The sequence below is a fragment of the Patiria miniata genome, unplaced genomic scaffold (assembly GCF_015706575.1).
Source record: "Patiria miniata isolate m_02_andy unplaced genomic scaffold, ASM1570657v1 HiC_scaffold_9, whole genome shotgun sequence".
Taxonomy (NCBI): domain Eukaryota; kingdom Metazoa; phylum Echinodermata; class Asteroidea; order Valvatida; family Asterinidae; genus Patiria; species Patiria miniata.
In genome coordinates, this window is record NW_024037076.1 from 20,655,585 (window position 1) to 20,785,875 (window position 130,291).

The 130,291-nt window shown below is 40.6% G+C and overlaps 2 protein-coding genes and 1 pseudogene across 3 annotated transcripts; 2 read left to right on the forward strand and 1 right to left on the reverse strand.

Moving 5' to 3' along the window:
* Positions 1 to 6,874: 6,874 nt before the first annotated feature.
* LOC119720955 lies at positions 6,875 to 7,438 on the forward strand (annotated as a pseudogene).
* A 2,936-nt stretch (positions 7,439 to 10,374) lies between these two features.
* LOC119720014 (interleukin enhancer-binding factor 2-like) lies at positions 10,375 to 106,601 on the reverse strand. Of its 2 annotated transcripts, XM_038189512.1 has the most exons (13): positions 106,393 to 106,601; positions 101,307 to 101,354; positions 100,170 to 100,215; positions 99,669 to 99,725; positions 98,567 to 98,695; positions 96,685 to 96,787; positions 93,377 to 93,559; positions 91,813 to 91,891; positions 83,690 to 83,777; positions 81,726 to 81,902; positions 61,584 to 61,671; positions 39,754 to 39,913; positions 10,375 to 11,191 (listed from the first exon to the last, which is right to left on the reverse strand). In XM_038189512.1, exons 1-12 carry the CDS (start codon positions 106,395 to 106,397, stop codon positions 39,765 to 39,767), a joined length of 1,152 nt encoding a protein of 383 aa, XP_038045440.1. In that variant the 5' UTR covers positions 106,398 to 106,601; the 3' UTR covers positions 10,375 to 11,191; positions 39,754 to 39,764. The 2 variants fall into 2 exon arrangements, with proteins under 2 accessions (XP_038045440.1, XP_038045441.1); XM_038189513.1 differs by lacking the exon at positions 101,307 to 101,354.
* A 1,940-nt stretch (positions 106,602 to 108,541) lies between these two features.
* On the forward strand, positions 108,542 to 117,767 carry LOC119720956 (mucin-17-like). The gene is made up of 9 exons (XM_038190823.1): positions 108,542 to 108,630; positions 110,075 to 110,353; positions 111,007 to 111,321; positions 111,954 to 112,222; positions 112,463 to 114,522; positions 114,735 to 114,872; positions 115,058 to 115,216; positions 115,383 to 116,672; positions 116,983 to 117,767. Exons 1-9 carry the CDS (start codon positions 108,581 to 108,583, stop codon positions 117,475 to 117,477), a joined length of 5,055 nt encoding a protein of 1,684 aa, XP_038046751.1. The 5' UTR covers positions 108,542 to 108,580; the 3' UTR covers positions 117,478 to 117,767.
* Positions 117,768 to 130,291: the final 12,524 nt, after the last annotated feature.

The following is a 130,291-nucleotide window of genomic DNA, read 5'->3' on the forward strand; positions in this document are numbered from 1 at the left end:
AGCGACCTTTCGCCCTCTCAAAACAAATATCAAACTATAGGAGAGTCCTCCTGTATATTAGATAAGATACGGAAATCGATTTCTCGAACAATTCGATTATACGAATTTTATAATCGAATGGCAATACACAGTCGTCTTCACTTGTTGATTTTTCTTCTTCTTGCATCTATTCTTATAGACAAACATCACCCATGAGTCACATGAAAATAGCAGACTTATTAGAGTCTAAAGGGCCTAAGCTCCCCATCTAAAGTTTCGTAAGATAGGTCACTTCTTTAATTGTTTAAAGACATGAAACAATTGTTTTTTAAATGAACACATTTCATTCATTCCCTGTCCTTATTTGCCTATTAGGATTTAGTTTTGTCTAATATAACATATCTCGATGAACAATTACACTCTAAAAAGTCCCGGGTCAAAATTGACCCGGAAAAGGGTCATGTGGGGCCTGACCCTTTGCAGGGTCAAAAATGACTCTTTTCCGGGTCAAACTTTCACTGTGTGACTCATCTTCCGGGTCTTTTTGACCCGGAAAAGTGTCATTTTGAGCCGGAAAAGGGTAACTTTTTACCCGAAAAAGGGTCAGGCCCCACATGACCCTTTTCCGGTCAAATTTGACCCGGGACTTTTTAGAGTGTATTACTGTAGTGTGTTTTTGATTTTTCCTGGCAACAATTCACATGCAAATATTATGCACAAATGGATCAAAACAACGTGAACTATATGCCTATACCATTGAGGTGCGCATTTCCACATTATGGGTGTCAGTATTACCACCATTTGCCATAACAAACAATATGGGGGCCTTGCCATTCAGGATGCCCTTTCCTATATACCAAAATGTGACGTCATGGTAAAACTCTCAAATGAGCTTGGCTACAGCTTTCTGAAACTAATTATGTCAGCGACACAAGGTCTGCGGGAGACCCGCCAACCGGCCGCTCTCTGTTTGAGAATTGACAAAAAAGGTCAAAAGTGTTTTCTCGTTTTGGTATCAAAGTAGTCTGCTTTTGTAGAGCTGGGCAGCGGGTGGCCTCTCCGCATGAATACTTCATAAATCATCATCGAAACAGATATTTCTGCTTTCTCTTTCCGTCCTTTCGTCAGCATTGAACCACGTATATGATTATGGTATTTAGCTGCAGGGTCATTGTCTGCTAAAAGAAACTAAGCTCGTAAAAAGATAAAATGCACTCGACACAATGCTTCATCTACCATAGCAACCAATAACAACGATATCGTAAATACCAGACCTTCGAGGTGGTATAGGCTTTTTCCGGCCAATTTCCTGAAATGTTCGTTCACTTCTGAAAATCGGTCATTCGTTTTCGTCTGAATTTGAATGCACGCCTTTCATCCCATTTCAATTCAACGAATGCTCAATCTTTTTCATTGTCCGTGCATTCGGTTTTGAGAAACAGACGGCCAGTTACGTTACCTGTGAATTCATTTACGCAAGCATGCCTTTTCTAAATTGTATTCAGGTACCTGTGTGAATAGCTAATTTGATTGACGGTTAATGAAAACTCGGAAACCCCTAATTGTATCTGGTGCCGATGGCATTAAACTAGAAGTGAAATAGAATGGTGAATGTTTGAAATCGCCTTCTAAAAGCGAAACAGAAGTCTTGTAAACGAATCTGAATGGACATAAACGAAAGGTGCTGCTCAATCACTAATAACTGATTGAACTGAAATGGAATCGAATGTTCTGGTAGCGAAAATGAAACGCATGTTCAGAGGAATTATCAAATTCAGACGAAAATGAATGACTTATTTTCAGAAGTAAATTTGGCCGGGAAACCCTATATTAAATATGAGCTCTGTCACAAGATATAAGAAAACCCAATGCATGGTACCCCCCCCCCCAAAGTAAATCCTTTGGGGTTTATAAAAATGGATTTTAATGTATGGCCAAACCTAGAAAGATGACACTTGTGACCTATTCCCGTGGCCACGAATACATGTCACACGGAATTCCAAGATCTTTTGATTTATGTTAATTTTATGGTATTAGTTTAAAGCCAGCAAACAGACACCCTTAACATTAAAAAAATATAGAGAGATCTTTTCTTATTATAGGGTACAAAAACGTACCCCAGAAAATAAAGTGGAAAATATCTTTTATACACGAATCAAGATGAAAAGAAAATATGTTTGTATAAAGGCCTATAGGACATTAATTTTTGTAAAAAGTATGGCCAAAAATTGTATAGCGTTTTATCATTGGCTTGATCAATAACCATATGAATACAGTGTACACGAACAAAATGTATAGTGGTCAATAGTTCCAGTCCTGAACAACCAACCGAGCATGCACCGCATTTAAGCCGAATTGAAGACCCCCCCCCCAAAAAAAATACCCCAAAACACAACAATCACATTCCTTACGTATTTTAGAAACAAAATAATAACCTGTTATTCTGAAAGAAAACCCCTAATTTTGTGATACACTTTTTTTGAATTTTCGCAGAAACTGGCACTGAGTATTATTTTAACTGCGTGTTTATTCGGTGTCGAGTTTATCTTGTTGTCCACGCCATTAACAAATTGCATCTGTAATCATAATCGTGACTCAAAAACCTATATGAACACTGTGTCAATTCGTGTTGCAGGTGATCCTTTATCTCTGCAAATAGCTTTGTCGCCAGAATGACTTGTTTGTTTAAAAAAAATTGATGATTTTTACCGAAGCACTATTCAAACACAATTAACCTCTATCTTTTGACGCCATTGTAGTATCGTCAGTCAAGAACAATATCATGGTGTGTTTTTTTCAAGACACACAACTGGCACGAACGAAGAATACAAGGCAAATATCGAAATCTATAAAATCTTGCAACGTCTCCAATGATTTTTGGAAGTTCTTCAGTCTTTACTAGACCTACAAACATTGAAATATTTGTAAGTGGAGATTTCTGTCAAAAGTTGCTATCAAATTAGTGAAGTATAACAGGGTATATAAACAAATAGAAAGTTGAGAAAAACATTTTGACCCGATAAGACGAATTAAACATGCATTCATCTCTTTCGTACCGTTGACGTTTTGGGTGTTATTTTCTTGTTTTTTTTCTTCTAAAGTCCCTCAAACCATCCATGTCCCCAAAAAGACTGTATCAAGGAAGTATTTAGCATAAGCAGGCAAATTTGACATGGTTACCCTATGCAAATGAGTGAGTACAGACCGAGTATATAGTCGATTATTTAACGAAACCAAGGCAATCCATTCAGCAGCGCTCAAGTTTTGATGTGGGGCAATTTATTATTATTCCGACAAAAAGTTGCAACCCCCCCCCCCCCCACCTGCAGGACACGCCACTAACTTCCAGAGCTTGATGTTTCTTCTCTCCGTCTATTTGGCAGTTTCGTTTATTGGGTCATCTTGGTCACCAAAGCCCGTTTTCAGCAAGAATGCGATGAGAGTTTACCACAATCCTTCGCGTTTCCAGTGAATAATTATAGTCTGAGACTGGTGGCTAGGGCCAAATTGAATCGTCGAATTCGCGTATTTGCAAATAATAGAATTTCGAAGGAGCCCATGCCTAGCCATATGGTCGATCTGTTTTCAATATTCAATATCTGAAGTTGACCCAGATATTGCATACGGTACTAACCTAACCATACTTAATAAATATTCGAGAAATGTCCACACTATAGGTGTTGACCTGTAGATTGACCAAGGTAATAATAAAGTAAGGATTCTGCATATTAATTAATTACCCTTATTTTTACGGAAATAGGTCCTTGACTATAGACCATGAACTGGACTCCAATTAAAAAGAACTGCATATTTTAATATCTGGTACCAAGCAAAAAACATTTGTTTATTCATTGGGGCACAGTATAATGTCAATCTTTACAGCTTTGACGTCATTATCAAGAATGAGAAAACTTTTCTGTTCCTGTGACAATGACATCTCTACCAATTGGACACATAATCGTATAATTATGGCTGGGGTTGTTAAATAAAGATTAGATTTGGGTGCTCAAATACGACGCTTGAAGGTCATAGGATCACTTGCTATTTGTGCACATTTGAAGCAACAAAATGGCTTACAATCTTAATTAGGGTATACATAACACCCTAATATGTTGAAATGTTATCTCAGAGACGACAAGGGCGGATCCGGGGGGGGGGGGGGGGCAAAGCGGGCCATGCCCCCCCCCCAAAAAAAACGAAACCAATTTTTTGTTTTATGTGACAACGCAATAAAGGCAGGCAATGAGTATACCACCATCTTTTCCTAAAAAAAAAACATTGGTTAAAGTGGTCAGAAATTGCCTCAGATCGCACCACAGAGCATCTAGAATCCAAAAATTTGTCGGGGTCCTTAAGCGGGCCCCGAACCCCACGCCGTAATTTGTTGGACCCACTTTTTTGGGGGACCAAATTTTTTTGGGACCCCCAAACAATTGTGTTCTGGATCCGCCCTCGAGAGACGACAGAATAAACATTAAAGAAAACAGAAAAAAACATGATGTACAATTTTCAGGTCTCCTGAAAGCACCTTCAATGTTAGTTAGAGCATAAAGTAAAAGTCACACAAAAAAGTGACCATGAAACACTCTAGAATGCCCCAAAAAGGTATACATTAATGGTTAAGTGGACACTTAAGATGGACTAAAAAGTCAGTTTAACAGAAGAATGCCTCGGCAACCATTGCCTTCGCAATTGTCTGAGAATGAAAGTGAACCATACCGCTTCACAAATCCTTAAATGAGAGAAAGAGCAAATTAATATTTGTCACAAGTGGTTTGGACATGGCTGCCAAAACGGGGTAAATCGGGATAGAGACAAAGAGTAATTTATGAATCTTTTATTAAGCTTAGTAACTGGTGCCGACAAATTAGAGGACAGTCGAAGGACTCAATTGTCGGTAAGCATGGAAGCATATAATACAATCAAGTTAAATGGGTTTCTAATTTCACGGCGTGTTAAACAGTGGAGCTTGCGCGTGCACGGAAATTGTTATTGCGTCAATATAGCCTGCTCTTTCCTGTGTTACTTGCTTGATTACGGTCTTTTTAAAACATACTAAATTCTACGGTCGGTAAATCGTGTGCTCATAGTGGTGCCATAAAATGGATCCCTGGTCATTCAAGTAAAACGATATCATTTCAAATACAATTCAAGTGATGCATTTATTCATGTGATTTGTTTTATTCATAATTGGCAAAAAGTCTCCATTTCTTTTGAATGGCTTGTCCGTCATTGCCATCAATTCAGAAAGCTTTCATTACATGTGTGGACGTTTCATTTCCGAAAATTGACTTCGGAAATTCACAACGCCGTGAAATAGCCACTTCAACTTCTGAACCGACGACTGATAATGTCAAGAAAATGATCGGTTTATATGCAACGTCTCAAGAAGAATACGGTCCGTACACGAAGCCCTATAGTACACGACATGCCGGGTAATGCGGATTGGCGCCGGCGCCCATCGCGCAGGTGTCATTTCGATAATTGGAAATTCAATAGTAAAATGCCGCCCACTATAGCAACTTGATCGTGAAGTAAAGGATGACGCGTTGATGACGTCACGCTGTGAGCCAAGAGAAAGCCAGCTGTGGCAAAGCAGATGTGACTATATACAAAATACACTTCTATAATGAATACTTCATTAAGGGGGTTCGAAAATAGTGCGTTTGCATCTGTGTTAGTGTTGCTCTTTTTTCCCCATTCAACGGCGTAGCAAAGCTTTCACGAAATCAGGGCGAATAAAAATAAACCAGCCTAATCGCCGTGGGCCTGGTCGATAAAAGCTTTGTCCGCGGTATTCCGCCGGTGGATGCAACTCGACATGGGCAACAAGCGGCCGAACGGCGCGACAAGGCCCCAGCGGTTCGTGGGGTTCGATAACCATGGCAAAAAATGGGGTCTAGATCTAGTAGGTCGACATGATGAGGCTACAGGCCAGGCGCGCCGGGCCCGTGTAATGAATGAACTATGGTCTGGCCCGGCTTCGATCCAATAGCAAGCCTTTTCATCAAGCCCGAGGCACCAATCGTTATCCACGGGTGCGAAGCAAACCTACTTGTTCCTCCTCTTTTCTCTGTGTGTCGGGGAGAATCAGGTGTCTCGCTCGTGTGTCTCGCTCGGCTATTATCCCCCGAGTTTTGTGAAACTCCCGCATAGATGCTGTAAAGTGCACGAAGCAACTAAGGCCGGTCGGTATCAGTCTTCGATTCTTATCGAGGTTGTGATGGCTTTTGCTAGGAGGCACGAAGCGGAAAACTCACACAAAATTATTAATCAAGATATTAATGAGGATTCGTTTGAACACGATGATTTTGATCATTAACAGTGTCGGGCTTTTCAGCTTTTACCGCAGTATAGATCTACATAATCATAGAATGTGTTCCAACAACATTATTGTTGACTTCACAGACGCTTAACGATTTCTGACAATGGAACCGAACGTCTCTAAGCAGATTTTCAACGTATTTCAAGGCACGGGAACCATCATCTCCTTTAATGATAAGTTCGTTTTGAAATCGAAATCGGTTACGTGCGGCCCTTTTGGTACAGAAATGTAAATCGAATCTTGGAGAAATATAAATCAGTGCAGCAAAGAGCGCAGTGAACTTGAAGTTTTGTCCCAAATGAAAATACATCAACGCCAAACTGCTAGAAATGTTCCTATCGTATGTATCTCCTTCCAGTGTTTTTCATCCCACAGTGCAATGTTAAAACTAGGTACCTATAGCTCTGGTATCTCTAAACAAGGAACCAGTGGCGTAACTAGGGGGTGGGGGCAAGGGGCCTGCTGGAGGACTGCGAGGGAGGCAAGAATGAGTTAGCCTTGTTTTTGTTACTTTGTTGTTTCGTGTAATTTCAATAAATTTGCTTTCAAGAAAACGAACCAGACCTCGAGATGCCTGTCACAGAGCCAAGAGAGTTTGACCGCTTCAATGACTACCTTGGCCTAGCCCGTCTCATCACTGAGACCAGCGTAGCCTCTCTAAGGCCTACTTTTGTCTCTGAGTCATCTGAAGATCAGTTCTTCGGACTCCAGACGTCAGACATGGAGCTGGGCCAGGAGACGAGCAGTATCGACAACGGGCCCACCCCCGGCTTCCCTCCCTTCACCGTGGACGAGCTGTCGCGTGAGACTGGTCAATCTTGTCGCTGGGCGGTTCCCAAGCTAACCTGCCAGTGGTGTGTCTTCTGTGAGAGGAACGGCGACAGCGAGGTGGTGCCTACATCTCACAAGTCCTCAAGAGCAGCCTTGGCAAGGTGGTCTGTCCTAGGCTAAGGGCCTACATCTGTCCACTGCGTGGAACCAGCGGAGATGAGGCACATACCATCAAGTACTGTCCAACCAACCTAGGCAGCTTGCGGCCAGCTCCGTCCATGTCACGACCCATTATAACTTGGCATGCACGTCAGCGGCAGACTTTTTCCGTCAGCAGACTGAAAAGTTTCTGTATATGACTAGAATAGAACCTAAAGCAAATCGGGTATTTTCAGAGCCAATACATTTTACAAAAGAGATCAAATTTGTTCTTTTAAGATAATATTAAGTCGTCTCCAGGTCGTGTCAACGCAGCTTTTAGTCACCTTAGGAGTCACCAAGCGCGTGATATAAGTTGGACGGAAGCGTGACGAAATATTGTCTCTGCCCATACTTTCAAACCCTTTTTTCAGGCCTTGATTTACATCCAACTATAGTTATGTGTCGTTATCCTCATGGACGAACTGTGCTCCAAAGTGCATCCAGACAGGCTAAACCAGGTTGTACTTTACATCACCCATCCCCTGAGCAATTATGCACGTCACGTTGGATCGGAAAACGTCCTGGGTTACACAGGGTGTTCCTCTGTCAAAATCCTAGAGTTTATAGGGATTTGTTGTGAACATTTTGTTAACATCAACATATAGGTTTTCGAATGCATATTGGATACACCTATAGGCCTATAGTTTACATGTGGGCAATTCCACGGTTACTCACGTTACATTTTTGATATACTTTTGAGTTTCCTTGGGCTGTAATTATCACTGCTATCCCCATGGTAGATAGAGTAGACCTAGACCTACCTAAGCACCAAAGATGACATCCAGAAAAATGTGTTATGTATGACAAACAAGACGCACAAAATCGGTTACTCACATTACATTTTCGTAACGTGAGTAACCGTGGAATTGCCCATGTATTTATCGTGGGCACGACACGATAGTGTGTAGGGCAACCCGGGTAGAGAGGTTGTGAGAAATACGTTGTTCGTTGTGAACAAAGGTAACTTCATTATGAATGGACAATCTCGTCGTTACCAACTCGAGAAAGAACTGCGACATATTTTTTTTCACGGTCACCGTTTGGAGGACAAAATATATTTGGTCAGTAATTTTACTCTAAATTTGTTTCACTGCCCTACAAATTGTTACAATGAGAGCTCTTCAGTCGCCCTTCCAAGGCTAGACTACTTTAATCAGAGTCGTCCTCGTGTTGTACCTCACGTGATGAGCACTCAGTCATTGATGCCAAGATTAACAATGTCTTCTTTTTTGTGTGTGGAAGCCAAATGTCCTATGTCCAACTGAAGAAGGGAAAGCACTGGAGAAAAAAAACCAAGACTACCTAAAGTTGTTTGAACGATCGCACTTTAAGGGCATACATTTTTCTTTAGATGGGCTGGTAAACAAGTACCAAGTGGTACAACCCACGGCGGCGGGTCCACGAACCTAACCGCGAATTTTGCAACGCAAAGGGTCGTGATCTATTATGCAACTTAGACGCATGCACATCAGTGTCACAAAGCTGTAGGTATTCCATAGAAACTCACTGGCAAAGCTGCGATACACGCGTGGCACGGAACAGTATAATACACCCCTAGTAAACTGTCCACCAACCAACCAACCCACCCGCCCACCAACCCACCCACCCACCAACCAACAAGCAGCTCAAGCCCACGGCGCGTTTCACACCGCCGTGGGGAAAAAATGATCGGAAACGAGACCTGCCGATAGTACCTATGAAAGGTATAACATATGTACAAATGTATATGAAAGGGTGACAAGAAAGAATGAAGGGAAACAATTGTTTTACTATGAACAGTGCCACCTGAGTCACAAGGTATCCAACCCTTATCACCAACTTAGCGAATTACTGTTTCCCGCCTGCGGTGTTTTCATTTGCAGCGCACATCGTCAATGGATCATGATTATTCATCTTGCCATGTTTATTCATAAGAAAATAACAATGACGTCACACCATTGCTATCAGTCAGTCATGCGTGTACATTGAAGCGTTTCAAAGAACGGCTTTCGTCCAGCTTCCACAGTGGCAGTAGTGGATAGATTAGTGGAACGAACTATGGATCGCAAGATCTATGGTTCGAACCCATGTCCATTTTCATCAAATATTTTTGTTAGTTGGGATAAGTTAAATTGAAGGGAAACTGTCTTCCATCCACACAGCGTGATAAATATTTATGTTACAGGGTGCATGATGTGATTGGTTAAAATACGATGTATACTGCAGAAACAAAATACGCTTCCGGCGGCCTCCCCCTAAAATGACAATTGGGGACAGGGAACCAGACTACTTTTCGAATTTACCGCCGATATTCGTCTAAATGTCCCAGGATTGCACGTGCCAGATATTTTTATGGTAAATTTTGTTGGCTTTTTGGGTTCTTTTAAAAAAAAATGGATCGGATTAATTTTTCACGGTTTTTCCGCCTCTCGCAGGAAATGCAACGACTCCAAATATAGAGTTTCACAAAAAGCGTAACGCGCGTAACGTGGAGACATCAACCCCAGGGAAATCGCGCAGAGCGAGTCCTTGCCACCGAGTAATAAGCCAGTTACCTAAATAGCGAATGCCACGTATAAAAGGTTACTTCTCGAAGTATGAACAGAATTGGCGTATACAAATTTAAGGTGACACCTAGGTAAAGGTTGTAGTATAAATGAGGGACGACGATTCAGTCGCCGTTAATTCGTCAAGAAGATATAACCTTGTGCCAAGCCAGCAAAGCCTTTACACTGGAGACTCTTGCCCATATTGGATGAGAAAAAGAAATGCTACATGCTGATTAATTTTTGACAGCAAAGGGGGTACTTAATTTCCTCGCCTTCCACCGCTGTGACCCGGGTTCGAATCCCAGCTGGGCCTTCATGTGGATCGGGTTTTCAGTCCCAACCTGATTCCGTGGGTGTTTAGTGGAATGCGATACCGGGATTTCCCTCCAGCCCCTTAAACTGTAATTTCTTAAAGTATTTCATGCGCTATCCCGCCAAAAGCCGGATATTAATAAAGAATAACTAGTGCTGGCAATTTAGTCCTGATCATTCAACTACCAGATGTTGTACGGGCAATACACAAAACAACATTATTAGTCAATAACAGTATACAAAAAGTACATAGACAAAATCAATACAATGCTAGAGGTTTATTAAACTAAAAAATCATGTGTAACCCACAGTAAGTGTTTTCCTGGTGAATATCAATACAGTGAAATAAAAGACATATTCCGAAGGTTGATTCTTTGTCATTTAAAATTAAGTAACAAACACGTTTGAGAAATGACTCAACATGATGCATAACATAAATAAATCTACTAATAGCACAACTAGTTACACAATTCACACAAACTAGTCTAACATCTACCTGAACAACACCTTAAAAAACTAAGCTACATGTAAGAAATAACCAACTGTACACTTACTTCTAAAAGACATGTTTAAGAGACGAATACGGTCCTCTCAAGCTATCAGGTGCCAAGACAAAGAAGCCCAAACCAATGTCCAGTTTTGAGGTAAGAGGCAAATTTAAAAGCCTACCATTGTTAGCTGATCATGCAATATGAGATTTTCATATAGGAAAAAATATGTTTGAGGGAGTGACGTTTCTTTACTTGCTATGTAAATTAATTCAGCCATTGAAAAAACAAAATTAACAACAAAAACTGGTGTATGATAACCATCATTAATGGACTTTTGTGATGGAGATATAATGTCACAATGAATATTTGCATATTCACCTTTACAGGAGGAAAAAGAAGTTCAGTTTAAAAGCTCAAAATACATTGCAGAACTATCCATGGATGTTTGCTAGTTTGACTATTTATTGAAAGAAATCCACGGAAGAGTTTTGAAGACTGGGTCTGCATTCTCATATGCCTCATCAAGATGTCACCTCTGAAGACCTCAGGGCTGGATATAACGTGGACGAGGGAGCTATGTAAGCCTGCATAAAAAAAAAGAAAGGAGAACAGGAAATAGATCTTTAAACATCTACATGTACTGAAAACTACACATAAATATTTCTCTTTCACACACTCCCTGACAGCGCAATTTTGGGCCAAGGTGAGGCAAAAACAAGTGTCTAGTGCTAACAGTGAGTCAGTCAGTAAAAAGTCACCAAAAAGTTGGAATATTTTATTATATGTGGGGGCTTATATCAGGTCGGTACAATGTAAGGTCTAAATCTGACAAACCAAAAATAGTGCGGTGTTTTGTGATTTAAACTGGCAAATGATGATGCCAACTCAAAAACACAATTTGTTTGTCTTACCGATTCTTGGAAAAGGTATATTTATAACAAATATAACTTTCCCATCCGTTCAACATTTCAACCCACAATGGATTAATGAACAATCTATATTTTTTTTAGTCCAAGAGTAACTTCCTCTTAGTTTTCCTCAAAAAAACATTTCATGGAAGGACATTTGTCCTCCATTGTGTACTTCGGCCATGACAACATTTTGCTTTATTCCATCGGTGACGGTATGAGTTTGCGACATGTACATCATACGCAACGCTGATCAGATAAACTCTGAAGTACCATCCAAGTCATGTACAGCTTCTGCCCAGCGAAGGCATGCAAGGGCCTCACCGAGCTGAAGTATGTGCCACTCATACTCCAACAACAGTCATTAATTCACACAAGTTTATATGTTCTTATTGTTCATGTCACAATGACGGAAGGGTCATACAAAAGCACAGAAAGGAACACTTGTAACAAGCTTAGGTACACATTGGAATCCCACACGAGTCATCAAGCAGACTCAAAAGAAACAAAAGAAGAGTGACACTTGGAGAATCCTGTATGGCATGTAAACTGTTTCAGATGTCAATCAGGCATGCCTGTACATTCTCAATAAAAAAGGTACTGTCAAAATGAATATCAGATGAAAATAAAAGTGCAAATCAGTTAATTTGAAAGGGTCAAAATTCAATATGAGAGCAGAGCAGAGCACAGAATTGCGTATCGAGTAAGTTTTACTAGTGAGACTAGCAGAGATGAAACTTTTCAGATTTTAATCTGAAATCAGATTTTTTTTAACTTTTCCAATGAAATTTCAGATTTTTTAACGATTCCACAAAAATTATTATTCAACGATTTTTCCACAAATTTTTTTTTTCATTATAATTTCCAAAAAAGGTCCATGAAAATTCGATGAAACGGCACGTAAACATGTGCACAAGTGTAAAACGCCTAGACAATCAGATCATTTTCCGGCTGGAGAAAAGGTTAAATACTGACCTATGACATGGAAAAATTCACTGGGTCTTACGTTGATGCGCTGCATTGTGGCAGCTCCAATCCAAGGTCCAATTTCAGATTTTTTTTGCCAAGGCCAGGTTCATCTCTGGACTAGAGCTCTGTAACAGCTGGAAGTGTATGTCTTCCAAGCACACTGACACCATGGAGCAAGGAAGAGACTCCGACATGGGTAACAGCACATGATAATGTCATCTCTAACACTAACACAATGTTTGCATGGCACTTTACCCGTGTAACTTCCAGTTGTGAACCAAGGTTTCCTAAACAGTGCATAATGCACTATATGAGTACATGTATGTCTGGTCACATCTGGAGGAAGCAGGCATCAAATGCTTCAGAACCACACACATATAAATGAGCAGAGTCTGCTCTTTTACCATACAACATATAATGTATGTGCTATGCAAAAATCTACTGCATGAAGTTTTGGCTGGTAATTTTTTTTTTGCTGAGAAAGTATTTTCTGTGTTCAGTAAATGTTGGTGATCAGCAGCTCTATGGCGACAGTGCAAAGTATAGGTAAACTGTCCAGAGAAAATACAAGCCCAAAATGATTTAGGAAGCTGTTGTGGGCCAATGAGTTCCTGTTCAACCATGTGCACCTTCTGCCTAGTCTGTATTACTAGATAATGCTCTTGCATGTACTTTCTTGCATTGAAATAAATCATTTCCCATTTGTGGAACATCATATAATGCAAGTCTGTCTGCCCTCCCTTGAGGGCCATAAAATCTACACCGGACCTCAAGCAGGAGCTGGCTAATGTGAGTTGTAGTGCACAGGTGCATATTCAACGTTTGTAAAAATAAAAACCCTAAAAAACCAGTGGACCTGTATTTTTTTTTGGCGGGGGGGGGGGGGGGGGCAGAGTTGGGTTGAGCAAAAAAAAAAAAAAAAAAACCTGATGTGGACAACAGATGTGGTACATTTCAAGTCAGTTCACTGAGCCTGCACAGTTCATGGACCTGACAATTGTAAGACAGACCCCATGAACCCCCTTTCTCCCAGCTTGGTGTGTCAACAGGGTTGCTAGGGGTGTGTCAAGTCATGATTTGGTGTGTCTTACAATTTATGGGGTGTGTCACTTTTCGTGCAACACAACCTGTTATAAAAATGGTGGGTCAAAAATGTAACAGCGTCAAAACTATACATTTGGTGCATCACTACTCTGACGCAGGGGGTGTATAGATTCCACAAAAAGATGGCCCACTGTTGGACAATGACACACCATTCCCGGGGGATATGGGGTGTGTCATACATTTGATAGGTTCGTTAAAAGTACCGCAGAAGCATTCCTCCCAAGTGGTCCAGCGTCTTTGCAGAACTGACCACAGTTACAATGTATTGACATCAACTGAACAAGTTTTCTCAACGCTTGTTCAAAGCTCAGAAAAGATATGGTGAAATGATGGCAAAACGTAATGAATACATGTATGTACATGGAATAAGTGCATCTTCCATGGCAGAAGCAAGACTTCAGTAACTGTTGAACAAATGAAAAGAAAAACTGAAGCAGGATTCGTACCAGCAACCTCAAATATACTGTACTGGTGTTCTACCAACCAATATTAGTCAATACTTGAACAGTCACCACACCCAGCCAACAGAATCCAATGATTGTTAAACACTCAGCAGTGCATGACAAGAAACCAAACAATATGAGTGGGAAGGAAAACATTGACATAAGGAGAAATTAAAATATTTACGATCTGATGAGTCAACATCAAAATATAACAGGGCTCTTACCAATGTGTAGTGTAACTATTTTTAAACTGAATGTACAGTGCACAGAAAGGTGCATGTACTGGTAGCTACATGCATGGCTGCAAAGAATGAGTCTGGCAGATCATGGGCAGATCAATCAAATGTCTCAACCACCTGTTGACATTTTGTCCTTCCCCTACCTTTCATTTTTATGAGCTGATTTATATCTGGAAAAACTGTTGGCATTTTGGTTTGGAAGCATGCTTCAGCCATGCATTACAATGCAGATTCCAGAATTGGAATGAAACAATGAAATACCGTGGGCTTTATTTATTTGGCTGCCCACGCAGTCTAGTATTGGTGTACAGGTTGTTTGTTAGCTGTGGGTAAGCTTCGTTATGGATCAAAGCTTCTCGCTCACCAAGCCATTTAACATGCTTATAATACAATAAGCAAAACAATATTGTGTCCAACTATCAATATGCAAGTAATGCAACTATTACAAACTGCTCTTTGAGCAATAAAATAAAGCAGAAGGGGAAAAAAACCATACCGGTACAGTTAAAAATAAAATACAGCAATAAAATATAGCAATATAATATTCTGAACCCAAATCAAAGAAATATTAAAATATGTAGCAATTTTCAAAACAAGTGTAAACGATCTGTGCTATAGGCTGGTAATTCCGTGTGCAGACTGGGAAATGAGCCACTTTAATGAAAATGGCATAACTCCTCAACACAGCCACTCATTTGAATAATTCAAAATTCCTGTGGAAGACAAGGTAATAACCATTCATATCAAACACTCAGGTAGGCTCAATATACTCTATTTGCCACTAAAGAAAAAAAAATTGTGAACTTGCGTACAAATCACTCTGACTCACCCTGTACTATAAAACTACCCACAATGGGCATCAAACTGCTTCCAATTGGAAATAAACCACAAAGGGCCTTGACCTACAAGTAAACATTTCGTGTACTTTTACATGTAACAGTTACCGGACTGTATTTGTTGCTTTTGATGTGCCCTTCACTGTTGGCAATAAAGTACTGAATCAGCCTGGAAGTGCATTTGGTGTGTAACCTACCCGCACTCTTGCAGAGCAATGATAAAAAAAAATCCGCCAAAAAACAGGTGTCCAATACTACAAGTTAGTAAACTTTTAACTAAAATGTATCAAATTTGACATCATCTGAATTAACGTTAACCCTACACGAAACTTGCCATTGACTTACTATTAAAATATCTATTGAAAATTCTTCTTCTTTACTTCAAGGGAATACACAGCATTTGCAAACATAAAAAAACACAAAAACTACCAAATCACGAAATACCTTACTGGACTGTTAGTGAATGATCCTCTAAAATCATGGCACCTAGTGTGTTGACATTTTCAAGAAAAGTGTTATTTTTGTATCAAGTGGTTGGCCAACCAGCATTGGAAAAAACTCCCTTTTTTAAATACTGCTCCAAATTTATCACATTTTCTTTGCAATCAATTACACACCGGTCGGTGAACGGGTACAAGCCAGCTATACTGGTTCCCTGACCTTACAATTCCCCAATGTCTATAAATGGCTCCGTTTCATCTGAAGTGGAGTCACTGGAACCAGACTACAAGAACACCGATTGTTTTTCTTGGTTTTTCCAGCATCTACAATGTATGAACACAAACGCAAACAAGTCAGTGCAACAATTTAGTTGCTATATAATATACTAACCCCCCCAAAAAATCCATCCATGTCTGAAAATTACAGGAAAAGCAAATGTTCTATATTCCCATTAAGAAATATGGTCAGTGGAATTGAAACATTACCAGTAGTCTAGATGATTGAATCTATCATTTCACAAGTGCCAAGAATTACAAAATAAGAGAAACAGGAGTAGGAAGTTGTGCACCTAAAGGGGACTCATGTAAAAAGGACAATACAACTGGAGGGAAACAAATGTGAAACAAACTGTGAGACGCAAAGAACAAAAATGATTGCGAGAAATCATGATGTGCAATTCAAATAAGCAAAGTAAAACAGAAAGAAGTAACAAACATTTCAGATAAAAACATTTGCTTTAAATTGAATAACAAATAACAACTAAATGCACTTGTAGAATCACTCACTATCAGTCGAATTTGGCAAAGAAGAGCTACATGTATCCAAGTGCAGTGATAAAAAAGAAGACACAGACAGTTTTGCAGATAAGAACTCACACAGTTTGTTGATGTTGGCCTTACACCAAGATTACATGCATGCATTATTTCTATGCAATACACATGTGCTCAATGCCAATTCAACAAAACATAAACTGCTTCAAAGCATACAAGTGCATTCATGCACACGATTTCATGAATGTTAAATCTGTCTCAAAGACAACCCTTCATATAGAACACCGACACATACAGGTAACTACATTTACTCTATCTACTGTCACAACAGGCTCACAACAGCAGTAACTGCAGCAGAGAAAGAAGAGACACAACAAGTTGGACAGGAGTGCAGGTTAATGTTTACATACTTTTCTTGACTAACACTGCCAATATTTTGGGTGATATTCAATATTTTCTTGACCAATAATCATAAACACAGTCCTAGATTCTTTCCCTGGACATGTTTGACTTGAGCAGACAAGAGCCAATCAAGCTTCTGACTAGTTGACTGATGCAGTACCACAGCAACGTATGCATTAATTGGTGACAGAGGGCCGAGAAGAAGGACTAGACTGAAACCCTATCAGGCCGTCTCGTGGAACATTCACTCTCCGATTGTTTTCACAAACGTCGGGGAAATGTCTGCAAAAGCAAGACGGTGTTATTCCTGGGCAAGGGAGGGTCCTCAGAAAAGTCATAGAGACTCTCTCTTCAAAATGCCCAGTGTTTCACTATTTACAGACTTTGTTTTTCTTAATAACAATTGCCATACTCCTAGCTATTAAGCAAATTTGGCATTTTTTCCCAAACAGTTTCACTCAAACAGAAATTTCCTTTGTAAAAATAGGTAACACATCATGTATTTTTCATTGCAGGATTAATGAGGGTGACACCATTTGAAAAGGAATACAAGAACAGCTAGCAGCTTTATCTACGACGTAACTCCACTTGGGTAAGTTGCGCAACATTTCACGTTGCGCAGACATCTCAGTTATGGCACATTTCACGAAAGTTACATACCGGGTAGTGCGCAAGTCCGCGACTTAGTCATCAAAATCTGGTGTAACTTAGGGGCCATTCAAAATGTTCGATGTTTTAAAATTTCAATTTTTTTTCTCGCAAATGTGGGTAGGTGGGTCAGATTAATTTTTTGTTAATCGAAATTCCCTTTTTTCAATTAAAAAGATAGCTCTTTTGACTTGCCAATTCAACTCTCTGCATGCGTTCCGATTCGTACAGGTACAGTATGCATCCAGTACATGTACAATGAACCGTGTATTGTGTATTAGTCCATCGGAGCACCATATGCATGGGGACCAGTGAAGTTAGACTTAAAGTATGCATAAAATCAGTGCGCCGTGCAAATGGAGTGGGATACCAGGTTCATTTTTTCTTAATATACGCCACGAGTGTCGGTTACGAATCGCGACAACGAAAAAAACCTGAGGACAATCCTATCCTCTCATTCATTAAATAGCCCTTAAAACCCCTTTATATTTGTGCTGCTCAGTGGTAATGAAACATAATAGCCACTGTGAAAATAAACAATTTGGAAAGTGAACTGTTAAAGGTGAAAGAAAAATCTCAGTTCAAATGTTATTTCTCATCTAAAAAGAATGTTTACTATCAGCCTGTTTTATACCTCACCATAAAATCTAGTGCTAAACCTAAGCATTCAACCTTAATGCTGAACCTCATCATTAAACCTCAGTGATTGATCACCTCATAAAACTCAAACTAACGAATAACTCTCAGAATCAAACCCTACATTATACTGTGTCAACAAAACCACAACTCTCAACAAACCTCAGTCTTAAAATAGAATTTCAAGCCAATACAAAATGAATGCCAAACCTACATGTAGGTGTGCGGATCAGTTTCAAATTCAACCAAATTTCCCTTGCATTTATCTCATAATCACAATCACTTCATGCCATTAAAATACAGGTCAGCTAGTTCCCTTTAACTAAATTGACGGAGTTGTTTTATAAATGGTTTGAAAGTGCTGAACTACACACAAAACCCTAGCTTTTTCGGGTCACACTCAAATGAATTTGTTTTCTACAAATGACATCCGACACATGGGGGAAATTGTGCATTTCTGCAGGCTGGTTAGATGCAGTAGCTGGGCCCTGCCAGTAAAGCGAAAACATCAGCCTGAATGGTGTTATGTGCTCCATCATTTAGATGCACCGGGATGGCCTGGGATGTGCAAATGATATAGCCAGGCTCAAGCTAGCTGATTATTTGTGACAACCGAACTAATCAGTGCATTACACGCGCAAAGTGCAGCTCGCGATTCAGGTTCTTCACACTCACACTCTGCATGGACTGTATAGCCTAATGCGTAAGGATCCAACGGTCACACAAACTCTGGCAATCTAAAATGGCAAGTCCGTCACAACTTGACAATGCCATTATCATTGCAATTAGCATATCCAGCTTTTCATACTCAATTCTTAGCACTCGCTTGGAGGTATCAGTCGAAAGTTCCGTACATGTATATTAACTCAATTGAAAGCATACCATCTCATCTCATCTAATTGGCAGATAGTTCTCTGTTTGGCACAAGGTTAGGGTCACAGAAATGTTTGTGAATTTTCAGATGGAAAGAAAAACAAGTCTTTAGCATGAACTGTTTATCAGCATAGCTTTATCGGGAGGCAATCAAACTGCCAGCAATTTCCTATTATAAGGTGGACAAAAATACAGAATTAACACATTTAGCTTGGTCCTTTTGAAATGGATTTAGGCAACAAATGTTGAATTCAACAAAGAGAACCATAAAATTACCACGAAAACAATTTCACTACATTAACAAAGACTTAAGAAAATACATGTGCATATAAATTTCAGTTTGTAATGATTTTGTTTATGCAAAGTTTGTAAATGCACTGTTTCATGGCAACATTCTTTAAAGCGATTTTCATTCACTAGTAGGTGGCACACAAATGACGAACAGATTTCCTTTACACAATTTAAACATAACAAAAAAAAAGCTTAGGGCTATTACAAAATGGATTACCATCATTTTTGAAATTGAAAATCATTAGCAATACAGGAAAAAGGCATGCAACAATTCGGCTCAAATAAAAAGCCTTTGGAGAGTTTGGGCATTTGGAGTATTTAAGGCGGAGTAGGCAGGCTCGTCCAGCCCACATTGAGTTCCGACCTAGAATTTATAACTTGCTTTTCAAGTTACCGTCCTCATCAACTATCTGAGACTCGTGCCTCCATATGTAGGGTCCCAAGAGTAGACCAGCGCATCTTTCCACAGATCCAAGACAAAATACCTACAGAACAGGCCTTGACATATGAAAAAGACAGTGTTACTTTACATCATGAGGTTTGTGAGAGGCAGCCCCAGGCAAGAGAAGAAACCAATACAAGAAACCAATACGGTGTACCAGGCAGGACTTGGCCTACATCACTGCCAGCAGCTGGTAGTATGGATACAGCATTCAATGAGGTAGATAGGGGGGGAAATTTCTATTAAAAATGCAAAAAGAGGAAACATTTCATGAATTCAGAAAAGTGTTTCTTGGGACTGCGTGGGTGACACTCAATAGCAATACCTGCCGTGAGAATGTCTTGTGCCCGAGTGTTTTCAGGGTGGTATCAATCAGCCTTTTCAACGGCACTAACCAATGACCATTCTTTCCTTTTCTGTGGACAAACATGTCAATTTGAATTTCATGAACTACCCATTTTTTTTCTTAATGGCACAAGAAGGCAACTGAATTTACTGCCCATTCTCACGATAACTGAACAAAGTGGCAATTGAAAACACCCTGCGAATTTCATTGAAGGGCACGATTGACTAATATCAGCCTTTCACTTGTCCATGCGATATTCACTGATCATCTCCCCGCACAGGTTTCTGAACTCTTGAGAAAAAACAACACCTTTCTGAGTGCACTTTTGTCGGTGCACTGTGTGCTCTACACACGTGTCATGTCCAGTAAAAGTTGCTTTTTATCTTAATTCAATGATAATGGGTCCAGGTTATTTATCTTCTCCTTTAGAATTTCATAGAGAGACGTAACAGATACAAGACTATATATCTTTTGGAACCACATCAAATGGTGTAAAAAATACAAAAACTCATATAATTGTTTGGAGTAATTGCAGAATACCCCGCCACTCGGAAATACACCCCTAAAATCTCTGGCTACGCTGTTGGGATCACTGGAAAAGAAACAATTCAAGTCCATTGCCAGCTATGCGGATACTGAGTGGGGGTCCCTTCGAAAACGAAGCAACACAAAATGAATGGGAGTTGCTGAAAAAATTCGAAGTCCAAACCAACCACCCTGTTGCCGGCTACGCGGCTACGAAGTGGGAGTCCCTTTTATATTAATGCTTGAGAACGAAGCAACACAAAAGGAATGGGAGTTGCTGAAAAAATTCAAAGTCCAAACCAACTACCCTGTTGCCGGCTACGCCGATACGGAGTGGGAGTGCAGTGGAGCATGACGTGTACTGTGTAGGCCTAGCGCTGAGAAGGTTTATTGAGGGCAATCAACCGTGACTCCGTACCTGGCTAGGAGGTGCATAGATCGAGTGGCGGGGTATTCTGCAATTGTGCCAATTGTTTTTGAATTTTATGTTGAGGTAACACAGTCATATTTTACTGGTGAAGTCAGTCATGATACGCCTACTAGTACTGTTACACGTATACAGGATTTACAGAAACAGTAGGAAAAATCTACATGTACAACTACAAGTGGCGCCACACACCTTCCCCATTTTCATGGTTTCTGATCTAGAAAATATAATTTGTCAGGGTTCGTGGAAGAAGTCTGTTATGGCAAAAAATGAATCAAAGGTCAAATTCGGATTTTTCGGGTAATCGATAGAGCATGGAAATATCTTTCATTTGATATACATTTTGTCTCAAGGGGCTATGTCATTCTGACGTAATTAATAGTGTGAAAAAGACAGAAGGAGTTTTTTTTCATTATTTTTTCCCGTCAAAAGGAGATTAGCATATATTATTTTGATGCAACAAAATACGTTCAAACTCCAAGTGCGCTATTAAACCTCCCACTGAAGTGGGAACACAAAGCTAAGCTTGTTCCTGGCAAAAGGTTGTTATGATTTAACATGCCGCTTAAGCGCAAGTTTAAGGCAGGGGGAGTTCCTGGTTAAAAGGTCGTTAGCACAAAAATGAAAATAACGTCAAAATTCAGTAATACTTTGAAATAAAAAACACAATATTATTTTAATTATTAACGAATTTCGTAAGTCAAAATTTCAGCCTTATGTGACTTTTAATTTAGAAACGGGAACACAAAACCTTTCAACTCGATTATCTCCAAAGGTGTTTTTTGCATGGCTGGGCTGCTTATGTCCTTTTTCTTGGCACACGACAAATTCATGTACCTCACACATTTCCCTGACAGAGCTGCTCTCAAGTGGTCGACTAGAATTCAGAAACTCATATGAAAAAATAAATAAATGGACAACCAGCAGTGTCTTCACTGCATCAATGTTTTTCACAGCAAGTTTGATTTCTGCGTTTCTAGCACAAAAGCCGTGTGTGAAAATGGCTCACAAAGTTGGGTACATGCCGTGGGGCAACAACCGCTTGATTGTTGATTCTTCACATGAGAGCATTGAAAGGTTTGGGCACGGTGGGACAGCCAACGTTAAAGCATGAGCATACAACTTACAAGAAAGGTGACTGCAACTAGGTCGCCCATGTTGCACACAGTTGTGCATCTTTGCGTTTGATTAATGGAGGAATTCCACAGAACTGAAACCAAGCATGGCGCTGGTATGGACGAAGCAAAAAATATGAAAAACAAGAACGTAATAAAACACTCTGTTCCAGACTATGATTAATCTATCCCAGACAATAATGGGGGGGGGGGGGGGGGGGGGGGAGAGGCATCAAGTTCAGCTCACACGGCAAAGCACAGTAATAACAAGCAAGTACTATAGAATCAAATCCGTCAATGTAGCAATGCATTTTCAAGAGAATTGGTTGGGGAGAGGGGTGCCAAAATTGTTTTAAAAATCACCTAGTTTGTCAGAGAGTGATGTCTGCTACCAAATAATATACGGGGAGGACTTGCTAATTGTACGTATATTAAAGCAGAAACATCATGATAGTTTGTCCACTAACATGACTAACGTCTAGCCTCTCTGTTTTGAAATCAATGTGGATCCATGGTTAGCAGAACTGCAGGGTCCATGGAACATGGGCAGGCAAGGCATATCGTTCACACTTACCCTGGCGGGTACAAGGGTGGACTGTAGACTTAACATTTTTCTACTTGGGTAGAGCCTGCCAACCCTGGTAGTTTACCAGCGTATAGTGCAAGTCTGCAAGACACGTGTAGAACATGTTGGATTCTCGCTATTGTGAAAGGGGTTCCTGAAATCTCTGACCCGGGTCCAACATGGCGATTTAGAGCCCTTTTGTGGCTTGGCTGAGAAAGAATAGGCATCCTCCACTCCCCATCCACCAGACTATACATATATGGTACTGTCCAATTTATATCATCCACAAGTGTTATTTGTTTTAGTGAGACAGCAGGGCAGTGCATTTTTCTGTCGGCTGGCAAATGAAACTCATTCCCACGGGTAAACAAACGCAGTAGCATTTTCACTATGCTCACATCCTACATCTATTGGTGATTAGGGTTCATGAGTACTTGCAATATGAGCACTTACAAGAACATAATGAGCCAATGATACCGGGCATTCTTCTGCAAATATTGGACTTGCTTCTATGAAAAAAAATCCTAAAATTTATGTCTTCAATAGTGGAGAGGGTGAAAAATGATCAAATTTTTGTTTAAATAAGGGAATAAATGTGTGCTCCGGAGGTTTTTATCACTCTGTTTAAGACCGCTTAGAGTCTGGGTGCTGATAATTACCCTCGCCTCTGGCTCAGGTAATGATAATTACCCTCGCCTCCGGCTCAGGTAATTATCAGCACCCAGACTCTAAGCGGTCTTAAACAGAGTGATAAATACCGACCGAGCACACATTTATTCCCATTCATAAATACCTTTTCGGTAAAAAAAATCTAATAATTCGTTCAAAAAATCCCAAAGTAATTTATTTGTGAAAGTATTAAGGCACCATTCATCTGTGGAAAACAAACTGAATTTTGATTCCCCCCCCCCCCCCCCGGTTTGTTACCCATTTGCAATTAGATTTCCCTAATAGGGCCTAAATGGATAAACATCAAACTGTGTCATTGAAGACCCGAGAGGTAAGTCCCATTTTCACATTCTCAGTATTGTCGGACAACAACAGTGTTAACAACATACCCAGGTGAAGGCAATACCAAATATTGACTTTACATCTCTCTTTTAATGCAAATTCCATTTAGGCTAGCTGTGGTACATGTACCTGCTGCTGTAGCAGATTCGAATCAGCCAGCTAACCCCAGCAAGCTTGGTGGTAGAGTGGTAAGATGTCTGCACTAGAATGCAGGATGTCGTGGGTTCGAGTCCCACCAAGTATTCTCGTGAATTTGCTCTTGCAAGTCTTCGAACAACACTGAGTATACAGTGTTATTAGAATAAGTTGGTGAAGGGCAAAACCCAATATTGAATTTACACCTCCCCGGCGCAAATTCCACATCCAATGTATGATCAAGTACAGATCATGACTGACTTCATGTAGTTCTGTAAATCAGCTGCATGGTCATGGTAAACAAACAAAAGATGGTTTGGATATCAAACTGACCTGTGATAAAAATTGGAAAAGTCTCTTTATATCATGCAGGCATGCAACTTGAAATTTAGAAAAATACAAGGAAATTCCAATACACACAAGACTTTGTACAGTATTTTTCAATTTGTAATGGCATTCAAGAGAAGTACAAAACAAAGAAATCAGCAGATCCAAGGAAAAGTTGCATGTCTGATCATGCTGATGAGTTCTTTAGAGAATTCACTTCATGCTCATCTTCCAAAGCATTCTGGAGCTAATTTAAAATATATCTTAAGGGGCACATCTGCCACCTCCATCCCTTCCCCAGGGTTAAGTGATACCCATGCAAATATTCAAACACCCAACAATTACACGCAACTTATATCCAAACCATCACTTCAAAGACCCTTGAGTCTATTTCAGAGATACCTTGATGTACATCTACATCAGATGATGATCTACACCCTAAAGTACAAGTAATTCCACCCCAAGGTACAGTGTGAGTGGACCCCCCCCCCCCCCACCTTCCCCCAACCATTCTGATCTAACACTGATTAAATTACTGGGCATAGACCCCTAGCATTTGTTTGGGCACCCACTGCTCCCCGCAGGCCAATCCAGCGTAATTGCTGATGAAATCGCTGTTTATTCACACATTCCAGGACAAACAACGAAAAGGGGGCAATACCGGGAAAGCCATGCGCCCGAAGACCGGACACCTTTACTTCTGTTTCAACAAGAAAGCCGCTATCATCTGTCCAATTTTGCTCCTCTAAGCTACACTGAAGCGAGGCATAGAAATATATTGAAATGTTATAAATAACAGCAGCATGGGCTATTTGGAAATTGTTCAAAACAGATTATATTCGTTGAAGCAGCTTCCAGGCAATATTTTTGAAGGGAGCTAGGAAAAGGTAAGTATTATGCCAGCCTAACGATATGACATCCAAGTATTTAAACTAACACAAAATAGAATTTAAAAAATAATTTTCAACCTTATTCATTCAGGCATTGTTTCTTTAAAAAAAAATGATTTAATGCCTGTATTAAAGAAAATGTCCAGTACGACTTGGTTGGAGCAAACCAGGCAGAAAATCAATGGAAAAATGACGATAACCCCTGATATTTATTACCAATTATAGTCAATTTCAAACTCTTTTTAATGACTAAGTTCCTCCAACTCCTCAATCAATCTGTACATGTTTAGCTAACTAATGCCAAACTGTAACCTTTTCTTCACATTTGTTGCAATCTATGTACATTTAGTTATACATTTATAAAACACACATTTTAATAACAAAATGGTAATGTTTTACCATCATTTTGGGAAAACAATAAATCCACTAATCAACAATTTGAAAAACTCAAAACCTTTGGGCCAGGATTCCTCAAACTTTATTTCCTTAGAACACTTTTAGATTTTGCACAAAAATACTGCGTATCCCCAATGGCAATTTCAAACAGTTCATCATCTTGATCAAACATCTAAAAAGTTTCACCAAAAGCAATAGCACCATGCCAGTCTTTTGGACTATCCGAGTGTTATTGAAAACCAAAGACTCTTCACGAGACACCTCTAACCACACACTTCCTGAAGTTCAGTCATACCAGTTTTGTGGGATTAATTGGACGGAGAGATAAACCCTGTTGCTAAAATCAATAAACACTCAAAGAGTAAAGCGGCCCAGATAGGTTCATCATTCCTCGCCATGTCAATCATGCACCACTACTCCCTGACATGCATGCCAATAATGAATACTGTCCAGCTCAATCCATTGGCAAGGCAGCGTTTACTTTTCTCAAGGGAGGACCGGATGGATCTCCAGAGGAAAGGATTGAGCAGGGAGGCATGAGGCTTAACTAAATCAGTGGATGTTAATGACATCAGTAATGACCGGACACCTTCTGGCTACTCTCCGGACATGAAAGGCAGGCAGGCCATTGTAAATAAACTCAGTAGGGCACCCGATTAAAAAAACTCTGTTTATTTGGAATAGATGCCAATACTTGAAATTGGAGGGACAAGTGGCACAGAAGACAACCATTATCAGATAAATGTTTTTCCAGGCTTAGAAAAATGCATTATATAAATTGTGGCAATTTCACGTTTCCATGAAAACAGAGTCAAATCTCTTTTCTGTTTTAAATAATGCCGACCATAAAACCCTAATGATGCGTTCTTCCTCTACGATTGCAAATACCAGTCATTCCCAATTTACTGAAATTTATTTGAAGGGCGACGGCTGAAATTTTGCCGCCATGCAAGTTTCCTTTCGCCGGAAATATTGGCCGTCCTAATTACACATCCCCATCAGTTCAATCATCCAAGGTGTAGGACTTTAATCAAAACAGGGATAAAAGCGATGACATTTCAATCAATACGCCACCTTTTATGCTCAGGGATCCTTCAGCTTTGAGGTCCCAACGACCAAGGCCGTGCTAGCTCGCCAGCTATAATTCAAGGGAGCAATTTCCACATTTCTTTTCCATTTATTGAAATGGAAATTGGTGTTGTCATCTAGCAGTATTAATCACTTCAAAGCGCGCTGTGGATTAGAAGAGGAACGCTCAAAGAATTTGGAGAAAAGCGAGAGATAGAGAAAAAGAGAAGTGGGGGGGGGGGGGGGGGTTGGGGAGAATTAAGATGTAGGGTACAAAACTACAAACAGTTTGGTTATTATTAACCTTCCATTCTTGAGTGCACCCGAGCCTGCACTCCTCTGGAATGGTCAGAGGCTGCCATAATATAATGGATTACATTTTTACATCAAGGTCCAATGAAAGACATTTCTAAAGTGAAGACAAGAATAAGAAGAAGAAAAAAAACACCTCCTACAAAGTCACTCACGGTTGATATAACTTTGCAGCAATGTATTCAGCATTATAGAATTCCTCAGTATGTTTAAGGGACTAGTATACAGTAAGAGTTAAAGTCCTTTCTACACAATACAATATCCCACACTCATCCTCCCTCTAGGAAAGTTCTGCATAAGCTCGTTCTGAAAACCAAAAATGGCCAAATGATCTATCAAAACTCATGAATGTATAACCACGGACCAGAGCCCTGCATAACCCCCAAAACATAATCAATGATTAAATGACATTCCGGATAAAATATATACTCATTTTTGTCTGCATCACAGCTAATGTCCCTTCAGAGCTGGATCAATGCAGGTAGGATTCCCAATTCCCGCTGGCTCTACTTATGCTGACAAACAAGAATAACTGGATTACACCTGGAAAATCGTGTTATCCGCTAACATGTTTAAACACTTAACGCCTCCAACCCGGAGCAGTGGGAACCACAAATGCACACCGGTATGCTAGCTGAGCGCTGGGCAATCTCATAAACCGTAACAAGATTAAGAGGCACGTAATGCCAGGCAGTTTGTGCTAGTAGGTGCACAGGACTAGCCTGTCTCCCTTCGCATTGTTTTGGAATGAAGATAGTTACAATTCAATGGTCCATGAACAAGTACATTTCAAAATCTTTTATGAAAATAACTTCAGCTAATGTGCTTTTTACTGTGTGATATAATCAGGCATGCAACTGGGAAATTAGAAAAAAAAACGAGGCTTTCCAAACCACACTAGACTTAGTATTTTTCAATATGTAATGGCATTCATGAGAAGTAAAAAAAACGAGGAAATCAGCAGATCCGAGGAAAAGTTGCATGCCTGTATAATGGCTAACCAAATTTTGAACGAACTTATGTGCAGAGGCAGACTGCTGCCACTGTGGTTAAATCAGTATACCATTGTTTATATAAATTCCTGTCACTATTTATTTATTTTCCTGTGTGAGCTTCAACAAGGGTTGAAGTTTACGACCGGAATGTTGTCTATGCCCACGGCACAACCAGCTACATCAGCACTGCATAGTCACCACATACATCACATATAATATGTATTCTGACTGATTTCAAGTTGTGATATACCAGTTGGAACACGTAGATGATGATGATTTATGATAGGCTAATTGTAGCCGGTGTCAAGAGAGTTCCCAACCCTCTCTGACATAGGAGACAAAAAGTGGAATATATCACCATTAATGATCCTGACCTAGGGGACAGGAGGTCCAATAAATGTGCCACATCTCTCATATCAAGACATCTCAACCAGAGTGCATGCATGTCTTGACCACTGAGAATGCTGTCTTGATCTCAATGATGATTGAAAGCTAGGCTGGGGATTTTCAAAAGGTTTTTCCCCCTCTCTCTCTCTGGGGCAGAGTGGATCACTTGGCTGTCCAAATCTGGGACAAGGGTATAAGGTGTTTTTTTTTGGAAGTTCCAGTTCTGTCCTGGTGGAGGTTTTGAGTTTCATAATATACATGTACATACATGTAGCTGTTCCAGTAATATCAAACTGAACGATTGAACTATTCATGGCCCCCACCAGTGCCAAATTAAATTGTCAACCAAAAAATGCTTCATTTGACTGGAAAATGTGTCACCTTTGCCCTGCCTCGATTCATACAAGGCTTACACATTGAAGCCTGAGTGTGACTCACACTGGATATTAAGCCTAACCTCCCCAACTCCATCAAAATCCATCCACCCACTTTGGTAGATTTTGCAAGACTTGGTCCTGCAGGCCTGGTTTGACTAAATATTGATGGAGTATGATGGATTTGGGCCTGGAGGCCTAAAGCAAAGCATGCATTGGAAACAGTGTGATTGATGGATTTTGGAGGACTTGGTCCAGTAGTAAACGACAGTAGGGAATTAGGGTTAAAGCCTCTTTGAACACCACCAGCTCACTTTTTACTGCTACACCATGCAAATTACCACACCTACACTGTACATGTATAATGCTCAGACTACACACACTTTCATTTTATCATTTACATGTAAGCCCAAAAGTTACATGTAACTAATCTAATTTAAAACCTTAAAAGCATATATGATCATTTGGATTTATCCCAAAAGTTGGCCTAACCTACCAAATTATTAATTAATCCTAACCGCCTAGAATCCTTCAAAATCCTCTTTGCCAAAGTGGAGGAATTTGGAAGATTGAGGTTACATGGCAAAAGTGCCTTACTGATTTCGTAGGATGCACTTTGTCAAGGTCTTAGGCCGGACCTTGTGTTGTTTTTGCTCAGCAATGCATAACTACAAATGTATAGGCCTGGATTATGCTTGAAATCCTCCGTACTGCTCAAGGATGTCACTGGCCTCAACATATTGACAGTCACTGCCGCAGGATTTTGCAGGATTCAGGCAGTGGTCACCCCTCCACGGACCATATTCGAGAAATAATGGAGGAATTTGCAGGATTGAGGCTATACTTCCATGAGGCTGATTGGAGGATTTTGCAGGATTTAGGCTACATCCTAGCAAAAAGGCCTAGGGAGTTAGGGTTAAAAAGCTTACTTGGATTAAAGATCGTTCTGGTACTCACTTAGTGAAAGAAATGTTGGTGATTTCCAACGATAAGTCAACTGACTGATTTTTGGAAATATAGAGTGCTATTGACAAAAATCATGTTTTGTGATCAAACCGTTGTGCATGGTTTTTCTCTGTTTTCAGAAAAGTGTAATATACACTGAGCTGAAACTTCAACAGGTTAGGTTTTGAACAAAGATCTTTGCATTTTGGGTGGTGTTATTAATGGAAACGAACAAAATGCATGAAAAGCAAATGATCCTATATGCCTTTAAATACTATTAGCCTGTTTGTAAGAATTTTAGTCTTATTTCCCCACTGGCACCATGGACTGGCCCTCCATAAATAATATATCCTGGACCCTTTTAACTTGACCCTTGGCTCCGGTCAGTCCGGGGGAAAGTGCTGACAACAATACCCATATTTGTTGACTAAATTGTAACCCATAATTAAATTATTACTTGGAATTTAAATTTCGGTAAAAAAAATCCTTAGTTCTGGCAACATATTTAGATTCAGTGTTTTTGGACTTGCCCACTTCCTACAATGTACAAGCATGACAAGCTAGGCACACTCCACACTGGTGCCTGTCTTAGTCAGTATTTATATTACACCTGAAATGCACAGCGTGTCTCCTTCTAAAAGGCAGGTTCATACTTCATGTGAATGCGAACGCGAAGTGAAATTGACTTCATAAAACATTCGCAGCAGAAGTTATTTATTCATGTACTCTTGAATGACATTAATAACCATGCAGACATGTATAGAGGCTGAGCAAAACAATCTCCAGAGTAAGACTTCAGAGTGGCCTTGACCATCTTTGCACTTTTTCTTTATACTGCAGACGCTCCTGATCATCTTTAATCCATATTGCTCTGATCACTTTATCTGCTAATCACCACTAGCCATCTAGTAGAAGACAGAGCTCTGACGTCAGCTGATTGGCTTATTTTGCTCATTTGTCAATTAATCAGGCATGTGTGATGAAGCGTGTAACTACTCCAAGATTAGGCACTTAATGCGGAACATGCACAAATGTGGTGCACTTTTTTCCTCTAGGGTCCAGCCCAAGTAAGAGTATCAATCCAAATTGCACTCATGATATACAGTGTATGTAGGCCTAAGCTGAAATTCCACCAAGTTTTATCACAGTTCATGAAATCTTGAGTTTAACCATCTGTTAAAAATACTTAAAAGAAGGTATTATTTCTTGATTTAGGCTTCTGAGCTGCACGGTGCACACTTGTAAAATGCAAATGGGGATAAATATGGTTAATCCCACCTTTTCAACTTTAACCCATTAGGTCCTACATGTATGCATGTACCAGCCAAAGCTAACCTTAATTACACAATGTGGTACTGCCCCAAACCACCCGATCATTCGATGGTTTAATGGCTTCTTGAGTGAATACAAACAATGTAATACAATGGAGTGGGGTACTAAGAGTTTCAAAAATTATTAGAGGTCAAATTGGGCACTTCTAGGATTTTATATTTTTTAATTGAGCCATCTAAATAATCAATCCTCTGCCTGAATTTGTGCCAAATTTCTGGAAAGTGCCTTTTTGACTTCCATATATTTATATGCCATGACACTGACATTGTCACCATGATTTCAATAACAAATTTGATTGAGTTACTACAATACCGGTAACTGAATGAATTCAAGCTCGTCAAGAAAGAGGTTTAGCAAGACTATTAACAGCAGTCAGGGGAAAAATGTGAAGTGTACAATGCACCACGCTACACTGTGGCCCTGCAGTGTGCGTATACTGGTAACAGGCAACAGTATCTCGATTCTGGATGAATGTTTTTCACAGTGATTGATGCAAAAAGTGAAATATTATTTACCCCAAAAAGATTCGAGAAAGTGAATAATGATATCATTATTATCATACACGTATTTGCAAGCACGATGTGTTTTTATATTTTTGGCTTGTTTTGTTTTATTTGCAAAAAAGATTGGGTAAGCTACATGTTGAACTGCTATCTTATAATTGGGTTTCTGGGCCAGTCAGTATTTTTGATGTATCGAGTCATTACTTGATCACACTCAACATGCCACTTTAGCAAAGTACCTTCGATATAACGTCTGACATCACAAATGGATGTACAACTCCCCCCCCCCCCCAAGATGTACATGTAGCTGTAACACCTCATTCAGCTATGGTGTCACTGATAATGTCAAGTGGCACATATGCAATCACTGACACGTTTCCCAGTACGTGTTAGTGATTGTTTCTCAGAAAGAGCATTGGCATGACAACAGCAAAACAATAGCTACAATCTGACAAATACATGAATTGGCCCATACACTTTGGGGAGGGGTTCCGTTCACCAACGAGGTCCACTTTTGTCCGCTGGGTGCCCTGATTAATGACAAGGCTGCACTACCCCCACCCCCCATAAAAAACCTAAATCTTTTGAACTCTGTCTCTGAAAATTTCCGGTTTCCCCACTGTCAACACACATTGACTTTGTGCACTTCAGCGTGCTGGCCACTACTCTCTGATCCTTAACATTTCACAGCGTACCCCTATTAGCCGGACGTCTAAATTCCAGCCCAGCTAGTTTGTAACCGGGCAGATGAGATGTGCAGGGGTTTTGACATCACTTAGTAACCTCATGCACCAAAGCCACAATAAAATGTTGAAAGAGCAGAGAGAGAGAGAGATTGAGACAGTGAGAGGAGGAGGGAGAGCACCTTAAAGGGGCGGGATAGGTCTGTTCTGAATGTGGACCGGATATTGAAACCAATTTCTCTGATAAAATGCTACATTTACACAAAGAAACCTTCCAATTCACTTGCACTTTTGTCATTTGTAAGCCCCTCCCAGTATCAAACCAACAGTACAAAAACACTTCTCATACATGTACATGTACATGTATACACACAAAAACAAAATCAAGATTTTTCAACGTTTGCCTTGCCAGAAAACAACAAAAGATTAACTCTCATAATTTGACAATACATGATCCTCTCTGAACCTCCAAAGACAATTACATTCAGAAAAGTCAGACCATCTCCGCAGTAATCACATCAAGGGTTCATCTGTGAGAAAAGGCCAAAGTACGGTACATCAGCAAAAGGTGAACTGAAGCCATCATTTTTACACTGTACGTCAAATGACCAAAGTCCAAGCGCTAATTGTGATTGCCAACAAGGTCATTCAACTCTTTGCTGAGGAAGTCATGAGACTAAAATCACGAGAAAGTGCTCAATCAAACACAACCTCGGATCCTGACCCTTTTAAAAAATAACTGCTGTGCATGAAATTTGATGAGTCTGACAAGTGATCAATTAAGACAACAGAACTCTTCCTTTCTGGTTAATCTGCTATGCAAAAACGTTGGGAAAAGGCATCGCATCTCAAGGACTACTGGTAAAAATATACCTTTCTATGGTCAACTTTAAGACAGGATATCGATGAATAAGGAAATCAAAACAACACCGGCAATGATATTCTTGTGAGCAATGGAAATTGAACTGTGTTAAGGCTTTGCTTTATTTTTTTTTACTACAGAGTGGTCACTGAACTCTTTGACCAGATATGGCTATGTCTATATTGTATGTTTAATGGCTGTGGCTTGGGGTTTTTAGCAACAAAAAAAAAGTGCCCAATTTGGACACAGCCTACTACACACGTAAACAATGGTAAATGGGGCCAGTCACCTTAGAAGTGCTTTCTTATTGCGCATGGACACCTCCAAAGCTGTTCAATGTGTGAATCACACAGGAGCAAGTTCAAGGGAGGACGATGGTTAACTCTATACATGTGTACATGTGTAGTTTGACTAAATTCACTTGAAAACAGAACGGTTGGACTACTAGCCGGGGCACAATTCCATCCCTGGTTACCAACAGCCGTGTGCATCACAGTGTACAGCAGGGAGCCAGGATCACGACATTTTATGACGATGTTTGGACAGTCCATGTCATAAAATTACGACAAATTATGTACATGTATATGGTACACAATACCAAATTCTTTCTCTTTCTATCAATTAGGGCATCCTTTTTAGCAAATTGCAGTTTAAGGTGTCCACCTCAAGGACGGACAAGCAATTAGTTAAATACAAAAGCAATTGATTATTATAAATCCCTGCCATTATCTGTGTGAACAGACACTGAACAAATCTAAACAAATCATCTGATTCATGTTTGATGTCTTTGCTTGTGTTGGTATTAGTGGTATGGCACACACCATTGAGTTGTGGCACGATGATGTTGTCACCTGTAATGTACATGAACATGTTAACAACAGCGCTGTGTATTGTCAAATGAGAATTCCATACCTGCACAACAGCCATACTGATGTTTACTGGATAATTTATGGCTTCTCTAAACTGTGTCTACTAGTGGGGTGTGGTCGTTAAACAGCAAGGATGGAAAAAACCAAGATGAGCATTTGACAAATTTAAGGACCCATGCCTTGCAACAGTTGAGTTGACGCATTTGATGTGTATATACATTTACGGGTAGTATGGGTCAGTGTTATAATAGAGTCCATCACAAGCCCTTTCACATGTCCTTTCATACATTTGTAAGTCCAGTAATAACAGGATGAACAATGACAATGGACTGCATTTGTTACAGTTCACTTGAATAGCTTGTGACTTGATTTGAGACTGAAGGACTTGTGATGGACTTGTGTTGGACTTGCAGGGACTTGTGATGGACTTGTGATGGACTTGCAGGGACTTGTGATGGACTTGTGATGGACTTGCAGGGACTTGTGATGGACTTGTGATGGACTTGCAGAAACTTGTGATGGACTTGTGAAGGACTTGCAGTGACCTGCAGGGACTTGTGATGGACTCGCCTACAACACTGGTATGGGAACTGGGTACCCTATTGAAGTAAAACACGGGTATCCGGGTACCCGTAAAAGAAACCCAACCCCACAAACCCAACCCCAGCAGTTGTTTGAACTTCGCAGTGTAAACTGCAACTTTCGCGAGTGCAATCTGTAGCGCGTTAAAATGCACAGTAAAGTGCAATCTGTTTTGGTTTACTACATGTATGTAGCGTGGTTTTCGTTTTGAAAATTCCCCACCAATGGTATTAAAAACCTTTCTTTTTCATTGTCAGAGAAGTTACTAAGTAATTTGTAAAGTTGGTTACGGGTACCCGATCCCATAATCTGGAACCAGTTCCTGCCATCAGTGGTCGGGTATTTGGGTACCAGGTTCCGATGCACACCCTAGTCAAGCCTACCTGTGTTGAAATCAACACGGGTCCACTGTAAGCAGAACTGGGTCAAGTCGAACACAACACTGGTAGACAAGGCATACTGTTCACACCAGGCTGTGACACGGATCAGCTGTACATTTTGGACTTTCTACCCAGGTAGAGCCCCTCAACCCTGGTCCTGATCAGGGTTGGAATTTTCCCCATGTAGAAGCCGTGCGAGGGCGGATCCAGGGGGGGCCAAAGGCCCCCCCCCCCCCAAAGAAAAACGAAACAATTTTTTTTTTTTTATGTGACATCGCAATAAAGGCAGGCAATGAGTACACCACCATCTTTTCCTCAAAAAAAACCATTGGTTAAAGTGGTCAGAAATTGCCTCAGATCGCACCACAGAGCATCTAGAATCCAACATTTTTTCGGGGCCCTTAAGCGGGCCCTGAACCCCACGCAGTAATTTTTTCGACACACTTTTTTGGGGGGACCAAACATTTTTGGCCCCCCCCCCCAAAAATTGTGTTCTGGATCCGCCCTTGAAGCCGTGTTGGATTCTTGCTTACATTTTGTATGTGGAAGGGGTTACCGAAATAACCGTCTTGTACCCAGGTCCAACATTACATGGAGATATTGGCTAGCGTGAAAGGCCCTTCTCCTGTGACTATCAAAAGTGTGTGCGTTCCAAGTGGCTGTGACATTGCGTGACTAACAGAACTACTTGTACATGTACAGGTAATAATAAAACTTTAATGTAATTCGCATATCTGTGGAGGTACATGTACATGTATGTACAGGTACACGTACATAGTAAATAACATAGTAACTGGTAATTATAAAACCAGTCATCCACCAAGTACTGCCAGAGCAAGGAGTAATTGGGGTTCCTTGCACTTCCAGGCTGCGTGCTCTTGGTACCAATTGTGGAGCTGTTGGACATGGCTACACACAACTCGCACGCTAATCACCCAATTCGTCATTCTGCCATCATGTGCTAATTGAAGCAACAGAATGTTTCTGGAAATTTTATTATCATTCCTTGTTGGAAGTGGTGAGCAATTTGTGTCAATTTTTGTAAATACGTGTACATGTACCATTTTTACACTGGCTCATTCATTTGCGCATTTGTGACACTGGCTTAAATACAAATCACACACCTGAATCGTGATGGCAGGCAATTTGTGACACTGGCTTAAATACAAATCACACACCTGAATCGTGATGGCAGGCAATTTGTAAACAAAGTGTGACGTCATCAGTACAGAGGCTTATTTTCTGTCATTCCCAATATACAGCCCAGAATGCATGTTTGGGGCTGCTCTACACGCTGATGAATGATAACATCAAACAAATCTTATTTCTATAACTTTTAACAGCATATGAAAAAGGTACAGAGTACTACACATACATGTATTTATCAACGACCCCAACCATGTACCAATGCAAGAGCTAGAGTGAGGCAGAAAGCAGTGACATTAGGCCTAAGTGTGAAAATGAACATATTGATGAAAAGAATAATTTAAAATTTCAGAGAACCCAAATTTTCAAAATGACACCTTGTACTACCATTATATATGATCCGTCCCCCGCTTTCATTTAACAAAGAATCAAGGTTTTTACAAAGCACACCTTATATCCTTTTTGTTGTTGCATTTACGTTAGTATTCAATGATATGTCCTATTGCAATGCACACATACACATACTTGAACACATAGTGTTGGAAGAATTGGAAAAAATTCCATAGGTTTTTCAAATTTGTCTCTTATACAGGTAGGCTGAATGCCCAAAGTGGCAAAATTAAGCAGATTACAAACTAACCAGCTGGTAATGGATTGTTACACCCCAGGCCAAAATTATGATTTGCAACAAAGTGCTGCACATAAAAGTCGGTCTATTTTGAGAGGAATATAATCGCCATGGAAACCAGCCAAGAGGGAGGTGGCTAATGACTACCGATGCCCCTAGCTCACAGGAGATTTTCCCGAGTTACACTCGGCATATTTCCCTCAACTCTCCATAGCCCTGGTTCCACTTTCTCGCTCCAATGGAAGATGACTTGGGGCGTTCTACATGTAGTTGCATTAATCTATTCCCACACGTCCCATCTTGATACACGCCCAAGCACCTTTCTGTAGCTTAGACCAAAGAGATCATGTGCTGCATGCAAATAACACTCTCCAGGCCTACGGCGTGTAGGCTATATTTTCCACGTTTAATAGGTAATCATTAACCAGAAGGCTCACACTCTAATATTTGCAATAAGCAAATGCTTTTATAAAACAAAAAGTTCAATAACGCTTGTTTGTTTTTCACTTGTTTGTTTTTCACATTATTGTGATCATTATTTATACAAATAAAGAGCTTCACTTTCGCTGTTTGGTCATGCTCAATCAAACAGTTACATGTAACCAATTAAATTTTGACCAGTGTCAAAATATGCATCTTTTTGCACACTAAACTACATATTTACAATGCAAAAGCATCCAATATTTTATGGACACACATCAAAATACATGCATTCCTTTCTTTGCTCAACCTGAGAGACAACAAGTGCGTGCATGGAGCAGTCAACAGTCCCTCAAAATCCCCATGTGTCAGTGATGGGGATTGCAACAGTCCTAACAGCTCAGTTGCCGGTCGCACAGGCTCGTGAGATATTAAAGACCTTCTTGAAATTAGCTCTCCAGTAGAGCACAGCTATGCGCTGCTGAAGTGTGACGTCACCTCCGCCCCAAGTCAGGTTCACTTCCTCAACAATGGTTCATGGGTATTTCTTAATGACGCATTCCACGTACGTTTATACGTGATCACAGATAGCAATTTCACATCCTAGTTATATACAACATTATCACCACACTAGTGCTTATTTTCACCTCCCAGATCTAGAAGAGATTTCAGCAACTTGTAAAACTTGAATTTACAACCACCATAGCGAAACACAGTGTTTATGTGGGCCACTGTCACGCATGTGAAACAGTAACTACATGTATAGTTGCACCGAGCTGTCCTCTGAGTGGCGTCACAACTTCAACAGCGTAGAGTTAGCATGTGTATATGTACATCCCTTTGGCTCCGAACTAAGCCATTGATCGCTGTGCTTGCTCAATACCCACTATACCAAGCATTTCTTGTGGATCTAACGATGTTTGTTAATGTGCATGTACCATGTACCAGTCTTAAATGTGTCTATAATATGCTGTATAAGTTTCAGATATTCTTGTCTCTGAAGGATTTTTGTGTGTGATGATTTGTAGAGGTGTAATGCTTTGAGAAATGCATAGCCCCAAACTTTTATCATGCAATTTGTTTTCAACTTTGTAACATCATGGAATTTGAATGGGCATAACACTGCCTAGGAAACTTCATTTACAAAAGTTAACCCGTCATTGTGAAGGGAAAGACCTGTACATGCACTTTAACAGTATAAAAACTACTTCAATCAGTTGCCAAGAAGTCTTTGTTTTTGAAAGAACGCGTCACATTTGAGATTTCTCAAAAATATTTTGAAAGAGCACTTTCGCAACTCATCTCTATTTTAAATTCATTCTGTGCTTGCAAAGGAGCCGTTTGTACCAGTGGAACAATGAGCTGGGAAGTTTCTTCCAAGTCCTTCCTGAGTTCCTGTCTCATCTTTCAGGCTGGTATTGATATAGGCATGCTCTGTAAATAGTCCGTTCCTATACGGGCATCTTGTTTTGTAGCACGGACAACACAACTGCACTTAATCGTCAAAGGAAAATAAAGCCAAAACGCGCCGTTACTCTCTGTACATGTTTTTCAAAATATATGACAATTTCAATGCGCTTTGTTGCGCATCGGTATCTCATATTTCCCATGCGTTTCTCAAATTCCTGCGACAAAAATCTGAAAAAAGGTACCTTTATTCATCAAGAAATGGCCGTTGTTGGCACGCCCAATGATCTTTGGTCGTGATCGGGTCTCGAGGAAAAAGTGTAACCAATCGTATCTTAGGTGTCATCCCTTGGGGCAAAAAATCGATCGTAAATTTCGCGGTCGGTGCAACATGACCGCCATCATATTCTTCGCGACTTCCAAAAGAACCAAAGGCATCACGAGATGGTAGATTGACACAAAACGTACACCTCTTTAAGAGAAACAATTAAGCGCACCGTAAAGAAAAAAAAATCAACTTTTTTAAAATCTTAAATTTGAACCCAAGAACTGGTCTGATACGCAGGCACCTCAGGATTGTCTTTAATCAACAATATGGCTTTTAGGTCACATCCATGATCCAGTGTGTAAGTTGATCCAAATGGGTGGAATGACAACAACAAAAAACAGCCCAAAGGAAGGGGAAGCCTGAGAAAAATCCAATATTTAATCCATGGCTTCCTTCTTATCACGACCGTGAAAAGTACAGTCCACTTCAAACTGAGCAATGAGTGATACCCGGCAATTTCAATGGCGCTTCAGTACGGGTGGACCGTCACAGCAGAGTGCATACAAACCACAAAGAAAGCTCCCCTCGGCTTAAGTACAGTATCACTCTTAATGAGGGCAATTTCAACCAATTGAAAGCCAGCCAAAACATACAGTTTTCTCTTTAAGGCCTTGGGCACCGATTCACGTTTCAGCGATGGCGTGTCGTGGCATTGCAATCAGTGCAACTCATTCACTGTGTGCCTTGACAAACATCGGAAGACAGACATTTCAAGAGCGCTTCACCCGCAAACAGTGGGGACTATGACAGGTTGTACATGTATGTCAGGCAATATACGTCCAATTCTGAGGATTGGTTCTCAAATGAGTGGCATATAAGAAGGTAATAGTAACCAATAAAATCACCAATCAATATAAACTAAAAGCTGCTGCAAACTGGAGTGAATGACATGTAACTGTCAGGATCCTAGCAGAACCATTCTTTGCCTTGTTTTAGAATTGCAATGTACTTGTTGCTTATTCCCCATGTAGATAGAAGCATGTAGCTGTTTGTTTAGCATTCTCTGAAGAACTCAAGGGAAAGTGTGTTAACAGTTACCAGATCAACCCAAATTATGTGCAGGGAAACTGTTTTTGTTTTCGAAGGAAATGGGGCAAACTCCCTAATTTGAAAATACACTACACTGCACCTTGGCCTGGTTCTTATCCCCCGATCAGGGGATTTTTCCCATGAATAATATACCTACCTGCTGATTATCTACTGTGACTCCAAAGACTCCATTCCCTCCTCCTCCTCCCCTTCTCCTTCCCCTTCCTCTCCCTTCGGGGTCTCAGCTGGGGCCTCGTAGGCCTTCTCACTTGGGGTGACCACCACTCCATCCCAAACGGACATCTCGGTTGCTATAGCTATGGACAGATAGAAGGAATAGACAGCAAATATGACAGCATGTTCATGGTATGCATGCGACAAGTGTCAACTCCTGGATCCTACAACAGCAACCACTGTGCAGGCAACCAAAAAATGGCATAACATTCTTCATATTTGAATATTGAAAGGATGTGGGAGGGTATTAGGATTTATGACAGAAGTACAAAACAGTACACAATACCCTATTGCTCCTTTTGTACTTTTCCAATTCATGTCTTGTTCGCAATTTAACCCATTACATTTATAATAAAAGAAAAGAAAAGAAAACAGACACACAATAGGAACAGTGCGTTTGATACATCTATTGTTTTCTCAAAATCCCATACCGGGTATTTTTTTCTTCAATTTCCATTACAGTGCCTCTTTAAGATCGAGTATTGTGAGACAGTATTTGCACTCTGCAGAAGAAATATTGTCAGGTTAGTTTATGAATGTATGCTTTGATCATCAGAAACATTCTGTTAGAATGCTTAGTGGTCTGACCAATAGCATTCCCAATTATTGAACTGATTTTTCGGTTACACACCCGTGTTCCGACACACCAATGTTCCAACACACCTATGTTCTGACACACACCCTAACCCTAACCCTAACCGGAACATAGGGGTGTCGGAACATAGGGGTGTTGGAACATAGAGCAGTCACCAAATTTTCTAAGGTAACTCCATGCTACATGTTGATTTAAGTTGGTTTAAGTTGGGATTTATTATGCTCAACATTATTTTTTTTACTTCATGCTTGGTAAACCTGAACAACACTCCACCACCACTGGGGTACTAGGAAGAAACAACATACATTATCATGACATATGTCCATGTATCTGGAATGGCCACTATCCAGATACACATATGACCAGAAATGCCCCAATGTCCATTGAAAAGATCAAAGTGTAACAAACTTCCAGTTGAATTTGAGATGTGAATAACACAAGTTTTCATCAGGGAACATAATGTAACAATGAGTAATTTGAATGTCTTCAATTTCATCATTCTCTTCTTTACAAATCCCTGAACAAACCCGTATTTGTGCTTGAAAACTTCTGTGGTGTAAACACTCATGTGTTACACGTACCTAACAGTACATGTAGCTCTATGCATGTAGCTCTATGCACGTATGGAGCTTTGGATGCACAGGAATCCAACATGCATTACAGTTGATTGCAAATGTACTCAGTTTCCGCTTGGTCGCAATACCTGATATAAATTAAGTCATTCCATGCAACCCCGTTTCCGTATTTTCTTCTCTTTCCCTGGGCATTGTGCCTAACAGAATCAATGCACAACTCCATTTATCATGCCCCAAGATTCCTCCATTGGTATGCATGTTGTCCTTTTATCCCCTACTTCACTTTCTCTTTTTATCCTTTCTTTACCCTCTTCCGCAGGAAGAATGCAGTTGGTAACATGTGTAGGGAATGCCATTGCTGCGGAAATTACATCACTGACAGAAACCTGACACTATATTGCCGCTAACTGGAAATCCAAAACTAGGGCTCTGATACACAGCACACAACGAATAATTCATATATTGAAATTCAAGATAGGATATTTAAAAAGTGTTGAAGATACATGTACCGTACCCCTTACATGGTTGGATAGTTGCAACGGGTATGTTATTACTATCATGACATACATGTAAAGGCAACAAAGTAATGGAATATTGTGCTAAATTCAATAACTCAAATGAAATTTCTTACTTACTTTTTTTTTTAATTTGTTTCCAGAGGAGCTTTGTATTGTGGCAAGTACAAGAAATATAAATATATATTTGGGAAGAGAATAAAAAGGACTGGACAATAGTTATAAAACCATAAATGAAGTGATTTTAGAGGTATTCATGTAAAATATTACACCGTGAATTACACTTGTGGATGAGCACTACAAGAGGCCATGTCAGTAGGTCTGACAGCCGATTGCATCTTGCCTGGGCACGTCTGAAATGGTATTAATTTAGCAAATTGTTTAAGGCAAGGGATTGAGAAATATCCTAGTTTAAAGCATGCACACGACCCACGTAGATCCTACAGGGGTGGATAACAGCTCTGCAAATACTAGGATTCTTGCAATATCCCCCCATAAGACACGAGTGACCTCAACCAGCAGATTTATTATTACATTTCTCCTGAGCGTCAACACTATGCAACGCATATGAAAAGAGAATGCTGGGCACTAGTACATGTACATCTTGGTTTAGTATCTTATTTTTGTATAGCGAGTTGCGACAGAATGACAGGAGAATAACAGAAACATAAGAAAATTGACAATAAAGAACATTCTTGGACACATAGCAAACTACATAATAAAACATGTAGGCTATGTATTTGCTACTTAATCAAGGTCATAATTATTAGTCATAATACATCGGAGCTACACCTCATCTCCACTTGGGCATTTCAAAGTATGACGATTCACAAACGTGCACCAGGAATGTTGCACAGGGAGAGATTTGGAAGAAGGTCCCAATCACACAGCACAACGCTGAGAAGTGACAAGTTACCGGAAGTAACACGTTTTGCTTTGTACATTGTAAATGATACTCACTCAGGCAATAAGTGTATCTTTCTTTATCACAGTAATTCAGCACCAAGAAGATGAAGCAATATACATGTACATTTTAAATGCGTAAAGTTGTGTAAGTTTGCATCAATTTCACTCCAGCTAATTTAATCTACATAATGGCAGATGACATCTGTAGTTGATAAAGAAGTGTACAGTTTGAGAGTGAGATGCCATACCACAGGAAGAGTGCACAGCCATGGAGACTGTGGATGCCAGAATACTCAATTAGGATGTTTCACAGCTACTCGTTTACTACACTCCCGAGGACAATGCTTTGTGTTTTCCTTTGTCCCTGTAATCTAACACTCTCCCATAGACTAAGCACACAAACCTACTTTAGAGGACCGTTTTGAACAAAAGACCCAACGCCTGAGGACTAAAAGGATCTGTTGTTCTCCCTTTGTGTGTTGTTCTCCCTTTGTGCGTCAGTGGTAGAACATGTACACACAAGCACGTTCACACCGTCGTCGTGGATGTCCTATTGTCCCTCTTTTGTTTGTACTCTTTACTTTTTAGGAAGACTCCCATAGGTTTTGTACACGACCCCAATTGCGGACGTACATGTACGTATGCTGGGAATCGTGGACGATATTGTTCTCTTTTGTTCTCTGGCATTTTTCGTCCACAGTTTGAATATGAACACGCCCACCCATACATGTAAATGTACACATACTTGTGAAAGTGTTTGTAAAATTTGAAGTACCGGTAAATTCTAACTGATACTAATACATCAATACAGTATATAACAGCAATTTTACCAAGCAGTTAGGCCATTGGACTTTTGAAACTTGAACAAGTTGTATCAAAGAAGTGCATTCAATTACCCCGGTATGTGCACAAATCTAAATGAGGAGAATGTGATCAGCACACACTGCAGAGAACAGTTTGCTTTAGTACAGACAGGTACGGTAGCCAACAGAAGAAAAAGTGTAATCCATCATGATGCAGATCCACATAAACCTAATCAGTGTCAGTATACAATGAGTTTAATCTACTTTCATCCACACAGGGAGATGGTTCATCTTCTAACAAGAGGCCAATGAAACAAGCACACCCACTTATTAATCACCCGGCATCCATTCTGGTTTGTCAGAATCCCACAGACTGCAACATCAATAACCAGTGAAAAGCAGCCAGTTTGATCATTCAATTGGATTAGTGCGTAATAACTTTTATGGACCGTAATTTATTTCATGCCATTTTCCCCGCAGTTTGCCAATGTATAATTGCTAAGCTTGCTGGCATTATGCCATCAGGCGTTGGATCAAGTGCAGCACGTGCAGCTAGCCGCCCACTGTCACTGTGCCTGGACTGCTGGCTTCAAAAGGCTGTGTGTTGACATTGAATCATCGTATGAGGCCCAAATATCCAATTATTCGCTCATCCCTCTAAAGATTTACCTCTGTCATCATTTCAAGCTCAAGGCCAACCGGCGGGCCTTTAAAGTTCAAAGTCATTAGTGTCAATGGACATCTCCCATTTAGTCCTGTCTTTACATCAATTTATGAAATTAAATCATGGACTTACTTTGCTATTCTATGTAACCGACCCATAAGCAAAGTACTGGCCATTCACAGAGATACAAATAAAAAGACTACACATGTTTGTGTCAATGCATGATCTTTGTTCAAGTCATTTGGCGCGGACGTGTCTTTTGTCAGTGCCAAATACGTAGCCAATAAAAATGGTACTTTTTGATAGACTGTACTTTGCCTGTGAAACCTTTTAACTATCAATTTCTTCTTTGAAGAAACATTGTTCAGAAAGAACTGCATGTGGTTAACATTTGGAACAGTATTATGTGTACTCATTCAGGAGAAGGAGAGAATCTACTGTCTAAAACAACCAGAAAAAAACCTTGAACTTTCACTTCTTCTTTTTTAAATTCAGAACCAATAAATCTTTATTTAAGTGACTGCCAGTGGCATGGTGTTATCTGCAAACCACATTCTAGGTATTTACATGTACGTAACGAAAGTTTTACCCTCTAAAAAGCCATTATTAAAGATTCATGGATCTCAGTGTTTTACTGCAAGAAGAATCCACACAAGAGCCTTTGTGATGATTATCTATTTTAATTTTTTTTTTAATGGTGCGTTACGTATGGGGCCGTAGATGCCCAACAGTAAAACACTGAAATCCATGAATCCTAATGGCATTTTAGAGAGTTAAACTTTCATTATGTATGGGACATAACCTGCGCGTATTCTTGGACATGCCCATGAGTAATATGCTGGTCAACCAACATCTCTGCCGAATTTGAGGACAATCAGCTGATAATGGGGGGGGGGGGGGGAGAAAGAAAGTCCCCTCCCTCCTCATGTACATGTACACGGTGGTGCCAGAAGGACTGTCTGAAAGCATTATTATAAATACAGCATCCGAGATGACTACAATGAAGCTGATGGATAGACTACGTGTTATAAGGTCATTTATAAGTAATATTAATGTTTCCAATGAGGATGATTATGATGATGATGATGATGATGACATTTGCTATTTTGATAATGAAGGACACATCGGTTCATGGAAACTGTTCACTATATTTATGGACTGTGGTCCTTCAGAAGAGCTCTTCTTCATTTGTACAATTCAGGGAGTTCTTGTGCATGTACAATGTAGGTCGTCTACTGCCATCATTCATGCAAACTTGTCTGTCTAGCAGAGGCAGGATGATTTTGAAAGTAAGGGGGAGAGGCACATTATATATCACTGTACACTGATCTAAAAATGGGGAGGTTGGCAAAAGGCCTTGTTTATAAAACGTGGGAACATCCCCAAAGGCAAATGTTTGTGTGTGTGGGTTTTGCGATCGTGTACAAAACATATGGTCTTCCTAAAAAAGAGGGACAATAGGGGGTCCCCGATTGCAGGCAAATACACACTTGTGTGTGTGTATTCGGTACCTCCACTCCGCTTTACCTGGGCCAATTTCATGAAATGCTAAGATGCTTCTTAGGAAGGGTAAGTCATGCTTAACTTGCGATTTGTCCTAGGATCGATTTCACCAAACTTGCGTTCAACACGTCCTAACTTCCTTAGCAATGTGGCTGAACTCGTCTTTAACTTATGATCGCTCTGAGGGTTGTCTGATCTCATTAATGCGTGCATTAATTTGCATACCATCTGGAAATCATTGCCGTTAAAGACGAGTGTCGGCCTAGAGTTATACTTCGAGGAAGAAAACCGCCATAGAAACAGATTTGAAATGATATCTGATACATGGGTATTTTTTCACAAAAATAGCTTATTTAAAAAACTTTAATTAATATACGAAAACACCTAGTCAACTTTTTAAAGTAGAGTGATAAAAAGGGGAGCAAGAATTACTCTATCGTGTCTTGTGAAGAACTATCTTGCGTGTGAAATTGAGAGTAATTTTTCTGGCGAAAGTTTGTGCATGCAGGGAGTTAGCTTTGCGCATTTCTTTTCAACGACTGTTTCGTCAAGCGGTAAAACCAAACATAAAACTGCCATTAAATTAGGTAGTTTTGATGCATCTTGTTTAAGATGGTCTTAAGACACGTCTTAGCTAAGGTCGATCTTAGAGCTGGGATTCGTCTATAAGTCCTAAGACGAGTCGCAAGATAAGATGAGTTTCTTGAAATCGGCCCCTGGATATTTTGTGGCCATATTGCCAACCTTAAACTTCTTATTGCCACACTTGGCCAAAACTTTAAAATAAAGAATGGTTTTGAAAATATGTTTTCCCTATTAAGTTTTTTGCGTGCTAAAAGTAATCAATCAATTAAACAGATTCATCAAACAGAAAAACATTAAAGATATCCTAAAGTAAACCAAGTAAGTACAAAAGATCCACACACAAACATAAAAAAGTCACACAATATCAGAAACGTTATTGCCCTACCTACAAATGTATCTACCTAAAAATACAGGGAGTTACAGTAAACACAACTTGGGGGGGGGGGGGCTTTATCCCCACCTGCCACGAGGTGTATATGACTATGCCATTCAAGTTTTTTCATCTTGCAATCTTTGGGCACACAGACACAAATCTAAGTTTATAACATCTGGGAAATTTGTCTACTTTTGTTAGAGTGTGACCTACTATTCCGAGACAGGACCATAATGCAATATGCATGCATGGGCCTTGCTTTGCACATGGATCGGGTATAGATCTGTCGCAATTCAATCCCCCTATTGATTCGGACTGAGCCTGCTGAGGTGAAGGGCTGGATCACAAGACACTAGTACGAGTATCCTTCCGAAACAAAAGCCGAGACCTACTGCGGGTGTGATCAGTCCCAGCCAGTCACCACAGCCGATCTCTGGACTGATCGATCGCTGTGCCAACTAGGCCAGAGGGGAACTGGAACTGTGTGTTCCTGGTATCATTACAGTCAGGTTCTATCGAGCGTAGCGTTGCCTTTACACATTGCTGATGGTGCACTAGGTTGTGTATTCTTAGCTCACAAAATTGAGCAGCTTTTGGAAATAAACATAAAATTAGAATTTACTTAAACACTTTGGACAATTGTTTGGTTATTTCAAAACAATATGGAATGCCTCACCTCTTTATGACTGTTTGCTGTTATTTGTTAGTTTCAAAGTAATGCTGCTGATGAACTTACTTTTAGCAAGCGTTAGTGCTCAACAAGCTTAGGGCTCTTAGCAGTTCAACTTACATGTATATAGCTTCTTCTCGTCCAATTATCCCAGATAAAAAAGTCAGTCGTCATTTTGCTATCATCTCACAAAGTGTTTACATTCAGATTTTGTTTTTTGGTAATATCAAGCTTCAGTTTCCAATATACTGTAAACATACAAGTTACATTTGTACATGTAATACTGCCAGTCAGTGTTGCTTGACTGATGTGCCAATTGCTCTTCCACTGAGACAACTGATAATACAGGATAAAAAAGTGATATTCATGCCTATTATTAATGAAGAATCACATTATTGTTGAACAACCTGCAATACAGCAGCCGATTTCACAAAAAGTGCACAGCTTGCGCCATGCGTAAGACTTAAGCAACAAATTTTGTTGCGCAGCTGCGCAATAAACTTACGATCGACTTCACGAAACTTTGCCTAGCTGCGCAAGGTTTTAAATATTTTAAACATCTTGGACGAGGATAAACACAACATTTACGACGGCTGTTTGTGTGTGAGTTGGTTCATTCGCGAAACAGTCGTTGGATCACCTTAGCCCGCCATTTTGAAAATTATTTTGTCCGACTTTCTTTGGAATCGTTCGGGAACTCTAAAAATTATGTTACGAGTAAAATAGAAATTCATTAACTTCATTGAACATAAAGTTGTGTGTGTCTTGTATTGTGCAACAACGGGGCTCCACGGCAATTCAGATTTGCTAGTAAATATGTCATTTTCAGTTGCTATGCCACAACTTACGCCACCTAAAATGATTGTGCAAGTTACGCCATTATTTATTGCGCAAGTTGCGGACTTACGCACTATCCAACTTTCGGGAAATGTGTCATAAGTGAAATGTTGCACAGCGTGAAACGTTGCACAACTTACGTAATAAATTTTGGCGCAAACAGAGTCGCGCCACTGCGCAAGGTTTCGTGAAATCGGCTGCTGATAACTAACATTAAGCAATTTCCGAGCGACAGAGTGGTATTTTCTTTACCATTCAAATCACATAAGGACTGTGATATTATAAACACAAAAATTGAACATTCGTGTATTTTCTCTTCATTCCAGAGTTACTGTGTATTTTCTCTTCATTCCAGGGTCACTGGATAATGAGATTCTATACATTCTGAGCAAATTGCTCCACAAATCCATCAATGGGAACGCTTTTCAATCAGCAGCTTCCACTTTTCTCACATTGAGCAAAGTCTGCCGCGGTCACTGTCTGCGACAAACGAATCAGAATTTGGTGGAGCGAGAAGAATGGATTTACAATGCATTACTCACGAAATAAACATGCAAGAAACAAAGAGCAATGTTTTATAACAACAGGTGCCGGATGGGGAGGGGGTACCGGTAGGTGGGGATTGGCAGATAACTGTCAGAGAGTCACAGAAATTAATCCTTGAATGCAACACTAAAATAATAGTCAGGTGCACATTTTCAACATTCAATTATTAAAGTTTATAAAAACTTATGAAAAGTTCTGGCTATTTCTACTAAGTATTGAAAACTGCAGAACTATGGATCTCAAATTCTGGCTCCATTATGAAATTAATATCAGCTTAACGCAATAACTGAAGGTGCCCACATGGTGGACCAATCAATACAAGTGTACACGTACTAGAATGTAAAACCCAGGGCCGAATTTCACAACTCTGCTAACCATAGAACTCTGCACTACCACAAGATCCCTCCTTACAGTGTTGGCACAGAAATTCTGTTCTACCGTATCCCTGTGAGCACAGTTACGGGATCTACGTACCGGTATGCATGGGCACAAGAAAAAAACTTACTAACACTTAAATTTCACTTACCATTAAGTGAATGTTTTCTTTGCCAGTTAGCAGGGATTTGTGGATGACACTTAGCAAAGTCATAAACTTGGGCCCTGGGCCCAATGAAGCTCCAAGGCACAAAGCAAAAATCAGCCAAAAATCAGCACACATCATCTAATGGCACTGATGTGTAAGGCGATCATTTCTACTAAGCAATGGTTTCTGTGTGTCTGCACTACAGGGTGGTTCAAAAAAAGGACACCCACTTTTGACAGCAATTTTTACCTACTTAATGAAATTATTTTAAATATTTTTCTCACAGTAGTAAAGTATAGTCCTTTAACCATGTATGGTGAAAAAAGCTTAGTAAAAGTCACAAAAATAGTGATATTATGCTAATTTCAATACAAGTCTCCAAAACTCAGTCTTGTCCACGGGTTATTCAATGTAAATTGGAAGTTTTCGTAGTTCATAAAAATTAAAAAACCTTCCCGCCAAAGTATATTTTGCCCTGGTAACTTTTATTGAAGCTGTCCAATTATTCAAATCAGTGTTAAGATCATCTACTCAATGAGCTGTCGGCTTAAGTTCATTGTTGCATGACATTACATAACAATCAAATGTCATGCCTTTTCAAATAAAGCTCCGATAGCTGAGCTCAGTCAAGCAAAGGGAATGTATACCTCCGTGGACAAACAGGTTTCGCACATGAAATGTTCAAATTAGCATAGACGAAATGTGCAAATGCAATGATTTTTTCGTCACATTTGCTTAAAGGCCAGTACTGTAATAGCTACTAATCGACAGTTTAAAATATTTTTTTTAAAAATAGGTGTAAATTCCTGTCAAATGTGGGTGTCCTATTTTTTTAAAACCACCCTGTATTAGCCGACTATTCATATTGGGTTGCCTTATATTGACTTCTCTCTCAGTTCTCCGCTTCCAAGTTCAAAGTGAGAAGAGAAAGAGGAAGCACAGTTAAGTTTCCGACAAAGGGAGGAAAACCCTTTTGCAACAGCTTCATAATCAGGCAGGGAATGAATAATGGCCCTGGGAGGAATCGAACAGGGGTCACCATCGGTGGAAGATGAGGATAGAACCACAATTACCGTCTTGGCTGCCCAAGATTGCCGAAAATAAGTGCTGTGCAGGTAACGTTCTCCCAGCGCAAACACTACTGTCTGGTTTCTTATTTGTTCTAAACAATTTATTGCAACCAGAGATGCATACCCCTGAGCATCCCGGAGTATACATTTGTATGTCAATATTCAATCAGAGAATCCCAGTGTGCACAGGGGTCACTTTGTGGTATTTTCCTCAAGCCCAGAGTGTTTACAGTTCAAATACTGAGCCATCAGGTGGATTACACATGTACATGTAAGCCGACTGTTCACACTTCAGGTTTCCCCCTTTGGCTTAAAACAGGTGTAACAACCATTGGCTTTCAGTTCCAGATGCCAGGACAATGAAGACATATTCCTCTGCAATGTAACCCATTCTGATCAAAGGGTTTTACTTGCAACATGTACAAGTAAAGGGCTACGCCTAGTGGGATCATGTATTATTGGGGGCTCAAATGAACTTCATTTTCAGCCTGCTTCTTGCCATTTTTAACAGTGTTTCAGGTCTTTTGTGGTTTTTTTAAGAATCGCTTTTCAAGATGATAATGCTGAACTTGTCATTTGAGGTAGAAACTTAAGCATTAGGCCCCCTATAGGTCCCTTACCATCAAAAGTTGCTGTAATTTTCTGATGTTCTGCTGTGTTCAATTCTGTTTTTTTTGTGTTGATTTAGTGCCTGACAGTCAGACAAAAGTGCACCTTAAAAGGAATGGATAGCTTCCACAAGTCATGTGCACGCTAGCCCTAACCCCCTAGTACTTCCTCAGGACTACACTGCTAAATCCATCAGAGTCAAACCGGACTTTCATGCTCAATCCACTGTGCCTCACTTTCAGTTGTTTGCTGAATCCAACGGAGTCCAACATGGCGTTATAATGTGGTTCAGTTGCCTGCTGAACCCAACATTTTGCATGAGGAATGTACACAAGGGGTTAACTGCTCAATCCAACAGACTCCATCGGGTATGTGACATAGTTGGATCCTGTTGGATTCAGCAGGGTTACGGAACAGTCACAAGCCACCAGTTTGTAGAAGTTAACATGTATTTGACCGTCTCCACCCCCCCCCCCGGCCCAAGTTAAAACTTACATGTACAGAACATGTAACATATAATTACAGGATTAATGTAATGTTCCAAGCTTATGTTCTTAAACATGCATCACTAGGCTGATCATCCACATCTGGGTTTCTCCTTCAGAAATTTCAGTTAGTTGGGATGACATTGTTAACAGGATTTTTCAAAATTACCCCCATTGGTACTTACCACAGACAGGATCTAATCAACTCCAGACAAAATCACATTTATTTCTTAATTACACTCCAAGGATTTAATTTAAAAAAACTTGGGGGGGGGGGGGGGGTTGTTCTACATTGAAATCGTCAACAGCAAGCCTGTGAGATACATGTACATGTACTGTACATGTACTGTACATATACAATGTATGGGACTCAGGTTGCTCAGAGGACACAAAGTAAAAACGATGTATTTCCTTTTAGCTCAAATGTCCTTCAATTTTCCAATCTAATTCATCAGCAAATTCTAAAGTCTAACCCACAAAGGACTTGAGTTTCCTGGGGACATGTTCACTCAAAACACCATAATAACACTAATAACCAATTAGAAAGCCTCTAAGCGGTTTGTGAGTACACTGTTGTGCACAATTGTAATGTTGCTAAAAATATGAATCTTCTGAGGATTGGTATGGAGGAATTCATTTAAAAAACGCTAAGCTATTTTGGTCATCACTTGTGTAGATAATGACAGTTCTGGAAAAATTCAAAAAAATAAAAAAATCTTTTATGGTACAGAAATAAAAAGGGGACAGAAAGCCTAATTACAACTCTCAATATAAATGTGCAATTAAGGCAAGTTTTTAATTTATTTTACAAGGTAAAAGCAGCCAATAAGTATGACATCATTTTTTTTCAATCTACAAAAATGAATAATTGGAAAATTGCCTTAATGTAAACCTAATAGGTCTTTTTTTTTACTTCAATAATCAATCCATAATTGGGTTCTAAACCTCATTAGCTGCGAAACATAATGACTTTTGATATGAGGTTGAAATTGCCTTCTGTTCAGGTCCTGAGAGCATGCTAGTAATGGGGCCATATGCAATCAGTTCTGGCTCTTGGTAAATCTTGAAAAATGTCAGCAGTCTTGCCTTTTAATTTTATAGGTATACCGGCATTCCCCTTCCCCAAGGTTGAAGCTATGTATGTACATGTACATGCAGCTTTGCTAAAACAATTTACCTGCAATGATTCAAGTTTAAATATTCAAAGTGCTAATGAAAATAGAAATGTAGCTTCAAATGCTACATGTGCTATACCTCCCTTCCAATTCATGCTTTAAAAAAAAATTTAAAAAAATAAAAAAACCAGGGGGTGGGGAGACATTGCGCTTCAATTAGGACTCAAACAGGACTGGGCTTACGGTTGCCCATTCCAACACAACCATTTTATCTGTCTTGCTCCAGACTGAGAACATCTCACTAATTGGTCTGGGGCTAGCAGCTTGGAAAGGATCGAGGGCAAGGTTTGAGGGAGATTGTGGGGGGAGGGGGGGGGTATCCAGTCAATGGCTCAATAATGCTCTAATGCAGGCAACGTTAGTGGTTAACTTTAATCAGCAGGAACAATGCCCTGAGACACTCTAATTGCTTTTAAAGGGAATGTAAAACATTTGCTTTTGCTGCAATTTTCAGAAATAAATGGATTTGGAGGATTAGTTTGTTAAAGCAAACATTGTCAAACTGACTTGTTTCACGTTTTGGGTTTGGAGATGCTGGGAAATCCAAGAAAACCAACCATGTTCTTGTAGTCTGGTTCCCTGACCCCGCTTAAGATGAAACGGAGCAATTTGTAGACTTTGGGGAATTGTAAGGTCAGAGAATCAGTCAAGCAGGCTTGTACCCCTCCACAGGTGCGTAATCATTATCAATTGCAAAGAAAATGCGGAATAACTAAATGTGAAAAATTAGGAGCAGTTAAAAAAAAAAAAACAGTTTTCCTCCAACCCTGGTCGGCTGACCAGAGTTGGCAAAATACATGTATATGTACAAGTTTTCTTGAAAATGTCGGCATACCAGGAGCCAAGATTTTACAGGATGCTTTAGGCTGTCATTCCCTAACAATCCAGCGAGGTATTTCGTGATAATTTGATCATTTCATTTTTTGATGTTTGCAAATGTTGTATCTTCCCTTTCACAGAGGAACATGTTTTGCAAGAGAAACATATTTTGAATCATTTCTCTTAATAAAACAGACAGAATGAAAAACACATATGTGTGTTTTATCAAGAAAGCAACAAAAAAAAAAAAAAAATTCACTGTATGGTAAGGAACGTAAATGTGGGCCTTACATGTACATGTACATGTATACGTGTAGTATGTAATCCTAGTACACACAACTATTTTTTTTTACAACAGTATAAATCTACACAATTAATCACAGCTCTCATCACTGATTATTTGTTAGTTAATTTTATTTGTTAAATATTCTTTTGCTCTGCTTTTATGAAACTTAAAAGAAATATGATTCAGTGGCAAAGTGCCATGGCAAAGTGCCAGCTTATGTGTACAATGTACAGTATATTATCTGTTGTTCCATGTAGAAAAATATTAAATAAATTTGACAAATCAAAGAGATGCAACTACATGTAACTGCACTCAATATATACAAGTTGAAACGACCCGGAACTTACAAATCAGGCATTTGGCAACAAACCACTGATCAGCCAACTCAAGCCACACCAGAGTGCACAAAAATAAGCAGACTTTATGCAATTTGTCCCAGTGATGGCCTTGACACTTCCAATCTGCAACTTCAATGCCTCCATCGCATCATATGTTTATTATCCTTCCACTGACACTCAACTTCCCCAATTCATTCAATTGACAGGAACTAGGAAAGCGTGACCCCTGCACAACCTTCATATCATGTTTTTTTCTATGATGGATATACATTTATACTATGTAAGCTGACACTTTTGCTAGTCCTCAAATTGGCTTTTCCTTATCACAGAATATATGTAGCTGTCATCATCTCAGAGTACAGTGTACAGATCACCCTCTGAACATTTCAGAAATGACAACCCAGCTTGGCAAATTGGACTTGAAGTGTAGAGTCAGAAGTGGAGTCCAAGATGACCACAAGAGGGCGCTTTTGTAGTCTCATGGGATGACTTGGAAATTTTAACAAATAATGTCAATTCGCAATTCATTCAACTGCAGTTCATTTTATTTTACTGTCGCTAGGAACCAAATCTTTTAAAACAAACTCCCAACATCTGAAATGGAATTATAACGATTTTTCTCGAAGAAAAAAAAAGGAGTTTTCACCCAACTGTCCAAAAGGCCAATAAAACACTCAGCTACATGTATTTCAACCAACAACATCACATTCCGCGATGTTCTTGGTAAGTTTTTGGTTTTGTCAGAAGCCCACTTTCTTTTGCCTGATCCACAGGCAATTTCTCTTCGCTCAAAACAAATTTGGCTGTCTGCACAATATTCAAGGAATTACAACGTATCTAAAACTTGAGTTATTGATTGCAACAAGCATCCTACATGTAACCTAATTTAAATAAAGATCACTAAGTAAAGTGCCAGATATGTACGTATTTAAGTTAATGTCACACGAGCAGACATGTATACATGTACATGTATGCCTATATTATAGTCAAATTGTCATTTTCATGCAACCTACATACACCTAAACTTAGTCCACAAATACCAACCCCAAGGTCACACTTTTATTCAGAACAGTCTGAAGAACAAAAGCCTCGATTCTAAGAAGGTCAGACACTTGTTTTGATTAATTAAATGAACACAAGTACAATCTCTTAATTTACATACTAGTCATCTGTGTAATTGTTGCAGCATTCTCCACATGTAACTGTATGTCACATGGACAATTCCAGTATGATGGAAGGAAGTGCACTGTCCATGACAGAACTACATGTAATTAACCATGATGATACCTAACTAATGATTCAGAGAAATGTTTCAAATCCCCCACAGTCTGTAATCTCCTTGGCCATGCCATTGCTAGATGATGGATGTATAGGATCTGAAAAATACATTTTGAGGCTAATTCACTGAGCTTTTAAAAGCTTTGCCATACCGTAATATAAATTGAATTGGTGATCATGCTGAACATGACATACTGTATACCATTAACCCTCCTGTACAAACATACATTTTGTGCAAAATTGTCCTTTCAGTCAGAATCAATCAAGTAACTGTTTTCTACGGTTAAGAGCACCTAGTCAACATCAAGCAGGATTGACTGGCTGTGACTGTTTATGTAACTTGATAGGTTTGCCTTGACTTTAGCTGATTAATAAGCCAGCTGTGCCTACTTCTTGTCTGTCTGTTGACTGAATTTGACTAGTCACAGTGCTTGCCTGAAATATGGTTTGACTGTTGGTGACTATATATTCTGTAAAAAGGCATGGCAGGGGAAGAGGATTGATTTTTTTTTGCCTGTCTCTGACTGTTCAAACAGCAGGAGGATTAATACACAGATCATTAATGGCACATATGTTTGTTGGAGTAATGTAAATTGAGTACACCTTTAAGCTAGTTCGACCTGTATCAGGTGGAACTAAGCACAGATCAGTCATTACAATCCGTTCTACAAAGGTATTTCATAAAACTCAACGTAAAAGGATGACTATTTTACGTACTTAATCTGCAAATAATAGGCCTAAAAAGTCTCTTGATATGCAATGATGAGTTATCAGATTTTTTTCTCAAAAAGTTTCAGAATCACAAAACAATGTTACGGTGGGATAATTACACATCAGAGGGTGATTAAGTTTTTCAATTTTCAAGGTAATTAGGCCTACCTTCCCTTTAGGCATCTTTACTTTACAAATGTATTTACATGTACACTGTCTCTAGATTTTGGGCTGTTTAATAGTTTCTTATATCTTTAAAGTCTGAAGAAAAAAAAACACCCTCACTTTTTATGAGTCAATGACCAAAAAACTCAACACAGCTTACAGGCATCGTTGCCCCGGACCTAACTCTGAAACAAACTCCTACGCTTACTGAAATCACTTTTAAGAATTATAAAACACAAGATACAATCGATCATACTACAACTTCATGAAAACGACTCCAGGTTGCTTAACGTAGGGTGACAGAGAAAAAATAGATGCCACTACAGAAGTGTCCAGGCAGCAATAAAGAACATTTCCACTGGTTTAACCAATTACAAGAACCCATTGCCTTGACATGCTAGAATTGCTAAGTCTGCAACAGGAAATCAAGCCACTTCACTGATTCCATCACCCCAGTTCTCTTCATCAATTTAGCGAGGAGACACTTTCTACTTTTTCTATCTGTGTCACTCTATCCAGGGTCTAGATAACCAAAACAAATACTCTTTCTTATAAAAGCATGTGATTGACACATTTCTGGAACACTTACATGTAGTATACATTAATAGCAAGTAAGAGAAAATTACATTTTGTAGCAATTTATTCTTTTGTGACAAAAATAGGTCCAAGACTGTATAGCTGCCTTTAAAGCTCAGTCACTTTAATGTGGCAAGCTTTGACTAATGTTGAAGACTACCGGTATATCTAACTTGAAACAGTCTACAACATCAAAAAATTAAGTAAGGGGAGTTTCAGCTGTAAAATTAAACTTAAAAAGTTCTGCTACAAACCAGAAAGAAAGCAAAAGCTATCGGGAGCATCTGCTACAAGCCCATTTTGATGACTTCAAGGTACGACTCTACAATCAAATGCCTGTTTTGTGTCATACTTGTACGTGCACAGAGTGAATGCATTTCACAACTTTCGATTTACGATTCACTCATCAATTAAAACAATTTAGGCCTATTGTCTCACGGCGCGTCTAGTTTTGAAGAATAACAAAGGAGGAGAGAGTCACAGTTTTTACAAAGATCTTCTCTCTGGCAGAATTAATAAAACGTTGGGAAGCTTGAGAATTCAACGACAAAAGCAGCATCCATGCATCGAGTATATTTAATGCTGTGAAAAACCAATACAGGCCAAGCAGCTTTGATTTTTTGTGGGAATGCTACAGCCATACCTTGATGTAAGAAAACGGCCCTTTTCTGTTTGCTGTTCTCATTGATGCTATTTTACACTCTGGCTTTTAGCAGTAGGGGCGGGGCAGCTTTTTAACGTTTAGTTTTTACGGCAGAAACTCCTCTCATTTAATTTATGATGTTGTAGATTGTTCAAATATACGTAATCTTCGAAATTAGTCGATGTTTGCCACATTAATGTGGCTGATCTTTAAAGTACTGTCCCTCCTCTTGAAAAATAATATACAGACTACATGTAGACTGCATGTTAACTCAGCTTAAAAAGGAAAAAAGTTAAAAAGTTAAGCATTTTGGTCATCAGATTTGTGTGTATAACCAAAACTAAATTGACTCAATAGAATGTGGACATTAAGAGAAAAAAAATGTCAAGCTGGAGTACCATGCCACGCATTGGAACATGTTCAATGTGCAGGGGGAAATGATAGTGTGTAGAACAGATGCATGCAAGCGGTTCAGTGTACATGGTCGTCGTTGTAAGCATTGTAATTCACTGTTACAGGTTCAGTCTACTATCAACAAACAAAACGTATTCAAATTTCTCTCCAACACGCAACCAGAGTTTGAATTATTTCAAACAATTTGTAGACACTTGAACAGAATTATCACATTGACCTAGAAAGTGTACAGTACTGCTATTCGACACAAGGCATAAGACCTTGCATGATTCAATTCTTTTTGCAAAAAAACTGTTAATCACAAAATAACTTAATATGTAATTCCTAAGGGCCAACAAGATTGGAACAGAAACAGAACACAGACAAAAACGGAGAAAGAAATGTATTGATTAAATTGAACTATGTGTACTACACACACACACACACACACACAATGTACCAGACAATGTGAGGGAATATTAATGAAATTTGGAATTTTCCTGTATTGAAGCACACAATGCGATGTCATGGAAACAAGTTTATTACATTTGTCAGAGCCGGAAGCTATTGAAAATCAAGCTTAAATCAATGACTCAACAACTCCAGAAAATTGAAGTGGAGTTTATTCCCTTGAACAAAGGTATAAATGTGTGACACCTATAGGTTTGCACGCTTCGGCTAAGCCAAAATGGATGTTGGGGAAAATATCAAATCAAGGGAAAATATACACTAAAAGATAATAACTGCAGATGTAAACAATTTGGATCCAGTTTCAATATTAATATTACATGAACACGTATATTTGTGTACTGCTGCATAAATGGGGAGTGTGGCCTAAGTATTAGGGCTTGTGACTCATGATCAGAGGGTAAGGGGTTCAAATCCACCTGCTGGTCATGTCCTTGGGCAAGCCAGTTCACCCCATTTGCCTCTCTCCATCCAGGAGTGTAAATGGGTACCGGCATTAGCTGGGGAGTAACCTGCGATGGACTAGCATCCCATCCAGGGGGAACAGAAATGTTGGCAGTCATTTCATGCTAAGGAAACGGGAGATACATGTATGTAAATGCTGGTGCGATGAGCCATATTGACTCAAGACAGACTTTACCACTGTACTGCATAACCCAGGTAAATACAAACTGCATTGTAAAACTCTGTCTCATTCCCAAAGAAAAAATAAATAAAACATACAGGCCAAACATTGGAAACACAAATATACTCAATGCTGGCAATCCAATGACAATCCTGGCGACAGATCATAACATTTCAAAACACACGTCAGCTTGCAGTTGTAATCAATTAGCTGACAAAACTACATGTAAAACCCCCAACCTTAAGGAAAAAGCAAGGATATCCTTGTGACCAATGTAAGCAAAGTGTCACGGAGCCTCGTAATTAATTGTCAAGACAGTCCTGTTTGAAAGATTAGTCCGGGCGACATTCTAAACAATTTAAACACCCGAAAAATCTTACAGCAAATAAACAGGCTTACATGTTGAGGCACCCTTTGTGAGAAATTCCCATACAGTAAAGTGTATGCACCAAAACAAAATGTAAAAAACTGCCAAAGTCTATGATTGAAAATGTCCATCACATCGAATTTATCATGATTTCCAACCAAGGATGTCTAAAGACAGTACTACATGTATGAAGTGTGTTCATGTACACGTACGTTCCCGATGGTAATGTTCACGATGGTAATGTGCAATCCACATTTAAGAAACCGCATTTTTGAAAGCAAGCTTAAGCAAATTTCAACCTTAAAAGCCTTCAATTTTCTGTGACACAACAGGGGCTGATCTAGCTTTCAGAAAGGGGGGGGGGGGGGGTGATATGAAGGTGGAAGGGGGGGGGGGGTTTGAGTGAAGGCGTGTCAAAGGCAAATGGAACTTTAGCACTCCATTCATTATTTGTGGCCCCATTTTAATAGTTTCATAACATTAGTCAGCAGCTTAAGGGGGGGGGGGGGGGGGGCAGGGGGTCTCCCCCCCCCTTAGATCCGCTACTGCACAAGCTTATTTTGTCACTTGTCACTTTTTGTTGGCATGACTGTAGGCTGAATTGGAACTTAAAAGAAATCAGCTAAGTGTTATTCGGTTTGAAAAAAATAGAACCAGATTTTTAAATCTCTGTTTTCTCCCATCACTAATTTTGCCCAGCAAAACAAGAAGATATGCTGAAATAATTTTGACCTATTTTAAAGATGAACTGAACATGCTATAAATATATATATATATATTCAGCCCCCCAAAATAGAAATTTTTAAGTGCTATTTTTCTTGCAAAGAAATATTAATTTACTTTTTAATAAGACATTAAACGCAAAATTTGGCTCATGTTTAGTTAAAGAATAATTAGTTTACAAAGTTTGAATTATAGTTTAACTGTGAACTGAAATTAATTAAGTTCGCTCCGGGTAGACTGGTTCCAACCCCTCCCCCTTTAGTTTAAGAATGGATAGAGCAGGGCCCAGGAACCAGTCTCTTGCAGTGCGAGTTGTCTGTTTGTGCGCTAAGCAACCCAAAATAAAAGCTTTCTTGTTTCTCATGGGTGACACAGTTGGCACCCACAGGGCACAGGAGGGTCGGGTTGGGGTGTATTCCCCAAACCTCCCACTGTGATTGACTTTTAGCTTTTTCTTTCGACTGAAGCTACTATTACTGTTTAAATTTTACGACGATGCACTTTCACAATCAATTTATTCGGTATTTCCCTGTTGGTTAGCAAACCCTTTGACATTTACAATTGGGGCAATCCGATACTATTTGTTCTCTCCACCGTCAATCAGGAGTTCATCCTCTTCTGCAACAAATGCTCTTGTGGGTCAAAAAAAGTAATAAATGAATTCGCTTGATTTATAAGGTAATTCCAGCAATTGCTCTTTAAGAGTGACTTTTAGGAACCATGCAGGATCTCTAGAGTATTAAGCCTTGATGCAATTTTAAAAATCTAAACTGCCAGCAATCAAAAACAGTCAAGATAACTATTATTCTAGACCATAAAGGAATCCTTGAATATGGGATGGCTCTACATGTAGTCTCCTGTGTAGACAGCTATATTTGCAAGTTTTCCTTGAGTTACAATAAATCCCCTGCAGGAGTCGTAAATGTATCTGTGTGATTATGCACTAATGTAATACCGCCCAGTAGACTGCCGTATGGCCGGCGTTGATGTGCATGTAGGCCAGTAGGGAAATTACTGTAGGCCCAAAACAAGTCACTTTTGGCCAATCAGTGTGAGTGTTGCAGTTAACTGGACAAATGAAAACTTCTGGTTTTCTTTGCATGTGCTGCATCATCAGACTCTACTTCTCGCTATGGGAGCCATAAATGACATAAATCAAAACAATTTCTTCCATAGAAGCTCACGTTTGCTACAAATTTCTCCCATTTTACAAAGAAATTCAAATATCAAGCACAGGGCTGCAAGGGAATACAAATCGGGACATAATTCACGAATAATTCATGATCTCACATTTTTGAACATATCCAGGTTTCAATATAAAAAGGCCCATGATGTAATGTACAGGCCTAATAAACAAACTTTACTTCAAAAAGAAAATTGGAGACACCTTAACTCTTTTGGTGTACCATCTCATTATCATTGTGAAATGGGTTTTGGGATATGAGGCACAATGCAAGGACTCTGACTGAAACATGTACAATCTGCCTAACCACAGTTACAAAACATGCTACATTTTATAGGATGAAATTTGCATCTGGAGATGTAAATTCAATGATACAGGCAAGTTAAAGAGGTTTTATTTTCCTTCTTTTTTTTATATTAATATTAGAAAAGTGAAATTAGATTTTCAAATTATTTTCCTTGACCCACCCACCCACATTTTCGAAATTTAAAAACACTGATAGTTTTTGGCCCCTAACATAGGCCTACTAAAAAATGGAAATATCATAAACCTGTTTGAGGATTCTGAAGAATTGCACTTTTGTTTCGCCCGTTCAGATGTAAGACTCTCATCTTAACAATTAGCAACAGCAACCTCTCATTCTCATGTCTGGCAGGAAAGCTCATACATGTAGGATTCCGAAGGTTACACTGTAGTGATTCTATTAGTTTGGTTGAATGGACCACATTTCTAGTTTTTACTCACAAGCATTGCCTTCCGTTCCTAGAATCTGTTTGTATCCACCATGACTCAGCACTCGAAGCAAAGTCTGAGCTGTGTAGGCCACTTGGTCCTGTAGAGGGAATAAAATTGGACAAAATCCTTTGGAATGAAACTTCTTTTACTTAAAAAGACACTACACTTTATATCGTGGGGCCATCATGAAATAAACAGCATGTTAACCCTCCAGCTATCTGAACAGTCACAGACAGTCCAAAAAAATCAATCCTCTTCACCTGCCATGCCTTTTACATAGGCTAGCTATCAACAGTCAGATAGTATTTCAAGCAAGCACTGTGACAAGTCAAATTCAGTCATCAGAAAAATACAGGCAAGTGGTAGGCACAGCTGGCTTATCAACCACCTACAGTCAAAGCACAGCTGTATTACATGTAAGTTGAACAGTCACAGCTAGTCAATCCTGCTTTATGTAACGTGGGAGCTCGTAACTGTTGAAAACAGTCACTTGATTGATTTTGACTGAAAGGACAACTTGGCACAGAATGTACAAATGTATGTTTGCATAGGCGGGTTAACCCACAGAGCAATCCTGTTATACTGAAGTCCTCAACTTTGGTTTTAAATTCAGGGGGGGGGGGAAGGAGGGCTGTCACAGATGACGATGTGTACATATTTTCCACAGTTTTTTGGTGTACCAATATATGTGCATGTACAAAAAAATGTATAGGTGAAAGGAATGCTTTCCTTTAACTGTCCAAAGTCAGTATGCTCTTCAAAAGTTGCGTTCACAGAATTTCTTTTTTTCACATGAAGACATATAAATTGTACTCCAATCTCAAGTCTCTAAAAGTTATAATAATAGTAATAATAGCAGGCATTGTATAGCACTTGTACGTCGCAATGGGGTATCAAAGTCTTTACAATTATTTTATTTCTACACAACTTTTAACTGGCAATGAGAAACTATGGCACATCTTTGCACTTTCTCCATGTTCTTGTGTTCATTCACAGGTCCAAGGGGAAAACACATGAAGATAAGCATACCTATTAGCAGTGGCGTAGCCAGGAATTTTTCAGTGGGGGGGGGGGGGGGGGGGGGGGGGGGCGCTGGAACATTTCATGGGGGGGGGCGTCATGAAGGTCAATGAATTTTTTTTTAGAAACTCAAAATTTCAGTGGAGGGGCGACTGGGGGGGCGACAACGTTTCATGGGGGGGCTATTTTGACATTGACCAGACCCAGGCGCAGGATTGTTTTTTCACAAACCACGATGCCAGACGGGTTCAGGCAGCCATCTGCGGGTAGCACACCATGAAATTTCCGGCCTCGCTCGCTACGATCAGGTTGCAGACAGATATTTCCGGCCTCACTCTTAGCGTGTTTATCTATCATCCGTTTCAAATACTGCAAAACCTTTGGTGTATACACCACATCCAATGTAAGCTGGTTAACATGTAACCAATTCACACATGTGTTTTTTTGTTATGTATAACAAAAAAAACAGCCTAAAACATGTTGACTGTCCTTCTTTTGAAAAGAAATTGGTAAGTAATTTTCTTCTAATACTTTTTTTTAAAAACCAAACAAAGTACATGTAACTTGCTCTACTTCATTATAGCATTTCCCCAAAATGTTCCTTCTTACAGTGTGAAAAAAACCTTACACTGTAGAGTTTCATATTGTGAAGAAGGTTCATATTTTGTGCAAAAAGAATTTTTTTTTGATTTTTAGTTTCTTACATGTTTTAACTTGTACCAAACATGGGCAGACGAACTGTAACGTGAGTTACCATAACTTAAGTATTGAACTATATCGCTCTAGAGATTTTGTGACTTTTACCGATTAATTAATCAGTAATAAATCACTTAGTTTCAAGGGATCTTCCGTGAGAAAAATCCACCCTCAGTTCTCTGACTTAATAGAATAACAGCACCTAATTGATGGAAAACCCCCTCCAAATGTAAGGTGAGTTACCATGGAAGTGCCCATTACGGGTTATTGCTTTGACAAAATGTATACAAGTACATGTAACGAAAGAAATCTGGGCGGTGAACTACTGATGACAACACCCTTCAATCCTTGAGGTTGGCCCATCAATTCAATTTATCCTCCTCATTCTGACGCTGGCAGTCTTTTAATCAAAATTCCACTCCAACAAGAGCCTGACCAATTGACACATGGGCAAATTAATGAAAAATTTATACAAATCATTAAACAAAATCACCGAGACAGGTCTAGCATCTAATAGTGCACGACCCTTAACGAGGTAAAAGCCATAGTGCCCCAGAGAGTGTGTCTCTGTGTGTGTGCATAAGATCAAACTTTAAGTCAAATAAACTGTCGGATAAATCAAATCCGGAGCGCTGCAAATATCCACATTCTTGTAAATATTTTGAAGAGATTTGTCACTCGTCGGGTACTAAATGAGCAACATTCTGATGAAAACGAGGGGAGGCATTGCCAGACAAAAAAAAGTCTCTGAGTGCAGGCTCTTGGGAGTGTGTTTGGTATCTGAAATATCTGGATAAAAGCGGAAAAGGCTGGCCGCCTAGCTCACTTAAAAAAAAATTAATTGCAATATGAGTCTGTTGTGCTTTTCCCCGAAGTACCGGTATGTGAGAGACAGGTAGGCGACAGGCATGGACACAAGGGGAGAAACTTGGCTGCATGCTGGCATCAGGTTCAGTCCTGAATGCTACCTTAAAACTCCCATTACCCAACAGGGAAATGGGAGACATTTCATTAGGCATAGGAGTAGTGATACCACACAAGTGAACTAGAAAGTTACTGTAATGAGAACAGAAGATGGCATTTTGTGACCACATTCATGAACACCAGTGGGAGGGGCACACCAAGTGTGCAGTTTGGTTCGTCGCGTATAGCCTGAAGTACATGTACGGTACATGCACGGCCAAAAAAGATACATGTAAGTCTCTGGTTTCTGATATGGAACTTGCCCCAAAAGTAGTGCGGCGACACGTTTTCTTTATTTCCTTTTCCCCTACTTTTCTTTTCATTAAATATGATATTGCAGATGACGCTTCCATACCCTTAAAACTCTCAATAATATCCTTCAGGGTGGAGCTTGACGTGACCTCAGTAATTAAGTGGCGCCATAAGGCTTGAGAATTCTGCACCAACTTGCGATCTCGACCAACATGAACAGTCTTCGGGAAATTTGGATAGTTAAAAGAAAACTTAGAGAAAAGGGTAACATCAGAGCATACAGCGCGCGACATCGACATCATGCTGCCAGGCTTGTCATTAGTCTGCTCCCTTACATATCGCGCCAATTAAAAAGCGTTTACAGGTTCCAGACACACGACCATCGCTCCCTCAGTCTGGCTTACAGATGCACAAAATTACAAAATTACACCACCGTCTACAAATGGTGCCCGACTAAATTTAGTGCAAAATATATGGGAGCCCAGGGAGGCTTCATTGTACATAAAGCTTATACTCGATGGTAACCCCATCTAAAAATCGTGAAGCAGCAGGATTCTAATCAAACCAGTGAGTTTGGTGGTTTTGAGACATCATTTTACATAAAAAAAAAAACCAACACATTTTAATTTTGCTGACGCGCATGGCTATGGCGAATGCGCGCAGACCAGAAACTGGAGACTTTATTTTTTTTTGGCCGAAGCACGACTTCATTTATTCTCAATGTGCACAATGGCTTTTTAGCATGAGCATCAGGCATGACGGCATAAAGCACTTGAATATCCCAATTCTCCTTAACCTTTAAGGGTGTACTGCTCAAAATGCCAGAGTCAACAAAAAAAACAAAACAATATATTTGAAGACATAGGCCTACATGTACATATGTAGACAGGCAAAGTTCAAGAATCTCAACTGGACTAATGTTCAAGATGGTATTTAAATCATGTACAATACATGTATGCATACATGTCAACCGACTTTTACTGCACTTTGTTCCATCTGTACAACAGACTGTTCAACAGTGTCACTTTCCAAAGTTTTTCATGCAGTCTTCAGCAAATACATTGAGGTAACTTCACATCCCGTTCCTGTTGTTAATACTGAGGTGATGAATGCTTTGCCTTCAGTCAGTGGCGTATCCAGAGGGGGTGGGGGGGGGGAGGGCAGAGGGGAACTTGGGCCCCCCCCTTGCAGATTTGTTTGAAAGATTATGTTTTAGGAAGTAATTCCATAAATGGTTAGAGTTCTGACAAAAACCTAAAAAAAGAAAACCAGCCCAAAAAACCATTACAATGGCGCCGTGAAAATCGGCATAGATTTTCCGGTATGCACAATAATGGTCAGTTTTGAAGAGCGCCCACCATTAAGTGTCAGGAGAAAAAAACTTGCCTACATTTCTGTGCGGCTGCCCTTTCCCCTCCCCTACATCAAAAGCTGGATATGCTACTGCCTTCAGTCCAATAGTCCATCAATTCTAGTGCTATAACTTTCCACGCTTCCATCTGGCTCCAGAAATGGCACATTCACAGAACCCAAAGGAAATTGTTTCGTTCCACTAAAATTAAATTTCCGGGGATTTCAAATGACATGAAGTGGCGATATGAGCAAATGGATTTCTGGAGACAAATTATTCAGGAATTTCTGCTGAATATTAGTGGTTCAAAATCTTCTGAATTGGCCAGGGATGTGATCCCTCTTCATAATGATGCAAACAATTTATCTTAAACTTCATAAATATACTTTGGGCGATTGCTGCTTAAACTTGTCACCTGATCATACATGTATACAGCTGTAATTAGAAATGAAAGATTTTCCAATTATTCTGCCTGGGTGTGGTCTGCCTATGTGACAGTTATGACTTCATGAAGTATCCTTCAGCCAACACAGGAATAACCTATTTCCTGGAAAACGCTGACAAATTCCATGATCCTCTATATACCGGAAAAGACTGCCACAGCTTGCCAACACATTGCTAAGTTTGGGCAAACTATTTTTGTTCCTGGCCTGGAAAGATGCCAATATGCTGGACTATGAAACGTTTTTGAAGATGGGATTTCAACATTGTCAGCAATGTCAGAATAGCGTTATTCTTACAATAAATTGGTTCTAACTCCAGCATAGGCCAAGGTCTACACATTTTTACTTTAAAAAAAAAATTACACTAAGCATCATTTACAAATGGTGCCCTGTGCTCTTCAAAATATAGATTTTGTTTCCCTACATTGTATACATCTGTAGGCCTACATCTTGTTTAAACAAACAACAAATGTTTTCCATTTTTGAGTGTCTGAAAAAGGCTTTCATTTTGCATACAAAGGAAGTTGCCTGCGAGAGATGAATTATTGTCAGGCTGCAAATAATGCAATAATAATTCAGAGCTCAATTATTCCAATTTTAAAGATATAATTCAATAACTAAATGTCAGTGGATTTTTTTGTTTGATGTCTCATTCAGTTAAGTTTTAAATTATATTGCTACCAAAAAAAGATGTTTTTCTGGGTGAAACTCAAAATAGCAAGGGGAATACATCTTTAATGTCTTACATGTACATGTACATCATAGAGTTTGATGTTATAAATAGGTTTACACATGCACATAATTATATGTATAATTATTGTCTCCTACACACTGTACATTACGTACATATTGCACTTTCAACTTCTGCTGATATTCTTTTTAACATTTTCAGCTGTATCATAAAACATAGCTCAATACATTTAAAAACTACACTGAAGAACAATGTATTTTCTTTTTGGAAGATTTTTAAAAGTTCCATTCCTCCTTCCTAAATTCTCAAATTTGTTTCTCTCTCTTTCTAGCCACCATCGGGATCGGTAAGCTATACCACCAGTATAGGTTGCATCGTGGGCAAGCTTGCCTAGTTTTCTCATGGGCCAGCAGCATGCACCTCAGAAATTGGCTCTATATAAATAGATTGCTTAAAGAGGTTGTGGAATGCTCGAAGACATTTCCGTCATTTTTTGGGTATATGTAGCCTAAGGTGTGATGAAATAAAAACGACTATTGTTTCTGTCATGAAATGAGTACAAAGGGTACTTTTGAGAGCTATTTTTCAGGTCCTGTTTCGACCCGAACGTGCAATTTGTGTAAAAGTTGTCGTTGTGGGCAGCAAACAAACACAGTAAATCGTGACGTAATAAACAGGACTCGTTTATGCTACTCTGCATCGGGAGTCCTGTTTATTACGTCACGATTTACTGTGTTTTGTTTGCTGCCCGCAACGACGACTTTTACTCAAATTGACGTTTGGGTCGAAACAGGCATGACAGGACTTGAAAAACAGCTCTCAAAAGTACCCTTTGTACATATTTTATGCCAGAAACAATAGTCGTTTTTATTTCATCACACCTTAGGCTACATATACCCGAAAAATGACGGAAATGTCATCGAGCATTCCACAACCTCTTTAAGTGTATTTTGTTCAATGAAAGCGGGACGGGTTTGTGCATGACCCCTACTCTCATTTTCTTTGTTGGTGACAGAGTTTCTTTTTGCTAGCTGCAAAGAGCAGATAGAGTATGTTTTTTTGCTTTGAATAAACCAAGAGTCCTCGAGTTGGAATACCTGTTCTTTTTTGTTTTCCTTGTTGACATTGTTCAACAAGAGGGACAACAATCAACATTTAGTGCATGCTACAAATGGTGGCAGTGGTGGAATTTGATGGAATTTTCCAGAGAAAACAAAAATATTGTAAGCTTCATGTATTTGGCACAGAGTGTTGCTGAAGCATTCCACAACATTTTAATGGATATTGAACAACTGCAGCGGTTGCTGCTGGACAGTACATGTACATGTAGAGGTACGTACAGGTCCATGACTGGACATCGATTTCGGGATGTTGTGCCAGAGACCCTAGGCCTACTGACGAGAGACCATTCCAGTAGGTAGAGAAAGACCCGCACCTATCAGAAGTACTGAAAAGGGCTTATGGATGACCTGCGTACATAGTGTCTGGTGGCGTGCGCGTGAGCACCGCCATGACATTAAGAGTGACAGGTGCAAGCCTTGCAAGCAGGCACACCACATAGCACACCGACACCACTTTTAGTTGTTGCAATGCTGCAAATGTGGTTGGCCAGCATGCAAACGGGGAATGCACCCGAGTGGCACCGTGGGTAAAGTCTCGGGAGTACGACAGATCAACATGCCTCAACTTCAAGGATTACTTAGGGCACTTTCAGCTAATTAGTGAGATCAATTCCTGGATGATAAACAGTGAACCGACTACCTGTTGGTGGCACTGAAGGGACCAGCACTTGAGTTTGTCTGTTCCTTGACAAAAGATTTGCAGTCATCCTACAGTGAACTGGTCAAGGCTTTCAAGCAAGCACATCAGCTTTTTTTTACAATTGTGCTGAATTATCCTCACTGACGAGGCGAGCCGCCGAGATGTTGCTGAACTAGGCCTAGCCATAAGAAAGATGCTTACAATGTACCCTACAAGTGGATCGACATTTAAGGAAAACTTCACCATCAAACAGTTCAAGAACGCACTGGACTACCTTGAACTTAAGCAGGACTTTTCCAAGGAAAGCCCTCGACGCTCGATGAAGCAGTGGAAATCGTAGAGGAAGCAGAGGCGTGATGTAAGGCAGAGAAAGCTGATGGTCACATGCAGTCTTGCCAGAGTCCACAAAGGAGGAAACTCTTAGTTCCACACCCACTGACCACATAGCATTGATGCTACTAGACCTGTTGCAGTTGCAACATCACAAGGAGACCCAAGGAATGGAAGCCAGGATGTCTAAGTGTGGGACTCTGGATTAGATCATCTTTTGGCAAGATGCCCACGGCAAACAGACAACCGGCAGGCATTAAACAAGGGACAGCTGGGCTTGGGGCCGAAAGTCCAGCTAAAGGCACCACTGGTCCTCACTTCCTAAACAGAGAGGTACAGGCAGCCTCACCGATGGAACAGGCAGTCCACTTTGGGTTGCAGGCATTAGTGACAATGCTATACTGGGACTAGACTGTTGATGAAAACATAGATGCCAGCTGACTTGGGATGAAGAGTGTTTTACTGTCAGTAACTACAGGATTCGCCTACAGAAGCATCCCCTGGAACCAGTTATCTGTTGCGTTCATCCAGCTGAAATTTCTTTGTGCCCTTCTCTTCCAAAGTTCTACTGGGATGCCAAGTGGAGGATGCTCATTCTCGAATAGTGATTCGATGCAGGCTCACTTTTTTAGTCACAGCCTTGGATCTAGCCTCTGGTTCCTGGCAGGTTGAGGTAGCCAAGGAAGACCAGACAAAGAACGCCTTCGGTACAGGTCAATGGGAACTAGTGTATATCAATTTGTAACTATGCTGTTCGGAACATACAATGACCCTCTACATGTACTTCCGAGAGCCTAATGAAGGCTTACAGTGGCAGGTGCCTGTGTTGTACCTTGATGATGTCATTCAACGAACATCCGGGTATGGCGAAGCAGCAAGACCTGCACAACCACCAAAATCCGCATCCTGAACACCTGCTTCTTCCATGTTCTCCTCTACGGCGGCAAATCATGGTCCCCCTCCACCGCAACCTTTCGCCACCTTGATGCCTACCACCGATCTTGTCAACGCTACATGTACATCCTTGGCATCCGCTGGGACCACCACATCACCAACGACGAGGTCTATGCTCAAGTGGGTGCCCCCACACCCCTGCCCACCACCATTTGGAGGAGCAGACTGCGACTACTGGGACATATTGCGCGATGTGGCTACGAAGTTCTGGTGAAGCGTGTGCTGACTGCAGCATCCCGCCCAGCCCCAGAGGGCTGGTGTCCCCCCCCCCCCCCCCCCCCCCCCCCCCCCCCCTCAGGACGCCCCCGCATCACCTTGGCATCTCAAGTCGCAGCGACGCGCCTCTGGACGACCTCCTAACCTTAGCCCGAGATCGTCAAGCCTATAGACATCTGATCGCTATGGTCACTTGAAGCGGACATGTCACCTCAAGTACAAGTAGCCACATTCACAGTGCTCCTGTGAATAGAAATGTCCAAACAGATCAAGTGCGATGACAGCCCAAAACATGGAAGTCATGAATAACACAAAGCTAAAGCAAAATGGCACATTGGAAAAAAAAAGACTTGAATTGACTTGAAAATACTGAATTGGTCCCCACTCAAAAGTCTTGAAGGCAGTCTTCCCAGAGTTAACACTTTAACGGTCAGGTCTACTCCCGGGTGAGTATTATCGGGTCAGGACAATCCAGGGCTAGTATTATCGGATCGTGATGGTATGAGCTGAGTATTTTCGGGGTCGGGCCTAAAACGGGGCAAAAATTCTCTTTGACGTTCGGGCCGGGTCGAGTCGGGACAAGAGATGCCGGGGCTTTCCGGGTTCGGGGCAGCAAAAATCTTGCCCCACAGGTCTAAGTTTCTGTTCAATTAAGGGAGTGACTCTCAATTAGACCTTCCAATTCTCTTAGGCCAAGTGACTCGTGCACAGTAGATTGAGCACACATGTTAACCAAAAGCCCAAAGGAGTCTGGATTGAGGCACTCTGAACATCTAAAGAGACTTTGGGGCTGCTGCTGAATGCCATTACATAAATTGCTGAAATTCTTGTTACCACACGTCCATATGACTTTCAAAGTCAGTTGTTACATTGTACTTGCAGCCCCTGTGAGTGTTCACAATTTGGGTTGAAAGTTTCACACATTGTAATCTTTGTTAAAAGAAAAGTTATTTATGTATCTATAAAGGATACTTTGTAGTTTTTAATTGTTCAGTAATTGTATGAAGAGTTTTTGCTGTAATACGGGGGTAAATTGTTTGTTATCGTATGTAATTGATCGTTCGTGCGCGATTTGGTGATATAGAGGTAAGAGATAGGGTCTGCCTGTGCCGCTGGGTTGCTGACGCATGCGTAAATAAAAGTTTTACTGCATTAATATGATGCTGGTATAGATAAAAACATCCTTGTAATATTTTGATCGAGAAACTTTTTTCTCTTTGTAACCATCTTTGAATAAAGTTGCATTTTTTTTCTACCATCCTGTATCCATAATTCTTACTGAACAAGCTTTTCATGTACTTAAATGATCTCAACAAAATGATTTTGTAAATTTCTTCCTGTCAAGGTATACGGTGAAATCTGGAGAGAAACGCCTTCCAGGGCACATGGTTCCAAAGCAGGAAGCTGTAGGGTTAAAAGCATTTTTAGAGAGTAGATCTTGCATCGAAATTGCAGCAAAAGCAATATGTTGGTGGCACTGGCCTAGGCATCGCACAAATCTGCTCTCTAGCAACTGCTGCAGCTGCTTGACCCATGTTCCGTGTAATTCAGTGACAATCATGTCAATTGGGAGTATTTTCTCCACGTACATTACCATGAGTGCCACTTCCAAACTCCACTGTACCATGCCAAATGAACACAAACTAAAGTGCCCGCAGAAGCCTAGGTCAAGATTGTTCTGCATGTATATTATGCAAAATAGCCTAACTAAATGTGGTTAATTTCAGTCACGCCAATCATATACAAAATGTAAGTTTTCCAGACCACAACAGTGAACTTCCTTGTGCATGTACATGTATTTCTCACACGCCCACGTGAGATGTGTATAAAGCCTTTCCATTGAAATTTAGAATACTATAATCTGACAATAGGCCAACCTGGAAAAACATCCTTGTCATTCAGTGAAAACTAGAACACGGACAAGATATGTACATGTACAGTATGTATACATGTAGTGTAGTTGTCTGAACAGGATACACAAGTATTTTAAGAGAATCTTTGAACATTTATTTCACGTTGGTAAAGACACATTTAAATTGACAACAATGTAATATACATGTAGTTGAATGCATTAAGTTAAAATTATTTTGTGTAAATACCCGATTAATCTGCTAATTACGAACATGCAGGAATTAATTAAGTACTATGGAAGTGTATAATGCGCCAAACTTGAAGCTTTATTATCCCTCACAGGTTACATGTAGATCTTATTTGAAAGATCTTGCCGAACTTTGCATTGTGAAACAATGAAATAGATTGAGTGCTCACAGTGTCCCTTACATGTACCTATCACAGATTAAATTTCTTTTTAAATATTGGGCGATAACATGTGACTTCCTTGGGAATTAATAAGCTGCACTTAACATGAAGATTGATTTGAATTAGGAAGTCGGGAGGCACAATGGTGACAAATTAGCAAGCAACTGAAACATAAATTTCACGCCGACTGTACCTATCAAGAGACTGAAAACTTCAAAGCAGGAAATTAACCACTCCTGCAAATATACACATTGGGCCACAAAAACGAAGAATGAAATTAAGAAATCGTACACTGAGGTTTGCAGATTGATCACAAGATGATAAATTGGTTCCCAGAGGGGGAAAAAGAGCCAACACGTTTGTAGAGCTGTCAGCTTAAGCGTGATTCATGGACTTTGCACGACACTCAAGAGAGATGCAATCTTTTCACACGATCTGACGGTCAACTGTGATCTTTTCACAGGCCAGGGGGTTTACGGGGATGGCCTGATTCTGAATTAACTAGGGGATCAATCAGCAATGACGGAGGATGCAATGCAGGGAATGATTGCATCTAAAAAGTAAATCTTCCTGAACGAAATCTGTTCCAGAATAAATCAAAACCATGCTATTCTCTCAAACAAACAGTGACCAATTTTTTTTTTTTAGAAAAATACATGTACATGTAGACTCATTTTTCGGCAAGGCTCTTTTGTGACTTGTGCACAAATGATAGATTGTCATTTACATGTACATGTACCTATTAAACTGACAACTCACTAAACAAAACACTGTTGGGAAAAAACACGAACACTTATTATTATTTATTTTTAAAAATAAATCGCAGATTTTGAGTGTGATTTGATGTACTGGCTTGAAGATAATGTGTCAAAATGGCAATATGTCACAAGAACAGACAATTAGTATGTACAGTGTGCATACATGCATGTCTGATGATGACTTGACTGTGTAGTGATATACATGTACATCACATTGTATCATTTAATGTTCTACTAGATTGGTCCTCATTATACCATTCTGGATGACAAGTGTACAGTATGTGCTGTATGGACAGGTGTACATGTCCATGTATGATTGAAAGTTTTTGTTTTCTGACTAGGCTTCACTGATCAAGCACAACTTGTGGAATATTTCATACTCCATCATTTCACAGGCTTGGAATGTGCCATATTACATTCAAAAACAAATTAAAGTCAAAAGACTGCGGCCTGTGAATTATGGATGATTGATGAAAAAGTTGCAGGAAAGACTTGTTCGTGTTCTGATTATTTTATTTTCCTTTTGTCCTTCCCACTCCCCCCCCCCCAGTTTTCTGTTGTGGGTAGTTAGATTATGTTACTACACCTCATAAATTATCATGATCAAATTGGGAGCACGTCAGTGGCCGATTCCACCACGAGTCCATGAAGTAAAAATGATACGCGCCCAGGTGACGTCATCCCAGTGAGTATCCAGCTCGCTGCCGTGTGGTATTTTTTTCTGATAACACCAAAAAATTCCCTCTTGAACCCGCCTTGTAGACATGAAATCTGTGGCATGTAATCTTTTCGGAACCAGTCTGTTGTTGCAGTCCTTACAACTACTACACATTAAAGAGTGTTGGCACCAGACTATTTCATTGACTGATGAAGAACTTGTGCTGAATAAAGATGCAAAATCTACCAAGGCCGTTATCGAAAAGGCAGTGAGGCTACTAAATATTTATGAGGTGTAGTAAAACAAATACTGCATGGTTTATTTCTGGAAAAAAGTTGGAATTACTGGTCCCTCGGTGTAGGTCAGCTTGACTACCTCCCTCCGCTTCGCATCGGAAGGTAGTCAAGCTGACCTACACCTCAGGACCAGTAATTCCCACTACTTCCCCTCAAACCCTGCTGCATTTGTATAATGCTACTAGCGGTAGAATGCAGAATCAAAATTGAAGTCACAATGACATCAGCCATTGATTTTCTAGCTGTTGCCAATTTCAACTGCCATTCCGGTGCTCTACCAACTGAGCTATCCATTCATCAGTTTCTTTGCTCAGCTTTAAAATTACAATTATGCACCAAGTCAGTTTCCCAGAAAATGTCTCACTCGTGATTGCTCAACCATGCTAACAATAGCCTGGTATTATCAAATATTGCATATATTGAATGGCATGTACATGTATTGCACAGGTGCAATACACACACACTGTACTACATGTAGTACGACTCCAGCACTACAGTGTCAGCTGAAAAATGACCAAAGAATACATTTTGCATCTGTGCTTCAAGTTAGCTTGAAAATATATTTGTAAGGCTACTTGGGCTTCAAAAAAGTAGTGGGGGTTGTATTCCATATGACACCCTCGGGATAAATAGTATTTCAAAATCGCAGACAGCTACTGACCTCAAACAACCATAATATCATGTAGTATCATTTGTCAACAATCCCTTAGATCCAAGAGGGGGTATGTAATAGGGCAGTCCATTTTCAAATAATTTAGTATTCAATTACTCGACAGTGCATTTAACCAAATATATTGGAACTGCCAGCTGCAGGTGCATGCTGTGCCACTAAAAAGTTGCACGAAAAGCACACCAGTTAAAACTTGTGTGCGGCAATCGATATGGGTTGCATGAGTGTTCTGCAGTAAGTATTTTATTTAACTACTAGTGGGAGGTCAAAATAAGGTGAACACGCATTCAATGGCCCTTCTGAGATCTCATTGAGCTTGTTGTAATACAACAATTGGTTACCGTAGACCCGATATACATTGTACTGTAGAAGGCACCTGCTGAATGGTCAGAATCTGGATGTCCAGACACAGTCTTATTTTGCATAATTAAACGCTGAATCTGCTCGCATATCATAGACCCTTGCTGTGTGAGGGGATATTCCAGACTACAAATGTGGCTGCAGAGAATAAATTTCCAACATGCAGTTCCATCTCATTTGCAAATGATGGAAAAGGAGATAACAGTCCAACAACTGAGTGACCTTCGACGTTTACTGATGTGAGAATCACAAGCATGGAAGCGTGTGACAATTTGATTTGCTGGATCTGATGGCTTACTTGGCTACCTTTACTTGAGTCAACCCAGGGAGCTACTCTAATGCACTCAAAGTGAAACATGTTAGGTATACACTGGTGATATACCGTACCTTTGTGGTTCATTCTATAAATTTGGGGTCCTCTTTTTGTCCTGTCCCTGTTACATCTGACATCTATGATTTCATAATAAACCACAAAGGGAAACTGACTAGGTGCATTATAATAAGAAATTGACCAGGGCAGGGTTTAACCTGCGACCTCCAGATTGCTGCTCCAGTGCTCTACCAACTCAACTGAGCTTTCCAGCCGTATGCAGCAGTTTCATAATTCTGGATGCACCTCTTAATGCAGTTGTCCTCCAAGAGTGATTATGAATAGCGAACGACTTCCCCCCAAACAAACTGTTTGTAGACTGGAGTACTTTTTATATTGGGATGGCAAACTACGAAGTTCCAGGTAATGTGGACAGGAAAAATGTCGCAGCTTGGACCCTAAATTCATAGAATCTCTTCTCTTACCACACTACAGTTACTCATTTTGGCTTTGATTTTTTTTGCTTTAAAAATATAAAAACCTGTTAAACAAAACACAGTACCTGTAGCTTAACGATCAAGGGCAAATGCATGCATTTTAATGAGTTAATTAAAACTAAAAGGATTTAGCAACACGCAACCAAAGACCTTCACTCATGATTAAAAAAACATGAAAGTAATACTCAATTTTCAAGGGTAAAGGAGGTGTCGTAAGCCTGTCCCTGATTGTAGCTGTCAAGCTCAGGGGCAACTTCTAATATCAGCTGATCTAAACTGATAGGCCAAATTGACACAACGTAATGACACAACAGTACTTAAAGGTAATTTAAACATTTGCAAACGTCAAAAATCAAAACTATCAAATCAAATGTAATAGTCTCAAGCATCCTGTGAAATCATGGCACCTAGTGTGCTGTCATTTCCAAGGAAAAAAAAGGAGTTTTTGTATCAATTTCCAACGATGGTCGACCGATATCAATTTCCAATGATGGTCAACCAACCATCGTTGGAAACAATCTGACTTTTTCGTTTCAAATACTGCCCCCAATTTACCTAATTTAGTTAGTCCACATTCTGTTTGCCATCACACACTTTTTATCTTAGCATGTTAATTTGTTTTCCATGTGTAATTTGGGGACTGCTGTAATATTTTTGCTTTTAATGCTGTCATTGTTATGTATCTTTGCATAATTTTATCCTAATGTGATTTCTTTTACTGATTTCTTAGTTTTACTGTGATGTTTAGCAACAAGAATCTTCATTTTTTCTTTACTATGCCGATTTGTCTGTATGAATGTGCATTAACTGGTTTTTTTTTATTGCTCTCGCCACTCAAATGTTAGTTTTTTTTACTCATATTGTATGTTTTGTGTAAACTTTGAGTGTAATTTCTTGTCTAGACTTTTGGTAAAATTTTATAATTTCTTTCTTTAACTTTATTTCCATGTAATTTTAATGTGAGGGCTCCTTTGGAAAGCTACTTTCTTAAACTAAAATGAACTACCCTTGTTAAAGATTACAATAAAATAAAATTTAACTAGAGGTTCGCGTTTGTTGAGTTACAAACGCAGAGTGGTCGGGCTGGCATATTTTCTTGTGTTTACAGTGACTTAATCATAAATGAACTGCGCAATACCCCTCCCATTACCCTGCACCCATTACCCTGTGTTTTTCACAAAGAAAATCACACAACCTGCAGTTGAACTTGTTGCTACCTCAATAAGACTTGTAGGCCTATCAGGAAGCGTACATCTGGTGCTGCATGGATGGCTACTCAAGCATACAACCAGTTGGGACTATTGGTAGACTTGACGAAGCCTCTAACGTCGTTGGAGTTTATGCAACATATGCTAATCATATCATAAAATGGCTTTTATGGTTTTTTTTTCTTTTGCATGGGCATAATAAAATTCTGCACTGACTTTACGCCAGAAAAGTTTGTGGCTACACGCTGTGGAAATATTAATTCTCAGCATTCAGATATGAGAGGAAAACTGGTGAGGCGCGATTTCAATCGGTTATGGAAAGAAATCTTGTTTTCTTTTTATTTGAGGCTAATTTCTATATTCTGAATTCACCTAACTTTGACCTTCCGGCATCCCCGGAAGGAAAGGTCAAACGACTTTGACTTCCGGATGATGACGCCATCACACTGTTTTTGTGTCTAGCATTCCTCACTAAACACTTTTATAATATATGTGTCTGTAGTAAAATGCTTCCGCTTTTGAGCTATATTCAGTTTTTATTGCACTTCCGGTGACACCGGAAGTAAAGGTCAAGCGGTTTTGTGTCTGGGACAAGAAATGTTCCTCACGGCATAGTCTACAACCTCACGAAAAAACGAACACTATACTCTATTTAGTTCAATAGATATACGCAAACTATTTTGTAAAAATTTGCCCTTAAATCGCTTGTAATTTGATACCTGATGACGCCATGATGGCGTAAAACAAAAATTATAACATCTTCGTAACAAGGTACAAGTTCACACAAGGTTTTGTGATCATACCGTGAACCGTTCGGAAGAAATGTTGCTTCGTTTTGATTTCAGGCTACGGCTTCATTTTAAATTCATTTAACTTTGACCTTCCGGTAGACCCGGAAGTAAAGGTCAAGCGAGTTCACGTACACGGCAAAAAATGTTTGATTACAGAATACAAACATTGAATGTTTAGTTCAAGAGTTATAAGTGAAAGTATTTGGTCACTTTATCAGTTAAAATCACTTGTAATTTGACACCTGATGACGTAATCATGACGTCAGAGTAATATGCACCACTTCGGATGAGGGTCGATATATATTGAAAGTTACAAGTTCATACCATATACCGTTTAAGAGAAAACCCGCGGAGAAGTATTGTCCGGAAAAAAAAAGAAAGAAAGAAAGAAAGAAAGAAAGATTCATCGCAACAAATCCAAAGAGTGGTCGGGTTGTGCCCGACCACTCAATAAAATCGGTCACACATCCCTGAACAGGTGCAAGCCAGCTAGTCTGGCATTATCTTGTCGTTTTTTCCAGCATCTATGAACACAAAACTTTAAAAAGGTCAGTGTCACAATATTTGTGGTAAAATACTAACCCCCAAATCACTCCATTTCTGAAAATTACAACAAAGTAAGTAAATGTTGTATTTTACTTTTCATTACACTCTACGACCTTGCACTGGGTCAAGTCCATAGAAGCAGTTATTACAACTAACACGAGGGGCAGAAGTGCTTACTATTGCAATAAAGCAGTGGACTCCAGCACACTGGCGTCAAGTGGCCAGTTCACTTTCAGACATCACGGCATCAGAGTCTTAGTGATATCGCCCTGGTTGGACTTTCATTTGTGAAATTAGTGCAAGGGGTTAATTACGCATGGCCATCTTAATGAGGTAGAAAGTGTGCAGCGATCCATCATCTTAATACGTGTAATAGCCCGGCACGTCTTGGAAAGTCGTTTGTAATTATCTGACCCGGCCCTCCCCTTTCATTATGTATATATTGCAGAGTTGTAACGAGTCACTGATTTTTGTGACTCGAGTCGAGTCGAGTCATTTTAAAGAAGTGACTCGAGTCGAGTCGAGTCATTAGGTCAACAAGGTCGAGTCGAGTCGAGTCGAGTCACAGAGTGTGGTCGAGTCGAGTCGAGTCGAGTCAAGTATTTAGCTCGATTCAATTCGAGTCACAAATATTTGAACACTTAATTACAATAAAAAGCAACAAACACAAGAGAGAAAGAATACAAGGCACCAGTCTATTACGGAAATCCAAAGACATAAAGTATGCTGTATGGTACCCAACCGACAGTTTCCATTGCTAGCTCACGTCACAGATAAGAAGATGTGAAACTTCGGTCTTATAACTGGTTTGGCTTCGGGTCTAGATTTGTTGTTCGCTGATCGCTGACAACGTTAAAACCTAATTGCATTATACAAAACTGTTTCTGATTATTTAAAGGTGGGCCCGTCCGTATCCATTTTTTTGTGTGAAATCGGGACATGAATTTAGCCAGCGTTCCACCAAGAACTTCAAAATCGCCCGAAACCAATGATGAAACCACGGATTGAGAAATGCGTTTTAAGTCTGGTTCCGGGTTTAGCATTACATGCTATAGAACCACAAGGTGGGAGTCCGCGACACGGTGTATGTTTGTTGTTTCATTATGGATGAAGGAAACAGACTGCCGCTGTATATAAACGTACATTATTCGCGAACATTAACGTGACGTGAACAAAAACTGGCAACGCGAACGGCGCAGCGTAAGTCATTGCAAATATTTTTCGCAAGTAATTTTTGCTTTTATTTTGGGACTCGAGTCTTATTAGCCTTCCTCGAGTCGAGTCGAGTCATTCTGATGAGGGACTCGAGTCGAGTCGAGTCATTTGCTCGCAGTGACTCGAGTCGAGTCGAGTCATTTACCCGTCGGGACTCGAGTCGAGTCGAGTCGCCAAAAAATGTGACTCGAGTCGGACTCGAGTCGAGTCATTGACTCGAGTCATTACAACTCTGATATATTGCCAATGCCTGACTTTTCTGCCGCACACAAGAAGTTGAGATTGAATTAACTACATTTGCAATTCTGACAATGAAGAAACAATTCACTTGGCCAAGTCAAGTCTATGCAAGCACCTACCTTGTTGTCCTTTTCCCCTATATGAACTAGAAATGAAGGTGTCAACATTTCAGGCTCCTTCATCTGAACAAGTATTATCCTTACATGTTTGCTGACAATTTCAAAATTTGATCTTGAACATCTTTCCCTCACTGTCATCTAGAAAGTATTCCATTGATCATTACTTCATCATTCTTTATCTATAATACATACATGTAGTGTGCCAGAATGTTACATTGTGACATGAAATTGTGCATATGACAATGAGTACGCAAGTGGAATCAAAGAAGACATGGAATTTTGAAGTGGTACCCTTGTAAGAAAATCAATACCCAGGTTTTGCCATTTATTTATTAAGTGAACTCACTGTTATGTAGAAATTACTCCTTAGATTGTATAATGTGTATTAATGTGTAACATGAGACACAGTGTGCTAGAATGATGCATCACAATGTGAAATGCAGATGGTCAAGAACTTAGAAAAGAAATTGTACTCATATTAAAGAAGATAAAAACCTGAGTTTGAGAAGAAAGTTATCAAGTGCTGACAGAATTGCTCATTTCATAAGATGCCTGCATCATTACTTTATTAAATTGCCTGGAAACCAGTCTCGTCTAGGAATCACTTATCATTCCACATAAAAATGAATAACCCGCAATTTAAATTGAAAACGCAGAGCAAAAAAAATGGGCAAAGGATTTCCATTTGTGAGTCCAGCTACAAATCTTATCCACACAAATTCAGGAAAAACGGATTGCTAGCGATCATGAATTCCTGTGCTCATTCAACATACAAATGTCATAGCCGCAGCCACGGCCAATAAATCAGGGAAAATTCCAAGCTGAAATGGTAGAGTATTTGCTGTCCGCCCAGCCAAGCAGAACAGCATTCCCTGGGGATGCCTAAGGTAATAACCATCCCCACCACGACAAACTCTTCAATTTCCAATACTCCTCTCTTCTTTGCAGGCGCGGCCAATAATATGCAGGAGACAGCCCATGTCGCACTAAGAAATTCATCACCCTTCTCGGGCCACCAATAAAGCTTAACAACAATTTAATTACTCAGGGGCAAATTCCTCAGAGAGATTCCCTAAGGGGAGTATTAAACTCTTCCCCTTCTCCCTCACCCTGTCTGTGTGATTTCATAAGGTCCTTGGCTTTGGATGCCAGGAGGGAAGGTAGGGAGCAGGGTTGGGAAAGGTCAATGACTGACCAGACACTGACCTCTGGGTGAACCTAGCAAGGCCCGACAAATAATCGGCAGGGGGGTGGGGGAGAGGAATTGATCACTCTTCCCTTTGCTCAATCATTGCTCAAGCGGCATAGCTCTTGTCTGTCGTGAAGCAATTTCCCCATGAGGTAAGGGATTTGGGAACAGGAGGAAATTACAAGGAGAGGGAGGGCGACAAGCATCCAGAGACTACTTCAAGGGGAATTCCCCTACTGATTCAGGGTCTCGCCAAGGATTAATGTCTGGGGACACCAAGGGTAAAAGGTCAAGTAGGTGAAATTGCTAAGCAATTTGGGTTTTTACTTCGCAACTTCAAATCATCCTCTTGTCCTACCTGCTGCTCCAGGGTGAGTGTGCAGTGAGCCCGCATCCCGTTGCCTTCGCAGGGGTCGATGATCCCCATGGAGCGAGGGAGAAAGAAGCCAGATGCCAGTAGGGACAGGCATCGACGGAAGGCTAGGTTGATTGCTAGTGGCTTCCTGGGTGGGTTGTTTATGATGGCATAGTGGGACTATAAACATCAGAAGAATGGAAAAGAAAATACTCCTCAAACGTTTAGGACAATAATCTGTTATGCCAATTCACGACAATTGACTTTGATTACAAAAAAAATGGACAAAAGATGGAACTGTTTCCTGAATAAGCCCGTCAATTATTAGGCATTTTAGTACTCCAACTGCGCATATTTATATCAAGATTTGATGATTTTAATCCTCAAGGGAGTTAATTATGATTTACGACCCCATATTCAAACTAACTTTGGTGCCAATTTTGGATTTTGTCAGTTAAAAAGTAGTTTCTTAAAAAAAAAAGGGTCCCCCCTTACAGCAAAGGTCAGGGTTCTACGACCATGGGATGACAGATGCTTTCCATGTGCTCCAAAACTGTCAGCAGCTACAAATGTTCATCAATCACCCGGGGCAAGATATGAATTGCCCCAGCTGACCCTAGCTCAGGGTCTCTGAGGATTTCCACTCTATTGACCCAGCTAGAGAGAGCGAGGAGAGAAAAATCGATGGCAAACTCAAAGGCCAAGCCGCCTCCAAGCACATTGTGCGCATTCTCTCGGTCACACTCAGTGCATAGTCTCCAGATCTGTAGGTGGCCCTGCGGCTTTTAAGATGTGGTCCCCAAAGTTTCGGACACTGAGTGGGATAGGTGAGAATCTAACTATACTAATAATTTCGGAATGAGCATGTAAAGCTTCTTTATAGCCTGAGGGGTAAATACAGTGAGTTAATGATTCACATTTTGAACAATCTGATTGGTTGATTCCTTACATCCCACTTTTAACACTTGGATTCAAATGAACTTATTTACCAAAACAACATATGAGAACCCACCAAGTTACATAAAATTACCAAAACCCACGTAACTTGGATATGCATTATGACTGCCATACATCTACAAATGTGTCCAGTGATACTTACAGTTTTTCAATGTAAAAGAATGCCCCTTTCATGCCAGAAGAGATAACAGTGTTCACATGCACTTCTCATTTTACATCATTTTTAAAAAAGGGTTTCTGGTGCTCATTATCACATATTTTCTTTCTGTTTTCTTGTTCCACGCCCAATTTCATGGCTGTGCTTACCATTAGCGAAAAATCCCTGCTTACTGTAACATAAAAGCCCTTGCTTACAGTAAGTGTATTTCATGAGTTAGTGAGGAATTTTGGAATATGCGTCTACATGTATATCCCATAACTAAGGATTCTGTGCTTACAGAGTTAGCACAATCATTGTTCTGCTAGCACTGTTAGCAAAGAATGGTGATCATAAGCGGAATTTTCTGGTTAGCAGAGCCATGAAATTGGGACCAGCACCCGATTTCATCAAACTCTTTGTCACTTACGATGCATCGCAGCGATCGCAGCATCTCTACGATGCGTCGTAGCTACAACGCGTCGTGCGATCCATTTCACTAAACACGTTGTAAGTGCGACGCGTCGTAGGTGTATTTATAGCACAACTCAGTGACTGTTTTATGTCTTTAGTCAGCGTACAGTAAATAGTCGTCTGATATTCAACAAAGAGTCGTCGGATCTCAGCTCGAAATTTGTTAAAAATGTACAACAAAATGGCGGCCGTGCGATGCAATTTTGAAGGAAAACAAGCTCTCACTGGACTGTAGTTGCAACGTGTCACAGCGCTTCGTGAAATTGGGCCCAGGTTACTCTCTAAGGCTACGTCCTAATTACTTGGCTACGGCTGGTACTAACACATGGGCCTAGGGAAGCAGCTGAGACCACTTTCCATAGATGCTTGTGTTACTGCTAGCCACAGCCAGCACACTTACAAGGAGGTCAATAATCCACGGGTTCAGAGGCTCAAGTCCCTCGAAGCGAGTCCTCATGTACTTCAGCACACGGATCAGTACCTTGATGCTGCATAACAAAGAACAATCAACACATGCCATTTTGAGGTGTGGGTATCAATTTGCGGAGACACCATATGATAACACTGTATCAAATTATGATTCCTAACACATAGGACAGTGGACATATGTTTGTTATATGCACAGAACATGTCAAAACATAAACCAAAATCTAAAACAATTTTTTTTAACCATAGATGAAAGTGCATTCTAAGGCCTGCCATAAAATGAAATTGCATCAACCTGTTTTTGGCAGGCGTTTCATCAATTTTCATGTTCACTTTTTGCTGTTCATCTTCAGGTTGATTAAAACCAATATGAACAATTGCATGAAAAATGCAAAACTCCAATGGCATCATAACTGATATATTTTCTAGATGCATTTGAAAACAAAGCTTACATGTGAAAGACCAAAGTGGTATACCAGTCATCATTCCCACAGACCATGTGTCTATCATCTATGTCAAGGTACATTAACAAATCAGTGTAGCATCACTAACAGTTACAACTAACGGGTCAGTACTTTCAATACGGGTCACCGAAGAGAATGATTCCAATGCAATATGGGGCACAATTCACGGATAACAACACTTACAATTGAAATACAGGGTGGTGCAAAACTATTGATCTTGATGTGATATCACCGCATTTTGTTCCACGCATAAATTTGAGATTAATTTGATCATGGTCGAGGTGGTGTATACCACACATGTGGTGCAAAAGAGGGAAACCCACTTTTAACAGGAATTTTAACCTACTTACTTAACTTATTTGAACTGTTTTTTTTTTTATAATGTAGTGAAGTATATCTCTTCAACAATACATGTTCATGGTGAAAAAATCTTAAAAAAAATAGCAAGAAAAATGTTATTAATAATTATGCTAATTTGATACATGTACAAGTCACAAAAATCACTGTTGTCCACGTGTATTTAGTCTAGTGTAGTAGGTTTTTTGGTCTTCAAATCAAGCTCCGGAGCCGAGTCAAGCAGATGAAATAAAGCCGCACATGAAATTTTTAAACTACCATATCTCAGAGACAAAATATGCATTAACAAGTAGGTGAAAATTGCTGTCAAAAGTGGATTTCCTTCTTTTTGCACAACCCTGTACATAAGTGAGTGGTGCGTACCGCCTCAACTACATGTATATGATCAAATTAATCTCAATTCTATGCATGGGACACAATGCTGTGATTTCACATCAAGAGCAATCGTTCTTGTAGCAACACATTCAATCAGTTGCACAAATTGTTTCTAAATTGGAGCAGACAAAAACTAAAGTTATTCCATCAAACAAACCAATTGGAAACTGTGTCCACTTTTCATCAAATTTAAAAATAAAATGACTGAAGGGCCAGCAAGTAACTCTGACAGTGGCAAACATGTACCACAAGTATTTTCCAAATACATGTATTGACATCACTACAGGACTGCACATACATATGTGTACAACTTAGGCCCTATACATCGTAGATATATCACAACAAACAAGAAATTCCAACTCCAACCCAAAAAGGCATATTTACATGAATTACTGGAACTCAAGTAAAAAGTTCACATATATACATGTAGTTAGTAAGCGAAGGTTTTGCAAAGTATACTTCATTTGACATTCAAGAGACATACTTTCAGAATATCCCCCTTTAAAACAAACAAACAAACAAACAAACAAACCAACAAATAAATACATGTTTAACCACAAATTTATAAATGTATATCCAATCCTCTCACTCTGAACCCTAATCCTGTTCAGTCCTCCAAAGTCCTCCAGGCAGTTTTGGAGGATTTTGGAGGATTGAGGATGAATGGTGTTTGAAGAAGAGGAGGATTTTGGAGGATTGAGGATGAAGGCACTTTGAGAGGCAGGTCTGCCGGAGGACTTCGAAGGATTGAGACAGTGGGTATCCTTCATTTGAACACAAGTGCAAAATTTTGGAGGATTTTGGAGGATTGAGAATGGTTCCTGGCAAAAGGGGCCTAGGGGGGTTAGGGATAATTAAGGGATCATTCCTACATGTACATGTACTTTAGGTGATCATCAACACAAACTGTTAAATGACAATGTACTATCAAATGACAATGTACTATCAAATGACAATGTACATGAGTGTGCATCTGTATTGCTGTTTGCAGTTGCTTGGGAAGTTCGAAATGAAATAACTTTACCTAAATGAAAAGTCTAAGAAGAAACATTTGTTTTTAATAAATTAAACTTATTGAAAATATAACACCACTCTTTGCTGGGAACTGAGGAAAAAATGTTGCAACCTGCAACACTTCAGCGGTTGTGTACAAAGTCTATGGAGAATCAAGACAATTTTCTAAGTATTTCCTAACAAAATTGGAAATGTTTTTCAGTCCCAGATTTATGTCATTTTCGCAATGACTGACCTTCACTGAGATGATATGAAGAAAAAAAGTGGCGTCAGGTTGCAACATTTTTTCCCAGAACTGATGTTCACATATTGACGCCATCTTCACATTCATACAAATAAACTTCTGCAATGGACAGCACCATCTACACGTACTTTCGGATGGTGTCCACTTCCTATAAATAAAAAGATGCCACTTTTTTTCAGGCACGTGGAAAAAAACAAAAACACTCCACACCCCTTGCACCCCACAAACTTTAGACCACTCTACTGTTTTTGTTCTTTTTCACCTAATTTACAAAATATAACTTCATTTTTGTGCAAATGTTTTGCTAAAATTCACACTACAAAATCCTGGCAGCGATTTTTTTCACCTCCACAAAAATAAATTTAAATTCAACTCGGCTTAAATTAAAGTATATAATTAACTTCTCAAATAATTTTTCTGTCTTTAACCATGTTTGGTATATACAAAACAGTCCAAGTCTTCCCAAATACATGTGGGAATATAAATACTCCTGGTGCACGGGTCTTTGGCAGGGCAAGATCATCCCAGAACATTCCATGTGTCTGCCCTTTTCATCGCATCATAATTTCAGCCACAAATAAAAAAGCCTTCCCAGAATCAATCAGCAAATCCATCAGTTTCAGTATAGTCTGGCACCAGAAAGCTATCTCATTCACATCTGTTGCACATTGAGGGTTACAATCAAACAATCATCAAACGTGTGCAGGATTTATTGAATGTGCTAATTGAGACTAGGAGTACGTCAGTCTTCACACACTCAAATTCTTTCCAGAGCTGCAAATATCAGTGGGGAGCAATTAGAATTCCTCCATGAGATGTGGCAGACCAGGTGTACACGAATCTGCTCACTTGATGAAAGACTATGATTAGGATGTTTGCAGAGAGGTGCATGACATAGGAACTAACAGTAATGTCCCTAAGACTATAAATACATGTACCCTGTGCGTTAAAGGCATAGGATCATTTGCATTCATTCCGAAAGTAATCTAATGAATCATCAAAAAGCTTACAAGGATTAAAGATCGCACTGACTATATTCCATCTGGTTTACTGTCATTTAGAAGAAATCAAGAATTGCAGGTGATTCCAACGATCGGTCTATTGACGGATTTCTTTAATGAAGAGCGGAACTGATGAAATTGTGTTTCGTGATCAAAAGGTTGTGCATGATTTTTCACAGTTTTCTCGAAAGGTGTAACATCAACTGAGCTGAAACTTCAACAGGTTAGGTTTGGAACATTCTACTTTGGATTATGAGTGGTGTTATTATTGGAAACAAACAAAATGCAGGAAAAGTAAATGATCTTTTATGCCTTTACAGCAGAGTTAGAGGGCAATGGTTTTGTATCGCTTGACCATTTCGCGTCAGAGGACGTGATATCACGCACTGGCTGTTTCTGTACACAGGCACGGCTGACGGGTGTCAGATGTGAAGATGTCAAGATTGCCTCAACTCGCCTCCGGATGAGGTCTAAACATGCTAATCCCCCGTGCCTTTTGTACACACACACAAAGTCAGACAAGTCTGTGGAGGCAGACCGTGTGTTGATCTCGAACTGGCCATTGAGCACGGCCTATTGTTGTACAATGTATGCTCCAGTGCACACCCCGATTAATGAAACATATGAGGTTTCGGCAAGAAATATTGTACAAATACTGTTGAAATTACTCTTGCGAATCAGTATTTGTGGCGTTTGGCTGTAACCTATATTAACGTTGGTTGGAAAATTTTGCCTATGCCAAAATCGAAATTTTCAGCAAAAATAATCCCAAGTGGCAAAACAGATGTGTGTATTAGCCTTTTGTACATTCGTTGTCACTAGATCCAAATAATAAAGAACACTCTCCGAGATGCCTGCAACATACTGAAGTCAAGTCCATCAAGGTCAATCACAAGTCAAGTCACAAGCCACATGTATTTTAATGGACTCAGTTTTTCATTCCCAAACCTGGGCCATCTCTGAAGGAAGTTTAGTCAAGCTGTCAACAAAGACCAAGTTAAAGCTGTAGTCCATCATTTGCAGCTATCCAAAAAGTGACTGACGTAATTATTGTTGAAAAACATACTTGGTTGACAGATAGCAAGGGGACTAAACTCCCTGTGAAATTATTCTCTCTGGCATGCTGTCATTTTGAAGAAATCAACGAAAGAAGACCTTTCCAACGGTGCTTCTTAAGACGCACCGTTGGAAATTTCCGTTAGCAGTTCGTTTTTTATTCAGCGAAGCGCACGCAAGCGTTGACACGACGCACACGCACGCGCGCCCTCTATAATTCGTCGGATCAGTGCGCAACATCGCGTAGCTGCATTCGGCTCAGTAAGAACGTGTCTCGGACGCTGAATTCAGGCCCAATTCAAAACATGATTCAGCAAATTTTGATTTGAATCGAGATCCTAGAATGCTGTTTTTCTCAAAATATACAGCTGAAGCTGAGCTGAAACATCATCAGGTTAGTTGTTCAGCACCCTTCTTCAGATTTTGAGTACGTTTGTTGCTTCAAACAAACAAAATGCACAAATTACAAATGATGGACTTTACCTTTAAGCTGGCAGCGTATTCACCAGCACATTCTGTGTGGGATGCCAGAGTAGTTTTAACAATGAAATCCAAAAAAAAAAAAAAAAAAAACCATTGAGAAATGAACGCTGTTTTATTCCCATAAGGAAATGCTCAATTACAAATGTGCTTTGACAAAATATATCATGCTGTGGACTTGTTATTTCATTCTCCCATGTGAGATACTTTCAAAATGAATTTAATTTCATGACCAGTTTCGCATCATTTGTCGGGATGTGTTTTTCTATTTACCAGTTAAAAACCAATTAATTGCTTTTCAAATTAAACTGAAAGGGAGCGGCAATGTTGCACTTTCAGTGCACTTGTGCCCAGCCCACTTAAACCAGATGATCTTCTCATTTACATCACTGTGAGAAATGCTTCTGCACCTGGCACAATATGGAAATCCTGCTTTTCATATTAAGAGCCACAAACTGTCAGTATTAATCCCACATTCATAAATCATCACAACTTTATTTTACTGTTTCATAAACACGTTTTTGGAAAGGCCAAAAATGACCATTCCAAAGTTTTTGTATACAGTAGGCCCCAAAAAATAATAGTTCTGCTTCCTGTTACCCTACCTACCCTATTTTGACAGCCTCTATCCTAATTTGATTGGGGGAAAATGAGGGGAACCCCCAAACCATCAATTACTACCTTTTACCCTTTACTACACACAGACACCTCCATATGATGGAACACAAAAAAAGGTGCCCCCCCCCAAAAAAAAACAATTCTCTACCTACCTACCCTATTTTCAAATACCATGTAACCGGAAGCAGAAGTATTTTTTTTTTGCCATATTAGTAGAGGTCTTTGACACAAAGTTAAATGCACCAGAAGTTTAAATAGAAATTCCCTACATGAGAAAGAGGTGTGCTTTAGAGCAACCAAGTCGAGCTGGTCCCAGAGTGCAGCCTCAGCTGCTTAGACCATTGTCATGTTGCGGCCATCTTTATTTTTTCCCATCCAAATCAAAGTAACCAAAGCGAGGCTGGAAGGAAAAATAGTCTGGTTCCTTTTTGCACAAAAAACACTATCATCCAGTACTGTTATTGGATACATGGAACATGACTGAAATGGTGGCAGCATAATAAAGGTCTATAGCAGAAGAATATTACTCAGCCACATTTCTTGCTAGGCAAAAACCAGCTGGGAACCAGTGACAGGCAAGCATACATCACACAATATTTTGGCTGGTAACCAGTTCCATGCAATTGGCCGATAGGTTGCTATCCACCACCTGACACCAGTATTGCCTTACGCTGAGGCGACAATCTGCCTGCAGTTGGAGCCACACTTAATCTGCCTGTTCACTCACCGTGACCGTGACATAGTTTCCCCACAGCAAGAACAGCTGTAACAGATGCTCTCATTCCACTGAACAAGTTATCAACAGCACAACATGGAGAACACTTGACAGCAAGCTAACCATTCAAAACACACATTAATATACATGCAATTCTGACGCCTTATAATTGGCAATTAGAGGGAGTTATTATGACAAATTTATCAGACATCAAACGCGACATTAATGAGATTTCCTGGCGTCGGCTCTAGTCTAAAGCCCCAGATCGTCGGTCTAAATTATAGCCACAGGCATATAACTGCGTCAGCCCCTGATTAAAAAACTTTTTAAATTAATATTACTGGTTTTGATTGATGGGAAAACAGTACAACAGAACATCCTCAACTACAGACTGCCTGTACACAATTGTGCGGTTATGGGCACCCAGAGCCAACTTTTAGCAGGGGAAAAAGACAAACACTACACGAAGAGGACAAAAATGAGCAGGATATGTTGACAGCTGTTTTGCCTGGGAATGAAGAACCAGGCCACAGGTCACATTGTGTTGAGCTCCGACTCCCTTTTTCTGTATGGTCTGCACTAATTGCTAAAATAAATGAAAAGAGTAAGGACATTCTGAGAAACCATTTACATAGCATTAACCTTTAACCTTGTAGAGCTTGCTGGCAACGTTCAACTCAGACAGCGACTGACCTCCTTGCCTAAGCTAGCCCATGGTATGATAGCAGGAATAGGCACAGGAGGACCATTCCATGCGTGGGCTGTACGTGTAGATGGTAGAAATGGCCTTTCACGGGTGAGCAGGTTTGATCTGGAACATTCAACTACTACGTCATGGGATCTTACAGATCTAAGACTAAGCCTTGGATCTGGGGCATGGATTTGTAGCATGAGTTGGCACAGTAGTTTAGGAGCCTCTATTATAGGGTGGGAAAAGAGTGGCAGCCCCAGCTGCCCGCCAGTGTTTTAATGAGGGAACATGGTGGTCTAGGTACTCATTTTCAGAGAGTCCAATGCAGCTCTGTTTATCGGTGAGATCAAGGTAAGCTAAGAAAATAATCGCTTACAGCTCTAGCAACAAAATGTGGCAGTAATAAACTAAGCACAGAATCCTTAGTTGTGGCACACAGGCCACAAACCTTTATATCAACCTACGATTACCATTAGCACAAAGTTACAGGCCACAGAGATTCTATGCACAGGGTAAGCAGAGCCGCTTACTTGGTCCTTATCCTGCAGCCCCATCCGCAAAAGCTGGGTTAGTTTTCACCTACAAACGGGGACAAGCCACTGAATTCAATACTTCCAGTAAAAAATAACTACAGATTCTGATGGATTGATTATAACATGGCTCCTGAAGGGATTGTTCCACACAGAAATACAATATCCCCTAAAATAGTCTTTTCTTTGGAAGGGGTTAACATTTGCCATATAAAAGTACTAGATTTTTTCGTTTCCAAGAAAGATAGGTTGACCAATGTTAAATGAAAGCAAGGTTGCCTCTGAATTGCTTGGCTATGTCCGGCAATAACCACGTGTCTACGGAAAAAGATTCCAGCCATTTTCATAGACACATGTGCAAACCGTAGCCATATTATGCAGATGCAGTTACAAGTTGACTCTAGCCCAACTTTAATGTCATGATAGAATATTCCTCATTTCTGATAGACAAGTGGGGGCGCTGTATACACTGTGTAGTACTCAAAGTGGGTACAGCAGAAATACAAGACAATAGAACCTGAATGGTTTGGCAGGTCACTATATGAAGTTTACCTTGAATGCTGAGCATTTTCTTCAAACCATCGCGCATGCCTCACTGCTGCCAAGGATGACTTCATAATCTTCATGGGTACTGCATACAAACAAAACAAATTTATACAGGGTCATTTTTTTCCTTAATCACAATTGTAGCCTTGGTCAAGGCGTTAGACGATAGTGTCCGATGATCAACCGCCAACAAAACAGTCACCACAAGCTTTGCAATCGCCTATCCAAGCGCCAACAGGGACCTCACACGGCTAGGCTACGATATGCAAATCAAGTGGTGCTGAAGGAATGCCTTGAAACATTCATGGGCCATGGCCTGACTTTCACACAATTTTCGTTTTTTTGTCACTAGATCTATATCGAGTTATATGTGGTCTGTGGTCTCCAAACTTGTTGGAGGATGCAACCACACTATCCAGCTGTCTGTCCATGTAAAATATGAGCCTCCATGACCAAGTACTGAATAATAATCTCATCGTTATTCGCATACAGGGTCATTGCTGGAAATCCAGCGACAAAATAAAGAAAAAACATAAGCCAAAGCTCACACATGTTCCAAGGCGTTCGTTTAGTACCACCTGATTTGCATATTGTAGCCCATAGCCGTGCAAGGTCGCTGTTCGTGCTTTGTGCAGTACCCCTTGAGTGCATAGCATACATGTACTGTTGTTCGCAGCCAGCCATCAATCGTCAGGCTCTATCATCGAACGTCTTGACCACGGCTATCACACTTGGGAAATTCGGTTGGCAAACACGACTGAAGGTGCACACACTACATGAATTGTCTTTTGTCTTCAGCAAAGCAAGATTTTTTGAGGATGTACAAGTGTCTCCAAGACATTTCACTTCTCTGAAAACTCACCTTTTAAGTCCTGAATCAGAGTCATTGATGATTTTACCTTAATAATTAACTTCCATTCTTTATTCCATGTTCCATAAGCACTGTGCGATCGATATTCCCTGCAGTTCATTTCGGGCAGTGCAACATTGTCATGCAGCGATTTCCACTCGCGTACTCTTTAAATTGCAACTTTTCAAACAGCATCATTTTTCATAAACCCTCGTCAATGTTGGACAATTTACAGTCTTTGGTAGCAAACGGGGTATCAAAATGTAGCTAACAACATTCCCCAAAGGTCTATATACATGACGATATCATAAGATGATCAGATTCAAAATTATGACCCCTCCAATGAGTGTGGACATTTTTTTGCGGTGCTTATAAAGCACAAAAGGCGTGTATGTGTGTGTGTGTGTTCACGAGTTGATGTCATGCACGATCGCCTGCGAAGAGCCCGACAGGGCGTCAAAGCCACTTCCCCCAGGCGAGGGGGCTAAGCCGCATTCAAGTTAATGCACGTGCATGAGGTATGCTCAGAATTTCTTGGGTCCGAGTCCCAATGTTCCCAAAGTGCCATCTATTGCCGCAGTGGCTTGACTACGCTTGCCAAGGATCAGGACTGCATGCATTTGGGAAAACACAATCCAGGAAAAGAACACTCCATTCTTGTGCCAAGATAGCCAGACAATAAGTCCAGGATACTATCCGTGTGATCATGGCAGTGCTTACAGTGCATGGCAGGGTCTATCTTCTTCAGGTTGGGTGGGATGGTGGTCACCATGATCTTAACGGTGGCCTCAGAGCTGCTGATCTCGCACCCTGCCTCGTTTGACAACATGGTCAAGATCTCTTTGGGTTCCTTCTCCTTGATCTTCTCCACAACCTTGTTTCCTAGCTTGGACACTGCTTCAGCTGGCAGGGAAAATAAAACACGGATAAGTTTAGTCATCAAAATCAGATATTAGAAGGGCAATTTGTTCAAACGCTTCCTCTTTGCCACTGCTGAAATGCTAGGTATTAACAAGATTTTGGACAACTTCATTGGATGAACCCAAAGCAGAATTCACTGAAGTAACTAAGTTCATACTTTTACTGAAAAAAAAATTGTGCTGAAAACTTTTTCAGTCTTGTGATAGTTGTGCGTTTTTGTAAAAGCACTAAAGACCCCTATATTAGGCAATTTCAAACTATGCCCACTAGGGACAATTTAATTAAATTAATTTACTTAATTTTTTTTTTGGGGGGGGGGGATTTTGTCATTACTAACAGCAGAAGCTAAATTGCAAAAGACGCAGCTATACAACATCAAAGCCGTTGGCATGTAAAGGAGCCTTAGGCAGCCAACATACAGTCCATGTGCTACCACGGAGCACAACCAGATTGAAAGTGTTGATTTTTGCAGAGGGAGGAAAACAAGAGATCCAGGAGCTTATTTATAGGTGCTATCTGTGGTCTCACCTGCTGTGCCTTTCAAGACTTCTGCACACACACACACCTCTTTCTAAACACCAGCAATCGTGGACACCCTATTGTCTCTAATCCTCATTCCTTTGTTTGTAACTTTTTAGCAACAGCTCTCATTGGTTTTGTACACTATTTTCAATCGTGGACTATCGGTCAATCGTGGACGTATTGTTTGTGCCCTAACCCTTTTGTCCTAGGTCCGAGATTGCCGGTGTGTACATACTCACATTCACACACTGTTTGTGGACACATTGCAATTTCTTTCCACTGGGTATTTCTTGAGCTGATGTACCAATTTTACATACATATTTCCCAACTATTAATCCAATAAGCCAGGAGTCAGCCAAAGATGAGGCGCTGATCTGTGTTAAGAAGTCATGTTCTCCCATAACAATAAACAAGTGTCACAATAATCCTATCGTACAGGCGTGTTTATTGCTGTGTAATGAAAGATTTTATTTTTAAAATGGCAAGAACGTTTCAAAAGTGCAAAAAAGTGCATGACCTGGCACGGTTAATTAAATGAAGGTTATGCAGCACATTAAATCCTTTCAAGTTGATCAATTTCCAGGAAGTCTCAGTAACACTGCCATCCCGTAATGAGCCCCACAGGAAATATCTCAATATCATCAATCCATCAATATTCAGCTTAGATGAAATGTACTGCTCTATAAAACTCACCTGCTGTGAACGCCAAAGAAATAAAGAACACCTGCTTCCGATTGCATGCCGTTTAGAAATAGGGTAGGTACATGTAGGTCAGAAATGTTTTATCTTGGATTATTTTTTTATGCTGATTAGACGTTGTCAATGTGTAGGCTTAAATGTATTCGACACCAAATGCACATATGTAGCAAGATATGTGACAGAGGGAACCCCAGGGATCGAAATTAGCGGTAGCCCGCTACCCAAATGCTAGTCAAAACAGCGGCCGGCTAGTCTAACTAGTCCTTAAGTAGCCCGGCTGGCGAGTCAAAAAGTTATTGGGATACGGCAAAAATAAAAAGGATAGGAAGAAATAAATCATTGAATTCAGAAGTCAAACCTGTATCAATTTGTATAATTTTATCAACTGTTTTAAAGGGTTAAATGATAAGATCTGTTTATTAAAAACACTCCCATTGCCACAGAATAGATGAGAAATCAGTTGGAAATGGTAAAAACAAATTTTACTTACGACCTATATTCGTAGCTAGGTCTCCTTGTTCGATCACGTCTGTTTTCACATTGCGTACTTGCGTGAGAACGAAAATGATAATGACGCGAAGATTTACCTACCTACACCTAATGGATTCTAAATTTATTCAGGCTTGTTTGGTTCACTTTTTAATACAGTTCTTAACAACGATCAGTTTAGATTTGTTTTTAAATGAAAATAAATCCTTCAAGTTTGTTCAAAAAATTGTCCGCCACAAAATTATTTCATAAATTTGCATGCATGAACGAGTGATCGAGTTCCATGGTGGAAGTTTTCGGAAGTGAGAAGTCTTTTTCATGTCATGCAATTTGTCAGTTTCCATAAAATTCCGAGGGTGATTTTTTTAAAAAGAAATCAATATACCAAAACTAATTTCAAAAACTTTTCTTTTCGAGGGGCCCTGAAGCGCGCCACCAGGGGTCAACTTTCAGGCTCTACACACATTTTACATGTACGCATATTGATGTTTATGAGACACTCTATAAAAGAAAAAAACATGACGCTAGTGAAAATGCTCGCGGTCTAGTTATGAGTCTGTTTCAGTAGCTCGGCTGGCTAGTGAACAAAAAAGTTAAGGTTGAACCCCCTTTTTTGTGTTGGTCATTGTGTAACAACAATCTCGGGAATTCTTTTGAGATATCGGGGGGGGGGGGGGTGCTAGATTGCAAAAGTCTAGGGTGTGTATGGGGTATAGGGACATGGGGGTACCATCGGTCATAAATACAAGGTAGGAAAAGATCCGACTAAATTACTGTCCGGTTGTAAACAATTGAAACTCAGTGATGTAATTATTCCATAATTTAACGGGTGGATGGATAATCTTGTTCAATTCCCAAAGTTAATTACTTTCATATTTAAATTAATGGTAAGGTACCTTTTTGGGACTTGAGTTAAAGAGCTTGTAGTAGTAGCTTGCGACATCGTCTCGGTGTCTTTCTTAACTGGCATTACTGAGGCCCTCACGTGACAGGTCACGTGACCATGCTTGAGGCACTCACATGACAGGTCACGTGAGGGCCTCAGTAACGCAGCTCCTACTACAAGCTCTATATGGTACCTTTCCATTTATTTGATATAATAATGGGACTAGAAATGAACTTCAATGCTAGATTCTTTCATACTGCTAGAAAATTATCGACTCAAAAAACAAGACCAAAATTGTCCAGGCATGGCAGGTGTACATAAAAAATGGCAGGGACAGTACAACTTCTTGGATGCACATAAACAGCATGCAGTGCTATCATTTAGTGAAAATGTGCACAAAAGTGTTGCACAAACTTTGCATTATGCCTTTCACATAAGCAAAGGCACGTTTTAGCTCCTACAGGGATTATGCTGTGCAAACCTTGCTAGCCCATTCCTTCACTGTTCTTACTTGTTGGTAGTGTCTTCAGAATAACGACTAAGTCAGCGACTGGACTCCCATTCATCATGGTTCCCTTCTTGTGTGACCCCACCTGACGCACTTGCTCTACCACCTACACAAGAAAATATAACAAGGAGTGTAAAGAGCAGCTACATAATCTTGCAGGAACAGTCATTTATGCACCAAAACATTTCTGGGAGATTTTAAGTGATTACTGTATTTCCTCCGGCATGTTTTGACTCAATTGATATAACCATTCTCACATTTTCCAATTTATTACTAAAAAGTGGCATAACAAATTATCTTACGCACTGCAGAATATCTTTAGACCTTGTCCGCACTAGTTACAATGTTTCTACTGGCTCAATATAAAAGAAGCAGTGCCATCTAAATACAATTTGAAGCTTTGTCTTATAACAGTTCCACATAAAGTTAAGTGTTCAGTGGTTCTAAAGACGAAATTTGAAGGAAGTCTTGTCCGGAAACTTCAGAACTTCAACACAGAAAAAAAGCAATCACTGGCTGTACAAATCCCTGCTTTACTCACAGCGCATAGTGTAAAAATTCCAAATCTGAGTATCAGCTTGCCAAATGGTATTCATTTCCCACTATACAGATGGAATTTTATCGTTGAATATCAATTATGGTTCAAGGCTTCACAAGTACAATATATGCATAATCACAAGGACATTTCACAAGGACAATATATGCGACCTGCTCCCATGAAACCCGGACAAAGTTGCAGAAGTTGTTTTTGCACAAAGGACGTGTGAAGTCACTTTCAGGTTTTGAGAGTTTCTGAATCAGTAACTATAAATTTACAACTTCCCAAAATATTAACTTTGATCCATCAAGCAGAACTGGGTGTTTGGTCGATTTAATGAAGAAAAAAATTTATAGGAATTTACACAAAAAGCATATCAATACATGTGTGTATTTCGTAATTGCTCAAAGGGAATGTACAACATTTGTTTTTGCTGCAATTTTCAGAAATAAATGGATTTGGAGAATAAGTGTGTTATAGCAAATATTGTTAAACTGACTTGTTTCATGTTTTGGGTTTGTAAACGCTTGAAAAACCAAGAAAACCAATCATGTTCTTGTAGTCTGGTTCCCTGACCCCACTTAAGGTGAAACAGAACAATTTGTAGACTTTGGGGAATTGTAAGGTCAGAGAATCAGTCTAGCAGGCTTGTAGTAGTCAATCTTGTGTAGTCAATTGCAAAGAAAATGCAGAATAACTAAATATGAAAAATTAGGAGCAGTTATTGAAAAAAAGCCAGTTTTCTCCAACGCTGGTCGGCCGAGCGGCGTTGGAAAAATAAAATTTTTCATGAAAATGTCGGCACACCAGGAGCGACGATTTTACAGGATGCTTTAGACTGTCATTCCCTTACAATTCAGTAAGGTATTTCGTGATAATTTGATCATTTTAATATTTTTGATGTTTGCAAATGTTGTGTCTTCCCTTTAATCCTTCTCCTAGGGGTGATAGAGTCACGGTACATAAACTATGAAAATCATATAGCACTTTGAAGCTGAAAACCTCAGGAATTTAAAAATGCCTAAAACTAAAAAATAACATTTGTCAACTTTGTCCGGGTTTAGCAGGAGCACGTCAAATATACGAAATTGACAAGTGGTCAGTTGCAGGCAAAAGCTTGATGGTGTACTGTGCTGTGAATCACTTGTATGAGTAGCCTCATTATTATTTTCTGCTACGGTTTGCACTTCTTTGTGTGAATACAATTTCAGGACTTAAGAAATGTAAACTTTGCCATTTATCTAAATTGATAGACGGTAGAAGGGCAACCCATGTACAATGTCCATGGGTCAAGGGTTCCAAAACCTCACCACATGACGTTATGCTTTCAGACCCACTTGTTCTTACCACGTCAAAGCCAGTAGGTGGAGCAACAATGATCTCATCAAGTACAGTACTGATCTTAGTGACAAGGCTGAGTACAGAAGACTGCTCCAGAGGCGTGGGTGATAACTCCCCATTCTTCTTAATCAGCTCCTGAGGAAGACGTAGAGATGAAACGATGGAAAATACATGTAACCTGAATTGTAGTATAAATCTATTAGGAATTTAAAATCTTCACTAAATATTGAGGATGTAATAATTGAACATTCACTACATGTACCTATTCCATTAATGGAGAGCCCATCACATGGGTGGTTTTAAACAGGACAATATTTCTGTATTCATCTTTGTATTTTATTCTATGAAAAGCATAGTCTATTCTTCAAAGTTTGTAGGTTTTAAGTTTGAAAATGTTTTAGTTTGATACATTGTAACAAAATTTATTTAAAATAATTTTTGATTTCTACAAATGGAGGAACCAAATATGGCTGAAGTCCGAGGTTAAGAAGATACAGCAAATACGTGCGTATGCCAAGCATGCTCCTAACCATTTAAAACCACACGTTCAAAACCATTACTCCCTCATTTAAGTAACAATTGTTTCAAAGTTTGAATGGCAAAAATCGCCGTGTAAATTCAGACAGGGCTAGTCTGGCAGTACGAAGGCAGGTTTTTGACTAGTATCATGACTGATACTAGTCAAAAGTACTGCAATGCTGCTACTGGGTGGGAGAAGCAATTTACTGAGACAAAGTGTCTTGATTGAAGACACACACATACACATGTGGTACCCCCAAAGGCTGGACCTACATGTAGACACAGAAATCATCCAAACCAATTTGAGTGTGATTGGGTTAGACTGCTTGGCCACAGCCTTTTAAGGACTCATATTAACCCTTACCCCTTGAGCACTTTTACTAGAAAGTATCCTGAATCCACCAAAATCCACCTATTGTGTCATGCATACAAATTTTGGTGTTGGTGACTGCTCAGTATGGAGGTATCCTGAATCCATCAAAATTCCTGTTTTCAATATGGAGGTACATGTATCCTGAATCCACCCAAATACTCCAAACAGGGGTATGGATTTTGGTGGATTCAGGGTGGTTAGGGTGACAAGACTCACATCAAAGAGTGGTTGATCATCAGGCATGGGCTTCACTCTCTGAAACGCTGCCTCACACTGTAGAAGTGAAAAAATACAGAAGCAAGGGAAAATGTCTCAACACTTTACATATGTACTTGTGCAGCTATGCACACCAAAAGCCAACTTCATGCTGTTATCTGGCTTACAGGCGCTATGTTGTTTCTCCAATTCAGTATTTTCTGTTAGTGTTACATATATGCACATTTTATACTTAACAAGTTTCAGAAAGTGTGCTTATTGTTAATTCCAATGGGCCAAAATTCTGTGGTGGCTTGAGGTGTACCAAGTAACAGGTACTATGTCCTTTTTGGGTAAGGGAAAGTGGAATTGAAGACATTCAGGGCCATACACAATCAGACGACAATACATCATAAGAAAATGGGCATTGTTGGCAACTGTTTTCCCATCATACAGTTAGAGACTACAGTAGAAAAAATGGGCTCATGAAGATACACTGTCTTAAAATGCCTGTTATCTTACCTGGATCATGTCAAAAGGTACATGGGGAATGAACGGGGCTCGCCATCTGCAAATCAATGTCAAAATAATATTTAGAGTATAAAGGCACTAGACAATGGTTTCTATAGTTCCTGATTCTCTTATTAAAAAACTGAATGACAGAGTGAATAACTAAATGTTCTTTACACTGGAAATGTTAAGTATCTAAAAAGTATAGCCATCTTGCCATCTACATGTAGGAAAGACAAAATAAACATGTTCACATGAAGGTGTTTCCGTGTTCTGGCAGGTTAACCATAACTCCATAAGGTGATTTAGTAGGAACCTTCCTCATCCTTGCAAATCCCAACACCATATGGTAAACTGTGCGCATAAAGATTTGGACTCTGTTTATTTGTGGTACGCCTAATCCCACCTAAAGCACAGTCAGTTTACTAGTGCAGTACTCATCCTAACAGATTCCAACAAACCCTGATGTTGGAGTTGGCTGGTTGGGAATCGTTAGGGTTAACCCTAACTCCCTACTTACTTTTACTAAGTAGAGGACCATGTCCGTCAAAATCCATTACTCACTCTGCTTCTCATAATGCTTCAGGACCAAATCCATGGAAATCTATCACTGGTGCTGGTGGATTTTAATGGACTTGGTACACATGACTTATCTGCCAAAATCCCCCAAAGTGGGGGATGGATTTTGATGGAGTTGGTATTAAGGTTAGGGTTAAGCTAGTATATTAAAGTAGGATATGTGAAAATGGAAATGTTATATGCCTTTGCATGGGTGATATAATGATATTTTCACAGCTCGATTTGCGGACTTTCGTACCAATACTCTCACATTTCTCAAAACTTTTAATATTTTTTGTTTCTACACGTGCTGAAGATAAAAACATAATGAAGTACACAAACGTCCACTTTCGTGCCCAAAATCAAGCCAGCAATATCATTTTTTGAAATAAAAGCATTTCAATTTTGAACCTGGGAAAAAGAGGAAATCACTGGATTCCATTGAAAAACTTTAACTTTTATTTGGTTGGCTTTTTGTTTTTTGATCGACGAATATATTCCAGAAAAACTTGCAGCTTCTTTTTGGCTGACAGGTCACGCATGGCCTTGATCTCAAAGAATATACATGTAAGTGATTTTAAAGTGACTTACTGTCCATGTGACTTGAATCCTCCGCGTCCCCTCCTGCCTTCACGACCCCTGCCAAACAGACATGACAGAGATAAAAATGTTCAATCTCAAAATAATCACAACACCTACATTCTGGGGATCAGATTGATCCTCAGATTGAGCTTTGATGCCCTCACTGACTATAACGCTTTTCCCACTTTGACCACAGATCAGCACAGGCATTTGAGGTCACCAGTGTTGGACTACGTTTATTATAGTGATAGCATGGTTCAAGCAGATAGGGTGACCTTAGCTTCTGCAACAGCTCAAGGGGTATTACCACCTCTCGAATATTACATCACAAAGTGGTCGCCATCTGTATTTTTGTGTTGCCTTTTTGTCATCTTCATTGTTGTTTTACCCAAAACTTTCCCTCAAAATATTAAAATGCTGCCCTCGGAGCGCGCCGCGGGGGGTATGGTGTAGAGCGGAACCAGTGAGCGGAACGATAGTATGCGCATGCGTACAAGTGCAAGTACGTACCCCCGCGGCGCGCTCCGAGCGATCGAACCAAAAATGACTGCGATCATTCTGCGCGCGTGCTCGTTTCAAGTGTTAGGTTGGCTCAGTGCGGAAAGGGCATATTTTTCATCATTTTTGCCGAAAACGGACAGAATCCACCGATGTTTGTTGGGTGCACATAACGTGAATATGTCATGAGGTATTGTTCGAAGTTTAGGGGCAATCTGTGCAGCGGTTCTGTGGGAAATGTCTCTGTTTTGATGGACGTTTTTGTACTTAATTGGTGTTTTGTGCTGCAAACAATTTTGCGGCGTTCTGTGTCTATGAGGCTCCGCTCACCATAGTTCTAGGAGTACGACTGGGCTATGCAATAAAGCCATGGCATAAGATAGCTGGAGTTACCCAGTCCCAGCCCTAAATTTTATCATTGGGTTGTCATTTAGGGCTGGAGAAAGTTAATCACCAAAACCAGCAGCATTGGCTGGTCCCAAATTTTTTTTCAAAAATGTGCAATTTTGTCCCAGTTACACACTAACTTCAACTGGGACTCACCCTAACCTTGCCTGGAATAACCACTACACAGGTCCTTGAAGTAAAAAACGATCTACGATGAAGATTCAGCCTAGTACAATTGCAGTGAAAAAAAGGAGGCATAACCGACAACCGTGCGGTCATGATGATGCCTGCAGTTTGCTTGTGCACAAACAAAGGTGAATTCCAGTTGAAGTTAGTGTGTAGGCCCTAACTGGGACAAAATTGCACATATTCGAAATTTTTTGGGGGACCTGCCAATGCTGCTGGTTTTGGTGAACAACTTCCTCCAGCCCTAAACATGCTAAATTACAATCCAATGATAAAATTTAGGGCTGGGTAACTCCTAGCCCCACTAGTGTGGCCGTCGGTATGCTGCGCTGAACCTCTGGCCACACACCGTGGTACCGCGCGCTACTGAGGACGAAGTTTTCATAAAATTCAGGGCAGTTTCTTACATTCTCAGTTTCTTACTTTCTTATGGTTGTATTCTATGATGTCTCACCTGTCACTTCTGGGATGCTTAGGTCTAATGATGTTCCATTTTCCGAGATATTCTTCAATCTTTCTGGAGCCCATATGCACTCGTGAAACGTCTGGTGGTGGCAGCCATTTTGAATGTGACAAGAGATGACCTCAAGCTGTGACATCGCGTTTATGCAAATTGCTTGTCGAGCGCGCGAGGGCGCGAGTTGCAAATGCGACGGCTGTTTCCTGTGCCGTAGATCCTGAATAGAGATCGGTGCACGTGGCACCCCTGACGATAAATGCATGGTACAGGAAACAGCCGTCGCATTTGCAACTCGCGCCCTCGCGCGCTCGACAAGCAATTTGCATACACGCGACATCACAGCTTGAGGTCATCTCTTGTCCCATTCAAAATGGCTGCCATCACCAGACGTTTCACGAGTGCATATGGACTCCAGAAAGATTGAAGAATATCTCGGAAAATGGAACATCATTAGACCTAAGCATCCCAGAAGTGATAGGTGAGACATCATAGAATACAACCATAAGAAAGTAAGAAACTGAAAATGTAAGAAACTGCCCTGAATTTTATGAAAACTTCGTCCTCAGTAGCGCGCGGCACCACGGTGTGTGGCCAGAGGTTCAGCGCAGCATACCGACGGCCACACTAGTGGGGCTAGGTAACTCCTAGCCCGACTGCGTCTGGCCGTACAGTACTATCGCAAGCTCTGTAGTACGGCCAGACGCCCGATGCTTCCACAGAGACTGAATTTTTTGGGCCGCCGATGTAGCGATTTTGCTACATCTTTCGATCGCGATTATCTTTTCATCCAGGACACAAATTTCCAAAGTTAAGGTTTGTAGTCGTAGAGTACTCCTAGAACTATGAGGCTCCGCGTGAGCGGAGCCTCATAGATCAAGAAGCCCGCAAAATTGCCTGCAGCACAAAACACTAATAAAGTACAAAAACGTCCATCAAAATGCAGCCATTTCACACAGAACCGCTGCACAGTTTGCCCCTATACTCCGTACTTTATCTCTTGACATACTCACGTATCTTGTGCGGAACTAACATAGGTGTATTCTGTCGGTTTTTAGGCCAAAATGATGAAAAATATGCCCTTTCCGCATTGAGCGAACCTGACACTTGAAACGTGCACGCATATGATCCAGCGATGATTTTCGGTTCGCTCGGAGCGCGCCGCGGGGGGTACGGTACATGCACTTGTACGCATGCACATCATAGCCTCATAGTTCTAGGAGTAGTCGTAGAGCAACTCATACCTTTTCGAAAAAACGTTCTTTGGTCTCAATATTTTCATCCATCTGGCCACAAGACGAATTTCAGTCATCAGATTCCACAAATATCGTCCCCCATGCGATCCCCCATGCGATTTCAAAATGGCGGCTGCGCTGTAATGTATGCATTATGTGAGCGCGCTTGGGCAAGATAATGAATATGCATCATAGTTTATGACATTTGTCGGACACTCAGCGCGGCTGGCCATACAAACACGAGGTCATGAACTAAATAATGCATATTCATTATCTTGCCCAAGCGCGCTCGCATAATGCATACATTACAGCGCGGCCGCCATTTTGAAATCGCATGGGGGAATCGCATGGGGGACGATATTTGTGGAATCTGATGACTGAAATTCGTCTTGTCTGCTTGTGGCCAGATGGATGAAAATATTGAGACCAAAGAACGTTTTTTCGAAAAGGTATGAGTTGCTCTACGACTACGAACCTTAACTTTGGAAATTTGTGTCCTGGATGAAAAGATAATCGCGATCGAAAGATGTAGCAAAATCGCTACATCGGCGGCCCAAAAAATTCAGTCTCTGTGGAAGCATCGGGCGTCTGGCCGTACTACAGAGCTTGCGATAGTACTGTACGGCCAGACGCAGTCGGGCTAGGTAACTCCAACTAGCATGACTAGGCACAAGGAAAGGAACAGGGTTCGGAGCAACTATAGAAAGCAGGGCCACGCCGAAGCAAGGTTTTTTATTTTGCCTGGAGGCGTGGATGGAATAGGAGTAATAGATATGCAAACCTGCAAAAAAGTGCTAAGTACAGCGAAGGAATGCACTGCACTTGTCTTCTAAGCTTCTCATGAAGGATCGGAAGGGAGGGCGTGCTTGTAAATGTTTTGGGGGCACTGTCTGGAGCGGCGGAGGCGCGGAGTCTTGGAGTCGCAGAATCGCGGAGACGCGGGGCACTGGAGTGGCTAGTGGCGGAGGCGCGGAGTCGCGGAGTCGCAGAGACTCGCGCCGATAGAGGGCGCAATTCTCGGCGGAATTTTTTTGAGAACGAAGCATCCATATCCATTTTAAATGGGCGGGCCAATTAGGAAGGGAGGAGGGCGACAGGGCACTGTCTGGAGCGGCGGAGGCGCGGAGTCTTGAGTCGCAGAATCGCTTTAAATGGGCGGGCCAATTAGGAAGGGAGGAGGGCGACGGGGCACTGTCTGGAGCGGCGGAGGCGCGGAGTCTTGGAGTCGCAGAATCGCGGGGCACTATACACTGGAGTGCTAGTGGCGGAGGCGCGGAGTCGCGGAGTCGCAGAGACGCGCACCGATAGAGGGCGCAATTCTCTGCGTGACGCGGGGCACTATACACTGGTGGCGGAGGCGCGGAGTCGCGGAGTCGCAGAGACGCGCACCGATAGAGGGCGCAATTCTCTGCGTGACGCGGGGCACTATACACTGGTGGCGGAGGCGCGGAGTCGCGGAGTCGGAGAGACACGCACCGATAGAGGGCGCAATTCTCTGCGGCTCCACGACTCGTACTCCACGATCGATTTTCGGAGGTAGGTCGACTGCGGTTCCACGCCTCCACGCAGCCGTACGGAGGCGCGGATGTAGAGTATTGTTGATGTACCCTAACGTGGCGCGCCCCCTAACGTGGCGCACTTTGATTTTTCGCCTGTAACGCCTAGCTAGAGCAAAAGTTTTAACTGAAATTTCACAGACAGTGAAATTTCATCAAGTTATAAACACTCCCGTTCATAAATCGCGAATTTATTTACCCGCTACAAAGTTAAAAGAAAAACTTATTTTGGCGTGATTTTCCGATTTTATTTTCAAGTGCAAAGTGAACCCTTTGAAAATGCCCCGAAAAATAAGAAAATAATTTTGTGACAAACATCTGGCTGGGTATGTTAGTAGAGATAATAATGATTTATCAGAATTTATCAAGTTTTCAGAAATTCTTAAATGTTAATTTGGAATTTCCCGAGATTTATTTAAGTGCGCCACGTTAGGGAACACTCCGCCAAATTGTGCCCAATTTCCGGACGCCACCGTTTTTTAATTTCGGCTTAAATTTTATGAAACCGAAATTGTTCACAGAGGTTAAATAGCAAGCATTAATAAGGTAAAAGTACCAGTATTTCACTGCATGAATTTGAGGTTTGTCAACAAAGAGGTTTGGCAACACTACACGAGGAAATTTGGGTATGCTTCGAAGTGCGCCACGTTAGGGTACACCACCATAAAGTGGCCCTGCATTCTATAGTTGTACCCAGGGTTCATAAATACATGATCGGTAATCGTCGAATTGAGGACACCGTTCAATAAGAGGACATTAACACTACTTGTGCCTACCTCATGTTTGAAGCTTTTCCTGAGGTCTCAAAAGAAAATAATGCCTAACACAGTTCTGAGTTACACCAATGGTTACACGATGTAAAGTATAGCACAGTGAATGCCGCACAGTGCTATATGATATAGCACATGTGTGTGTATTCACATGTATTCGCGGCGCACATGCACATCGTACACACAGCACATCGTACACACAGCACTTCAGTTTTCGGATAGCTCTTTCATCCTCTATTGAAGCATTAAATTTTTATATTGATGAGTTCATTCAGCAATACTGCTTATCAACAATTCACAAAGTAAAAGGGAAACATTATGAGGGAGGTTGTAGGGTGTCGTAGGGAAAAATATTGTTTTCCCCGTTGGCTTAACTTGAGGTGTCTCGTCTGCTAATGGTCAAGAGAAATTGGAGACCGATGGAAAATAAGCAGGGCCTATACCTTATTAAAGGGTTCCTACAAAGTACAATGGGGTTTTTCTTTTCTTAGGATCGAAGTTCACATTTATGCAACTTTCTACTCCTCTTAAATGTTTGAAAAGTATTTGACATTCCTTTTTGGTTATTTTTATTCCGTTTTTGTGCTAAATTATCTGTAGCATTGAGGTTTCTGCCCGGAATGGCATCACAGTTTTCTCATGAATATGATCAAAAGCGGCAAAATTAACCTACCGAATTATTATCAAAAAGCTTACTTGGATTGGAGATCGAACTTGTAGACCTATTAACACCTCTAAACACCACGGGCCTTTATCCCGTCATCAACGTCAAGAGATTTAGGTGATTTCCAATGATACAAACTATTTTTTTTATGATAGACGTTATGCCTAGCGGCCATCTTAGAGGGCACCTTTTGTTATTTTAATTCAGTAACAATGAATGCACAACAGGTTCATTCATGCAAATCCCAGCAAAACAAAGGCCTTGCCCTCTAAGATGGCTGCTACGCAAAGGTCCATCACGGCTCGTGAATAGGTTTTTTCACTGTTTTCTCGAAAGGGGCCACGGTAATACACTGTGACCGAGCTGGGAAAAAATGCGTGAAAAAAAGAAATGCAAATGATCCTTTGCCTATTATCGGGCCAAGTCAGAGCGGGCGAGAAACTATACGAAGTCTTTTTTAAAGGAATCCTCGTAAGTGCTTTAAAAACCAATCCATTGAAAACTTCGTTCGAACCCCCCCCCCCCCCCCCCCCCCCCCGATATGCGAGCAGATTCGGCGTTTATGCAACACAAGACTGCGTCTGGAGATTCTGACCATTCAGCGGGCGCCTTCCGTATATCGGTTCTTCGGTAACGTAACCTGTTACAAAACTGACATATAAATTGACCAATCAACAGCTCAGTCCACATTTCTGATGGAAACGACGTCAAAGTTTTAAAAGTCGACTCTGATTGGCTGGCGCGCGGGATGGCATAAAATGTGTATGTTAGGATATCAGACGTTCGACCGTGGCTCCAGCTCCGCACGTGAATGTCTGGTTCTCAGACTGGGGTACCATTTGCAAGTTTTTAAATGCTTCGACAATGTGTAATCAAGAGTATCCGAAGAAACTATCTGTTGTCAAGCGCGCCCTCTGTTGGTACATTGACGATAAATAATTGGCTTAGTTCCGCTCTGATTGTAATATTTAATTGACATGAATTGAAATAAAGGAAATAATGGTACGGCCGAATTTCACTTTTAAATGTGGTCCAAAATAAGACTTCATTTTTTGACAACCATGGATATGTTAGTAGAGATAATATTTCATTTGTTTTAACGTAATTAAAGTGTAAAAAAAATTTCACTGCCATCTGATCTCGGAAACGTAATGACTAATTTTTTTTAAAAAAATTCTGGGGGAGGGCAGTAGAATTGCCATGCTTTATTGATAAGATAGGGTTCAATCAAAATAAAGGCGAATCATCAAATAAAATCGCGCTGCGAATAATGACTTCGGGGATCGGGAGCAAAATTTCCAAAATCACGACCTGCTGGCACTTTGCCAAAATAATCAAACCGGGCACGCGCACAACCCGCTTCACGCGGCATTCAGATCCAAATCCCGGTTTTCAGTGTGACGTCACAATGACGGGCGCGCAAACTTGGAACTTAATCGGCACTTTCTGTCGCGCCTTGGTAACATTACGTTAGTTTGTGTTTGTGTTTCGATCAGTGAACAGCGTTTTCGGAGAATATAGCGATTCAGGATGTACAACTACTCAAGTGCGTACGCAGCGGCCTTTTCAGAAAGTTACAAGTAAGTACATTTTATTTTAAAATATAAAATGTGTACTTTCTTAAGTTTTTGGCAGACGTTGTAGAGCGTGTAAATAGAGCAATGCGTCATACGCCATGTCCGCACATCCTTCAAGTATTGAAGGCATAATGCGTAGGCCTATTGAGCGCGACCCTTGTGTAGGCGTTCGAGCTTAATTTGCTTAGAAAAGATCCCGGAAAGTTCGTCAGTTTCATAATCTCATTGTCTTTAATTGATACATTTTTTTAGTATAGCCTATTGTAAAATTATACGATACGTTTAGTCCTCAATGGGCCTATAATTTCTTTCATTTGAGGTGTTTTGTGTTTCCTATTAACTTTTGTATAGCACAATAAATTCAGTAAGATTAACACCCATCAAGGCGCTGATCGAACTTTGAATGAAATATAGAGCAGAGTTTTGTCAGCATGTGCCTTTGCAAGAATGCTTCATGCATTCGCCCATTTCCCCCCAAATGATTGAGGACAATTTTCATCTGATGGCAGCCAACAGGAACCAGACCAACACTGTTCTCCTGAAAATGCGGGAATGTGGAATGCAAACCCATCATTAATATAAGATGTCGCTTTTAACTTAAACAAAGTCGAACTCATACAAAACCTGTCTGTTTGCTTCAATTAAATTCCAATAAGCTCAAACAAAGTTAATGAAACAAAATAAGTTTTATGCATTGCAGTGAACATTTAATTTTATTCCAAATCGCTCAAACAAAGATGTATGAAACAAAATAACTGGAATGCATTGCAGTGAAAATATGTCTTCAAAGTAACACAAGGTGATTGCGACATTATTCAGTAGCGGATCTAGGGGGATTCGCAACCCTCGTTCAGCCGCTGAATATATTATGTTATGAAACTGGGCCCAGAATAATACATGGAATGCTAAAGTTCGTAAATATATTCTCAAATCGCCTTAGAACGCAGGAGAAAGCATCGTAGATAGAAGAAAAAAATCCCAGGACCAAGCCCCGGATGTCAGGACGTCCAAGGGCGGATCCAGAGTACATTTGTGTTTGGAGGGGGGCAAACAAAACAATTTTGTTCCTGCATAATTTTAATTACAAAAATTACGGCGTGGATTTCGGGACCCCTTTAAGGGCCCGCATATTTTTTTCTTGGATTTTAGATGCCCTGTTTTGCGATCTGAGGAAATTTCTGACCACTTTTAACCAATTTCTTTTCGCAAAAGATGGTTGTTTACCCAGTGGCTGCTTTTTTTGCGACGTCACTTTCAGAAAAAAATGGGTTCGTAATTTTCTTTTTGGGGGGGGGGGGCGTTGCCCCCCCCCCGAATCCGCCGTTGAGACGCCCTAGCACGTCTACACTCCATCCCTCTACCTTCATATCAATCCCCTGTTTACTGAAAGCTATATAGACCCAGTCCTAGGCCTGTTATGTATAATATTGTTTTATTGATCATTCAGAAAGGCGTGTGACTCGGATCCCTCGACGGCAGACGGCGGGCAGCACTACGGCACCTGCGGTCCCTACGGTTCTGCCACCGTCCGAGGACGGTGTCCGCACTCGGCTCGTGTCGAGAGCGGGAATCTACGGGGAGGTGACACCCACCCAAGATCACGGAATGCCGGTCAGCCCATGTCTGGCTCCCAGCGGGTGTGCCCAAGTGGATATGTCCCTCGCCAGATTGATTCCGCTAAGGATGAGCGGAATCTCAAGCCACCTTTACAAGGCCCCCGAACTAGGTGATTTTTTTTTCTTCAAATCAGCAGGCTAATTTAAAAAAGGGCAGCTAAAAAGAGAATAAACAAATAAAAATAAAATGAGACCACTCCCCACCGTCCTTTCTCCTGCAATTAAAACAAAGATAAAGAAAAAACCCAGAGCACTATGCAAACCACTTTAAATCCAATTAAAATTAAGTAATGAAACCTAAAAGTTAGAAATAGAATCATTATAAGAAATAATTCACCCAAAAATCATGTCAGCTGAAAATGCAACATGAATTCAACCTGAAAATGCGAAACATTTTCTCAAAGACTCATAATTGGGCCAAGTTCCTTCATAATACTGCACCGTTATTAGGCCTGTTATATGTCAATTCCTGACTTCCACAAAACATACAGTTGTCCATTTATCTTGAACAAATAGATATTGGAGTGAAATTTTACACTTGTACTTCAATACTGTCTACCCATTACAAAAAATGTTTCCATTAAAGTAAAAGACAATTACCAGACGTTTTCTCATTATAACAGAATAGCCTATCTGCAACCAGGGACGCAGAAGAATCTCTAAGATCTATATTTAAATCACCAAATACCTTAAATCAACCACGAGAATGTGTTGGACACGCAGTCTTGCAGCAAACAAACCCATTTTTATTTCCACTCAACAGGAGGCGTTTCCCCCTTCGGCGTCTTTTTGAACGCAACAAGGTTCGACCTCTGAACATCGACGGTCCCTCGTTGGCATCAGAAGCACGCCCACCCTGCCCCAGTGCCCCAGTTGACTCGGCCCACTCCTCGTTGTTCATTGCCTCATCGCAAATCTCTAACACCACCCAGAGATCAGGCAACTTGGACGGAGCTGGGCAGTCCCGTAAGCTGGCGAACATCAGCAGCGACAGGACGAGTTTGAGTCCCCCAGAAGACGACATTGGCAGGCCGCCATCTGTCGTCGTAGGACAGGCACTTGTCCCACCAAAATCAAGGTGAGTGCCATCAGGGAATGTTCTATAGCAGAGAAAGAAGTAGGCCCTATCCAAAGCATGGATTACAGCCCGAAGGGAGACTGTTATAGCCTGCTATATTTGTACTTCCAGTTCGTTGGCATAGAATTGGCACACTTTCGTCAAAATGTCGGTCGTTTTGAAACAAAAGTGAACATAGGTCCCCGCAACCCATTTTATCTCCACAAGATTAGATATGGGTGTTGTCCAGGAGGAATTACGATCTATCTGAGGCACTGTGCCCTTGATTAACTCTCCCCCTCCTGTGTGTTTCCTGGAATTTTTTCTCTTAGTCAGGTGGGCTGACTGTCTAGAATATGTCGGTGGGATGAAATTAGACCAGTCATTCAGTTAGTGAGGTGGTTGCTTGTTCGATAACCAGTCTCGTTAGCATCTTTCTTTTTCCTGGAAGTAGTTTCTTATTAGACTTGAAGCTCAATCAAGGGATAAACGAAACGGGAAAACAGATACAAACAAGTAGAATGGTCGTGGTCATATATGTCTTTTCGATATTAACAACCAACAGAAAGAGCACAGAATAGTGCAATCGAAGAATTACCTTGATGCATCCATTATACAAAATGGCCGCCACCTATATACATTTCTTTCCTTAGGCCCAAGCGACCGTGGAAAACGAGACTTCGATCTCTCTTTGCTCCTCCGAGTCGCGGGACCAAGACCACCGTTCAGCCCTTCATTACACCACAAGGGCAATCGGAAGGTCAAGTCGGCCGACCTAGGTCACTGAAAGAAGACCACAGTGACCTAGGTCATGTCAATCGACCTAGATCACTGAAAAAAGACCACAGCGATCCAGGTGCCCAGAGCCACTACACCAGTGCTCTGATGAAGAATCGAGAAGCGAAGGGATTTGGAGGAAATGGTAATTATATCTATCTGACAACCTTCATTGCCGACACAATCATTCCTTAATTCATCAAGGACAGCTGCATAATTGTAAATTCATTTCCTTGGACTTGTGACTTCCAAATAAAAACCCCTTGTGAGCATACATCACCCTGAATAATTCCAAAAAAAAATAATCACATTTTAACAAAGACAAGTGTTCCTTGTTACACATTCAGTTTGTTCTGCTAACAGAGTATTGTATTATTCTCACCAGCATCAACTGGAAAGATGCATCGTCGGCACGGCAGTGCTGCCATGGCAACAAGACCAGTCTACATCAACCAGCCCCTCTCGATCCCAGGAGCACCTCAATGTGACCGGGGTCATCTCCAGTCAAGCTCACCCCCTGCTGCGAGTAGTGATAATCCCATCTCATCACAGCAGCAGGAGAAGGTTACGAGCATCATCGTCAATGACAATGACAGGTCACTCCCAGCTTCAACTCCTAGGGATGCTTCCTTTCGCAATTCCTCGGTGTGCGTCTTGCCTTCATATCCATCTGAGAGGCAAGGAACAACGATGGAGGATAAGATAACATCAGACAAGGAAGTAGCAATCCCTAATCAAGATCCTCTGACGTCGATCTCAAGAGGAAATGGCAAACCTTCTGAAATCAGCTCAGCGTCGCAGTCATCCCCACTGCAAGACAGAGAAGATGAAAACGTGACACCCGATGACAACTCAGTGTCGCAGCCTGTCTTGCAGTGTTCACCTACCAACGGGAAGGATGCGTCCTGTGATTTCACGACGTGCTCTTCATATCTTCAGGTTCAGGAACAAGAAGACGATGATGAAGTACAAAATGATATAGAATCCATCTTGAAGCCTGTATCTCTCTGCTCCGCCGCAACAGATGATGAATTTCCCACCAACTCCCTCATTTGTTCATCGCAGAGGCTACAGGCTGAAGTCGTTGAAGATGACGACAAAGCATTATATCTTGAAGGTTCTAATTTGAGACCAGGACCGACATCCCCTTCAATAAATGATGCACCATCTTCACCAATAACACCAACCTCTTCTGCAACGTCATCACAGGATCATGACCAAATGTTGATGGATGAAACCAGAATCCGCGATGGTGGGAAACCATCTACTTCAATCGAAGTCCCATTTGTAGCCGTACCCAGTCCATCTGCACTCTCCGAGAAGATGGAGGCCTTGGAGAGAAGTGTAGACGAAATATGCGATGATGAAGGATCACCATCAAAACAAGCAACTGCATCTTCAACATCAAGAAGTGGTTTCTCCATCTTAGGTCAAAGTTATACAATCTCACAAGAGAAATTAGAGTCGGCAATCGTACAAGATGGAGACATGGCATCTGAGAATGAAATGTCCATCTTGGTGTCGCAGCCTGCCTTGCAGTCTCCACTTACCAATGGGAATGATGCGTCCTGTGATTTCACGACTCGCCCTTCATATCTTCAGGTTCAGGATCAAGAAGACAATGATGAATTACAAAATGATATAGAATCCATCTTGAAGCCTGTATCTCACTGCTCCTCCGCAACAGATGGTGAATCTCCCACCAATTCCATCATTTGTTCATCGCAGAGGCTACAGGCTGAAGTCGTTGAAGATGGCAACGGAGCATTAGATTCTGAAGGATCTAATTCAAGACCAGGACCGACATCCCCTTCAAGAAATGAAACACCATCTTCACCAATAACACCAACCTCTTCTGCAACGTCATCACAGGATCATGACCAAATGTTGATGGATGAAAACAGAATCCGCGATGGTGGGAAACCATCTACTTCAATCGAAGTCCCTTTCTCTGCCGTAACCAGTCCATCTGCAATCTCCGAGAAGACGGAGGCCTTGGAGAGAAGTGTAGACGAAACATTCGATGATGAAGGATCACCATCAGAACAGGCATCTGCATCTTCAACATCAAGAAGTGGTCTCTCCATCGTACTCCAAAGTTCTACAATCTCACACGACGAGCTAGAATCGGCAATCGTGCAAGATGGAGATATGGCATCTGAGAATGAAATGTCCATCTTGGAACCTTGCCCTCCCAATGAAACCGACGTCACTACCTCCATCCCCATGGAAACCTTATCTGTGACATCATCACCACCTCACAAGGAGGGGAGACAAGGTGGAGACCAAGGTGGTGGTTTGGAATTGATCTCAAAGTCTGTGTCTCCATCTCATCTCTCTGTCTCCTCCACGTCCAAATATTCCTCTTCGTCAAGGAAACTAGGAGCAGGGACGAATATTGACAATGATGATGGAAAAAGCTCCTTAGTGTCATCTATGAACGATGTAAGAATTGTTAGTTAGAAAACATATGATGTTCATGAATTTAAAAAAAAAAAAAAACTCACAATACGACCACATGAAGTTCAGAATTTAAAAGAAGGTATTTCACGATCTTTTTATTTTTTTATCGCTTGTTTCAATGCCAAGTATGCTTGTAATAATTATTATCCTGACGAATATTTAGGAATATTGAAAGTATCACTGTTAATCCACAGCATTCAGAGTCAACATATACAGAAGCTAATGGAGCGCCATCTACGGTGGATGTTGACCCGGATGACGAAGAGCCATTGTCAGGCAAAAACATACAAAAGTATAAAAGATTCCCACCTCTGCATGAACAGCGACTCGCTGTGAGTATGATACAAATTGTACATCACCATAATTTTAAACATCTTCAGAGATAAGTCTGACCGATTGAATCTTTCATATTGCTTAATTGATACCATATAAATCTTACATTGTCTTTAAGGTACAGCTTATTATACTCGTGCATGTTAGAAAGCATCCGTTACAGTTTTAGGATTTTTTTATGCAGCTCAAGATGAACCCGGCAATTGCTCTGCAAAGCTCATCTCCAGATGACTTGGATCGTTGGGTGGATGTTGTGCTGAGTTGTGTTGCTCGCAGGGATAAGATGCGACAAATGCAACTTGCTTCCAACTCCAAGACACCTTACACAAGAGAGGAGGCTCTCGTGAGTCATTCAATGTTCACTGTATCTTGTAAAGACATTACGGAATCTTACAATATCTACGAATTTAAGAAATGCCGGAGTCTGAGTTATTTCAATAATGGTCGAAATAAGCTTTGGCAATATCTCAATTTTGAAACATCTTCATTTTTTGTGTGTTTTCCTCCAGGAAATTCAAGCCAACGCCGCGAAAGCCAACGACATAATGCGCCAATTGAACCAAATGACCTCCTTATCGACGGAAGATGAAGGGTCGAGCGTTGAAAGTTTGCAATCAGCCTCTCCAGTAAATTCTGTCAGGAAAACTTTAAATAACAGACAGGACAAAGAATCGCAGACTATAGAAGATGCCTTCGTGACGTTCGTATCTCCAAAATATTCGGAATCTTCTTCATCCATAACTGCAAAGAAACATTCCGCCACAGCTTTGGAGAAACCCGCAGAAAGAACTAAAATGAGCGACTCGGATCAACAAGAGGCAACGCCAGCTGGACGTCCAGAGCCTTCCATTTCAAAGCTCTCTGAGATGATATCTGCTGAAAGTAAACCAAGGGATGTTGCCAACAGGGAATCCTCATATGACAACCAACCTTACATCTCGAAGAAGTCACCTTCCAATGATTCATTAAGTAAAGCATCACAGGCTAAGAAGGACACCTCAAGTCCTCAAGAGGCCGCTTCTGAGAAAGATGCAGAATCTTCTTCATCCATTGCCAATAAAGCATCATCTGGAGAAAATCACCATTCGCCACGACCGAAAATCTCGACGAGTTCCGCTTGGAAAGATGCGGCAACATCTGACTCCACACCCGGCACAGCCAATGCTTCTTCTAAGAACTCCCAAGCAACGCAGGATCCTCAGGAAGGACTACCAGAACTCACAGCCTATCCCTCAATCGATCCCAGCGAGTTGGAGTTCATTATGTCTGACAACGGAAAGGAAGTGGCACTTGGGTCGGGTTCTTGTGGTGGAGTCCTACTGATGCGTAATATAGAAGACAACACTCCCCTTGCTGTCAAGGTGCTGGTTAAAAACTTCTCTGACTTACAGTACGAGGTGGCAGCCATGCATGCGGTGATGAACTGCCCCTACTTCCCCAAATTTGTAGGAGTCATCGATTACTGTTCTTACGCCCAAGAGCTTGTGGGCGGTGTGGACAGTAACATGGCTTTCAACTTCAGCAAGGCGCGGAACGACTACGATCTCTTATACCCGTTAGAGTGGCTGCACGTCTGCCGTGATGTCACGGAGGGACTCAAGGCTTTACACGCTGCTGGCTGGCTTCATAACGACCTACACTGGAATAATGCCATGGTGTGTCCCAATCCACCAGGCTCTGAGGTGGCTTGGTGTGGCAAGATCATCGACCTGGGACTCACCTCGCAGATATCAAATCCAGGCCCAGTCGCGATCCTGGATGACGAGGAACAGAGGAGGGTCTATAAATATAGCAAGCATGTACGAACAAAACCTAGACAATTAAAACCATGTATGTGCCGTTATCTTTCAATGTTAATCCATATTTTTACGTTTGTTTTTGATCTGTGTTCCCTTTTGCATCTTTTGTGCTTTCTCTCCCCTTGCCCAACGTTTAAAAATGATGAGATTAAAATGTTCTTTACTCAATTATAAAACAAAAATTGATAATTTTGTAAGGATGACAAAGTCCAGCTTAACCAAATAAACATGAAGTGACGGAGAACAATGAATTATTACAGTCTGCGTAGGCTAAAGTAATTTTACTCTCTCATCAAACATTCACTTCCAGTGTGCGCCCGAGATTCTGGAAAGTAGAGACGCTTACAATGAGAAGACTGACATCTACAGCCTTGGCCATCTCTTCGTGCATTCTGTAGCCGGTGGTGCAAACTCCCTCCACGGTCTCCGTCTGCTAGGCGAGTCCTGCATGAGACGAAGTCCCGATGCTCGCCCAACACTTGAGGCCGTCTCGGGGAAACTAGGCGATCTCATCACGGAGATGATGCAGGCTGAGCAGCAGCAGCCTTCCAGCCCGACTCCTATTCCTCCTTCCTCAACCTCTCCTTCTCCTAATCTCCGTTGCCATCTCATCACGGAGATGATGCAGGCTGAGGAGAAGCCTTCCAGCTCGACTCCTATTCCTCCTCTCTCCTCCTCTCCTCCTCCTAATCTTCGTTGCCATCTCATCGCGGAGATGATGAAGGCTGAGCAGCAGCCTTCCAGCCCGTCTCCTATTCCTACTTCTTCACCTTCTCCTTCTAATCTTCGTCGCCATCTTTGTTAGTTTATGAAATCCAGAATCGCACAGAAAGAGATCGGCCGCATTCGAATCTGATGTTTTTGACTACGATTACAAAGCAGTATATGATTAGTGGAAAGCTGGGAGCATGCAAACCGTAGTGTCGTAGTCTAACACAACCGATTCGAATGCGGCCGTTTAGGGCCATGTCTGCACGCGACGCAATTCACGGCAAATTGTTCCACGCAAGACAGTAATCATTGCATTCCCTTTAATAGTCTGAGGTATGTCTATAAATTGTTAGTCAGTTAATGTTCTCCACTCCTCCCAGAATTTGCTTTGTCCAGAGAACTTTATCATGGTGCAGCCATTTTGTCTAGTTTCCAGAAGCATGACATTGAGAAATCACTGAGGCCACTTGTGTACAAGTAGTCACCAGGCAGTGATTGTTGTTCTGCGATTCTCAGTTTGGTCATTCGGTTCAGTTGTAACATCCTTTGGTAACATTGAAAAACAAAATTGAAAACAATCTGCTCATTGAACCGATTAGCAAAAATACTACCAACGTTTACTTTTTCTGTGCGATTTTGACAACTTATTATTCCATTAACAGGTAACAAAGATGGCTTTAATAAAAAAAACAAATAATGGTCTAAAACGAAGTGGCCTAAAAAACTTGAAAGCAAATAATCAATTTAAGATTTGCTTTACGAGTACTTGTGTTATTATGCATAATTTTATTTGCATCAAAGATTGTTGAAAACAAAGAGGCATTTAACTTGATCTTAAAAGCGTTTGCAAACAAAAAGTTTACTTTGATTCTAAGTTCCTTTTTCACGTCCATGGGTGAGCAAGAAAATGATAGCAGAATTCTAAACATCAAATCAAAAGAATCCATAAAATTAAACACAAACAAATATTTTTCACTCAATCACAACAGTCCTGAATCGTTCGATTTTCGTATGATTTTTCGCACATCGTATAGGGGCAAGGGTTAAGACCAGCACTCCGTGTGTTCAAGTGTTAGTTTTTGTGGATGTCCCAACAACCTCGTTAACTTAGCTTTCGAGCTCCAATACGAGGTTGAATTTGACATCCACAATGACGTCACGTTTCTCAAGTCCGGAGTTCTGGTCTTAATTCCAGCCCAAACATGACATGCACTAATTTTTCTTCCTTCTATTTCATTAACTTGAAATATTTCCTAATTCTTTTTACTCTTTTAACTTGGAAAACCAAAGATCAATTATGTATTATTGATGAGCGCAAGTACCTTGATTTTACAGTTTGAATTGTAGTAACATCAGTTATTTTATTTCGCAACCTGTTGCCTCATGTATATATGTAGGCAGTGTGAAGACAAATCATGAAAATACTATTATTTTTATTCAACGCAACTTTGAAACCTCAACTTAACTTTGATTCAGGTCTGTTTGAATGTACATGTACACATGCTTCTTCCCATGCAGCATATGTGCTTACTATGTCATTACTATCAGAATTTTACTGTTGCCTAGATATCGGTACTCCCGGGGTATTTATTACATTCTTTTATGACATCATGGAGCTGTAAAACACTGATACCTAGCACAGAATGAAACGATACTCTGACATCAAGCTGGTTTATGCTGTTAATGAAAAATTAGAATTGACAAGGAATGACAAATAAATCATGCCAGAACGAAAAATCGTGTCGTCTCGTCTTTTTTCCAGTCGTGAACTTTACTACAAAAAATATCATTTCCATTTCCTTCCACCTAAACCACACTTAAATGCAAATGAGGGGGGAGGGTCTTATAATATGTTTAAAGTGCGATGTTGAAACTTTGAAAAAGTCGTCACCTCTTAAAAAAGAGGAATCGTAATAAATTATCAACATGTCTGCGCTGTAATTCAATAATGCCTTATAAAGGGTACTTCATTTATGAAACATACAATTGATAAGATGCTTGCAATGCTTGTCTATAAATCAACTAGGTGGTAAACTCTTTAAGAATATAAATGCGCAAAAATAATTCCATAAACCTAATTTTATTTTACAATTATGGCCTACATCTCACAGATGATACATTGTCTACAAACAAGCTTCATATTTGCATTGGAAGATATAAACCCTATACGTTTAGGTGGAGTCAGAGGCCGTATAGTTCATGCTTGGATAGGCACGATCGATGCTCTTGAGAATCCATTGTTACACATTAAAACAAAGAACAACCTCCAAGTTACCTGCAACGCATAAAACATTTAAACACAAAGGTTTCTCAACATTTGCCTGGTTCGGTAATAATTGGAACACCGAATTATTATCACGCCCCATGATTTCTTTATTACCAAGGCCAGTACGGTTTTGTCAACTCGGGATCATTACATAATCCTATTTCTTCACGTGCGACGACAATGATAATCGGTATATTTGTCGAAGGATTTAAACGTTCTTTTGTGTTTTACCGCAACGAAACCGCAAGTCGCGTTCCCACTTATGCTTGATCCACCTTTTCGTACGGAAATGTTGGGTCCGAAAGGTCACTGAGTTCGGAATTACGCGCGCTCTGTGGGAGTGCCATTGTTGCAAGGTTGCATGCTAGGCCAGGATGGGTCAGTTTTCAAACAGCACTATCAGAATTCATAGACAAAAATTACGCGAATTCACAACATAAATCACGGATCCGTAGAGGATCCGTGCGTGCATAAATTAAAAGGTGAAATCCAACGGAGCCGCTCACGTGTGACATCACGGCAGAAACCAATGCATCGATAAGGGATTCCCTGGTTCTGAAGCTTCTCATTGGTTAGAAACGGTCACATGATGTACTACGACATCATTTTCCAATTTTCTATAATCAATACTTCAGATTTGTCACCTCCCGTACGTACCGCTTTATCGGCACTATTCTCATGGCATACTCGTAAGCTTTTCAATGATTCTGTGCCAAAGTGAAGTCTTTTGGTGAGTGTGGACTCAGAGTCATTTATGGATGGAAAAATAAGTAAAATTTCAGGAATGAAAAAGGTTTAGTAATGGACGAACACGCAACAAAAATAAGGCCTATAGTGTAGTTTTAGGATACCACGTGCGCTTTTGCATGCGCGGTGCTAGCCTGTAGTTCAGCGGTTGTTTATTGTGCATGTTGTATACGCTGGAAATGTTCACATGAGCTACACGTCTGAAAACGTGTTTCTTAATTCGTTCATGAAACCGCAACATTTTCGCGCCACTCGGATGTTAACAGATCAAATTGCCGGATCAGATCCACCTTTTGCGTTCCCATCTGATCGTGATCCGGCAATTGCTGGATCTGATCCACCAATTGGGGGATCTGTATCCTGGTCCAGAGGTGGATCAGAATCCACCTTATAACGGTTAGCGTTCCCACTACACACAATTGCCGGATCTTGATCCACCAATTGGGGGATCTGATCCGGCAATTTGGCAAAAGGTGGATCAGATCCCCCAATTGGTGGATCAAGTGGGAACGGGGTCGTTAACACGATCACACCAAAATGCCGGATCTTGATCCACCTTTTTTCCAATTCAAGTGGGAACGCGTAGGTGACACAAATCTCCGCTAATGAATAGTACCGTATACTTAGCCGGCAACTACGTCAAGGTTTTTCAGTCAATGTTTAGTACTTGATTTAAAGGGAATGCACATCATTGGCTTATGCTGTAATTTTCAGAAATGAACTATCTGAGAGGTTTGTATAATAGATCAAATATTGTTACACTGACATTTTTGAAGTTTGGTGTTCGAATAGGTTGGAAAAACCAAGAAAAACAAAAATGTTCAAGTAGTCTGGTTCCCCGACTCCACAAAAGATAAAATTGATCAATTTATAGATGATGGAAAATAAGGCAAGGGAACCAGTCTAGCTGGCTTGCACCCGCTCATCATGAACATGTAACCAATAGCAAACGAAATTTGGACTGAAAAAATGGTAAATTTGGAGCAGTAGTTGAAAACTTGTTGGTTTTTCCAACGCTGGTCGGCCGACCACCGTTGGAAATGTTTACAAAAATACCATTTTCTTGAAAATGACTTCACACCAAGTGCCATAATTTTACAAGATGCTTGAGACTGTCATTTACCAACATCCTAGTAAGGTATTTCGTAAACACTTGGTAGTTTTATTTTTCGATGTTTGCAAATGTTGTATATTCCCTTAAGGGTACACACCGGTAAATCGATCCGCCAAGCTCATGAATAAAAGTTATACCCTCAAAATATTCTATATTAGAGAGTTCTGAGCGCCGTAAAATTGGGGAATTGAAGAGATATGGTAGTGAACCTCTGGCCCGGACTTGGGGCTTCCAATTCTGAGCATTTTGGATGCTATTGGGCTCGAAAGTGGCGTTATTTTGCCATGTTGTGTAGGGATCGTTTTTCAAGATGGCTACTTTTCCGCTTTGGGGAAAATAGGGGTCGTCTTCTTTGCGTGAAAATATCTCGAAAAGTCAATGGTCAACCCACCATAAATTGAAAAGAAAATGAAAGACGACACATTGATCATCATTTTATTGTGCAGCTTGAATACCTGTGAGAGTTTTGAGTATTTTTAAAAGAATTTTGAAGTACGGGCATTTAGCACTAGTGTCTATGGGAGTTTATTTGCAGGTATGCACCCTATAAAGAATCACAAAGATGGCCGTTTCGCGCATGCGCTGTGCCGCGGCAGTGGTCTTTACAGTGGGCGGAACCTACGGGGAGGGGGAAAAAGTGTTTTAAAGGTATCAACAAGGGTTTTTTTCCGTAACGGATGCTTCCAAATCATAAGGGAGCAGTAGGCTATCACCCGATTACAACAATTGATAGTTGAAAAGGGGGGGGGGGGCATTTTGAGCTTAAAAGTAGCTGGAACTCAATTTATTGTCGCTGGGGGCGCTCTACAGCTTAGCAGGGGCAAAACAATCACTATTTTCGGGCTTAATATCGACCTCGGATAATATTTTTCTTTCATTTTTTTTTCAAAATATTGACTTTGGAGATATTCTGCTTGTCCTGAATGTGATTTTGTGTTAAAATTTAAAAGTTGCCTGCTATTATAAAGAATCACAAAGATGGCCGTTTCGCGCATGCGCTGTGCCGCGGCAGTGGTCTTTACAGTGGGCGGAACCTACGGGGAGGGGGAAAAGTGTTTTAAAGGTATCAACAAGGGTTTTTTTCCGTAACGGATGCTTCCAAATCATAAGGGAGCAGTAGGCTATCACCCGATTACAACAATTGATAGTTGAAAAGGGGGGGGGGGAGGGGGGGCATTTTGAGCTTAAAAGTAGCTGGAACTCAATTTATTGTCGCTGGGGGCGCTCTACAGCTTAGCAGGGGCAAAACAATCACTATTTTCGGGCTTAATATCGACCTCGGATAATATTTTTCTTTCATTTTTTTTTCAAAATATTGACTTTGGAGATATTCTGCTTGTCCTGAATGTGATTTTGTGTTAAAATTTAAAAGTTGCCTGCTATTATAGGGTACACACCGGTAAATCGATCCGCCAAGCTCATGAATAAAAGTTATACCCTCAAAATATTCTATATTAGAGAGTTCTGAGCGCCGTAAAATTGGGGAATTGAAGAGATATGGTAGTGAACCTCTGGCCCGGACTTGGGGCTTCCAATTCTGAGCATTTTGGATGCTATTGGGCTCGAAAGTGGCGTTATTTTGCCATGTTGTGGAGGGATCGTTTTTCAAGATGGCTACTTTTCCGCTTTGGGGAAAATAGGGGTCGTCTTCTTTGCGTGAAAATATCTCGAAAAGTCAATGGTCAACCCACCATAAATTGAAAAGAAAATGAAAGACGACACATTGATCATCATTTTATTGTGCAGCTTGAATACCTGTGAGAGTTTTGAGTATTTTTAAAAGAATTTTGAAGTACGGGCATTTAGCACTAGTGTCTATGGGAGTTTATTTGCAGGTATGCACCCTATAAAGAATCACAAAGATGGCCGTTTCGCGCATGCGCTGTGCCGCGGCAGTGGTCTTTACAGTGGGCGGAACCTACGGGGAGGGGGAAAAGTGTTTTAAAGGTATCAACAAGGGTTTTTTTCCGTAACGGATGCTTCCAAATCATAAGGGAGCAGTAGGCTATCACCCGATTACAACAATTGATAGTTGAAAAGGGGGGGGGGGGCATTTTGAGCTTAAAAGTAGCTGGAACTCAATTTATTGTCGCTGGGGGCGCTCTACAGCTTAGCAGGGGCAAAACAATCACTATTTTCGGGCTTAATATCGACCTCGGATAATATTTTTCTTTCATTTTTTTTTCAAAATATTGACTTTGGAGATATTCTGCTTGTCCTGAATGTGATTTTGTGTTAAAATTTAAAAGTTGCCTGCTATTATAGGGTACACACCGGTAAATCGATCCGCCAAGCTCATGAATAAAAGTTATACCCTCAAAATATTCTATATTAGAGAGTTCTGAGCGCCGTAAAATTGGGGAATTGAAGAGATATGGTAGTGAACCTCTGGCCCGGACTTGGGGCTTCCAATTCTGAGCATTTTGGATGCTAGTGGGCTCGAAAGTGGCGTTATTTTGCCATGTTGTGGAGGGATCGTTTTTCAAGATGGCTACTTTTCCGCTTTGGGGAAAATAGGGGTCGTCTTCTTTGCGTGAAAATATCTCGAAAAGTCAATGGTCAACCCACCATAAATTGAAAAGAAAATGAAAGACGACACATTGATCATCATTTTATTGTGCAGCTTGAATACCTGTGAGAGTTTTGAGTATTTTTAAAAGAATTTTGAAGTACGGGCATTTAGCACTAGTGTCTATGGGAGTTTATTTGCAGGTATGCACCCTTAAGTACATGATACTTGAGCTCCAGAACCCCTCCGGCGGATAATCCTTCGTCCGTCGTACAGCACAGTGACCTTACTTGCCATCGTAGCATGGGGTAAGCTTACGACCAGTTGAGCGGGTAGTATTTTTATGTAGGTGTTGTTTGTTTATTTCATATCTAAACATGGCCCCGATGCGTTGGATCGATCGACTAGAGTACCAATGAACGGCAACGAATTTGGTTCAATATATATAAATACATCATGGTGTAGACCTAATTTAACTATCTAGGCCTACACGTCATCCCAGACGCGTTGGAACATTGAAGAATGAGGATTAAATAGTGTACCCCTATTATTAGCTCAGTGGCGTAGCAAGCCAAGCGGGGGGGGGGGGGGTAATCTGCTCCACAATATTTTGAACGACTGCCAAAGTTTCCATTCAAGTGCCCTTTTTGCACCAGTGTTTACCCCCCCCGCCGCAATATTATTTTGTAGAGAGTGCCCTTTTCCCCCTCTTTTTTTTAAAGTGCCTTTTGTTTAATCAGTGCCCTTATTATTACTTTTATTTAACAAGTGCCCTTTTTTACCAGCGGTCTTTTACGAGTGACCTTTTTAGAATTTCGCGCCACCATTTCATTCCTAAATCAGGACTAAACGTTTGATTGGTCAATTCGAATGTAGTGCATTGTAATGCAACAACTTAGCCGGGCTCGATATCACGTAACATGATACACATTTTTAATAATCCATTGTCTATGACGCGCAACGGGTGAATGACCGAAGACCCGATATAGAAAGCGTCCGTTGATTGGTCAAAATCCAGGAGGTCAAGAGGCGGGGTCTTGCCTAATTAATCAGCGAATCTGCTCGCAGATATACGGCATTCGCCGTGGTCAATTACATAGACTACGGCAATGGTGCCGCCCTGAAAAAAAACTGTTTACCCCCCCCCCCCCCCCATAAAAATGACATTCCTACGCCTCTGTAGCTCCTAGACGCCTTATCGGGAAAAGGATGCGATGAAGGAAAGTTGCTCCTGGTGCCATACTGAACCCTTCACGACGAACGAATGATTTTACGTATTCCGTGGGAGGGATTTCCTTCGGATTTTTCGCCCACTTTCGCCAGTCCCCGATCAATTAAAGCGCGCACATTCATGCGAGGGAAAATTTGCTGAATACGAGCTTTGACAGTACAATACAGTACTCAGTTAAGACGACCGCTTTTTGGGGGGCCCAGTTACGTGCATATGCATTGATATCAATTTATTTACAACGAACATTAAACAAAAATTGAGAAAGATGCATTCACGTGCTGTTTTTCAGTGAGACCACTCACTTTAGAGAGGTGGTATGTCCACTACGTTGCGATGATAACGCTTTTAATGCTAAATCCTGCGCTGGGGGTTTCCACGCCACCCCGGCAACACGTGATTCGCGCTCAACGCAACGGTGCGGTCGTGATGCGGCGCTCTCTCGCGGTGGCGGGTTAAAAAGGTCAATATTAAAATGTCGTTCCAGGGCTCATCATTTTTTCTTGTGGAATGCCAAGATAAAATTCCAACTTGACTGTTTCTTGGGTGATTACGGTTAGAAATCATTATGTCAAAAATTATTGCAAGAGAAAGGGCAACCCCGTGTAAAATGGCCACAGAAGGGTCGCAGAGGGGTCCAAGCTCACAGACAAAATGACGTACTTCTCGGCTTTATAGGCGTTTGCGGTCCTCGTGCCGTAATGCATGTATGTGTTTTAATGTGTGTTTACTCATTTAATTTAGCTTTCGTATACATATACATGTACATAGTTCGATGGAAAAATACTTTAATTTCGTTCTACAATGTCTTTGGGCTCTATTGTTGATTTCCATTTCAAATTTGCACCAATAGATTTCACTTTTTGTGTCGTGTATTTCATAAATGTATACGTATTCTAATTCTTCCTGGTGTCAACAAATTAGTCTCTTGTGGATTGATCACTTGTTTGGCCATTCATTGAATGCTTTTGTCATTTCATTTCATATAGCAAGCAGAAACGTTGCGGATATAAATATATCCGATATTTTTTACTTTCTTTGAGTTACCAATTTGTCAATTTGTGAGATTTTTATCCTGTTCTATTCCTCAGTGAAAATGGGTAATTTGTCATTTATATTCTGTTAATGTGCTCTATAAGTTCCAATAAAGATGAACGTGAAAATCATCAAGGGCATTAACATAAAACATATTCATCGTCGTTTTGCGATGATTTCGCTTTCATTTGAATAAAAGGTGAACAGAAATACATGTAAGCACTATACTTGCTGTGGATTCATTGTTTCATGTTAAGGAGCATTGAATTGGGCACGGACACTGAGCAGCCTTATTATGGCGACGGACGGTAATTTTCATCTTTCAATTACGTCGCTTACCGTGCATATGCACGTACTGAATGAAAAATTAACCAATGCACTAAAGTGAATGCCCAAAAGAAACCCAAGACACTGCCAATTTCCACACGAGACGAATTTGCCGAAACGATTGGACTGTGATATAATGCTTCATTCTTGAACTACATATAGGGTTGGCGATTTTTTTTAAATTAAACAACCCAGATTGGTAAAATTTTAATCTGATTTGTTTTTATTTCAATCGGATTTTTAACTGTTTTTTTTTTAACTTTCAAAGCATTGATTTGTCTCAGAATTTGTCCAAATCTTCCCATGCACCCTTACACCCACCAACAAGGAATTTTCAGGTTCTCTTATACCCATCATCCACAAAATTCAATTCAGTATTCGGAAAATTCCAGACAAATATTCCCGATAAGTGATAAGTGCCTTTGAAAAAAATTGTGCTGAATCAGTGATTAAAACAAATCACTTTATTTCATGTATACACAGTATAGTCAACCTCATTGATACAAGGGTAAATAAATACTGAAGAAACTTTAAAGTTGATGGCCAAGTTGATTGATAACGGTTGAGATACATTGTGTGCGCACTGGTCAATGAAAAAAAGTGTTAGTTATGGTACAACAAAAACGACAGCACTGATCCTTAGGCAATAGGTGGCGTTTTTCGCTTTCCACGGGACGTAAAAAATACCAGCCAATCGCGAAAAACAGGGTTTTCGAGAAAAACAAACAAAACGTGAAAAAAGACACTTTATGTTAAGCCCGCTGATCACGCGGTAACTTTAGGACTGTGCTTTTGTTGCGGCTGCCAATTTCCAGTGGGGGGATCTATTGTTCTCAATGATTATGATCTACGTTTAAAAGTCTGCATGCACGTATCTAATTAAGCAGGCTCTGTCACAGTGATCTAAAGCCCTGTCACACCTTTGCGTATCCTAATTCCTTATGAGTTCCTTATCAAAAATTTTCAATACGCAGCCGTACGCTCAATTAACGTCGAAATGTTTTGATCACTTTTACTTATGTGCGACGCACATCTAGCGTACAAGTAACGAATTCAGCGCATCCATTGCGTATGAGATGCGTATGAGTTGCGTATGCAGTGCACAACATTATTTTTTTGGGCTGCGAATAGGTCAGTATGCAGTGCGCCTGCCGAGCGTATTCCGGACGCACCCGACTTATGCCGACCGCACGCTTGACGCAATACGTCGGCATTCGCTGTGAGTTCGTTCAGCGTGCGCTGCAAGTACGCTATGTATACGTCCAATTATAGGCGGCTCATATGCTGACGGGGTGCGTGCCGGGAGGTCAGCGTATTACTGCGTATGAACCGCTTATCCCCCACGAACACATAGCGTACTCGTACCGTTGTCACATGAAAATCCGACTCCTAATCGGACCCCTATTTCCCTATTATTGGTTGATCCCTCGCACGTGACAGGTCACTCTCCGGAATCGATCCTAAAAATAGCATAGTATCGTACTCACGCGTGCGCAGTACTACCAATGAGTCCACATTTCATGGAGTCGGATATTCACGCTACACCGTGCTCGACAGATGCGGGACCGATGCGCTGCGTATTTATAACTTATGACCTGCGTAACAGCGTACGCAGCGTAGTTTTGTGCATGCCCAAAACTATCCGGCGTACTGGGCCGTACCATGCGTGTGCCTGCGTACATAAAACTTACACAAAACGATAGAGATGCATATGAGGTGCGTATTGTGCGTACGACTGCGTATGAAAAAAATGTCAATGCGCAACTCATAAGGAATTGGGATACGCAGAAGTGTGACAGGGCCCTAATATCGATGGTTTGAACCCTTATTTGTTTTTTTTTGTGCGCCGAAATTATGGGCATGATGGTTCGTTGTAATAGGACTTCAAGGGGAATTCAGGTATAGATGGCAGAGAATATAGACTTTCTCAGTATATGCTGATGATACAGTACTATTTTTAGACGGTCCAGAGCGTTCTATTGATAGAGCCTTTAAGATTCTTGGCGATTTTGCAAGTATTTCTAGTCTTAAGCCCGGTTCATACTTCACGCGAATGCGAATGCGAAGCGAATGTGACGTCATGGCACGTTCGCTGCGAATTTCGCCCGAGTTGAAATATGTTCAACTTTTACGAATTCGCAGCGCGAATACTTGCCACGACGTCACAAATTCGCGCTCGCTTTCGCTTTCGCGCCGAGTATGAACCGGGCTTTAAAGTAAATATTGATAAAACCAATGCTGTGTGGATTGGTGGTAATAAGGGTCGACAGAAAGGTCTATGTGATCATATTAATGTGAAGTGGGTTGGTCCTCAAGATTATTTTAGGGCACTTGGTATTGATTTTTCTACCAACCTTGATCATGACGACTGTGAATTATAACAGGGTTTTTGATTCTACTCGTGTAGTTTAATTGAACAGTGCATGGTCTAGAAGAAATTTAACCGTTCTTGGCCGTGTTGCAATAGTAGAGTCGCTTATATTTTATCCAAATTTACTTTCCTTATTATGTCACTCACTGACCCACCGTCGTATTTAATTAAGAATCTGAATGTTATGTTGTATAAATTTATTTGGAAAGGTGGCGATAGAGTTGCTAGGAATCAGATGATTCAGAATTACAGTCATGGGGGAGTTAAGATGGTTGATTTGCGATCCTACATTAGTGCTCTTAAAGCCGGCCTCAGGTCGACCTTGCGACGACACAGATCAGTCGGCGACTGACTTTTCAGCGAGCCTGAGCTACGACCGTCGGGAACATTTCAGTCACCGAATGTTTTGCGACCTGAGTATAACTGCGACGATATTAAGACGATCGGAATTAGTCGGCGCTCAAAAAAATCAAAAGTCGCAAGAGTAGAAAAATGTCAACTTCTACGACGACGTCGCAATCGTATGCGCATTAGCCAATCAGCACACTACACTGGCGCTCCGTGCACTCTGCGCAACATCACGCAGTACGCACCGCAGTACGCGTCAATATAAGGAGATTGTTTACCTACTCGCGAGAGGATCTTGCATACCACATATACCATGTTTAAAAAATGAAATAAAATTGTTCAACAAAATCATTGGAAATGTATAATTTTTGACTTGTGTCGACTTTTTAATCAAAGGTATTTGTGAATGGGAATACCGCAAATACATTTTAGACCGTATCAGGCAAATGTGCGCTGACAATGGCTCGAGCCGAACCGACCAAACACCTGTTTACTCCTTTATTGGTATAGAAGCCACATGACTGTCTATGCTGTGGAATCGTGGTGGATCGTCGCGTCAGCATTATTTTTCTGCTTGATGCCGACGATTCCGTCGTGGCGCAAGCAAATCGCAGGTCAACCTGAGGCCGGCTTTATAGTGTACTTGGATCCGTAGATTATTGAGCACTAAGGCCTCAGGTTGGCCCAGTTTGTTTTATAAGATTACTGAAATGGAGAATGTGCTTTTTGTGGAAGGCGGTCATTATGTTCTCAATGCTTGGAGTTCTTTTGTGCAATGCCATGTGTCAGTTATTCAGAATGATCCTCTTAGCAATGTTTTGTGAAAGAACCACAGAATTACGATTGGTAACAATTGCATTTTTTTTTACAAACACTGGGCCGGGCCAACAAAGGGGATAACTTTATGTCTGACCTACTTGACGATAATTTAAGGGGATTTTTTTTAGCTTGGAGGGCTTTATG

Bases quoted from the DNA above. Each gene is read 5' to 3' on its own strand.
- LOC119720014 (XM_038189512.1), bottom strand. The intron at 93,560-96,684 runs GTAAGAACAGTG...TTTCCCTGCCAG, and splicing joins TCTGAAGACACTACCAACAA to CTGAAGCAGTGTCCAAGCTA. The intron at 61,672-81,725 runs GTAGGACAAGAG...TTCCCTCTACAG, and splicing joins CACTCACCCTGGAGCAGCAG to GACCAAGTGGCCTACACAGC.
- LOC119720956 (XM_038190823.1), top strand. From the start codon at position 108,581: ATGTACAACTACTCAAGTGCGTACGCAGCGGCCTTTTCAGAAAGTTAC. The intron at 111,322-111,953 runs GTGAGTGCCATC...TTCTTTCCTTAG, and splicing joins CTTGTCCCACCAAAATCAAG to GCCCAAGCGACCGTGGAAAA. The intron at 115,217-115,382 runs GTGAGTCATTCA...GTTTTCCTCCAG, and splicing joins ACACAAGAGAGGAGGCTCTC to GAAATTCAAGCCAACGCCGC.